Source organism: Talpa europaea (genome assembly GCF_964194135.1).
Source record: "Talpa europaea genome assembly, chromosome: 2".
In the NCBI taxonomy this organism is placed as follows: Eukaryota; Metazoa; Chordata; class Mammalia; order Eulipotyphla; family Talpidae; genus Talpa; species Talpa europaea.
In genome coordinates this window covers 91,047,563-91,191,741 of record NC_140068.1, presented here as the reverse complement: position 1 = coordinate 91,191,741, position 144,179 = coordinate 91,047,563, and the positions used below count along the sequence as shown (strand labels likewise).

The 144,179-nt window shown below is 45.8% G+C and overlaps 2 protein-coding genes across 7 annotated transcripts; one reads left to right on the top strand and one right to left on the bottom strand.

Annotated features, from left to right (window-relative positions):
- Window positions 1-35,734: 35,734 nt before the first annotated feature.
- Window positions 35,735-76,789, top strand: DAAM2 (dishevelled associated activator of morphogenesis 2; the record flags this gene model as incomplete). 5 transcript variants are annotated; one of them, XM_084228949.1, is made up of 25 exons in its annotated part: window positions 35,735-35,952; window positions 41,437-41,526; window positions 42,539-42,613; window positions 43,029-43,123; window positions 45,787-46,120; window positions 47,569-47,679; window positions 48,058-48,161; window positions 49,206-49,272; window positions 50,397-50,514; window positions 52,858-52,996; window positions 56,116-56,174; window positions 56,309-56,493; window positions 57,061-57,360; window positions 61,713-61,820; window positions 63,913-63,939; window positions 64,916-65,022; window positions 66,149-66,233; window positions 68,404-68,510; window positions 68,592-68,680; window positions 72,136-72,304; window positions 72,491-72,598; window positions 73,469-73,529; window positions 74,984-75,115; window positions 76,070-76,240; window positions 76,568-76,789. In XM_084228949.1, 25 exons carry the CDS (start codon window positions 35,785-35,787, stop codon window positions 76,787-76,789), a joined length of 3,231 nt encoding a protein of 1,076 aa, XP_084085075.1. The 5 variants fall into 5 exon arrangements, with proteins under 5 accessions (XP_084085075.1, XP_084085071.1, XP_084085074.1 ...); XM_084228945.1 differs by having other exon boundaries at window positions 35,785-35,952; window positions 63,913-63,943; window positions 64,836-65,022; XM_084228948.1 differs by lacking the exon at window positions 63,913-63,939 and having other exon boundaries at window positions 35,785-35,952; window positions 73,469-73,526.
- Window positions 76,790-80,706: 3,917 nt separating this feature from the next.
- MOCS1 (molybdenum cofactor synthesis 1) lies at window positions 80,707-113,126 on the bottom strand (the record flags this gene model as incomplete). Of its 2 annotated transcripts, XM_084228622.1 has the most annotated exons (11): window positions 80,707-81,467; window positions 82,868-82,915; window positions 83,442-83,562; window positions 85,816-85,926; window positions 86,406-86,518; window positions 86,897-87,008; window positions 87,348-87,409; window positions 89,441-89,605; window positions 104,781-104,948; window positions 106,317-106,443; window positions 113,004-113,126. In XM_084228622.1, 11 exons carry the CDS (start codon window positions 113,124-113,126, stop codon window positions 80,707-80,709), a joined length of 1,911 nt encoding a protein of 636 aa, XP_084084748.1. The 2 variants fall into 2 exon arrangements, with proteins under 2 accessions (XP_084084748.1, XP_084084749.1); XM_084228623.1 differs by lacking the exon at window positions 82,868-82,915.
- Between the last annotated feature and the right edge of the window lie 31,053 nt (window positions 113,127-144,179).

The following is a 144,179-nucleotide window of genomic DNA, read 5'->3' as shown; positions in this document are numbered from 1 at the left end:
AGCAAAATCAACATCAAGATAAAAGCTGCCATTGTCACCTCCCCATGGGTCTCACCCACATCTGTGTCAACCAGTCCACAACCAAAAGACAAGCGCAGTTTCTTCACATGTCTCTAGGCTCCATGCGCCTCCTCCAGGTCTCCTGGCTCCATCCTGCTTCTTCCTCAGTCTCTTCTGCTGCTTCTCTTCCTCCTGCTCAGCTCCACCCTCCCTTGGGTGGGGCAAGGAACCTCCCACTTTCCTGGGGACCACCCTGTTACAAAGGCTCTAGCCAGTTAGGCCCATGGGCAGTGCCCAGGTGGCTCCCTTGACCCTACTGACCTGCCCCTGGCAGAGCCTATTGTCCTGGGTCTGACTGAAGGCAGAGCTCTCTGAGGCAGAACACTTCCCAGGTGTGTGTTCCTATTCCTGGACTCTCCAAGTCACCAGGTTGTTTCTAAGGATGTCTGTCCCTGCTGCCCTTTCTCACCAGGTGGGGAGGGCAGTGAAATCCTTACCACTTCTTTATTTCCCTTCATAGTGCTCTTCCTATCCTCTTCCTGCTGGAGAAAATGGCATTACTTTTTTTTTTTAAGATTTATTTATTTATGTACACAAGAACTGGGGTACATGGCAGAGGTGTGGAGGTGAGAGGATTCACCAGAGACAGAGTGGGGAACAGAACAGGCAGATCAACTGAAATACACTGCTGAGGGGAGCAGCAGGCAAGTCAGGAGAGGTCTGCTGCACCATGTGGGTAGCTCCCTGGCCAGCCTGAGATCAAACTCGGTGCTGCAGAGGCTGCAGATAGCTTCACAGTGTTATGCTTAACCCCTTGTACCACCAGGGAGGCCCCGGAATTACTTCTTATACCAACCCATGCCCATTCTATGGACTTGCTGTTCCTGGGGTTATTCACCATTTGCCCAGGTCATGACTTAACTCTGATATTAGAAGGGCACAAGCAAAAGGTGAGGAAAGGAAAGGGAAAGAAAAGGGGAAAAATTTAAACAGCTAGATTTCCCAGAAGCAAAATACATTGGGAACTGTTTTAAATTGTTAACTGTTTTAGTTGTTTCTTTTTTTTTTTAAGATTTATTTATTTATTTATACAAGCACTGGGTACAGTCAGAAGCATGGGAGGGTGAGAGAATTCACCAGAGCCAGAGTGGGGAACAAAAAAGGCGGACTGATGAAATACCCTGCTGAGGGGGAGCAGCAGGCACGGCAGGAGAGGTCTGCGCGCCATGTGGGACCCTTGCCGGTGGCCGGTGATCAAACAGGCACTGCAGAGGCTATGGGCAGCTTCTCAGCCCAGCGCTCAACCACTGTGCCACCAGGGAGGCCCTGTTTTAGTTGTTTCTTGTAGAATACTCTGTGTTGGACATGCAGAATTATTCCTGAATTGTCTCTCCTTGCAACTACATTCTGAGTTATGCCATGTCAAATTCTCTGGTTACAGACAAGGAAGATAAGTCTTAACAGAGGTTAAGTAATTTCCCCAAGGCCTTACAGCTAGTTAGTGGCAGTGCCAAGTTTAGAAGTTAAATGCTCTAGATACTCAACTCCGTCCTGTACCTAAGGCTTTTGATGCCCTTGCAGAAAGGGCATCAGAAATCTTGCAGAAATCTTGCCCTTGCAGAAATCTTGGGGGTCAAGATTCTTTAGCTAGCACTCTGACATCAAATGTAGCCCCTTGAATAATGCATCAAATTCCCAGATAAGGGGGAATTGGCTCAATCGGGGCTAAATATTGGCACAAACATATCCTGGTGACTGTGTTTGATAAAAGTCTGGTTTGGGACCTCCCTGGTAGTGCAAGGGGTTAAGCATTACACTGTGAAGCAATCTGTAGCCTCTGCAGCACAGCACAAGTTCAATTCCACATGGTGAGTCAGAAACCCACATGGCAAGGAGAAACCCACATGGCCAGGCAGACCTCTCCTGTCTCTCGCCCACTGCTCCCCTCAGCAGTGTGTTTCAGTCAGTCTGTCTGTTCTGTTCCCCACCCTGTCTCTGGTGGATCCTCTCACTCCCTGCATCTCTGGTCTGTACCCCAGCTCTTGTATGCATAAATAAATCTTTAGGGGAAAAAAAAGTGTGGTGTGACCTCCCCGACTCGATCCTTTTTTGCTCCCCTAGTTAAAGAGGCCTTTGACTTGCAGCTGTAGCTTTTTTTTTTTTTTGCAGAGCCTGGTACAGCCCTGACTCTCAGCCCTCAAGCAGCTGAAACCCAGCCCTTTTTTTTGTCTGCCAGTAGCTGTTTCCAGCTGGTAAGGCCCATGACCCAACATTGAAAGCTCAGGCCTTCATCTGCTCTGGAGTTGAAGGGCCAATGCAGTTACATGGGTACTACCTAAAACTGGCTGGGGAAATAATCTCTTGCCTTATATATTTAGCATGTATTCCGTAATCAGCAATCATCTATTGGTGCTGATTATGTTAATTCTCAATAAAAGTAGGGAAGGTCCACCAACATTCACACCATATTTTCCTGCCCAGATTTGTTTTTCCCAAAGCCCCAATTCCCTGGCAAATCAGAGGTGGATGGGCAGAGAAAGGGAGGGAGAAAAGTCAATGAGAAGTGATTAAGGCAATGCACAGGCACAATTTCAGATGTACTGATTCTCCCCTATTGCCTCCTCTAGGAAGCCTCCTCTGCTGTCCCCTTGCCAGTAACTGGGCTGTATTAGATGCCTCCTCTATTCAAATCACAATTTTTAAAAATTGTTATTAAATTTATTTATTTATTTTCTTACATTGTCATTAATTTTTGTACAGTAATTGGTTTCTCCCCTCAGGTATGGCCCCTGTAGTTCTCCCGCCACCACAGCACCTGTGACCCATCACCACAGTCCCTTGTGCTCTACCCTCCCCCATTTTAACCCCTCTCCCTCCCCCTCCCTGCTGTGTGCCTCAGATCTATGGTCAGCTTGCAAGTTTTGTCTTTTACCTGACACTTTGTTCAGTTTCTCTGTATTCTACATGTAAGTGAAATTATCTGATATTTATCTTTCTCCTTCTGACTAATTTCACTGAGCATAATCCCTTCCGGCTCCATCCATATAGCAGCAAATGGCATAGGTTTATCTTTTTGATTGCTGAATAGAATTCCATTGTGTATATATACACAACTGCTTGATCCATTCTTGTGTTTTGGGGTAGTTGGATTGCTGCCATGTCTTGGCTACTGTAAATAGTGCTGCAATAAACATAGGTGTACAGGTTTCCTTTTGAATTAGTGTTTTTGTGGCCTTTGTCTAGATTCCTAGGAGTGGGATCTACTGGGTCATATGGTAAATCCAGTTTTAGTGATCTAAGGAATCTCCATGCAGCTTTCCATAGTGGCATTCCCACCAGCAGTGTAAGAGAGTTCCTTTTTTCCCACATCCTCGGCCACTCTTGTTTCCAGTTTTGTTTTGTTTTTTTTTTTTAAATAGAGGCATGTTTTTATTTATTTGTTTGTTTGTTTGTTTGGTTTATACATGCACTGGCTACAGTCAGAAGTGCGGGAGGGTGAGAGAATTCACCAGAGCCAGAGCGGGGAGCAGAGCAGGCAGAAGGACCGAAGTACACTGCTGAGGGGAGCAGCGGGCGGCAGGGGAGGTCTGCACGCCATGTGGGACCCTCCTCCGAAGGCCGGGGAGCAGCCAGGGATCGAACCGGCGCTGCAGAGGCTGCGGTCAGCTTCGCAACCCAGCGCTCAACCACTGTGCCACCAGGGAGGCCCTGTTTCCAGTTTTTAAAATAACTCTTATTTAGATATAGGATTGAACTACAGATTTTCTTTTTTTTTTTAAAGATTTATTTATTCATGCATACAAGAACCAGGGGACAGGCCAGATGTGTGGGAGGGTGAGAGGATACACCAGAGACAGAGTAGGGAGCAGAACAGGCAGACTGACAAAATACACTGCTGAGGGGAGCAGCGGGCGAAACAGGAAAGGTCTGCCGCTCCATGTGGGTATCTCCCCAGCTGGCCAGGATCGTACCCGCACTGCAGAGGCTGCGGACAGCTTCATAGTGCTGTGCTCAATCGCCTGCACTGCCAGGGAGGCCCTGTTTGTTTTTAATATAGGCCATGCTCACAGTTGTGAGTTGGTATCTCATTGTGGTTTTGATGAGTCACAGTTTCTTACCTGTGTGCTTCTCATCTTGCATTATGACTCTCTCTTCATGTGTGTGATTCTCCCACTAAACTGCATTCTGTAGGTTAACAGGTATATACCTTATTCATCTCTTGGTCCCCAGAGTCTGGGGCACTCAAGTGAGTCAATAAATGTTGGCTGAGATGGTCATTAAACTAACATGTCAGACATAAGGATCAGATCAAGGCAGTTTTACTGAAGAGGGCATGCTCTGAGCTCAAATTCCCCAAGTCTGCAGGATGGAAAGTAATGCAGAGACATGAAGTATGTTCTCCCATGTCTAATGTGAGTGTATTATGTGTTGATGTGTTTTGTGTGTGCAAAAGTGAGAGGAGAAGAAATATTTGTTAGTATCTCACCAGTGGCTGAGAGATCTTTTCTCATATTCGAGAAAAGGACTGAAAATCAAAGCATGAACTTGAAGAGCATGAGAAGGTAGGGGAAGTGGGGGAGATATGTTCTCCTTGTGACTTTTTGAGCCCTAAATCTAGTGTTGTTTTCTTTAGCTTTTAAGAGGGTAGATACCATGTCTTTCTCGGAGCAGAACCCCTGCTGCCTGGCACAGTGCCAGGGCACAGAGTAGATGCTCAATTAACATTCAAATGGATGAATGAACATAAGGCAGAAGGAGCTTGCAGTCAAGTGAAGTTCATCAGGGAAAACTTCAGGGAGATAAGCACTGAATCTAATTATGAAAGAGGGAAAAGAGGGGAGTCAGGCCCTCTTGGTTTGGATTCTCCCAACCAGATGCTGATCCAGAATGACCATGTCACGAGGGAGAGGAAGACTAAAAGGTTGGGGAGTCACACAAAGACAGGCCTGGAGAGAGAGGTTCCTTCCTTTTATTTTGCTTCTTTTCTTCCAGCACTGAGAATTGGACACATTGCTAAGATTCCTTGAGTCCCTAGGGCAGGGGTGTGTGTGGGGGGGCAGTTCTAACAAATGAGTTTGCATAGAGGCATGTGGAGTGTGGCCCAGAGAAGAAGGGAGGAGGGGAGAAGAAAATTGCAGACTTGGAGAGAGGGAAGTTCTATTTTGGGTGACTTTGAATCCTGGTCCCTCTCCCCGCCAGAACTGCAGCAGACCCCCACCCTCCACACATGACCCTCTGTCCCCACTTCTGTGCATTGGCTTCTGCTCCATTTTTGGCTCTCATTCTGCATCCTTTAAGACTTGGCTTATTCTCTCGTTGGTGTTCTACTCTTGGTTTACTAGGAGGAAAACTTCCTCCCCAGCTTTTCAAAGAGGTTCTCCCTAAATAACAACAACATCTACAAATAATAATAAACATCTACAATTTGTCTCTATCCTGATTAGGGGCCATGCACTATACCAGGTGGTTCATGTGTCATTCAATAGCAAGAAACAGTGTGGTAACTCTTCTGTGATGTCTACTCGACAGATAAAGAAACTGAGCCCCAGAGAGATGGAGTAAGCCAGGGAGGGTCATCCTGCCAGGTGGTAGCAAAGCTGTGGCTTGACCCCAGATCTACTTAACACAAAAGTCTATGCTCTTCCCATAGCTACACAGCCCTGTCTCTGAATAAGTCCTGGAATGGGGCCCAGTGAGCTACTTTATAACAAGATGTCCAGGAGATTCTTGAATCTGGTTTAGCTGATCTGGCTCCAACCTGGCTACAAACCCCTAAGCTTTCCTGGAGAAAGTTTATTTATCCACTGCTGTTACTCATTCTTATAATTCCATTCACCAGGCTGGCATAGGGCAAAATGCTAAGGTCCCTGAGCAGTCTTTGGCTTGGTTGTGAAATAGGAGACATCTCAAACCTGAGAGGGAACCTCTCCAGCTTCTTATTTGCAGAAGAGGATCTCCCAAGTGTGGTTACTCAATGATGATGGCATCTAGGAACATCTAGTTCACGTAGGAACTTTTAGGAAATATCCATGCCTGGCTCCCTCCCCAGGCCAGGTCAGCATCTCTGGAGGTGGGGCCAGGGCAGTGGGGTGGCTATCCTGTGCATTAGGTGATTCACAGGCTCTGCTTCCCATCACTTTCATGGGAAGAGGCCAGGCATCTCCAACAGATGACTCTGGGATAAGTCAGGAGCTTGGCCTATGACCCCCACCTGTGCTGATCACTAGACATGTGAGCTGGTATTACTTTCCGTGTAATATCAAGAAACCCATCTGGATGGAGATATAAAATCACTCCCAACAGTTTTATCAGGAACACGGCTGACATTGTGAACTCCCTCTGCTGCTTCATGTATCTATTTCTCAGCTGGGCTTGAACTTGAGTGAGACAGGGAAGTTCTCTGGATGACCCCACAGAAACCCAACAGTAAATGCCTGACCGAGTCAGTGTTGAATTTAATATGATCGCACAAGCAAGTCAGCCAGCTGGTGGTCATGACGTTCACTGCATCTAAATCAAAGTCCCCTCTGATGGCAGTGCACCTCCCTGGGGACTGACCTCCAGGTTTACACCACTTCCACACCAAGCTCATGCTAACGGTGAACTTGTCAGTCACCACCAACCACTCAGGGAACTGTCATGGCTCTTGGTAGAGATTCCCAAAGAAGCTTTCTATATCTGGGAGAAGCCCAATTAGTTGTGTGTGTGTGTGTGTGTGTGTGTGTGTGTGTTTTAACAAGTTCCCTGGTGATACTGATGTGGCTGAGTTGGGGACACATTTTGAGGTCACCTGTGCTAAATGAAAACAAAGGCAGGTGAGTACTGGCTTTAGGAACCCCCGGGGGACATGACTGATTGGAAGAAGCATTGCTTGACTGGATATAGTCCAGTGTTCCCCACCATTGACAGCAGATCAGAATCACCCGGAGAGATTTACAAAGGGCAGAGTCTGGTGGGGTGACCATGTGCTCTAGCTTGTCTGGGGCTGAGAGGTTTCCTGGGCTGTGGGACTTTCAGTGCACTCCCAGGGATGACCCCTGTGAGCCAGGATGCACTTTCCCTCCTGGCTCCCCATGCCCACACAGAGAGTCCATTATAATTGTTTTTGGGTGGAGTCCAAACATTGATATTTTGATATCAAAATTGATATCAAGAGGGGCGGAGCAACATGGCGGCGAGGAGACGCTGCGAGTAAGATCTCCCATTAAAAAAAAGTTAATAGGGAGGAAAAGCGGCAGGTCCCAGTGAGAACTGGGACACGGAAGATAAACGGACGACTCCAGCAAACTGCCCGAAGAAGAAAGTTGCCATAAAAGAGGACGAGAAGGGAGGGAAGCGCAGAACCCTGCTCCCCTCCCCCGCCCACAAAGTCGGCACTCTCCGACCGGCAGAAAGGAGGGAAACAACAAACCAAAACGGCCAACAAGAAAAACGGACGCAGCAAGTGGGACTGTGAGTGGAAAGGAACTATTGCAGCCACCACACCCCGTGAACGGGAGAGGCGAACCCTGCAGGATCCGCCGCGGAGGTGAGCTCCAGGCGCCATTAAAGAGAGCCACGCCCCCCAGGAGGAGACCAGCACCAGCACACAGCCCCGGCCGCCCGGTAAGGTTGCGTGCGGAAAGCGGCGCGGATCCTGACCGGATCGCAGCTGCCCAGGTCCCCGCGCCTGCGACCTAGGCTTGCAGGGAGACGGCGGAGGCCCTCCCTGAGTGAGCAGGAACAAGGCGCCCAGGCAGGGGAGCGGGATTCAAAAGGCGCCATTCCCGCGCCACTGATCTGGGCTACAGCCTGCGTCCTGGAACTGAGGGCTTTGGAACTGAGACCCGGGGCACGAAATTAGGGGGAGACTGCGGAGGCCCTCCCTGAGTGAGCAGGAACAAGGCGCCCAGGCAGGGGAGCGGGATTCAAAAGGCGCCATTCCCGCGCCACTGATCTGGGCTACAGCCCGCGTCCTGGAACTGAGGGCTTTGGAACTGAGACCCGGGGCACGAAATTAGGGGGAGACTGCGGAGGCCCTCCCTGAGTGAGCAGGAACAAGGCGCCCAGGCAAGGGAGCTGGACTCAAAAGGCGCCATTCCCGCGCCACTGATCTGGGCTACAGCCCGCATCCTGGAACTGAGGGCTTTGGAACTGAGACCCGGGCACGAAATTAGGGGGAGACGGCGGAGGCCCATCCTGAGTGAGCAGGAACAAGGCGCCCAGGCAGGGGAGCAGGATTCAAAAGGCGCCATTCCCGCCCCACTGATCTGGGCTACAGCCCGCGTCCTGGAACTGAGGGCTTTGGAACAGAGACCCGGGGCACGAAATTAGGGGCGTGGGTTCCCCACGACGGTGGGGCACAAGGCAGACACAGCACCCCAAAGCCGTTGAGGTGTACCCTACCATCCCCGCTCTGCTCCCTGTCCCACGGGGTGGAAAATCAGCTCCCCAAGGGCTCTAGGAGAGATCTCTGGCACCACCTAGCGACTTGAAGCCAGCAGAGGCTCCTGAAGGAGCTAGTGGCCAGCTGGGGAGTTTGCCCACACCGGGCCCCCTCCGAACAAGTAGTCTGAGCCCACAGGGAGAGCGAGCACCCACAGCCGGGGCAGACCAGGTGCGCAGAAGAGTGTGCCTGAGACCAGACACGCAGGGAGTGTGTCCCACATCACCATTTTAGAACAGGGACATTTCTTCAGTAAAGACTACCTGCAGAAGGCTTCCTCAGGAGCCAGAGGTGAGCGGGGGAAGTTCGCCCACGCCAGACCCCCTCTGGCCTGCAGTCCAAGCCCAGAGGGGAGCAGGAACCCACCGCCGGGGCAGACCAGGCGCACAGGGGAGTGTGTCCCTACATCGGCATTTTAGAACAGGGACCTTTCTCCAGTAAAGACTGCTTGAAACTGACAGATGACTCCTGGAAGAACCAGAGGGGAACAGAGAAGCCCACCCAAGATGCCGGCCAGTCCCAACTACACAGTGTCCCAACGCATACGGCAAATTAGAAAACAGACAGTAGGGAAGAGAAGAACCACACGCAACCTAGCAACTCTCCAGAGAAAAAGCACACCACAAAAAGAAAGCCAGCCCCCAGATTGCAAAGACAATAACTTGGAAGAATTTCTGAGCCTTCCAGAAAGAGAATTTAAAATTGCCGTGATTAAAAAACTAACAGAAGTCATAAAGGAAAACAATGATAAGGGAAAAATAATCAACGATCAGAAGAATGCAATTGAGTCCCTAGAGAGGGAAAACAATGGTCAGAAGAAAGAAATTGAGTCCCTAAAGAGGGAAGTAAAAGAAATGCAGGAGATCAAAGAATTAATGGAAGAACTAAAGAATTCTGGGAAAAGCAATGAAAGCAGAATAGATGAAATGGAAGAACGAATAAGTAATCTTGAAGACATAGAAATAAAAAGAACCAAAACAGAAAAGGAAAGAGAAGTACGAAGGAAAAAGAACGAAGAAAGACTTCGGGAACTATCTGACTCCATGAGGAAAGGAAATATAAGAGTTATAGGAATACCAGAAGGAGAGGAGAGAGATGTAGGAACAGAGAAAATATTCAAAGAGATAATTGAAGAGAACTTCCCAAATGTGAAGAAGGAGCTAAAAATTGATATACAAGAAGCAAGAAGAACACCAAACTTCCACGACGAAAGGAAAAATACAGCAAGACACATAATAGTAAAGCTCCCAAGAATCCAGGACAAGGAAAAAATAATGAAGCTGGCAAGAGGGAAGAAACAGATAACATTCAAAGGAAAACCAATCAGGCTGACATCAGACTTCTCCGAAGAAACACTACGGGCAAGGAGAGAGTGGAGGGACATAGTCAACAGACTCCAAGAAAACAGATGCCAACCAAGAATACTCTATCCCGCAAAGCTCTCCTTCCTCTTTGAAGAAAGAATATGGACCTTCCCAGACAAACAGAAACTCCGGAATTTCATTGCAACTAAACCCCCACTCCAAAAAATACTACAAGGAGTCCTAAAGCCAGAACCTCAGAGGGACGAATAACAATGAAAGAAGGCCAAAAAAAAAAGTTATTAAAAGAATAAATAAATAAAATCAAAGGAAAGACAAACACAATGGCAAATACAGATGTTAACATATCAATAATAACTCTGAATGTAAATGGACTAAACTCTTCAATAAAAAGACACAGAGTTGCAGCCTGGATTAAGAAACAAAACCCAACCTTTTGCTGTCTCCAGGAAACACATTTAGCTACAAAAGATAAAAATAGGCTCAAAGTTAAAGGATGGAAAACAATCCTACAAGCAAATGGACCAAAAAAGAAAGCAGGAACAGCTATACTTATATCAGATAAAACAGATTTCAAACTCAAAAAGATAAAAAGAGACCCCAAGGGCCACTACATTATGATCAAGGGGACAATACTTCAAGAAGAAATAACACTCATTAACATATACTCACCAAACGAAGGAGCACCAAAATATATCAGACAACTGTTGTCCTCTCTGAAAACAGACATCAGAGAAAACACATACGTAGTGGGAGACTTCAACACACCACTATCAACAATGGATAGATCAACAAGACAAAAAATAAGTAAAGAAACTAAAGCTCTAAATAAGGACCTAGAGCAATTGGGCTTAACAGACATCTATAGAACACTAAACCCCAAAAAAACGGAGTACACATTTTTCTCAAGCGCACACGGATCATTCTCCAGGATCGATCACATACTGGGGCACAAGACAAACATCAACAGATACACCAAGATTGAAATCATATCAACCATCTTTTCTGACCATGAAGGCATCAAACTAGAAATAAACCATAAAAAGAAGGCAAGGAACTTTCCTACCTCATGGAGATTAAAAAACACACTACTGGAAGACCATTGGACTAATGAGGAGATCAAAGAAGAAATTAAAAAATTTTTTGAATTGAACGACAAGGAGGACACCAATATCCTAAATGTATGGGATGCAGCAAAAGCAGTAATAAGAGGAAAATATATAGCAATAGAAGCTCACATCAAGAAACAAGAAAGAACGCAAAGAAACAACCTAATCTCGAAGCTCAAAGATCTAGAAAAAGAACAACAAAAAAACCCCAAAACCAGTAGAAGAAAAGAAATAATAAAAACCAAAGCAGAAATAAATGAAATTGAAACTAAAAAAACAATCCAAAAGATCAATGAAACCAAGAGCTGGTTCTTTGAAAAAATCAATAAAATAGACAAACCCCTAGCCAGGCTCACAAAGGAAAAAAGGGAGAAAGCACAAATAAACAGGATCATCAATGAAAGAGGAGAAATCACAACGGACACAGCAGAAATCAAAAGAATAATCAGTAACTACTATGAACAGTTATATGGAAACAAGTTCAACAATCTAGAGGAGATGGACAAATTCCTACAACTCTACAATCACCCAAAGCTAGATAAAGAAGAAATAGAACACCTAAACAGACCAATTACAAGCAGCGAAATTGAAATGGTAATCAAAAACCTCCCCAAAAACAAAAGCCCAGGACCTGATGGATTTACAAATGATTTCTACCAAACATTCAGAGACGAATTAGTGCCTATCCTTCACAAACTCTTCCAAAAAATTGAGAAGGAAGGGACAATACCAAACACGTTTTATGAAGCCAACATTACACTAATACCAAAACCGAACAAGGACAACACAAAAAAGGAAAACTACAGGCCAATCTCCCTAATGAACACTGATGCAAAAATCCTCAATAAAATTTTAGCTATCAGAATCCAACAATGTATCCATAAGATAATTCACCACGACCAAGTTGGATTCATTCCAGGGGCACAAGGATGGTTTAACATCCGAAAATCAATCAACGTTATCCAACACATCAACAAAAAGAAATATAAAAACCATATGATAATATCAATAGATGCTGAGAAAGCTTTCGACAAAGTGCAACACCCATTCATGATAAAAGCCCTTGAAATTCTTGGGATACAAGGAACATACCTCAACATCATAAAGGCCATCTATGACAAGCCAACAGCCAGTATCATTCTCAATGGTGAAAAGCTGAAAGCAATTCCATTAAGATCTGGAACAAGACAAGGATGTCCACTCTCACCATTGCTTTTCAATATAATACTGGAAGTCCTAGCCAGGGCAATAAGACAAGAGAAAGACATCCAAGGAATCCAAATAGGAAAAGAAGAAGTCAAACTATCACTATTTGCAGACGATATGATATTATATATAGAGAACCCCAAAAACTCCACAGAAAAGCTAATTCAACTCATCAATCAGTTCAGTAAAGTGGCAGGATACAAAATCAACACGCAAAAGTCAGTAGCCTTCCTATACACAAACAATAAATCTGAAGAAGAAGAAATCAAAAAGACCATCCCTTTTGTTATTGAAACAAAAAAAATCAAATATTTGGGAATAAATCTAACAAAAGAGGTAAAGGACCTATACAAAGAAAACTATAAAACACTGTTAAAAGAAATAGAAGAAGACACAAAGAAATGGAGAGACATCCCCTGCTCATGGATTGGAAGAATAAACATTATTAAAATGGCCATCCTTCCAAAAGCAATATACAGATTCAATGCTATTCCAATCAAAATTTCAATGTCATTCTTCAAAGAAATAGAACAATTATTGATGAAATTCATATGGAATCACAAAAAACCCCGAATAGCCAAAGCTCTCCTGAAAAAAAAAGAAGGGAATGGAGGCATCAGACTCCCAGACTTCAAACTATACTACAAAGCCATAATCATCAAAACTGCATGGTATTGGAACAAGAACAGACATACAGACCAATGGAATCGAATAGAAAATCCAGAAATAAACCCACAGATTTATGGTCAACTAATCTTTGACAAAGGAGCAAAGACTATGCATTGGAGCAAAGAAAGTTTGTTCAATAAATGGTGCTGGGAAAACTGGGTCGCTACATGCAAAAGAATGAAGCTTGACCACCACCTCACACCATACACAAAAATCAACTCAAAATGGATTAAAGAACTAGACATAAGACCTGAAACCATAAAATATATAGAAGGAAATATAGGCGAAACACTACGTGATTTGCACATCAAAGACATCTTTACAGATACATCACCCAAAGCAGTGATAGTGAAGGCAAAGATAAACAGCTGGGACTACATCAAATTAAAGAGCTTTTGCACAGCAAAAGAGACAATAACAAAAACAAAGAGAAACCCCACCAACTGGGAGAACATTTTTGCACCCAACACTAATGATAAAGGACTGATCACAAAAATCTGCAAAGAGCTGATGAGACTCAACAACAACAAAGAAAATAATCCAGTCAAAAAATGGGCAGAAGAGCTTAAAAGAAACTTCTCTGAAGAGGAAATGCAAATGGCCAACAGGCATATGAAAAAATGTTCAACATCACTTGTCATCAGGGAAATGCAAATCAAAACTACCATGAGATACCATCTTACACCAGTGAGAATGGCACATATTAAAAAAACTAGCAACAACAAATGTTGGCGAGGGTGTGGAGAAAAAGGAACTCTTCTGCACTGTTGGTGGGAGTGCAAACTGGTCCAACCACTGTGGAAAGCTGTGTGGAGATTTCTGGACCTACTAAACATAGAGCTTCCATATGATCCAGCAATTCCACTCCTAGGTATTTACCCAAAGGACACAGAAACATCAATTCCAAAGAACACCTGCACCCCTATGTTTATAGCAGCACTGTTTACAATAGCTAAGCTTTGGAAACAACCCAAATGCCCAAAAATAGATGACTGGATCAAGAAGATGTGGTACATATATACCATGGAATATTACTCAGCATTCAAAAAAGATAAACACATGCAATTTGCAGCAACATGGATGGCGCTGGAAGGGATCATGCTCAGCGAAATAAGCCAAAAAGAAAAAGAAAAATACCGGATGGTCTCACTCATAGCAGGAATCTAGAAAACTTAAATAAGGGACCAGGAAAATGAATAACTATAAGATAGTGAAAATCAAAATCAACAAAAAACTATGAACCAGAGACACTTTTAGGGGGGCGGGAGGGGAGGGATTAAAAAAAAAAAAAAAAAAAAAAAAAGATTTGCTTTCTATCCAAACAAATGGTCTATGCTAAAGATATCATATGTACATTTGAAAATAACCTATATTCTACTATCTTTGGATGAAGGATTCTTTATGTCTATTACAAAAAAAAAAAAAAAAAAAAAAAATTGATATCAAAATGCCCTATTGGGCCTCCTTGGTGGGGCAGGGGTTAGACAGTGCTATCAAGCTATAGGCAGCCACTGCCGCACGAGTTTGATCCCCGGCCAGGGAGTTACCCACCTAGCGCAGCAGACCTCTCCTGACTCACCCACTGCTCCCCTCAGCAGTGTATTTCAGTAGATCCGCCTGTTCTGCTCCCAACTCTGTCTCTGGTGAGTCCTCTCAACCCCCACACCTATGGCCTGCATCCCAGTTTTTATATCCATAAATAAATAAATATTTTTAAAAATGTCCTATGATTCTACTTTGTAGTTAGGTGTGAGAACTTGTAGGATTTGATCATAACTCTAGAAAGAAGGTGTAGATTAGGGAAAAAAGTTTGTAAAGATGCTGGTGTGTAAAGGCAGGAACGACCACAGTACAGGTTTTCTGATCCCATGCAGATCGGGTAAAGGAGGAGTCAGAGTCCTCAGTGGTTTTTTTGCAGGTCTTTTATTGGGGTTCACCAGACATACAGCAGGCAGGGGTGTTGGCTGGGGGGGCTGGGAGGCCTGGCAGCCTCCCAGCCCCCAGCAAGTCCTCACTCTATCTGAGCTCTCTGGAGTTTGTTCTGCTGCTTCTCGGCTTCTCTTTCGGCTTCGGCTTTGGCTTCTACTGCTGCTGCTGGCGTCCCCGTGACGCCGCCCTTAAAAGCCCAGTCTTAGCTCAGCTGAATCCCACCTACCTATGCCCACACCCTACTCCAGGTGCCCGCCATCAGGCATGCATTCAGGACAAGGATCCATCATCTATCCTGATGGCGGAAGGGCAGAAAAGCCTGATATTTTCTTTACCCTACACTGGTGAAAGAGGAGGGAAGAGAACAGAGAGTGAATTAAACTAGTTGCATCCTAATTGCTTGGGTGAACTTGTTAAAATTGTAAATCGTTGGGTCCTCCTTACCCCAGATCTGCTGACTTGAAAACTCTGAGAGCAGGCCCTGGAATCCGCATTTCTGGTGAGTCGATTAGGTGCCTCAGGACGCGCTGTAGCTGGAGATGGTGCTGAGAGTGGGAAAATCAAGAGCAAAAGTGAAAGCAGAGAGCAGAAGCCCAGGCTATGCTCCAAGCAGGTACTTGTGCAGGAACTTGGAACAGAGGTGTGAGTGAGAGGGTAGAGATGGGGTACAAAAGTAAGGGTCAGCTCCAGCCTAGGCTGGGCTGATAGTAAGAAAGGAAAGCGCCTTGAAGAAACAGCTCCAAGCTACAGTGGCTGCCTGCTCAGACTGAACACTCAGCAAGGTGAATGCTGCCAGTCAATCAGGATGCTCACTCAGCCCCTGGCTCTGAGACCACATGGCCTTGCCTGTGTCTGAGTGAGGCCTGAGCATCCCAACAGGAGAGCAAAGGACTCAGGTGGGAAGCATTTCTGCATAGACCAGGGGTGGAGACTGATTGGATAATTTATGAAATAAAGGAGAGTAAATAGAACTTTGGACTGCGATGAAAGCCTGCCTCTAAGCAAGGCTCAGTGGGTTGTGTGCTGTGCGGCCTTCTCTGAGCCTGAGTTTCGGGTCTGTAAAATCGGAATGCTAATGCCCACCTCTCAGTGTTTGTGTGAGAATGAAATGAGGTAATAGATACGAAACACCTGCTAGCAGCTCTCAACAGAGGAGTTGATCATTCTGTAGATTTGAGCCTCAGGACTATGGTGCCTTTCACAGAAAGGAGCAGGGGCAGTTGAGAAGGGCAGGAGATGAAGTCAGCTTGAGAGGAAGTGGGGGGAGTTGTGTGGGCACACTGGAACGGGAATGTGGAGCTGGAGCCGGAGCCTGGGAAAAGAAGGGCTGTGGCGTGACTGTTGCTGAATGAATTGAAATAAGGTAATGGAAGGCTGTGTGGAGGGAGAGAAGATAAGGGAGAACAGAAATCTGAGAGGTGCGAACCTTGGCAAAGCCCTGCACACCTCTAGTGTACCAGCTCTGTGCTAGTAGAGTGGCAAGCCTGCAGGCTAGCTGGGGCTGGGAGGCAGGCAGGCAGGCAACCGAGCCTCCCAGGCCCCCATCAAACTTCACTTTCTCTGGGCTCTCTTTGGTGTTCTCTTGTGGTCTTGCCTCTTGTAGGGTAAGGAAAAAAAAATCAGGCTTTTCTGCCCTCCCGCCATCAGGATAGATGAGGGAACCCTGTGATCCTGAATGCATGCCTGATGGCGGGCACCTGAAGTGGGTACACCTGCGCTAAGACTGTGCTTTTAAGGGTGGTGTCACAGGGATGCCAGTAGAAGCCGAAAGAGAAGAAGCCCGAAGCAGAAGCAGAGAAGGCCAGAGAGCCCAGACAGAGTGAAGATTTGCTGGGGGCTGGGGGGCTGGGAGGCTGGCAGTCCTCCCAGCCCCCCAGCACCCCTGCCGGCCACGTACCCACTGAACCCCAATAAAGACCTGCAAGACCACTGAGGACTCTGACTCCTCCTTTACCCAGTCTGCATGAGATCAGAAAACCTGCACTGTGTCCATTCCTGCCCTTACACCTCTTCTGTAGTTGTCTTCTCGCAGCCATCCTCCCGCAGCCATCCTTCTGTCCCTGATGCCTCTCTTATATCCCTGGCCTCTAGGCTCAGGTGATCATTACACATGCACGCACACCCATCCTCCAGGTGACACTATCAGGCACGCATGCCCCATGTCCACATTCCCAAGCGCCTTCTGCATCAACAAGATCAAGGCTGCAGGTGACAGTCACAGAGGCTATTGGCATAAAAAGCCTAGTTAGATCACTTGCCCTACAGCTGGGCACTGGGGTTTCTGATTGTAGTGGCAAGATGGGCACAGGGCAGGATCTTTATGACCTGAGCAGACGGGGAAAAGGAGGACAGAATTGGAGCCCTTGGCGGCTTTTTGCAGGCTTTTATTGGGGTTTACTAGGTACACGGCAGGCAGGGGTGCCAGGAGGCTGGCAGGCCCCCCAACCCCCAGAAAGTCTTCACTCTTCCAGTACTCCCCAGCATTCTCTCGCCATCTCTGCCTCTCTGCTGGTGCTGCTTTCTTTCGCTCTGCTGGCGTCCCTGTGACACCGCCCTTCTAAGCCCAGCCTCAGCCCAGGTGAATCCCATCTACATATGCCCACACCCTACTCCAGGTACCCGCCATCAGGCATGCATTCAGGACCGCAGATCCATCATCAATCCTAAGGGTGGGAGGGCAGAAAAGCCTGATACTTTACTTACCCTACACTGATGGCTGACACTGTGACAACCTCAAGAAGGTCTCCACCCACTGGTAGTGACTGTCGTTCAGGGGCAGTAGCAGCTGACTGATGTTTCATGATGGGAGAAAGTCAGAATGCTAATGAGGGAAAGGAAGAAAGTCTCAGGGGCAAGACTGGACAGGTGACTGGGGAACAAAGGCAGAGGGAACCAGCTGGTGCAAATCAGAGGCAAGAGAGAGTGGAGCAGGGTGAGGAGGGTCTTGGGCCTCCATCACTGAGCACTGAGGAGACAGATAGGGAGAAAATGAAGTGCCCTGGGGAAGAAATCTTTTCATTGGAGAGATGGGGCAGAACTTGCAGGAGTGTCAGGGTCAAAGGCGATTTAGAAATGGGGAAGTCCACGAGAGGATTCATGCAACTATTGGGAGGAGGGCCAGGGTTCTGAGAGCCCAGCTTCTTCAGCATGCACCCTGGACCCAGGGTCACCTTTCCCTGAAGCACAGAGCAGAATCTCCCTTACACCCTTTACATGCAAAGATGCCTTTTGTTTGCAGGGATGAGGGGCAAAGCATATACACAGAGAAATGAAAATACCCTATGTATTATCTGGGAATTCCAAGATCTGATTTAAGCATGCGACTTTATAGAGGAGCATGCCTTTGCCTCTTGCTGAGAGTCACTTGAGACACCTCTTGAGGGTACCTGGCCAAGGCTTGCATATCTTGACCTCCCATGGCCTCTGAAGAGGAGAAAAGGTTGACGGGCCTGACTTCATTGGGTTTGCCATGGAGGTTTATTTCTGGGGAGTTAACAGCTGTCTCTTGGCCCCTCCCACCACCACCCCAAAGCCATTAGATTTCACTCATTCAGGAAGGGGATCTGCTGCTTACTTGGCATGTGTTTGAAATTATTCTCATGGAGCTCAACTGAGTCCAGATGGGGCCATGTTCACTGGCATAAGAAATACAGTTTAATATAAGAAATTAAGTAACACCTAGTACCACGAAGCAGTACAGAATGGACTGTTCAGTCAAAAACTGCTCTGCGTTTATTTGGGAGCATTCAGGTAGATTATGGTCAGGAAGGCTACTTGGAGAAAGCATGTTTATCCAACTGCTGAAAGGCCTACTGTCACTGTATAGGGTCAATGTGATTTGGTCACACTGATGAAATACTGACAAGGTCAAGAATCCAGGATGTACTGCATTTATTTAATTCATCCCCTCACTACTTCCTGCTGTGTGAGAGAAAGGAGCCCTGGGGCTTGGAAATAAAAGAGGAAGCTTCTGTGCCCTCCAGGAATTTAGGGCCCTTGGACAAGGGTGCATTTAGGGAGGAGTTAGCAGTACAGTGTGGTGGGAAACTGGGGACAGTGGAACTGAGGGATGAGGTGGGACAAGGAGGAAAGGTGGGGCCAGCAGAAGCCCAGTTGTTACTGAATTGCCCATCAAGGCCATTTGGGCAGGAAGCCACCCCAGATTAAAGTAACTTGTCAATGTTCTGTCCTGACTATTCGAGGACTGTGGGTAACAATTTTGGAAACACAGGGAGGGGCTGCTGGAATGCTCCTCCTGGGAAACTGGTCTGTGCTGGCCACTGGCAAGACGGGCAGGACCAGCTGCAGGATTTGTGGGACCTGGTACAAAATGGAAATGCAGGGCTCTTGGTTCACAAATTATTAAAGATGTCAAGAGCAGGGCAGCAGAGCATTAACTAAGCAGGGGCCCTTCCGAGATCTCAGTTTGCATGCCTGAGTCTGCCTTGAAGATGGGCAGCCTGGGTCCTCTGTGACTCATTGTGTGTGGTAAGATGATGGTGGCTGGGGACAGTGTTTCCCTGGGCTGGTGCTGCCTTCTTCCCTGAGAGCCAGGATGGGATTGTAGAGGAGGGATGGAGCACCACAAGATTCTGCCATGACTGTGGGGAGCCAGCTCTCTCCCCTGCTGCTGCTGTGGACATGCCACACCCTGGTGTGATGGGAAGACTGTGTCTGAGTTTTGGGGTCAGCCAGACTGAGGCTCACATGTTTTATGAACTTCACTCATCTGGCAAGTTGCTTACCTTCTCTCTTCTCTCACTCTTGATTTCCCTCTATGTCAAAATGCAGACCATCACGTCACACCATGGTTGCGGGGGTGGTGTGTGGGGAGTAATGCTGTGGTGTGATGAATGACCGTGAAGGTTTGTGCCCAGCTTAGCTCTTAGTAAATATTAGTATCCTTCTTTCTAAAAATGTAGTGAATATCTATCTTGTAAAGTGTGGAGCATGGGATAGTTTAGCGATATATTACTGTCAGCATCTTATTTTTTGCATTTCAGGTTTGTTGGGAAAGCAGCTGAAATACATCAGAGTTTGACATAACAGAGGGAAATGAGGCTCACACACATACCAGGTTCCTTAGTGCAGGCTAAACAGGAAGGCTCTCCCTCTGCCCAGTGTACCTCCCCTGCTCCTAGAAGAGGGAGGGACCAGACCAGCTGCAGCTTAGGCTTGGAGGGGTAGAAACTTGTTCCCCATCCCCTACCTCTGGGCTATGGGTTTTTTTCTAGAAACTGTAGAGCAACTTAAAATATTGGTAATTGCCTAGAAGGTAGCTGGCTGCAGTGGCCAGAGCCCTTGGCGGTTTGCTATGGTGAGGCTCTGGATAGGCCTGTTCTGTTTGTTTTTAACAGTATTGAGGTATGATGGACATGTGATAAACTTAAGGTAACTAAAGTGCCTAAGTTGATACATTTTAACACATGAACACACACACACACACACACACCCCTATGAAATCACACTATCAAGGTAGTGTACATGTCCAGCACCCCCAAAGTTCCCTTGTGCCCTTTTATAACCTCCTACCTGCACACCTTCCACTTGGTCCATAGGAAACCACCACTCTGATTTTAGTTACTGTTGTTTACTTTTCATTTTATACAATTGCAGATAAATGAAATCATACAGGGTGTACCCATATTTTTCTTTGACTTCTTTTACTTAGCAATTTTATTTTGAGAGCTATGCATGTGTGACAGGTATCCACAGTTCATCCCTTTCCAGTGCTGAGTAGTACATCTCTTCATGGCTACACTACATGATTTATTTATTGATCCACCTGTTGGGAGGCATTTGGGTTGCTTCAGTCTGGAGTAATACAATTAAAGTTGCTGTTAACTTTCATGAGTAGGACTTTGTATTGGTGTACGCTCTCATTTTGGGGGGAATATTTACTTAGGAGTGAAACAACTGGACCGCATGTAGGTGTTCGTTTAACTTTCAAAGAAATGGCCAAACCGTTCCTGTTTCCCATTCCCACCAGCAGGGCAGGCAAATTCCACTTCCTTCATGTCCTCACCAGCACTCGGGAGGTGGATCAGATTTCAAGGCTTGGTTAGTATACAATTTGTGAGCCCCACCACATGGCCAAAACTACTCCCCATCCGGCCAAACCTTGAAGCAGGTGGTTTCCAGTTTGTACCTAGAACTCTGAGGGATGCTGAACAGAAGAATGCAGATTTCACAGGCTCCTACAAACCTTACTCAAAGAGCTGAAGACTGGAAAGGGGAAAATGGAGAGACCAGCCTGGTCCCTGCATGAGGTGAGATGGGACTGGACCAGGTCTGGAGCCTGCTATTTGTAAATAGAACAAATGCATCCAGAAGTTTGGGAGAAAAGGTGGCAAGAATCATTAACAGAATGGTTTAGGGGTGGAAGAAAAAGAGCTGTGGAATGGGACTCTGAACTTGGAAGCTTATAGCTCTGTGAGACAGGAACAGGGACTGTTTGGGTTGCCTTATCTTCCAGCATCAAGAGCAGTGCCAAGATAGCATATGCGTGCAAAACAACAGTGGTTGAATGAAAGAACAAACAAATGAATGGAGGCAGGCCCATGGGAGCTCATGGGACATGAAGAATTAGTCCAGCCAGCATCATCTAGCACCTTATGTATCTTGTGGCTCAAAGTCTAGTGCCAGGGGTGGAGGAGACTAGAGGGCACATGGATCGACTGTTCAAACCCTGACGGGGCTCAAAGAAATGATGCTCTTTGTCCAAGGCCTTTCCTTCTTGTTCTGCTTGGCTGCTAGGGCAGAGCTGGACTCAGCCCTAGGCTTCCTCATTTTTAGTCTAGTTTGAAAATAACATTTTTTTTTCTGATGAGAATAATAAATGCTTATAGTAGGAAATTTGGAAAAGTCCCCAAAATTTTGAGAAAAATAACCCCAAACTCCAGCAGCCCGAAGATAATTACTTCAGGCTGTTGAGAGAGAGAGAGAGAGAGAGAGTCTGCATCTGCCTATCTATTTATCTCATTATTTCTATTACCTATCATGGAACCAATCTCTACTAACCCTTTCTTATGTGCTTATAGTTGAGGTGTTTTTGGCCTTCTATGCCGTTAGCATTATAGTATTAGTAACTTATGGTCCTGAATCTTTGCCAGCGTCTCTGATTGTTCAGTGCTTATTCTGCAGTCTGATGCTTCTCTAAACTGAGAGAACAGAGGGCTCAGGTCACACAGACCCAGCCATTTGTACTTTGCTATCATGATCCCATCCACATGCGATATGGGTATTAGGTTATCTCCCTTTTCCACCAAAGGGAACATTTGTTAGAAGGAATTTGTTTGAGTGAACGATCTGATGAATGGGGAAGAGTCACCCTGTGTCTGCATTTTTGATCACACTTGCCTCTCAGGGGTCAGCTTAGCTCCCCTGCCCACCTTCCTCATTCTGCTCACACTGGTTTATGTCCAGCCAGGCCCTGAGGCAAGTGCAGGGGCTTTTCTGGTGTGAACATGGGAGGCAGAACACTGCTTTTGGTGCTGCAGTCTCTGGGTGTGGAGTGCAGACCTGTCAGGACAGTCAGGAGGATGCTGTGTCTGCAGAAGACTAAGCCAGAACCCAGATGGGATCTGTCTCCAGGACCCCCATAGTTCTGGAACCAGGAGGAGTGGCATGTGATGCTTTCTCCCAGCCTGGGCCCCTCAGTGAATGGTGTGCATTCTCAGTGCACTGGGGGGCTCTGGTGGGAGACCTGGCAGGAAAGCAAAGAGGAACCTGCAGGCTCTTGCTCCTGTGTTCTTTCAGTAAAGGCAGCGTCCTCGGTGTGAACCGGAGGGGGCTTGGCTTCCCAGAGGTCATGGGCATCATGGTACCATGGGGAGGGTGGTTTCCTTTTGGCTCAGGAGCTCTGGATCTCTGCGTCTAATGGGTAGCAGAGACTTGGGTGTTGAAATTCCTTCTCTTTCACTGTGCAGCTGTTGCCCAAAGAGCTCCTCCCACTCCCACACATTCTCTGTCCAAGTCCTTGTTTACTGCGCTCAGTAAATGCCTTGCCAGAGCCCCCTCATCCACTCACATGTGCTGGCATGCGCACCCCTCCATGACATCCCCGGTATCCACCCACTCCTCCCCTTTCTCAGAGTTCAGGGTCTCATTAGCTCTCACTCAGAACGGCCTTCTAACTCCTCCCCTCTTCTGCCTCTCTCACCCATATGCCATATGCCACTCCATGTGGTGCCACCAGGTTTGTCCACCCAAACCCCAGCTCTGACCAGGCCTCACAACCTCTCTCCGTACTCTAAGCCAAACACATAATCAACTGATGAACTGACCACCCACCTCTTAGTGCCTTCCTCCTCCTTAGTCCAGCACTTAGCCTTTTCTTTATCTGACCCTGATCTCGTTTCCCACACTACCTCTCATTCATCTTGGTGCCTCTTTTGATGTCTGGCCCACATTCAGGCCCACCTTGTTGTGAGAGTCTCTTTGAACTGCCCCACTGGCAGGTGCCAACCTTTTTCCTTCCTCAGAGCCCAGCTTCAATGCCTCTTCCCTGGTGAAGTTTCCAGATCTCTCCAGAGGTCACTCTCCCCTCTCTCCAGTCTCTGGGTAGGGAGTGTACCTACTCCCTTCCCTGCATCCTGGTTGCTTAAGCACATGCCTCCTGGCCAGACAGTGACTCTGGTGGATAGGATGGGATAGGATGTTGAGTTCATCTAAAACTCCCAGAAAATTGTTGTTTGAATGGCAGTCACTCAGGGGAGGGTGGAAAGGATGGATGCTGGGCCATGGCCTTGGAACCTGCCATCTGCTTGTTTTCTGCCTTAGTGGGACAAAGAAACCTAAAGTCTCTTTATCATTTCTCTAAATGAGACAACCAAGTGGAAAATCCACAACTTCCAGTCACCACCAAGTCAGAGAACTACCACTTGGGGGGAATGTTTTTAGTTTCACTTTCCCAGCAAGATGCCCCTTTCTCTCCTCCTCACCCCCACCCCCATCTACACAGAGGGGAGACTCAGGGATCATAGAGTTTACTTTTTCTCTCTCTGCCTTTCCCAGCGCAGAGGGGGAAACCATAATTTAGGCAGCTGCTAAAAATAGCTCCCCAGTCCTGGAAGGAGAGCTGGCTTTTTTTTTTTTTTTTTTAAAGTGGCCTCCCCTCCCCAGCCCTGCCTGAGGCTCACACTATAGTCATATTGTCCTGACCAGTGTCCAGAGGCTGATGAGGGAGTCACAGGACGATGGGCAGCCACTAAGTGGCCCCAGCACTGTCTGGGAAGTGGGAGACTGTTACTCTCACCATTTCTTGTCCTTTTCCAAGATGAACCCACCGCGGTGAGCTCTCAGAGAGCACTGTGTGGGGACAACATGGCAGATGTGGGATCTGGACACCTGGTTGGAGTCCTAGGCTTACACTTTTTTGCATCTTTCTGAGACTCACATTCCTCCTCTGCAAAAGGCGTGGTGGAGATATTTACCTTGCTTATGTGTGGTGAACACTCAGATAAACCTCGAACATGGGAGGTGCTCGATAAATAATGATTATAAATCTATTATGATTAGAATCACTGGATTTAGAGCATGAAATGCCTTTTTTTAATGGGTAAGTTGGGACACATGATAAGCCAGCATGATGTACTAAGTTGAACCATATGAAGTTGATGATTTTCATAGATTAAAAATGATTGAATACTGTCACTATGAGCCAACCTAATAACATAGTTACTAGCAAGCTCTCTGTAAAGGGCCAGCAAGTAAATATTTTTGGCTTTGTGGGCCGTGGGGTCTCTGTTGCATGAAAGTAGCTGTAGACTATACTTAAATGAATGGGCATGGCTAGGTTCCAGGAAAACTGTATTTAACCCCTGCAATATTTGCCAACTCTGTAATAATGCGTGAGATTCCTTCCCATTGAAAGACTCTATTCAGATATCTTCATAATTATAATGGTAGCTTACCTATGTAGCACACCTGTATTACCCAGATAACTAGGCGCTCATTTAAGAGCTTTCAAACATTAGCTAATTTAAGCCTCATGGCAAAGCTCTGAAGTTATGCCATTGTTAATAGCTTTTCTTCTTACATATGAGAAACGGAGGCTCAGAGAGGCTAAGGAACTTGTCTGAATCACAGTCAGAATTGACAGCAGTTGAACAGGCCCAACCAAGTTTGTGAGATAGAGTTGGTGTCAGTCCATCAGGCAGCCACAGGGTTGAAGCAGGTGAGGGACCCCTAAGTCTGTTACCCAATAAACATGAAGGCATGGTCTTCAGAGGCTTGAATGGGAACAGTTATGGTATAGGTGGGCGGTGGGCAGAGGGGAGGCCAGTATGTAAAGGGAAGTATATAGCTCGAGATGGAAAAACAACTTCTCCTTTGGGGAGCCAGGCTCTGGGTAAGTCAGGCCTGTGGCCACTGCCTAGGTGACCCTCAGTGACACACGCAGGGTCAGTATATAAGGAGGAATCTCTGGCCTGTGGAGCAGGAAATTGTTTACATTCCTATGTTCCATGCAGCAGCTCCAGGGAACCCTGGGGCCAGTTCCCAGATTCGGGCCCCAGGGATAGTAGGGAGAGGAGAGCAAAGCAGCAAGCTGCCCAGGATGCCTGAGCTCTGCGAGCAAATTGAAGTACTTGCGTGCCCTGTCCATTCCCTCTGCCTGTGAGATTAGCCACAAATTAATAGGCCACTGGTCAGAACTCTGGCCTCATGCATGCCACTGTTTCTCCCTTCTCCCGCTGTGCCTTTGGTTTTTTTTTTTTTTTTAAGATTTATTTATTTATGCATGCAAGAGCTGGGGTACAGGCCAGAGGTGTGGGGGCGGCAGAGGCGGTGAGAGGATTCACCAGAGACAGAGTGGGGAACAGAACAGCAGACTGACTGAAATACACTGCTGAGGGGAGCAGCAGGTGAGTCAGGAGAGGTCTGCTGTGCTATGTGGGTAGCTCCCTGGCTGGGGATCGAACTCATGCTGCAGTGGCTGCAATAGCTTCATAGGCTGTGTCATAACCCCTCGTGCCACCAGGGAGGCCCTGCATTAATTTCTCAATTCTCACAAGAGCTCTGTGAGACTGATTTTTAGTTCCATTTACGGGTGAGAAAAAAGATGCAGAAAGAAGAATAACCTGCTCAAGTTTACCCAGCTAGTAGCTGATAGAACTGGAGGGGAGCAGTGGGTGAGTCAGGAGAGGTCTGCTGTGCCATGTGGGTTGTTCCCTGGCCAGAGGATCGAACTCATGCTGCAGAGGCTGCGGACAGCTTCATAGTTTGCATCTTAACCCCTTGCGCCACCAGGCAGGCCCCCGCTGTGCCTTTGTGCATGCTCTTCCCTTGCCAGGAATGCCTTTCCCATCTCTTGCACTCTTCTGTAACTCTTTCCTATCTTTCAAGATTGACTCAATGTCACCTTGACCTGGAAACCTTCCCCAATTTCTTTTTCTCCCCCGGGCTGGACCAGGTCCCCCTTCTCAGTGCAGCCAAGCACCTACCTCTCTAACCCCTCTGTCTCATCACTGTCTTGACTCCCCTGGCTCTCCCACTTGATGGGGACCTCCTCGAGGCAAGGGACCATGCTTTGTTTACTCCTCTGTCCTCACCACTCAGTTCAGAAGCGAGTTAGAAGCATGTGTGATCTAGTGTAACACCATTGTCCTCAAAACCCAACCCCGTACCCAAAGAACATTGTCACTGGGCAAGTTGCCTGACCTTTGGAAGTCTTAGTGTCGTCACCAGTAAGGGAGAGTGACACTATTGGAAGCCTGGGGGAAATAAGTGGGATGACACTGAAAGTTGCCAGATAAGAGCTTGGGTCTCAGTAAGCACTTTGGAAATGGTCAAGGAGGCACATAGTATCTCCTGTCTATTGCCCCCATGGATGGAGGAGGGGCAAGGGTGCAGCTAAGGCCAGTTTGAATAACCCAGAGACTCAGCATTGGCCCCAAGAGCTAAAAGGAAGGTTTCTGAGTTAGGTAGTGTTGGTTCTGAGACAAGAATCCTGGAACTTGAGTCCGAATATATTGGCATGAGTGCCAGCTCTACTCTTAGCAGCTGGGTGAGATGGACAAGCCATGTGACAGCTACTGAAGCCTCAATATAGTGATCCCCTAGGGGAATAAAAGTAATAATCATCCCACAAGGCTATTGTGACACTGAAATGAGGTTGCAGAACTGTGAAAACACCTGGCTTCTAGGAAATGCTTGGTCATAAATTATTGAGTCTGAATCTATACAGCATTTGCAGAAGCTCTGAATAGGTCTCAGATGAGGGTTCTCCTTGGGCACATGCCGCATGGCTTAGTGGTTTATAGCTTTAGAGTCAGCCAGTGTTTGAATCCTAGCTGTGCCATTACTAGCTGTGTGTCTTCAGGCAAATTACCTAACCTCTCTGAAAGAAACTTTAGTTATTTTTTAATAACTTTTTAAAACTATGTCACTTATCTCATAGAGTTATGGGGGGATGAAATGTAGATGCAGCCTGGTGTCTGGCACATACCAAAGTTCAAGTGTTAATATTCTGCTTTTATTTAAGACTTGGACTAAATACTAATGCTGTGTGGCTTTGGGAGTCCTTATTAATGCAACAACTGTTGTGCTTATGGACTAGGAGCCAGGAATTGGGGTAAGGGTTAGGATTTTCATCTTTACAGACCACATGGGAGAACTGAAATCAAGTAATAGGAAGTACTTCCTGGCTGGGGGTAGTGGAGGCATGTGTGAGGAGAGCCCCTGGGGAAGTCTTTGGGAATGGCATTGAGCCAGTCAGTGTGGAAGGTCAGGGATGATGGGGCCCTTGGAGGTCTTCATTAAACCTTGCTTTTGTAGAAGGAGGATAACACTGTGGGCCCCTGACCCATCACTGGCTAGTGACTGGTCCTCCTCTCCTGAGTTAAGAAGATCTTTTTTCTTTTTTTTTTTTTTTAAGATTTATTTATTTATATATACAAGCACTGGGTACAGTCAGAGCGTGGGAGGGTGAGAGAATTCACCAGAGTGAAAGCAGGGAACAGAACAGGCAGAAGGACCGAAGTACACTGCTGAGGGGAGCAGCGGGCGGCAGGAGAGGCCTGCCGTGCCATATGGGGCCCTCTCTGGTGGCCGGGGATCAAACCAGCACTGCAGAGCTTCTTAGCCCAGCACTCAACAGCTGCGCCACCAGGGGAGGCCCAAGAAGATCTTTTTTCTGCACCATGTGGAAGGATGTGCCAGTAAGGAGGTGAAGTCTGACAGGAGCCAGAGGACTGGAGGAGGCCCCTGTGAGGGTCACAAGAAAGCTAACTGGTAGTGATCTGTCAGTTTGGTGTCTTAGGTCCATCAGCCTGTGCTTAGGGACTAACAGTCCTGGAAAAACCTTTACCCACAGGGAACTGGGTTAGGGAGCAGGATATGGGAGGCTAGAGCTGTTGGCATTGGAGAAGTTTCCTTGGAGAGAAAGGTGGGTGGCAGGAGGAGGTTAAATCCATCTGGCCCATGTCCAATTTCATTGAGTTGTGTTCTGTCCTTGCTTCCCATTTTCTCATACTACTTCTCAATTCTCTCCTGAAGTGGCAGCCTCCACGGCTGCTCTTTCTAAAGGGATTGTACCGAAATGCAGGACATTGGCTGCCTCCACCTTTCCTGCTCCCCACCCACGGTCAGTACAGCTAGAGATAGCTCAGAAGCCAAGAAAGAGCCTGGCTCATTTTGTCCAGTTACGGAAGGGGGATCTGGGTGGCTTTTTTTTCTTTTCTCCCATAGATTCCCACCATCATACCTCCCCAGCCTATTCCACTCTTGCTTATTAGTAGAGATGGTTCCAAGATTGGCTTTGGTAAATATACAATCTGGGTAAGACCAAGTGCTCCAAATAAGTACCTAGAATCTCCCCTTAATGACATGTTGTCTTTTCCATGTGGATGCTCTATTTTTAATTTATTTTTCATTGCCATGCCCATGCCCCATCTGCCTCTGTGACCCATCCCCTCAACCCTTCCCCCTATTCCCTTTGGTAACCATCATCTTTTTTGCCAAGTTCAAATTTTTATGTCTTCCATCATCTGTGTGTAATTGTTTTTTTGGTGTTCATATTCTGCAGATGAGTTAAGCCATCTGATATGTGTCTTTTTACATTTTAGTGGATTTTACTCAATATAGTCACCCCCAAATTCCATCCATTTTGTGCAAAATGTCACCACTTCATCTTTCACAGCTGTGTACTATTCCATTGAATATATGCTGTACAGTTTCTCTGTACATTCATCTGTTGAAGGGCACCTGGTTTGGTTCATGATTTGGCAATTGTAAGCAGCACTGCTATCTACATAGGTATAGACAGATCTTTTGGTGTTAAATTTTTCATGCTATTTGGTGTTACTGGTCAAGTGGGACATCTCCATACGGTTTTCCACAGGGGCTGTATACCAGCTTGCATTCCCACCAATAGTGGATGAGAATTTCTTTTTCACTGCAACCTTGCCAACATTTGCTGTTTTTCATTCTGTTCTTTTTTATATGGGCCATTCTCACAGGAGTGACATGATAGCTCAGTGTGGTTTTAATTTGCATTTTTCTTATAAGTAATGTTGAACATTTTTTTCTTATGTGTGTAGGCCATCTGAATTTCTTCTTTAGAGAAGAGTCTACTCAGCTCTTTTGCCCATTTTATTGGGTCATTTGTTTCTTTGTTGTTGGGTTGTGTAAATACTTCGTAAATTTTGGAGATTAACCCCTTGTCAGATGTATGGTATGCAAATATTTTCCCATTTTGTGGGTTGCCTTTTGTTTCTGTGATGATTTTATTTGAGGTACAAAAGTTTTTAAGTTTAAAGTAGTCCTACTTGTTTATTTTTGCTTTTGTTTTCCTTGCTACTGGGATTATATTCCCAAATACATCTTTGTGGTAGATGTCTTGCAGTGTGTACCCTATATTTTCTTTCAAGTACTTTATTTTTTTGGTTCTTATGTCCAAATCTTTAATCCATTTTGAGTGAATTTTCATGTATGGTGTTAAATATGGGTCTTGCTATATTTTTTTTTGTATGTGGCTATCCATGGTTCCCAGCACTATTTATTGAAAAAGCTATCTTTTCTCTGCTGTGTGGATTTATCTCTGGGCTTTAAATACTGTTCCATTGGTCTGAGTTCTATTTTTGTTCCAGCACCATACTGTTTTGATTACTGTTGTTATGTAATATTGTTTGAAATCAGGAAATGTGATGCCTCCATTTCTCCTCTTTTCTATCAAGATTCTTTCATCTATTTGGGGCCTTTCGAGAGGCCAAATAAATGTGATAATTTTTTCTGACTTTAAAAAAGTCATTGGTATTTTGTTAGGTATTGTGTTAAAAATGTAAATTCCTTTGTATAATATGGCTATTTAATGATGTTAATTCTTCCTGCTTCATGGATGTTAATCCATGAGCACAGGATATTTTTCCATTTCTTTGTATCTTTAATTTCCTTTAATAGAGTTTTATAGTTTTTATTATATAAATCCTTCACCTTCTTCATTAGGTTTGTTCTCAGGTATTTCATTCTTTTTGGCATGATTGTAAACGGAACTGTATTCCTTATTTTCCTTTCTTTTGATACATTGTTCACATATAGAAATGTCATTGATTCTTGTGTATTGATTTTGTATCCTGCTACCTTACTGCATTCATTTATAATTTTTAGAATTTCTTTTGTAGAATCCTTTGGTTTCTCTAAATAAATTAACATATCATCTGTAAATAGTGATAGTTTCACTTCTTTCCAATTTTGATTCCTTTCATGTCTTTTTCTTGCCCGATTGCTTCAGCTGGGAATTCCAGAACTATGTTGAATAACAGTGGTGATAGTGGACATCCCTGCCTTGTTCCTGATCTTGGTGGAAATGATTTCTGCTTCCCTAAGTCTGCCTATGCAGATTCCTGCCTACTAGGCCTTGATGGGCCCACTGTGCTGGAGAAGGGCTTGAGGCCACTGGCTGTGGGCAGGGCAGGTTCACCTTGCTGGTGAGGACAATGAAGGCACAGCAGCTGGGTTGGCCTCCACGAGTGGGCACCCAGCATGTTCGAAGAATTTTCCTGTTGTTACTTCAGTTACTCTTCTCCAAGACCCACTGTGGGAGAGGCTGTTATTTTCTTGATGTCACAGATGAGGGCCCAGGGTTCTCATGAAATGTGCCGAGGGTCATAGCAGGAAAGTCAAAGCAGGGGTCAAATCCAAGTTCATCTGCCTTAGAGGACTCTGCTGGAATGAACGAGGCATTAAGCCAGGACAGGCAAGGAAGTGGGGTGATGTGAGAGAGGGGGTGGTGGAGATGGAAGTGGCTCCTCCTGATGGAGGAGAAGCAGGCAGCTTCAGGATCTTCATAACCCTCTCCCAGGCTAGACCTTTGATATTGCAGTTATTTTTTTTTTATTTGTTTCCCCCCACTCCCTCAGGTGTAGTCCCCATAGAATTTCCTTTCCCAAGGCACCCATGTACCATCACCACAGCCCCCTGTGCTCCTCCCTCGCTCTCTCTGATCCCTCTCCTGCCTCCTCCCCTGCAGTATGTCTCTGATATATAATTGTCTGTTTTTGCTTTGTTGTGTTTTGTACTGTTATTATTTTTTTTACACTGATGTCTTAATTGGTTCCCCTATTTCCTGGTATACGTGAAACCATCCAATATTTTTCTTTTTCCTTCTGGCTTATTTCACTGAGCGTAATTCCTTCTAGCTTCACCCACGTTGCTGCAGAATGGCATGAGTTTCTCTTTTTTGATTGCTGAATAATATTCCATTGTGTATATATACCACATCTTCTTGATCCAGTCATCTATTTTTGGGCATTTGGGTTGTTTCCAGGTTTTACCTATTGTAAATAGTGCGATTGCAGCTATTTTAAACTAAACTGTAAAACTGTTCTTCCCTAGTGGAGGGAGACTATAGTGGGGCAGGGACGAGATTGGAGAAAGCGCTACTGACATGGGAAGACAAGCTCTGGTCATGGTGAGGAGACCACAGCCTGAAACCCAGAGTCATGGGTTTAATCCCTGTTCTGCCTCTGGCTGCAGAGAATACATTTCCTCTGTGGACCTCAATTTTCTGATCTTTAACATGCAGCTACCTGATTGCCAGCTGAGAGCCTGTGGTTTTAGTCTTGGATATTCAGACGGGGCCCTAGGGAGAGGAGGCAGGAACAGATTTAAGAGGGGGGTCATTGGGAGGAGGGTACATAACATAAACATACTGGGGAACTGCCAAGCAGGCCATCCCTTAAAAGGGCAAACATGAAACTGCCCTGCCTTCTGCCCAGGCCCTTCTCTGTGAGGACGGCACTTCCTGTTTGGAGGTTCTGTGTGTCCTTTCCCTCCTGCACATATTCAGAGTCACTAAAGCTGTTTGGTGACAGGCATGGCATGGTGCGAACCAATCAGAGCAGTCATGGCTGTAGACAGCTGGTGTGAGATGAACAGGGTGTGCCAGCTGTGCGCCTGTCTACCCTTTAGTCCTCCTGGTAAAACCTTGCTTAGCAGCCAAGGAAGGACAAGGAGGGAAGCCAGGAAACAAGAAGATGAGGAGATGAAGATGGGAAGAGAGTTCACAGGGCCTCCCAGGCGTCTGCCCATTGTCCTGCCCTAGAACTACATGATACCCTCAGCCCAGCCTCCCGTGGATGAGGACTTCCCTTTCCACACACTGTGCCCTGGGGACAGCAGTCTTGCCTACCAAGTGTGGCTACAGTGCAGATGAAACAAAGGGGATCTGGCCTATATTCTGCAATATCACCCCAACTTGAAACTGGGCTGGGGTATCTCAGGGAAGTTGACCCCTATCTGCCTGAAGAATTGATATTTTACTATACCTGATTGTGGTTCTGAGTGATATATATGGTTTATAGTGACCGTCAGACCAGGACTTTGTCTCACCCACTCTTGACTGTTGACCAATGAGTCCCATAGAAAGCTGAAAACCTCTCTTCCTCTCCCATTTTCCTCAGATACCAGCCTTTTCCAGATCTTCACCATGCCGGGACTGCTGCTTAAGCCCACCGACTGCTTCCACTACCCCCAGCTTTAGGACTATCCCCTTGCTCTTTTCTTCAAAGGTTCCTGATTGCTTTTTAACCACTAGGAATCAAAGATTACAATCAACGTTTCTTAACTGATGGGTAAAGACTTCTCCTTTTTCATGAGCACAGGTTGTTTTGAGCAAGAAATGTTTATTGAGTGCCCACTAAGAACAGGCATTTCAGTAGCTATAGAAATGGTGTGTGGCGGGGAGTGTCAAAGAAGCAGGAGGCAGGCCTCCCTGATGGCACAAGGGGTTAAGATGCAACCTATGAAGTTATTTGCAGCCCCTGTAGTATGAGTTCGATTCCCAGCTGGCCACGAAGCTAACCCACATGGCACAGCAGACCTCTCCTGTCCCGCCCGCTGCTCCCCTCAGCAGTGTATTTCAGTCAGTCTGCCTGTTCTGTTCCCCACTCTGTCTCTGGTGAATCCTCTCACATGGCACCACCCCACACCTCTGGCCTGTGCCCCAGCTCTTGCATGCATAAATAAATAAATCTTAAAAAAAAAAAAAGAAGCAGGAGGCATGGTCCTGTCCTCAAGGAGCTTTCATCATGGCTTTGGAAAGCCCATTTGTAAACACAGAAAAGATAACCCATAATGCAAGGCGACTTTGGATACTGTGTTATTTAAGGCTGGGGGGGGGGGAGGGGATCTATTAAAAAGTCTGTCACAAAGTTTATAAAGAAAGATAGAATAGAGCTGGTAACCCATTCTAGGATGCTAATAGTAATATATTATGACTTATATGAGAGGCCAGATCATATTGGACTAAGTTACTAGCTAGATTTAGGGTTGAGGGTTTAAGAAATAAAGCAGTACAAAGTTATCTTGGGTTTACTAGGAACAAGTTGTGCCACAGTTATCTTTTTTTGATAAGGTTCTAGAACTTAGTTGAAGACAAGGTCTTACATTGAACATTTCTAGAATTCCACAGGACTTTAGGAAAAATCTAAAAGGGGGCTGGATTGAAAAGAAGGCTAGGGCCTCCCTGGTGGTGCAGGGGTTAGAGACACAGTGCTGTATGGCTATCACCAGCCACTGCAACATGAGTTTGATTCCCAGCCAGGGTGCTACCCACATGGCACAGCAGACCTCTCCTGTCTCACCCACTGCTCCCCTCAGCAGTGTGTTTCAGTAGATCTGTCTGTTCTGCTTCCCACTCTGTCTTTAGTGAATCCTCTCCCCCACTACCCCCACTGCCCGGCACCTCTGGCCTACACCGCAGTTCTTGTATGCATAAATACATAAATATTCAAAAAAAAAGAGGGCTAGATAAGAACATGTTTAAGGACAGTCCCCTGAGAGTGCTGATTAGTAGTTCTGGGCATCCCAGGCCAGATGACTCTGTCATCTGGGTCTGTCTTAATCCCTGTTGTGCTCAACAGTTACACAATGGTGTGGATAGAGACTAGGGACACATTCTGATCATTCATTCTGTTAATGCCCAAATCTAGGAGAAACAGCTAATAAGAAAGTTTCAAAATTACCTTTACCCTTTCCAGATGTATAGGACACACTCCAAAGAATTGAAAGCAGGGACATGGATAGATATTTGTGTTCCCATTTTCATGCCAGCATTATTTATAATAGCCAACTCAATTATCTGTCAACATATGTAGTCTATCCATACACTGGGATATTAGTCTTAAAAAGAAGAGAGTTCTGACATATGCTCCCTGTAAGAACCTTAAAGACATTGTGATGAGTGAAATAAGCCAGTCACAAAAGGACATGAACCACATGTTTCTACTCGTTCAGGTACTCAGAGCAGTCAAGTTCATAGGAACAGAAAGTAGAGTGGTGGCCACTGGAGTTGGTGGGATGGATAGTAATGGAAAGTTATTGTTCAATGAGGACAGAGTTTCTGTTTTGCAAGATGATAAAGGATGGTGATGGATGGTGGTAATGGTTATACCACAGTATGAATGTGATGCCTCTGAACTGTACACAGAAATGGTTCCAACGATAATTTTATGTTATATGTATTTTACTACAGTTTAAAAAAATCTTCACCCAAAACCTGTGATGTAATATTCAATAATGATACTGGCCCAATCCTGTTTATGCCCCAAAATTTAAGTTGCCAAATACTATGACATAGCAGCAGTGTGGGTAAGCTATGGTCTCTCTACTCAACTGGCTTAGGTCATATGAGGTCTTGTTTAGAATCTAGGGGTCAAGGGCAACTTGTGTAGAGATGGGCTTCATCTATCTAGTAGTGATATCAAAGACTAGGCCCAGTGTTCCTCCTGAAGTTGGGTGCCCCTGAACTAGGCTGTCCCAGAGGCAAGCCAAAGATCTAACCCTTTCTGTTTCAGTGACTACCAACTGTTGGGTTTCCATCAGCTCTGGTGATCTAGGGCTAGATTGTCACTCTCTGTTCTTGGTTGGTGTAGAAAGCAGATGTGCTGATTAAATACCAATCCAAAACTGGTACCATTTCTTCACCCAGGGTTCACTGTAATCACTTACCCATCCTTCTTGATGGAGCATGAACCCATGTCCTGTTGATGTTTCCTATTTATCTAAACATTCATGGGTGTGCTAGACTGGGAATAAAACTGTGAAAGTAGCTGAAGTCTTCCATCCTCTACTCCCCTGGGGTCCTTGCTGTATCATTAGCTGGGCATCCTCACTGAGCCAACCAGCTTTAATCCTTCCTTTCCATTGTTGAAACCTTTTAGTCAGGCATCCCCCAGAACCTTAGAATGAATCAAATGAATGGAAATAGATTGTCCAGAGGACAGGAAATAGGATTCCCATCTGTACAATCATGGAGATGGTAAGATGAGTGCCAACTCTGATTTCCTGGAGGTCACATTCTGTGACTACACCCCTCCTTCTCTGGCACACAGGGACAATCTGAAAGTGTCTGTGCCAGATAGCCCTTCTGTGGAGGACTTGGTCAGAAGGGCATGTAAATATTTTTTAGGGGGAGAAGCTATAAGAGAAGCTGTGGGAGAAGGGAAAAGGCTTTAGCTATCGAGTTGAGGTCTCTTAACAATTGGGCAAAACTTAGGGTGACAAGTGACTGCTGCCCCCATGTAGCTGATGTGTCTGACCACCCGGTGTGCTCTGCTTTCCTGCCAGATCACGATGAGGACCTAGGGCGTCTGCCTGCTGACTGTCCTCCTGGCCTGCAGTGACCATGGCCCCCCGCAAGAGGAGCCGCCATGGCCTGGGCTTCCTGTGCTGCTTCGGGGGCAGTGACCTCCCTGAGATCAACCTCCGGGACAACCACCCTCTGCAGTACATGGAGTTTTCCAGTCCTATTCCGAACCCAGAGGAGCTTAACGTCCGCTTTGCAGAACTGGTGGTCAGTGAGGGGCAGGGGTGGGTGGTGGACACTGGGGAGGCAGAGTGGATTCTTTAGGTTGACACCAGGTCACTCAGAACATAGCCTGTTGGTAGAAATATGGGGGCAGATGCGTGTATGACACCTGGAAACTAGTTCAAGTCTGGGGTGATGACATCTAGCCTGGGGCAGGTGGAAGCTCTGTGCTCTACCAGTTCTCCCTGACCCTTTGTGATGCTCTAGACCAGCGCTAAGGTATATCTTTGTGAGAACTCCAATTGTATGTAATTTCAAACTCTAACCACAAAGTGACAGAATAGGAAGTGTGATTCCACTCTCTGGAGGTCTGATGGGAGGCAGAGCTTGCCCACCAAGGGAGGTCCCAGATCAGGGCTATAGGGCACAGGCTCTAATCCTGGCATAGAGTGATGAGCACAATTTCTTTTTTTTTTTTTTAAGATTTATTTATTTATTTATGTATTTATACAAGCACTGGGTAAAGTCAGAAGAGCAGGAGGGTAAGAGAATTCACCAGAGCGGGGAACAGAGCAGACAGACTGACGAAATACACTGCTAGGGGAGCAGTGGGCATGACAGGAGAGGTCTGCGTGCCATGTGGGACCCTCACCAGCAGCCAGGTTTGGAACCTGCACTCCAGAGGCTGCGGGCAGCTTCACAGCCCAGTGCTCAACTGCTGCACCACCAGGGGAGGCCCGAGTGATGAGCACAATTTCATCGGACAGTTCACTCTTGGTCACTCATTCTTATGATTGCCTGATAATCCAATCAGAGGAGAAACAGTGTTGTGTGCCTTAGAATGGGGATTCAGACTTGAATTTGATAATGGATGTAACTGACTAACACAATCTAGTCCTTCAAGTAGCAGGAGCACTATAATATGTGACCAGGCAGGTTATATGAAAAAGTAGTCCACCTTTCTCATCACATCAGGTTCAGCAAAACTCATGGATATCCTGATTTATATCTTTTCTCAAGATGGGATTGTGGGTGAAGGGAATAAAGTGTTTTCTGGTGTGGGAACATTTGGAACCTGATTGGTGCTAGTCATTGATCTGTTTTTGGCTAAGAATACTGCTGACACCAGATGTGTGGTTGTCCATCCCAAATAATTCTCCAATTCTGTGCTGACATCAAATGGATATCCTACAATGTCACTCATTGCTGACACTAACCCAGAGTTAGTGCAGATCCCACAAGTTAAAGACTCAGAGACACACGACCCCTCACTTCAGACATCAGTCAAAGTAGTGGGTCCCCAAGTTACTTGTACTTCTGTTTGACTTGGCTTCAAATTGGAGGCCTTTCAATCCCATCCTCAAGTTTGCTGATTTGCAGTAAGGACTCTGGGATATACTTTACTTGCTATTTATTGCTAGTCTATTATAAAAAAAAAATCCTAATGAATACAAATGAATAGCCACATGAGGGGGGGGGTTAGGGTAAGCCCCAGAAGGGTCCTGCGCACAGGAGTTTCTGGCCCATTAGAGTTGTGAATGTATTTGCCAACCTGAAGCTCTCTGAAGCTTATCATTTAGAGACTTTTATGTAGTTTTCATCACATAGGTATGACAGATTTTAACTCAATCTCCAACCTCTCCTCTTCCTGGAATTTAGGGGGTGGGACTGAAAGGTCTAGGTTTCTAATAGAGGCCTGATCTTTCTGGTGACCAACTCCCATATAGAAGCTATGGAGATCCCACCAAAGCAACAAAAGAGGCTCCTATCTCCAGGAAATTCCAGGGGATTTAGGAGCTCTAAGTGAAGAACAAAATGTGCTTCTATCACCCAGGAAATTCCAAGGGATTTAGGCGCTCTATCCTAGGAACTGGGGATAAAGATCAAAGTACATTTCTTAAAATATAGCCAGGGCGTTTTCTGTTTTCATTTCTATTGAGGTAACATTCCTTCTCAAAGTTACAGGGGTCTAGTTTTTTTTGTTTTGTTTTGTTTTGTTTTGTTTTTGTTTGCTTTTTACCTCAGCGACTTTATATTATGCCAACCCCAAATTTGGGAATATTTTCTTAAATAGCATACTGGAATTTTGATAGGTTTCAAGAGGGTTTCCTTTCTTTAGCCCTTATATTCAATAAGTATTTGTTGAGCATCTTCAGTGGGCTGGACGCCTTGCAAGGTACTTTGGCCAAAGCAAGGGTGATTCCGATGAATCTTGTCTGCAAGGAGACTAGTGTCAGGTATTGAGTAAATAAATGATGAATATTTCTTCACATTGCTGTGTGCTGATCCTTTGGAGGGCCTCAGGGATTTAGTTATAAGCCAACAGGCACCGTTTCTGCTTCCAAGAAGGTGAAATCTAATAGGAAAGACTGATTTTATTTTTTCTCATTATTTTATAATGAAAATGTATTATGAATATTCCCAATGTGCCAAGAAGTTGCAAGAACTTTTCATTGAATATCTACATTCCACCATGTAGATTAAACTATTCTTAAGTTTGTTATATGTCTTTTATAAATTAGGTTAAATCAAATCCAGTTGCTATTTTCATGGGCTAAAAAGAATAAAATATTGGCAGATATCATAGGAGAGACTCTGAATAGGAGTGACAAGTGTGGTGTTCAGAAAGGGGACTGTGGAGCATGATCCTAAAGGGAGGTCACCAGCACCTCCCTGAACAGTGACATTTCCACTGAGATCTGGAAACATGGCAGTAGTTAGGGAAATGCATGAGGGTGCAGAACAATAGCAGGGGGACCCTGCACAAGAAGCAGCAAATCAGAAAAGACCTGGGTGCTTTTGTAGGCGACCATGAAGACAAGAATAAGGAGTGATAGATAGTGAGTGAAGGCTCTAAGCAGGGTTTTGAGATGATTCAATATGCTTTTCTGAAATACTATTTAATCTAAGCCATTGAGAATGATAACTTGGACTAAAATGTTAGTGGTGACAGATTCAAGACCTATTTAGGAGAAATGATTATAGGAACTGGAGGGGTTGATGAGTGAGTAGGAATTAAGGAATAACCAGACTTTTTACAGGAAAAACTGGTTGGAGGTAGGGGCCCCCATACATACAGAGAAGATGATTCTTGAGATTAGATGACTGGGATGACGAATTCAATTTGCATATTCTTTCCATTTATCAATTTTTTCATCTGTAAAGTGGGTTGTTGCAAGTTTTAAATAAATGAGTAAATATCAAGCACTTATAATAGTGTCTTGGCACAAAGTAACACCACATAAATATGTCAGATACCCAAGTTGATAGATACAGAAGGGTCCCAGAATCTGGAGCTCAGGAGACTGGTGAACTGGAGGTACAAGTTTGGGAGAATTTAGCATACTAACTGAGTTCTCAGGAATAGCTGACAGGGCTTCACCTAAGGAAGAATAGACAGGAAAAAAGAAGATTGAGGACATCGCCCTGATGGACTTAGCATTTGATGGTAGGAGAGTAGAGAAGTCACCAAGGAAGCCCAAGAGTAGCAGAGGGAAGCAGGAGGGACTGCCTGAGAACACTGTTGTCAAAGAATTCAAGGAAGTAGGATTCAGTCAGCACTGAATGATCAGCAAAGGTGCAGGATCCCTGAACTCAGCATAACTGCCAGAAAGCATCCATTGACTTAGCCACAGAAACTCTGGAAAGAAAGGACTTGCACACGTGACCATAATCCAAGGTTGAATGTAACTGCACTGGAGTTCAGGACAGTGTTCTTACCTGGGAATCTATGGCAGGCTTGCTGATGGAGATCACTTTGACCTTGGGAATTGGACCAGGTCCACTGAGTAGATGGACAAGGAGGGCAGTCCAGGTGGAACTAACTGTGTAAGCAAAGTAGAAGAAATTCAGAGTTTGTGCAGGGTATTATAAAGTGCATATAACCGTACTTCTTTTGCTTCTAATTCTGGCATGGAAAGGATTTACTGCACATACCTGAAGCAGGGCTCTGAGGATTCTGGCCAAGGACCTTCTTGGGATATGTGGAGAGTGGTTCTAGGGTTCTAGTACTCTTTGTTGAGCATTAGATCTGTAGGAGTCTTTAGTTCCAGAGGCAGGTGAACTGGAGGGCACTGTTTCAAATCATTTTTGTCTGTGTTGTCCAAGATGGTGGCCCCTGGTGACCTGGGGCCACCGTATACTTTTTGAAATGTGGCTTGTATGAACTGAGATGAGCTGCAAGGGTGAAATACACAGAAGATTTGGTGATTTAGTTTTGGGGAAGAAAGAATATAAATATTTCCGTCACATTTTTTTATATTGGTTACATGTTGATCATATTTTTGATATTTTGGATTCAATAATATGTATTATTAATATTAACTATGTATATTTTCTTAAATTTTTAATGTGGCTAGAAAACTTTTCTTAAATGTATGTGATTCATGTTATACTTCTGTTGGACCATTCTGTTTTAGGTGAAGGAAGGAGATATTTTCCCTTAATAAAAATATAGGCAAAAGAATGTAGGTAGTAAGATTTAGATCCATATACTCCCCTAGATAGTACTTTCACTCTTTATATAATTTTCAAAAGTATAAAGATTAGTAATGTTATACTTTATTGTCTTATTGTGACTTTTGCTTTTGATTCAAAAACCAAAACAAAACAGGAAAAAGCAACCTCACAGTGAGTTGAAAACCATATTATGTTCCCCAGGGTCTGTTTCTTTGATGAGCCTGCCTTCATTCATCTATCATAGGATTTTAAAGAAAAAAGCTTTTTAGGGGTCATCCGGCGTGGCCAAACCTATAAAGTCACCCAAACTACCTATAGAGTCATCCAAAATTTGATGACCTCAGAAAATTTACTACTCTACTCCTCTGAGAGTTTGGGTTAGACTGGTGATACCCCTTTCTATGTACAGAGTCTAGATTTGGTGGTGGTGGTGTGGGTGGAGGGACCACCACTGCTGACCATGACCATAACACCTGTAGGAAATAGATGAACACTTCCCTTGGGGTGGCGCATCCTTCCTGCCAAGATATTTTCTCATCCCCTTGCCCTCACTAGCACTCTCTAGCCTGTGGTAGGACCCAAGCTGAGGTTGGGGGAACCAGAGAAAATCTGGGGGAGAGGCTCCAAAGGCAGAGAGACTTGAAAGATGGGAATCAGTATTGGATCTGTAAGTTGACTCCTTTCTTTGTCAGACCTTGACTTACGGTGTTGACGAGCTTGAGATGGACAAGGGAAGGCAGACAAGAAATCCTGGGCAAGAGGAGTAAAGGCTAACAAAGCGACACAGGAGATGGGCAGTGGGCACTGGATCTGGAGGAGGAGGGGGGGATGCAGAGACAAAGATGGGGGTCGGCAGGCAGGAGGATAAAAGCAGCACAGAATTGAGCTGAAGTTAGATGCTGGAGGAATGGACTGTATATCTTACAGAAAGAATTATTCTATCATATATTTGCTGCTCTTTGAAAGGAAGATAATAAAGGCTTGAGGGAATTGCAATTTCCTGTAGGACTGGATATTCTAATGTCAACCATCTCTGGGTTTTAGATGTATTATTTCTTGTTGTCTTTGCAGGATGAATTGGATCTCACTGACAAAAATCGGGAGGCTGTGTTTGCACTGCCTCCTGAGAAGAAATGGCAGATCTACTGCAGCAAGAAGAAGGTGCCATCTCCGACCCTTCCCACTGTCGCCTCGGGGTCCCCAGCATGGGGAGCTCTTGTCTCCATGCTCACTCATTCATTGAATAGATATTTATGACACACTGACACTGTCACAGTTTAGGGGAACAGCAGTGGATAAATCTGGAGAGAAAGAAATTCTGTTCTCATGACTTGTGCTCAGGGAAATAAGATTCTGTCTTTCAAAAGCTCTTTAAGAAGGTACCCCTGGGTTCTAGGAGTGCTGCTGATACAAAGATGACAAACCTGAACTCCCTTCTCATGTCCATGTCTGGAGGGCATGCCGGCCTAGGCTGTGCCTGGGGGCAGCTTTGTTGTAAGGACTGAGTACTTCTGTTTTTCGTGGGGGCTTTTTCCTCTGGATCTTTAGTGCCAAACCTGTCCCAGGCTCACAGGGCAGCATATGCCTCAGGGCCACATGTGTTTCCTCCCATGCTCTCTTCCTCTCTTCCTCACAATGTGGGTCTCCTGCCTGTAGTACTCCTCAGAAAGGGGTGAACCACTCCAGTTAGGGCTGAATTGTATTTTAACTCCCCCACCCACTTTCTCTGCTTTCTCCTCTCGCCCTCCCTCTTCCCCTATCACTGTCTCATCTGCTCATCTCTCTCTCTCTCTCTCTCTCTGTCTCATTTGCCACCTGTCTATTCTAGCCTTTCTGTTCTCTTATGGTGCTTTTCATTTTCGTGGCCCACCTCCCTTCTTTCCCCTCCACCCTCTCAATGTTCAGCCCAGAAGCTTGTTCCTTTGACCTCCGATACCTGAGGTCTTGCACCTGAACTCAGACCTGCTCTCAAGTCTGGGTGGGTTCTGAGCTGTTTCTCCTTTGTGTTCCCTGGCGCTACGCATGACACTTTACTTATTTACTCTTCTCACTAAAGATATTTGTCCCATCAAGGATCCATACCAGTCAGAATTACCTTATAAAGTTGGGCCTCAGGATCTCAGGCCATGGGCCTCTCTAACCAATTGGTCTACAACCCTTTTTCTTCTTTCAGGAGCAGGAGGATCCCAACAAGTTGGCAACCAGCTGGCCTGACTATTACATTGACCGCATCAACTCCATGGCAGCGGTGAGTGGCCACTTCACCCCTGGATGGAACCCCACCTTGAAAGGCTATGGGCAAGGGCGATCCTCCCCCAAGTATCTCTGCATCTCACACCCCCCACACTGGGACTCAGCAGCTCTCTGTTATTCTCAAGATTTGACCTTAATCTTTCTTCCCTGTGGTTGTAAAGTCCCACAACCATTTAAACACTTATTAACCATTTGGACATCAAATAAGCTTGGGAAATTGGCTGGGTTAACAATTCTTCCCATTTTACAGATGAGGAAAGTGAAGTCTGAGGCGAGCACCTGGGTCTCCTCAGAATCTGATTCTCTGTGTTTCTGAGGAAAGGGCAGGCCCTGCATCACACCTGAGCTAGGGCTGTGGGAGCTGGGCGGCAGACAGTCCAGAGTGACTTCTGCTCATTCTGCCTACTCAGATGCAGAGTCTGTATGCATTTGATGAGGAGGAGACAGAGATGAGGAACCAAGTCGTGGAAGACCTGAAGACGGCTCTCCGGACGCAGCCCATGAGGTAACTTGTTCTGTGTCCTTCCCCTCACTGGCTTCCACATCTTTTCACTGGATGCCTCCATTCCCAGCTCCCACAACCCCTCTCTCCGAGTAGCTGGGAGGCTGTGAGGGAATAGGTATGTTGGAAAAGAAGGAAGATGAACATAGGAAAATGATATAAACCTCAGATTCCAAAGATCTATCTGGAGAGAAACTGAGGGCCAGTGCTTGTTTTTCTTGAGAAAATAGAACAGAAGGGAGGGTAGCCAAGAGGACCAGATGTATAGGAAAGAATTTTGGGAGAATTAGGCCCTATGAACATGAGCGATAAATACTCGAGCCACTAGGGGGCGATGTGGTGTCTGTGGATGAGATGTCTCTGCCTGGTGTGGGGAGCATGGGCCTGGCAAAAGGGATGGATGCCTCAGGGCCAGAGAAAGACATCTCCTCCTCCCCAGACCACACACCGTGCAAGGGTTCTAAGAGGGGAACATGAGGCACAGATGTGTCTCATGTCTGGAAACTGTGTCCTGCCAGCCTCTCGGATTTGATTGTTAAATTTTCAGCCATTTTGCAAGCTGGTTGTCAAACATAGATATAAATAAAATACAAATTATATTAAAAACAAAGGTAATAAATATTTGAAAATTACCCAATGATCTTTCTACATTTTACTGTGACTATGTCCTTCACTACACCTGCTGTGTATGTAAGAGGGAGGTGTATAAATGGTGCATCTCTTTTCAACTCTACCGTCAGCTATGCCATATTGATAACTTGAGATTGGTTGTGCTGAGAACATTTATTCTATAAAAATTGGCAAATACTACAGTCAAGCCTGTGCATTCTAACTCCAGAGAGCAGTTGTTAAACATCTCAGTCTATGTGTGTGGCAAGGTGGGGAGGTCTGGGGTGGGAAGGGATATAGGAAGTAGAGGGATTGAGGAGAGACTGTTGAGTTTATCTGCCACCTCAATTTATTTTTCTTTGCCTTAGTAAAATTCTAATAAGAAAATATATATTGTCATATATATTGATGAAAAGTTTATGGAATATAGAAAACCATATAACAGTAAAAAGTAAATAAGACCTATTTTTACAGTTTTAGAGTATATTCTATTTTTCTGATCATAGTTCTACAATAATATAGAAGTCCACAAATGCACTTGGAATTAAATGCATTAATTATATGCAGTATTTTCTTCAGCTCCTTTTGTGACATTACCTCAGGTCATCAGTTATTCTATGAAGTCTAGGGTTCGAAGCCTTTTTCTGTATGTGTGTGCATGTGGGATGGGTAATTCTGGAACCGAAATGAATCTTACAGACCACTTACCAGAATGATGCTTTTAAGTAATAACAATTGACCCTTGAACAATATGGGCTTGACCTGTGGGTCCATTTACGTTTGGAATTTTTTCTATCTGAGGGTTCTTCATTCAGGGTTTCAGCCAACCTCAAATATTGGGCAGTTGAATTTGCATATGCTTGTGTATAAGAGGGCCCACTCCAAGATATATTCAGATTTTTGACTGCTTGGGGTTGGTGTTATTCAGGGTCGACTGGAAATAAAAATAGATGGATTAAAAAAACTAATTTAAGTAGTTACCAACTATTAAAGATTGTGAGATAGGAATAAATGTACTTCTTTATGCCTTAAATAGCAAGAACTAGCAACCGCCATGGTTTTGAAGTGCTGATGAGTGTAAATGATATTTTGAGATACCGGTGACAACTGTAATTTGATATGAAAATAGCTGTGATTTCTTTGGGTGACAAAGTCACAGATTATGCTAATAACACTGTCATTTATTGCCTCCATTCATCATCAAGGGAAATGTTAAGTTTCAGTTAGACGTTTTCAAAAATAAAGCTGTAATTTCCCTTTCCCATCCAAGTTCATGGACTCTTGTGTGTCAGATATAGACCCTTTAGGGGAACGTAGACTCCAGGCTAAGAACCCCTAAACTAAATGACATTTAATGGTTTCTGCTAACAGTCAAGATAACTCAGCTGTTTTCGTTTTTTTTTTTTTTTTAATATTTATGTATTTACACATAGAAAAGCTGGGGTGTAGGCCAGAGGTGTGGAAGGGTGAGAGGATTCACTAGGGAGAGTGGGGAGCAGAACAGGCAGATCTACTGAAATACACTGCTGAGGGGAGCAGCGGGGGAGACAGGAGAGGTCTGCTGTGCCATATTGGGTCAGCTCCCTGCCTAGGGATCGAACTGAGGATGTGGTGGTGATAGTGCTGAGACTTAACCCCTGTTGCTACCAGGGAGGCCCCCAGTTGTTTTCTTAAGGACCTTCCCAGCCTTGGTTCCTTAACCAAGTGTCTGTGATTCCCTTCTGTCTGGAAGTCCTCCTTGTCATCTCACTGTCATTTTTTGAATCCCTATCTTTGCTGGAGATGAATCTTCAGGTTTAATAGCCATGATAATTATCATGACCATCCATCCCATACACACCATCAAAGATGAAACTGAGAGTCAATGACATGCAAATGCATGGTACTTAAAATGCAAATAGGATGCCACACTCCTGTGAGAGTGAAAAGATTTTAGTGCTTTAGATGAGCTTTATAAATGGAAATGGGGGCTGCTGTACATGGGGTGTTGAGATAACTATTTGCAAAAATGTGTCCAGAATAACATGGGAGCATGGGATACCTATTTCTAATGGTAGGTTTGTGACCCGCTTCATCGAGCTGGAAGGCTTGACCTGTCTGCTAAATTTCCTCCGGAGCATGGACCACGCCACCTGCGAGAGTCGCATCCACACCTCCCTCATCGGCTGCATCAAGGCTCTGATGAACAATTCCCAGGGGCGGGCACACGTGTTGGCACAGCCTGAGGCCATCAGCACCATCGCACAGAGCCTGCGCACAGAGAACAGCAAGACCAAGGTGGCTGTGCTGGAGATCCTGGGCGCAGTGTGCCTGGTGCCTGGCGGCCACAAGAAAGTGCTGCAGGCCATGCTACACTACCAGGTGTACGCGGCCGAGAGGACACGCTTCCAGGTGAGAGGCCCAGCAGGGGATGGGGCGCCAACCAGGATGGGACAGGAGCTTTGAATACTCAGGGGGAAGGACTAAGTATTCTGTGTAATAGAAACAGAGGAAGGAGAGGTAGTAAGGGTTGCATATCCACTCCTGGAAGGTAATAGACTAAGAGTAATGGGACCCGGAGGGCATATCTAGAATGGCGTGAGTCTTAGGAGGTATGGGTTTGACTGGGAAAGTAAACACATCACTAGACCACAGGTTCCTTGAGGCGGCAATATAGGTCTGCTTCATTTTTGTGACTCTGCATCCCTGAGTCTAGCGCCCAACTCATTTTCAGGCTTAGAGAAGAAAATTGAATTGACAGCAATTGCTCGAGTCAAGGTTTTAGGGCTTATGCCTGGGTCTGGGTCTGCTGTGAGGCTCCTGAGACCAGCCCTGGGAGCTCAGGCCAGGCCTTTCTCTTCCCCTGACCTGCTCCAGGAAAGTAATGAGATAGATAACAAGTATCAGGTGTCTTGACCCAGAATCAGTCTCAACAAATGTGAAATATTGTTACACACACTATGTTTTATCCATCAGTGTGGGCTATTTGTTTATTCTGTCATCATTTTTATTTATTTTTATTTTTTAAATTTATTTATATATATTTTACCTAATTTTTCATTTCTTTTACAGTGTTTGCTTTCTTTCCTCAGGTGTAGTCCCCATAGAATTTCCACCACCAATTTATCTGTGCTCCATCACCATAGTCCCTTGTGCTCTTCCGCCCTCGTTTTGATCCCTCTCCCCGCCCCTCTCCTGCAGGATATCTCTGATTTATAGTTGTCTGTTTATTTTTGTTATGCTTTTTATTGTTATTATTTTTTTTCCTAACGCCTTACCTTATTTGATTCCCCTATATTCCTCCTATAAGTGAAACCATCCGATATTTTTCTTTTTCCTTCTGACTATTTCACTGAGCATAATCCTTTCTAGCTCCATCCCAAAATACATGACCGGATCAAGAAGATGTAGTATTTATACACAATGGAATACTATTCAGCATCAGACATTGTTAAACCATCCACTGTGTGCAGAGAGCAGATCCTGGCCATTTGCAAAAGATAGAAAAGGAATAAAAGGTAGTGCTCGTGCCGTCCAGGAGCTGAGTAGGGAGCACAGACTAGCAGTAAATAGTGGGAGCACAGCTCTCAAGCAGCAGCACAGCCCTGTCCAACATATAAGCCCAGCTCCAAAGACTGAATGGAACAGAAGTAAGGCAGGCCTGGGGCTCAGCTTTAAAGAAGCAAAAATTGTTTCTTGGGAGAAGCCAACTTTAGGGGAAGGCCAAGATGAATTGGATAGTTTGAAAAGATGGAATAGATGGGGCATTCTAGGGATTCTGGTCAGGAACCAAAGCCTCGTGGTCTGGACTTAGTGAATCCTGAGCCCTCCTATCCTTTCTGTCTTGCCTTTTCATCCAGACACTGCTAAATGAGCTAGACCGAAGTTTGGGCCGATACCGGGATGAAGTGAATCTGAAAACAGCCATCATGTCCTTTATCAACGCTGTCCTCAATGCAGGAGCTGGGGAGGTAAGGCCCTTTGGCATTGGCCTTGCTATGCCTGGATGCTCTGGACCCTCGTGCTTGTTGGGGAAAAGATGGCAGGTCATCTGGTTGGTGTGCCAGGGCATCATCTTCAGGTGGTCTTTGCCATGTCACTGCTCTTTGATGCCAAGAGCTAAGAGGAAACTGGAAAGGAACTTACAGGCAGTGAGGCAGTAAGTAATGAGGTAAAAGGATGTCTCTTCCTAACTTTATTGGAGCTCTGAGACTCGAAGCAGCTCCAGATGAGTTTGCTGCAGGTGATGTGGGATGATGTCAGGAATGGTGATGGGGGAAGGACTCCCTAAGGACTCTTCTGGAAATCAAGATCAGCTAATGTGTCTGTCCTCCCTCGGTGACTCCCAGGATAATTTGGAGTTCCGCCTCCATCTACGGTACGAGTTCCTGATGCTGGGGATACAGCCTGTGATTGACAAACTCCGGCAGCATGAGAATGCCATCCTGGACAAGTAAGGCCCAAGCCACCTGTCCCTAGTACAGACTTTTGAGACAGTGTCTCGGTGGGGGATGGTAAGGCCTTCATGGAGTCCACCCTTCCCAACTGCCATACCCACCAGCATCGATGCAGAATCAGCTCTGTGGGGGTGAGGGTGACAACTGTCCTACCCTTGTCCCATCTTACCTGTGCCCCTGCCGGTCCTCCTTGATTACCTGCTGTCTCACCTCTGATAGACAGGTAGACCTAGCAGTATTTAGCCATGGTATTACTGCTCCCTGGGGCTATATGGAAACACATACAGATGCTCTTTGGTTTTTATACTCACTGATGGTTATTGGGGGCCTGGAATGCTAAATATCTTGCTGTGTTCTGTTCAAGAAAAGCCCCACTCCAAGTACAAGTTATAAAGGCTCTTGTTGATCAAAGGGCACAATTAAATTTCCTTGTGTTATCAGAGGGTGCCTCTGGTTCTGTCCCATTAGCACAGACTATTTTATGAACACTGGGTCTTAAGAGGTTGGATCCTTTTGAGGTGAGGTTATGGGATGGCTGGATGAGAGTTGTAAAAGAGGGAAGGATTGACTTCAAAGAGTGATATGGGGACAGTCTGAGGACACTGGAGAAGGTAGATAGAAGCAGTGGTCCATGATGGGGTGCCTTTATCACCTACTTGGCAATGCCTGGAGACATTTTGGTTGTCATAACTCAAGGGGTAGGGTTGCTGCTGGTCTCTGGGTGGTGGGTTAAGGTCAGAGATGCTGCTGAACCCCTACAACTCTTGGACCAACCTCCCCAACCAAGGGTCACCCAGCCCCAAATGTCAATAGGGCCAAAGTTGAGAAAGCTTGATCTAAGGTGATGGACCTTGGGTTGGCCTCTCCAAAGGAGAGATGTAGGTTTCTATAAAAGAGGGGTGCATTGGCATATAGACAGCTGGCTGTGTGCTGTTTTTGCTTTGGTCTCACCTAAATGAAGCTGTCAGATTTAGTTGATGGGGGTGGGGGCTGATGTTCTGTCTATATGCCTCCTCTCTCTGTCCCTCTATCCTATGTAGGCATTTAGACTTCTTCGAGATGGTCCGGAATGAGGATGACCTGGAGCTAGCCAGAAGGTTTGACATGGTGAGGATCTTTCAGGGGTGTGGTGACTGCTGTGGGGTCACAGGTAACCTCAGAGCTCCCTCTTCAGATCCTGTGCTATGGTAGGTTCAGTATTGCTGGCTACGTTCCCTGGTGGTTGCCCCCACGGCCCCATCCTGTGGCTGGAGCCCTGGCAGTCTATTGACTCCAGAGGGCTCCCCTTTTTGGTCTCACGTGGTCTCTCACCTGATGAGACTCACTTTGTGGTTTCACCTGGTGAGCCTCATCAGGTGGGCCTTCCCTGACCAGATAAGTCATCTACCCTCCAGGAGACGGCAACCCCCAAAAGAAAGCAAGCCAGCCCTTCTCTTGAGACTAATGATTAGTCTCAAATGTCTCTCCTGTGCTGCTTTTCCTCTGCCTTCAGCAATTTCTTGAGTTACCTTCCCCATTAGTAGCCAGGTTGTGCTGACCCAACCACGTTATATTTTCACTTTATCCTTAGTAACCATGAAAATATCCAACTGTGCTGCTTAGATATGGTATTATAAAATCCCTGTCCAAAAAGAAGCCTACTTATGGGGGAGTGCTTCGATCACCAAGCATCACCCCTTTGTATTCTTACAAAAGCCTTGGATTTAGATAGACAAGGAAACCGAGGTTTAAGAGGATGAACAGCTATCTTGTCACTCACCTAGAGAGTGGGGTCTGGACCCAGCATTTTGGCCACGCAGTCCTTGAATCATCTATATCTCTGCTTCCTGCCTTTAGTTTAAATCAGTAGTTCTCAACTGGGAGATTTACCCAGCCCCCTCCCAAGGGACATTTGTACTGTCTGGAGACATTTTTAGTCATCACAACTGGGATGAGGAGGATGCCACTGGCATTTGATAGACATAGCCCAATACTGCTAAACATCCTGCAATGAATAGGACAGCTCCCCACACAAAGACTCCTCCAGTTCATATGCCAAGAGTGCTGAGCTTGCGAAACCCTGGTTCATAGAATTAGCACATTTCCCACCTCCTTTTCTAAGCCTGGGCCAGAGGCAGGGGAAGGAACGCTCTCCCAGGAATGGGGCTCGTGAATGGACTCAGGGACTTTTCTTCCTTATTCTCTCCCTCTGATGCATCCCCTTACCCATTCACCGCACCCTCCACCCACAGGTCCATATCGACACCAAGAGTGCATCACAGATGTTTGAGCTGATCCACAAGAAGTTGAAGCACACAGAGGCCTACCCCTGCCTGCTGTCTGTCCTGCATCACTGCCTGCAGATGCCCTGTGAGTAGCCTACATTTGCCACTCCCTCAGCTTGTTAGAGCCCTGGCCCGGGTCAGGTGGAGACAAGGCATCGGGACCTCCCTGGGTTGGTGAGTCTCACCAGGTCTTCCTCTGCACATGCCCCCAGAAGCCAGGCCAGAGGACTCGGGCCGCCGTGGTTCCCTTCCTTCTAGGGGTCAAGACTCCTACTATCACTCCAGGATGAACTGGGGACTTGCACTGAGCAACCCCAACATCTGAGTCCAACAGTGATAGTTTGATCACTAAAAATCAAAGAGCCCTGGCTGCCAGCTCATGCCAAGGGAGTAATCAGTCCTCTCGTTGAGTTCCAAAAATGTTTTGTGTTTGGGGAAGTAGCACAGATGTGGAGCCTTTGGAGAAAGGTTTAACTCCTCCATATAGTCCTTGCTGGTTCCCCCCACCCCAACACCTTTGATTCTGCTTCTTTTTATAAATACCAAATGCCAGCAGCCACAAGAGCAGATACTAAGCTCTGAAGATCCAGGTGTGCATAATGGCTGAGTAAATTACACATCATTACTAATAGCCACACCAGTATGCAATTTGAAAAGAGCTTTCACTGTACATTTTGGCATTTAAGCTCTTCACAGAATAGAATACTTTGAAACCTATCATGGCCCATTGTAATGGTCAACCTGGGCAGATTCTCTTCATACGGTGGCATCAGCAGTCATGGCAATGTGACAACAACTACAAATTATTGTGTGCCAATGGTGGGCAGGGTGAATCACAAGGTTCCTCAGTACAGGGTCTCTAAACTTCAGAGTTGCTTGAGGGGCATACATTATTTCAAGCTGACAGTGAATGAACTTGAGGCTGAGTGAGTCTTTACATAGGAAGGATGCTTATTTCTTTGGGGTTAAGGTTTTAGATGAACCATCTTCCTCCTCTGTGAGACAGTGACCTGGCTTACCTGTTCTCCTGGGTGAAAGGTAATGGAAGACTATGCCTCTGCAGTGTGTGTTGGTGCCATGGTGGAAAGGAAAATGGACACAGTGACCTGGACCAGTTCTTCCACTTTTCTGTCCTCCCATAAAACATAAACAGTGACTTTATGGGAAGTCATTGAGAAACCTCACTTGTTCTACCCCTAAAGCCCCTGGGCACTGTGAATGTTCTACCTCAACATGGTGCTTTACGGTCATGACCTTCTGCCTTGCAGGCACTGTGGTTTGACCTTGAGGTCAGGCTTATGTGGGTGACCTTTCTTGGTGGTCGTGTTCCAGGGTACCCTATGGAAAATGACGTGACCTGGATATGAGTCCTTACCTGCATGCCTAAGAATTCTAGGCAAACCCACAGCAGATGTGTAGAGAAATGATAGGGGAAATAAAAGTTTATTTACAAATGATTTACAGAGGCAGATAAAAGAAAGAGAGACAGATGATGAATTGACTAACATGTGGTCAGATACAACCTGTCCTGTGACTATGCGGCACCAGGATGCCAGTCAAGTCCACAGAAGCAAGAGAAAAGGGCCCCAGGCTCGCATGCATTCAGGTATACACCAAGCACAGCTGCTTGACTCCACCCCTAGTTGCTGTGCTAAGGAAATCTGGTTGAAACATTCTGGTACTTGTGGTTTAAGGGCCTGTAAGTAAGTGGGGTAGGGAGCATGGTACCTCCCCTTTCATTCAGTAGAGACAAAGTGCTTAGTACCAAAAAGCAAGAAAAGTAGCTTAAGGCTGTCTCTTGGAAAGAAAGTTCATGTCCAACAAGACTATGACTGAAGAGAGTGGGGTCTTGTGAGTTCAAGTACCACACTGGTGCCTTTGCCTTCTTAGTTCAAGGTTACCATCATCAAGAAATCTGCCTGGATTCCATTAGATTTCTCCAGCCCCTCCAACTCCCTCTTGTGCATACATGTAATTAGTTTCCATTCATCTTTCTCCGTAGAACAATAACATAGATAATCCTAAACCTTTTTTTAAAATTTCCCTGGAGATTTCATTATTCAGCATGTATTATTTTGGAGCACATTTATTTTCTCAGAGGTGCTTTTTTTTTTTTTTTTAAGATAATGTAGAAAGCAATTTGCATTCCCAAGGCAGAGGATGATCAAGGTATCAACGGGGAAGAAATGTAGCCAGGAAGAATTTCAGGGAGTAGAGAAATATGGTAGGGGGTTGACATTCATAGAATGTCAGTTGTAAATAATCAAGAAATGACTGAATTTGTGAGCAACTGCATTGTCTCCACCAGCTGACTAGGGGCTTGCCAATGGAGGGGAAGGGCATGCCTCACCACCCAGGCAGTAACCCTAGGGTGGGGCCCCCAGGGAATCCAGGGCTCCACAAAGATAAGATGCCTCTTATCCCTTAGACAAGAGGAACGGTGGCTACTTCCAGCAATGGCAGCTCCTGGACCGCATCCTCCAGCAGATTGTCCTGCAGGATGAGAGGGGCGTGGATCCTGACCTGGCTCCCTTGGAGAACTTCAATGTCAAGAACATCGTCAACATGTGAGCAGTGGCTGGTCCTCACCTGTCTTCCTCCTCCTTCCCCATCTCTCTCCTACTTGGGGTTACTCAACTCCTTCTCTCAAGCCAGCCAGATTCCAAGAGGGGCTTGAGCGGCATTGTCCAATAGAGCTCTCTGAGATCATGGCAATGTTCCTCGCCTGCCCTGTCTCATGTGGCATCCGATGTAGCTATTGGGCATTAGACCTTGGCTAGTATGACTGAGGAACCACAATTTTTTAAAGGTTTATTTATTTATGCATACAAGAACTGGGGTATAGGTCAGGGGTGTGGGGGGGGTGAGAGGATTCACCAGAGACAGAGTGGGGTACAGAACAGGCAGACTGACTGAAGCACACTGTTGAGGGGAGCAGCAGGCGAGTCAGGAGAGGTCTACTGTGCATGTGGGTAGCTCCCTGGCTGGCTGATGATCAAACTCATGCTGCAGAAGCTTGTCAGTGCAGTGCTTAACCCCTTGCGCCACCAGGGAGCCCCAGGAACCACATTTTTAATTTTATTGTTCTTTAATTCCAATAGCAATGACATTCAGTCTTGTGACTACAATCTTGGGCAGTGCGGGTTTATGAACAGGGGGAGTAGGGAGAAGGAGAGGTACTCAACCCTCAATGATTCACTGGATGGAGCAGATAGAAGAGTAGTTTAACCAGAAAGAAGAGATCAGCAGACTGTGGCCTGTGGGATAACTCCAACCCCCTAGCTTGTTTTTGTATGGTCTTCCAGCTAAGAACACTTTTTTGTAATTTTGAAAGAATTGTTGAAATCAAACACAAGCATATGGGATAGAGACTGCATGGTATGCAAAACCTAAACTATTCACTCTTGCCTTTTATAGGGAGTATGCCACCCCAATATTGAGATACAGATCATGGCCAATTGACATGGGGATTTTGGGTGCAAGGAGGCAGAGCCTGTGGTCTTTGGGCGGTCATCTTTGACCGGCTAGAGAGAGACACAGAGAAATAAGTTTAAAGTCACACAAATTAATTATCAGATCTTATGTTAGTGCACTGATTTTTTATGTTCAGCTTGTATGGCAGTATGTCTCTGAACCGAATTCCCCAAGGATATAAACTGACTGTTTGTGACTCATTGTGTTGTGCTCCAAAGCCAAGTAGAAAACAGACTTTGAACTTTTCTTGCTACTGTTTTCATCTACACAAGTAGTTGGTTATCAATGGCGTGTTAGACAAGCATAACTAGTAAATTCATCAAAATGCAGCTTTATTTTATTTTCTACTGATTCTCTACACTATTTAGTGGGGAAGCTCTTCCTCTGCCAAAGGATAAATACTCTTCAGGTCCAATGAAATTTGTTCTTCTTCATTGGCAATGGAAGTGCTAAGATCATATTAAACTATCAACAGAGTCTCAAATCTGCAACAAGAAGGACTGGTCTCAGAAATGAATCAACATTCTAGATCTGATGTAGCCTTAAATCTCTTTCTTCCTTGCCTGGGTCCAGAAAGTTGCGGTGGGAAGGGTGTGTGTGTGTGTGTGTGTGTGTGTGTGTGTGTGTGATGGTTGGCTTCTTTTCTCTCTTGTTGCTTTTCTAACCCCTTCTACCCACTTTCCTACTAGCTAACCAGGTCCTGACCCCCACCAGAAGCAGCTTGGGGGCAGGAAGGTGAAAGAGAAAAGGTCTTACTTGACCAGGTAACTTAGTTAACAGCTTCCTGCTCTCTGGGTTTGGCATGTGGGAAAGGTATGAATATATTCCTGAATATATATAATATATAAACACATATATTATATATTCACATATATTTATTTATATATAAATATATATTTATATATTATTTATATTATATAAATATATATTTAATATAGGACATTATAAAATATATATTCTATATAATAGTATATATTCTATATAATAGTATATATAACACATGTATTATATATACATGTATGTGTATGTGTGTGTGTGTATATATATATATATATATATATAAATAAAATGTTGTGTTGCCTCTCATTAAAAAACCCTAGCGACTGCCCTCCTCACCTCCCAGGGCTGGCTGGTACCAACTATCCCTTCCATCAGCCCCTGTTTTACTGGCAATCCAGTCCACGTAGATTTGCACTGTTGAGTGTCTGATTTTCTCCCATGTGGACATCCTGGACAGGATTTAAAATAGTTTCAGCCTAGTTCCTCTACAGCACCTACTTATGACCCATGGAAACACTCATGCAGTTGCTTATGCCAACAAACACAAAGTGCTGGAAGGTCTCACATGGCAGTGTTGTTCTGGTCAATTCTGCCTCACCTCTGGACTTGAATGGTCCCAAGATAGATTGCTGTCCACCATGCCTCCCTCCCAAGTCTAGGGAACATAGGTCAAAACTCTGTCAGTGCGTCCAAAAGGAGACAGCACACCCAACAGATGACAACAAGTCTCACTCTGCAAAGGAATGTCTTCACACATGGTGCCCCTCTCGCTCCCTCTCCTCTTTACAGCCTTGATCTCCTTGAGAGCCCAAGAGTGTTGGATCCAACTGTTCTAAATTTTCAGATTTACAAAAGAAATTATTATTGGGATCTTATCTGGATTTTGCCTCCCTTATACTCTGGTGTCTAGGTAAAGGCTTAGTTTTAAGCCCCTGTTACAAGAGTTTGGCATGAACGAGGACTTAGAAACACTCATCCTGTGTTGTTGGGGTAGGTGGTTTCTCTTGCTCTTACACCTTGGTCTTTGGAAGTCTGGGTCATGGTAAGGTCAATATTTTGCTCTCTTTCAGATGTAAAAATCTATTTTGTTTACAGTTACAAATCATTATACAACTGAAGGGGCCTGAGATTTAGTCCTACCTCACCATTCATGAGCTGTGTCTTCACCTTTGGTCTCAGACCTTCAACTGCATCATATAGGGGTTGGATTCTAATGTATCTGAGTGTCCTTTCAGTTCTCAGTCCACAAAGAGGCACATAATGAGAACTAGGCAGGGATGGGGACCTGGAAAGAACTCTGGAGAGTCAAAGTTTAGCCTCCTTGGTGTCTGGACAGAGTGAATAACAGGTGCCAATGTGGGGAACAGAAAATGGCATGTTTTCTGGGAAGTGAACCAGCTGTCAACAGACGCTGCCCTTGACTTTCCCCCAGGCTCATCAATGAGAATGAAGTGAAGCAGTGGCGAGACCAGGCAGAGAAGTTCCGGAAAGGTGAGGGACTTTACACTCCCACATATCCCCTCTCCACAGACACCCAGCCTAGGATCCATCTCCTCATTTGGAGGGGCACATACCCACTTTCACGTCTGACTTCCCATTTCCTTTCTGTTCCACTGCCACCTTAGATCACATGGAGCTTGTGAGCAGACTAGAGAGGAAAGAGCGAGAATGTGAGACAAAGACATTGGAGAAGGAAGAGATGATGCGGACACTGAACAAGATGAAGGACAAGTTGTCCCGAGAGTCCCAGGAGCTGCGCCAGGCTCGAGGACAAGTGGCAGAGCTGGTAGCCCAACTCAGTGAACTCTCAGTACGTGGTACCCCCCTTTCCTTTACATGGTTGGGTCTAGTCCCTGGATTCAGTATCTGGTGGGAACAACAGGTGTGGGAAGGGACCAAAGACCTCAAGATGAGGGAGAAGGGAATGTAAGGCTTCAGGTCAGAATAGAGGGGACTCCTGAGGAATAAAGGTGGCACCATTTTGTTAATTAGAAAAAATAATGCTCCTTCCTCTGGGTGACACTGTCCTAGGAAGCACACTTTAGAAGCAGACAGAATTTGGGCTCCCCTTCCCTGCTCTACTGGATGCCTTTGTGTAGACAGTTGCCCACACAGCCGCATGTGTCAGTCGTGCAGTTACATTGTGCTGACTATGACTTTGTCCAGTGATGTGTGTGCGACTTCTGTGTGTCAGCCTGTGGCTGTGTCTGCCTGTGGTTGTGTCTGTTTTGGATATTTGGGATACAAAAAAGTATGGAGATGAGACAAGATGTGGGGTCTAGTACAGATAGAAAAAGAGTGAGGAAATGAGTAGTGGCACGGATGTGAAAGATGATCATTGCTAATGGCATTCTCTTTTCAACTTGTCTTCCCACAGACAGGACCTGTATCTTGCCCGCCTCCCCCTGGGGGCCCACTTACCTTGTCTTCCTCCATGACAACCAATGACCTGCCTCCACCCCCACCACCTCTACCATTCGCCTGCTGCCCCCCACCGCCACCACCACCCCTTCCACCTGGTGGGCCTCCCACTCCCCCAGGTGCTCCACCTTGCTTTAGCTTGGGCCTGCCCCTCCCTCCAGACCCCTTCCCCAGCAGTGATGTGCCACTCAGGAAGAAGTGTGTCCCACAGCCTTCCCACCCACTGAAGTCCTTCAACTGGGTCAAGCTGAATGAGGTGAGCAACAAGGAAGAGATCGGAAAGTCTGTTCTCTTGCAGCCGGTGACAGTCAGTTGAGGACAGACTACCCATGGTTTGCATATCTCCACCCTGGGTTATTTCTTTAGTGGGGGATAAAGGTAGACACAGGGATGGAGAATTTGGGGTTGCTGATTCCAGGTAGTTCACTGCCCACTGGGAAAAACATCTACACTGGGAGGAGATGACTTGGCATTTGGTAAAACCAACCACAAATGGAATTTGGGTGTGCTGAGGGTTAATGGAGTAATATATATATATATATATATATATATATATATATATATATATATATATATATATATATATATATATATATATATATCAGAGCATGGGTCACTAAGGCCAGCTAGAATTTTAAGCATAGGATTAATTTGAGAGAAAGCGTAGAAGCTATAGACAGAGATCTTAGAACAAAGACTAGAGATGACAAAGATCAGAACAATGTGTAAAAAGGGCTGAATGATGGTTCCATGATGTGGGTAACAAGGGAGGGTGCTGAGCTACTGTTGTATTGAAGACTTGGATGTCAACATACAGCCCTTCTGGCATCCTTCCAGGGGTCAGGTGCAAACACTGGTTGTTGCTATTCTAGAGTGCTCAGCTCATAAGTGTTCTCCACCAATAATCACCCATTGCAGGCCTGTGTGTGGGAGTTGCTGCCCCTGTTGGGCTGTCATGAGTGTTGCGTTAAGATGCCCTGGGCATGTTAGAGCCATGGTAATTGAAACCAGTTCTAGCCTGGGTCAAGCCCTGCCTCCTGTCTGTGCTATGCCCCATTAAAAGGAATAGTGGCTCTGACTCTGAGTAAACACATACCCTGTCACTGAGTTCAGGTAGCCTGAGCCACACTCATGTTCAGCAACAGCCCTGCACACATCTATGTGGAGCTGGAGCTCATGGATGCCCTTTGACCTTGTATGGACCTGCTGGAGTAACTATTGGGGAATTCATAGCTGTTCTATTCTGTTTACTTTAAATGAGCTCAACTGGTGACTTCAGTGGATAGAGATGTGGGATTACAAAGTAATTAGTAATTCAATTATTTGTTAGGTGCTGTTTCCTAATGGTAGACCAGATAACAAGCCAAATCTAGGTCTCTAGTAAATGGACAATAACAAAAGTTGAGACTTAACACTGTCTTATCACAGTGTAGGACCTGACAAATTAGAAAGAATATTTGTGGAAACACCGAGCGATCCTGGGGATGAACTGAGGGAAAGGGTCTAACCTCTAGCTAATCCAGGATTAGTATAACTGTGTGATCTGTGAAAATCACTCACTTTGCTGTACATCAGTTTGTTTGTCTGTGAGATGATCCCTAAGATTCCTTCTACCTCTGGTTTTGCAATCTAGGTGGAAACATAAAGCATAAATACAGCCCATTCATAGTTGCCTGGGCCTCTGATAACATTTTCCATCTGAGTAATTAAAATGTTAGAGCCACCAATTAGCAGCATTTGGAAGTAACATTGTGGAAGTCTGTGACAACTGCTCAGGAGTTGTGCACTAGCGGATCCTTCTCTAAGATCATGAGAGGAGCCAGAAGGGCCTGCTGCATAGGAGCAGGCCAGCCACCCTGCTGAACCCAAGGCCACTGGCTGCATGGAGACGCCTGTGGCTCCTGGTCAGAAATATTATTTTATTGTGGTTAAAAAAAGGGCTAATTTTGTCACCTGTACTTAAAACATAATTTAGTGTTTTGAAAGTATAATGAAAGGTTGATTAGGAACTTCCACAGTTTAGGAAGACAGACAAGGCCTCTAATATTTTTGCCACCTTTCATCATATAGAACTTTGTGCTTAGTGTTTTAGCTGAGATCCTATAAAGTCTATATATATATAAAATATATATAAAGTGCATATATAATATATTATGTATTGTATTTATTATTGTATATTTATTATTATATCATATATATCATATATTATCACATATATCATACATGTTATATATTATATGATATAATTATATAATATATATTATTGCATATATGATATAAATATAAAAATATTTATATTTTATGTATTTATTATATAAAAATATCTAAAAATTATATATACTATAAATTCCCCAGGGATACAGAAGAGGCCAGAATTTCCTTCTTAGACTGGAAAGTACAGGTTTGCAGGGGCAGATCATAGGGAGATTTGCAGGGGCAGATCATAGGGAGATTTGCAGGAATTAAAGACATTCCTCAGCAGAAATGGGGTGGAGGGACATGAATAATATTTGTGAATCTAGTATCCTATTCTAAACTTTTAATTGTGCAACTGGGACAGGTTATTTGATTATCTGGGTTAGATTCCAAATCTGTGCAAAGGGGGAAATAAGGATATGCATGACAAAGGAGTATTGTGATGACTGACTTAATGTATAGAAGGATTTAGAACAGTGAGTAATCTTTTGGACACATACAACAAATAATATTAGATGAATTCTCATTCATGGAACTACCGTGTGTGCTGCAAGTGCGTCATCTCATTTAATCCTCATTTGAGATTAGAAGGTAAGCATTGCTAAGACTCAGTTTCCCCTTATGTGAAAAGGGAAAAGAACAGCACCCCTGGCTTGGCCTTCTTTCCCACATAGGGTTGAGGTCAAGAGTACAAGGCAGTAGGTCTGTTACCCCATGTACTCTAGGAGGGAAGGTTAATGAAATGCATTTTGGAGAGCAGTTTGCCTGGCATATAAAGGATGTTTACAGAGGAGCAGAAGCCCCGGGATTCCCGACTAGAGGTGGTGAGGTCTTGCCCAGGGTGGTGTAAAAATTCAATCTGAGGCTTATTATACAAGGTACAAACATGGTGAAATTTACGATGTGAGAATGCTAGGAAGAGCTAGTCCTCTTTCTAGCTCTGGACCTCAGCCAAACCTCCACAAACAGCCTCCCAAATGCTTCTAGAGAATATGGGGATGGGACAGTTCTGGGGAAGATGCTCAGTCTGTTGTCTGATAGGAAATTCTGCCCCGTGTTGAAGCCCCAGCTCTCTAACTCCCACCCCTTTCTTCTGGTCCTGGCCACTGCACAAATAAAGAGCAGCGAGAAGCTCTATCTCTAGGGGACTTCCCACTTCCTCACCTCCACCCCAGCCTAGATTTTGATGGAGAGCCAGCTGGCAGTTTCCCTTGCCTCCTTTCTCCCATTCAATTCCCCTTCCCTTCTCATCTTCTGTCCACATCCCATGCCAGCCCCCTCGCCTAACCTACGAGTGCTCCTGTACACACACACACACACACACACACACACAGTGGTTGTTTCTGCCATGAAAAGAATGTGTCTGTGTTGAGCTTGGCCCCTTGCCTGTAGCCCTTGCTTCTGCAAGCTTCCCAGCCCGGCATTCCACAAGAGGGTCCCTGGCCTTAGGAAGGCCACAGGAATGTCCCCACCCCCCTGCTCTGGCCTAGCCTCCCCTTTGCAGAGTTTAAGAAAATAAGAGTGAGTGAAAGGTATGTTTCTCTCTAAGCATTGTTGAGGGGGAGCTGGAGGAAGGAGGAGGCAGCATTTTGAAGGTTCCTCGATTGCCCTCCCAGCAGGGGAAGGAGGGTAGATGCTGTTTTAAAGGACAGCAAAGCTCGGATGGGGTGAGGATTTCTTGGCAGAGAGGGATGGCACCTGGGAGGGGGGCTTTGATCTCTGTCCTCAAAGTCTTTATTGGGGTGTTACGAAACCACTAGGGCGCTCTTGAATGAGCTAAAAACTCCTGCTGAGATCCCTGAGGTTCTGGGTTCAGTGCAAGGGTCCGATGCAGAGATGGGACCACACATCAGTTGAGAGACTCGGGGATATAACCCCCTGGGCCCATCCCAGTCATAAGGAATGGGGTACCTTCCCTGGTCTGGCCAGTGGGAAATCATGGTGGTACTGCTGGCCTGAGCCGGCACAGAGGAATCAGATGGCTGAGTCTTTGGGAATCTGGGAAAGTGGAACAAAGACGTCTGGGAGAGAAAATGACCAGGATATAGGGAATGCAGCCTGTGCCGAGGTTTTGTGTGGACAGCATTGCTTTGCCAACTCCAGCCCACTCCTACCTATAGGGAGAGCGGGTCCCATGCAAAGGTCGCCAGCACCAGCGTAGATTTTCTGGAAGGAGTATAGTGCCCCCCCACTCCAACTTATGAACCCCTTATGCCAACATTCCTGTTGATTTCTGGAACATGCAGACATGCAGCCACACTTGATACCCTGGGCAGAGTATTAAGTGGAGTGAATGGGTGGCCCCTTCTGAAAGCCTGGCTGTTGTATATGCTGTTGGGTGATGTGGGATTAGGGAGGCTCTGCATAATAGGGGAGTCAACCATGAAATCTTCTCCCTGCCCTTGATCTTAGGAGCGTGTCCCTGGCACCGTATGGAATGACATCGATGACATGCAGGTATTTCGGATTCTGGACCTAGAGGACTTTGAAAAAATGTTTTCAGCTTATCAGAGGCACCAGGTAAGAACTTGCCCCCTCCAAGGTTGTGGGTCTTGACTTCTAGTCTGGACTTCCACATATAGCCCTTGAGCCCAACCCTCGGCCCCTCCTTCCTTCCCTCCAACACATGCCAGATATTTTATTCTTGATCAGGTCCCATGTTCTTGCTGGGGTGTAGCTTTGAATTTGAGGTGCAGTGGGCTCTATCCCATTGTATTATAGATTGTATTTACACATTAAATGATGAAATAGTATTTTGTCCATTTCTCTCTCTCTCATCCTGGAGCCCAGATCCCAACAACTGTTGATCACTGCTTTCTTTGGTCCCAGGATTCTCTTCTCCCAACACTGCCATCAGCTGGTTGGACAGAAGGTGTTAGTGTTTCCAGGAAGGTGGAACAGCTGCATGTCACATTAGGGGGTTGAGGCTAGAACAGGCTTAGGCAGGCCAGAAGAGGCTCTGGGCTTTGCCCTATGGACACGACTGGCCAGTGAGCCTGATCTTCCAGCAGCATTGGGGTGTGAGGTTGGGGCTAGAATGCAGGGCCTGCCCAAGGCAATACCAGTAAGGTTGCCAAAAATGATATGCAGACTTCATCCTCAAGTGAATGTGAGTCAGAAGAATGTGTTGAGGCCCAGAAATCTGCACCATAGTCAGCATACCTGGGGCATTACCAGGCAAGAGGCCTTGGGGGGTTTGCTTTCTCCGTGGTCTATCTGCCTCCAGGGAAAGATTTTACTCTGGGTTGTGATGGTCCATGTTTTCTCTTCTGAGACCAGGGGCCTCACTCTGGGAACTTCCCCAGGTGCCAGTGAGAAGGAACTCTGTCCTCGTGGGCCATGTTGTGACTGGCTCCTTGCTGGTTTCTGCCACTTCCAGACCTGTGGCTGGCCCTCCCTGAGGGCACATAGAAGTGAGAACATGTGTGACTGCACCTAGGGGATTAGCCTAAACAGTGGTGGGTGAGCATTGGACTCTGGCCCTGCCTTGAGGTTCTAGATAAAACAGATTCTAGGAAAAGTAATTAAGCCCATGTCCATGTCAACTGTGTGGCCTGACCGGAGCTGAAACTTTGTGTGCTTAGTGCTGCTGAGTAGACACTGAGGATGAAGGGAGTGTGCACAGGGGTGTGTCAGGCGTGGCCAATCACATGGGACTTCTTCTGGGCCAGGGTTCTGGTCAGCCTGCCCAGTCTCCAGAGCCCTGCGGTGGGGCTTGGATGGGGCCCTGTGGGGAAAGTGGGGGTGTGGATTGAGAACAAGCTGGGTCTGAAGCCTCCACATTTAATGAGTGAAGATTTCAGATAAACTGTTCTGCCCTCTTTTGCCTTTCTGACCCCATTCAGTCCAGCCCCTTGTTTTAGGATTGGGCTCACTCAGACACCACTGTCACTCAACAGTTGCCAGCCTCCAGGCGACACCCTAGAGGCGTGTTGTCCTGAACATCTGCCTCCCCATCATGGGGCCCCGGGTACATGGGGCAGGGTTGTCCTCTGCGCTCTGGTCTTCCCCCATTGCCCTCTGCAGGGCTTGAGTGAATAACTTCATCTCCAGAAGGGTCAGGTGTGGGCTCTGTCCCCTCTGCTCCCTTAGAAATCAAAAGAACTACCAGGGTAAAGGGCAGGTAACAAAATTCAGGTACACCTGCTTTCCTCTGCCTCTGTGAATACAACTTGGAAGCACCTCCAGATCAAGTTCATCTGGGTCTCCTCCCCCAGTTAGAAGGATGAACTCATCTAGGGGCAGAAGCACACCCTCTCCCCTCTGGGCAGATTCCGCAAAGGAGAGGGAAGGAGAAGAGCAGGTGAGGCCTGGGGTGGAAGAGCTGGGCCCTGGCTGCCCTGAGGGAGAGGCAAGAGAGGCTCTCCTTGGTGGTGTTCGGCTTCCCTGTGAGTGCACATCTGCGGAAGCAGCTGCTGCTCAGTGCTGCTTGCAACCACGTGCACAGTTGGTCTCTCTCTCCCCCCCGGGGGTTTCATTGGGATGGGGCAGACAGAGTAGATGCTGAGGGATCCTATATCTCCTGTTCTATTCTACTGTTCTGGGTCCCTGAACTCTTGGCTAATATTGTGCATGTTTAATTCTCTGTTGGCTGTGGCTGCTCCCTGCCTAGGAGCTGATAACTAATCCTTCTCAGCAGGTGAGTCACTCTTGGGGCTCTGGACACCCTAACTTTTAATGACTGTCCTGGGCTGCAGCTAGGTACTAGACCTAAAAGAGAGGGATTATTCATTCCACCTTCTACCTGATTACCCATCCAACATGGCATGGGGGAGGATCCCCAAAGAGAAAGCTCACATGTGGGAGAGGGAGATAAGTTAGACCCCCGTCAGCCATGAAGGTGAATGAGGAGAAATCTTCTCTGTCTATTGTCTGACCCACCAGACTCAAGGCAAGCCTGTTGTGTGAGGCTGTGCAGGCTGGGCACTGCACTTGGCATTGCATTAGTAGAATGCAAAAGACGGTAACATTAGTGGTAGCCCCTGGACTGTGCAGCAAGGAGCATATGGTTGGAGAGATTGGTCTCCTGTCTACCTCAATAGGGACCCATGAAAAAAGGAGGATAAATCTGATTTCCTGGGATTCTTCCTGCCCAGAAGAGGAGAAAATACTTTGTGGAGACTGCCTCAGTTTCCCCACTTGTGGATGCCTTCTAGCCTGAACACATTGGCTGTACCAGAAGTGCCCAGGAATCCAGGAACTGTGATATATGGGGAGCCAGGTTCTCCTCATAAGCTTGGGGAGGCGCTCTGAGCAGGGATGCTGGGGCTTGGGCCTTGTAGGCCTTCTGTAGGCCTTGTAGATCATATTGCATTGCCCAAGGCCATGGGGATCAGTCACTCCCCTCCACCATAATAATTTTAGTTTGCTCAGAGAGGGCACTCTCTAAAAAGGGGCTCCTTCATTACCTCCCAACCCTCTCAAGTCCAGATGCCTCCTATTAGAGTAGGTTACTAACCACCCTCCTCTCTCCTCTTTTCCTTTCCTTTCTTTTCTTGCTCATACCAGGACTGTTCCCTGGTTAGTAGGGGGCAGCTCCTGTGGGTAGAGGGGTAGCAAGAAGAAGATTTGGGAACACCCTCCTCCAAACTTTGCACTTGGCTTATTGTTTGCAGAAGGAGTCGGGCTCCACAGAAGATATCTACCTGGCTTCCCGAAAGGTCAAGGAACTGTCAGTCATTGATGGCCGGAGGGCTCAGAACTGCATCATTCTTCTCTCCAAGTACGTGCTGGCCCCGCCTCTTTGGCCTCTGCCCTATAATAGGCTCCTGGTGGGAGGGATTGAGCTGTAGAGGCCTGAGATGGGGCTGAAGCAAAAGATGGTGGAATTGAATGTCTGAGACAGCAGTCTCTTGTCTTGCTCTATTTCTGTTGAGTCCTTGGAATGGGGTGGAACTTTGATCTCGAACCTTCTCCTAGGAGCCCATGTTGAGTAGCAGTGCAGGGCTTGGCAGTCAGAGATTGCCCCAAGCACGCGTCTCCTGACCAGCCTGGTCAGTGGGCACCAGAGTTGCTCTAAGCCCAAGGAGGGCGTCGCTCAGCCCAGGCCACAGAGCAGCATGATCTCAGCGCCCAAGCATTTCCCGCCACTGCTGAACAAATGGGGCAGTCTATGCACTAATAGCATAGCTTCTATGCAGGGCCTCCCGCCCGAGCCGGGGTCAGAGGGCACCACCTCCCATACTATTCTTAGTGCTGCCCCAGCCTCCTTGGGGACCTCTGTGCCCTCTTCCCTTCCTGCAAAGCCTCAGGCCTCAGTTTCTCCCCCTTGATGTGGGGGAGAGTTTTGTCTCCCTAGCATTCCCAATGCGTGTGTATCTGGAAGGGAAGGCCTGTAGGGACGTGGGGGGTGGTTTCTCCTTCTCCCAAACAAGACAGATTAGAACAGCTGTGTGGGAGCGGAACGCTGTCAGAAGAGTGAGAGCTCGTCTGTCTTCTGCAAATGAAAGAGGCAGGAAATTGCCCCTGAGCAGTTTGCCAGCAGTCCCTTCCTCCCAGGGAGATGCTGTAGATATTTTAGGCATGAGGAGAGAAGGATCAGAAAGTTGCTCCTGGCGCTCGGTCTACACTGCAGATGGCCCTGAACTCTGAAATTTCTCTATTGGTTTTGACGGAGACCTGAACAAGAGACCAGAGACTCGAGCCTCTATTTAGAGACTAAAAGAGCTCATTATGGAGTTCATAGACTGGGTCACATTAGTTTACTATGGAGGGCTTTGCAGAGGAGGTGGGGAGGGGTCCAACTGAGGAGAGAAAGCTGGGGCTCTGCCTTCTGGAGAAGGTGGACTGGGGTCTTTGCTAAGCAGAGGGGACAGACCAGGCTGCTCAGGGTCGGGGTTTCGCCTTAGGCTGAAGCTTTCTAACGAGGAGATCCGGCAGGCCATCTTGAAGATGGATGAGCAGGAGGACCTGGCCAAGGACATGCTGGAGCAGGTAAGGCTCCTAGTGGGGAGGGGAGGGGGCTGATCCAAGGGGAGGCAGTATTCTTCCCTATAGCCCCAGAGAGGCTTGGGACTCTTAGGTCAAAGAGATAACAGGCTGTAGGAAAGGGGAAGGAGGCTTATAAAAACTTTCCTGGACTCCCTTTTCTGAGGTCAACAAAGGCTTTTACAGGGGAGTGAGGCCCGGGAAGGAGCTATGAGGTACGACCCTCTGTGCTCTCCAGGCAATGTACAGTGACTGATTGTCACATCTCCCCCAAATCTCTTATACCTCAACTTGTTATATTCTTCAAGGGAAAATTAAAAATACCAAACAAAACCATTGGACTTACTAAATTAAGAAGGCACGTTCCAAGAGTAAAAAGACCAAACTTTAGAAGACTCTTGCCTTATATTTTCCAGCAAAGATCTCATTCAGAAACAGAAGCTCTACAAATCAGTGAGAAAATGATAAACAACTCAAACATGAACAAGAGATTTGAACAAGTACTTCATGAAAGTAAATTTCCAAAAGTCTCCATACCATTAGTCATCAGAGAAACACAGTAAGAGATGCTCAACGCTATTCATCACCATTATTAAGGAAACAACAGCACATCACAGTGAGGTAGTACCACACCCCTTCAGAATAGCTAAAACTTAAAGGGCCAAAAATGCCGAGTGTTGACAAGGATGCAAAACAATTGGTATTCTCCTTTGGTAGAATCATTCTGGAAAACTCTAAGGCTAAGCATACACCTACCCTCTTGCCCAGCAATCCTCTCCCTAGGTATTTACTCAGGACAAATGAGTACAGATACTGACTAAAAAACACATAAAAATAATATTTGTAACAATTTTATTTATGAACCCCCAAATTGAACAGCCCAAATGTCCAATAAGAAATAACCAATAGGAACAAACAATTGTCCAATCAATTGGAAAGGGAACACATAACTGTGCATACTCCTAGACTAGAGTGCTATTCTGCTGTGAATAAAAAAGACTACCAATACTTAAAACAAAGATCCATCTAAAACCTTATAGTTATTGAAAAAAAGTAGCCACAAAGGAGAACACAAATTTATAAGGAGTTCAAGAATAGGCAAATCTAATTTAAGGTGATGCAATTCAATTGAGAGGCTGTGTAGGGGGATGAGAGTGAGTTGGCTCATTGAACTAACACAGAGGAACATTCTGGAAGGATGGAAATCTGCAATTTTTTTTTTAATTTAAAAAAAATAAAAGATTTTATTTTTATTTATACAAGAACCGGGGTACAGGACAGAGGCATGAGAGGGTGAGAGAATTCACCAGAGACAGAGTGGGGAGCAGAACAGGCAGACGACCGAAAACACTGCTGAGGGGAGCAGCGGGTGTGACAGGAGAGGTCTGCCACGCCATATCTGTATCTCCCTGGCCAGCTGGGAATTGAACCTGTGCTGTAGAGGCTGCAGACAGCTTCACAGAGCTGTGCTTAACCAGCTGCACCACAAGGAAGGCCCCTTCTGCATCTTAATCTGGATTGTGGTTCAAAGGGTGGATCATATTGTCAAAAGTCAATGAACTGTACATTTTATTTATTTATTTTTAAAGATTTTTTTTTTTTTAATGCTGGCTGGGGTGTAGGCCAGAGGTCTAGGGGGTGAGAAGATTCACCAGAGACAGAGTAGGGAACAGAATAGGAGGGTCTACTAAAATACACTGCCTAGGGGAGCAGCGGGTGAGACAGGAGAGGTCTGCTGTGCCATGTGGGTAGCTCCCTGGCCGTGGATTGAACTCATGCCGACGTGGCTGTTGATAGCTTGATAGTGCTGAGACAACCTCTGTGCCATCAGGGAGGCCCCTAAACTGCACATTTTAAATGTACTCACTTTTTTAAATGGAAATTATGCCTCAATAAAGTTGGTTTAAAAAGAAAATAATCATTGAGTGTACGTGTAAGAATAGTGTCCTTGACTGTATGTCGATTTCAATTTTTAAAAGTTAAAAAATAAGCATAGAGCCTGTTGCACTATCATCCCTGGGGCAGATGAAAGGTGAATCTGTCCATGTGGGGATGCCTCTCCCTTTGAAGGACCCCTCCCCATCTTGTGCCTGGTCAGTGTAAGGACTTCCATGTGCTGCACCTCAACATCAGCACTTCACCAGTGCCCTGTCTGGCCTTCACCTGCCCTTTGCAGCTCCTCAAGTTCGTCCCGGAGAAGAGTGACATTGACCTCCTGGAGGAGCACAAGCATGAGATTGAGCGGATGGCCCGTGCTGACCGCTTCCTCTATGAAATGAGCAGGTGGGGGCTATAGGTGGAGAAGGAGGGGCTGGAGCTGGGTTGGGGTGGAGGCTGTCTCCTGACTAGCTCCCCCTTCTGCAGGATTGACCACTACCAGCAGCGACTGCAGGCCCTCTTCTTCAAGAAGAAGTTCCAGGAGCGACTGGCTGAGGCCAAGCCCAAGGTGGAAGGTACAGCTGAGGGCGTGGGAGCCTGGAGTGGAGAGGCTTCTGGGGAGGCCGGGGGGAGTCAGTGAACAGGGATAGAGGTAGGCTCCTTATTGTCCATCACCCCGGAAAACCAAAGTCAAGGGGTAAATTTCAAACTACGATTATTTTAGATCTACGCACATTTCATGTCAGCATGCGGGCACATTCCTTGTGCCTCAGTATGCGGATTCTCCCAGCTGGGCCATTTGTGACATCTGCCCCAGCCTGGGGCAGAAAGGCCAGCAAGATGGCAATCACTAGAACAGTGCCCGGCATGAACTGAGCCCACCAGCCTTAACTCTGACCAAGAGGGTCTAGGCGCAAAGAAGACCCCTAGGCATGTTACTGGAAGTGTGAGCTGTTCAGAAAAGTAGGAATTCAGGCACAGTGACCCCTGATTGCACCTGAGTTCGGGAACCCTCCTCCAGAGGCCTTTTCCAGATGAGAACTTTAATTAAATGAGAACCACGTCCCAAACATCGTGTGAAAAACTGCCTGTGGTGGTGTCATTTGGTCCTCACAGCCACTCTATGGGTGCACTCAGTTCTCTCATCCCTAAAATAGGGATATGCTGCCTGAGGCCATGTCACTGCTGGGTGGTGGAGCCAGGACTAGAGTGCCGATGTCCTACTTAAAAGTCCGTCCCTTCACTCTTGTGCTGTAGTCCTTCCCAGAGGACATCTCCCTGCAGCTGTCAGTGGGGAAGGCAGGTGGGCACCCATGCAGACCCAGGACACCCAGGAGAGGAGAGACTGGGAGGCTCATCTGTGGTGAGGACAGGGTCAGCAGAGTGGAATGATTGCCTGTGTCTGGGATGCTTAGGGGGCCAGGCTGGGACCAAAGCAGAGCATGGGCCCCCTCTGCTGGACACCAGGACCACCCCGCACTCCTTGGGATGCCCAGTCTGGAGAATGCCTTTCTGGAGTTAATGAGCTGTGTCCTGGAAGATTCTGTAGGTTGGTTAGAGTGTGACAGAGGAGGCAGAGTTTTCTGTAACGTGGATCCTGACCCTCACGTGCGAGGGAAGTGCTGTGGTCATAGATCATGAGTCTGAGAGGAGAGGCAGGAGTTCTGCGGTGAGTCTGCACTCTGCAGCCTGAAGTCTGGTGGTGCCTCCTGCCCTGGCAATGGATAAATTTTCCCCTATGTTCTCAGTCCTGCTGCAGACTAATTTGGGGGTATGAGAAACAGATAAGGGGTTCAGCCCAAGTGCTGTGTCTTGGTTTGCTGGAGCTATTGCCAGTTGGAACTTGGAACCAGAGTAGCAGAGACACCAGGTAGCTTTGATCTCAGATCATTTCCTGCTCTCAGGATGCTGCTCCTGAACACTCCCCAAGAGTTAGTCACTAGATGCTCAGAGAACAGTGTCCTTTAGTAGCAAGCTAAACAGAGCAAGGTGTATTTGGGTTGGCAAAGCCTGCCAGGAGAAGGCCTCACCCTGCTATTGCAATAGCTGCTGTTCTAGAGAGATCTAGAGTTCTGGGAAGAGGGGGCTGAATCGTTTTCTTATAAAATAAGGTAAGTGGGCTTGACAGGGTAGAGTCAGAAGGCTAATTGGGGATCCATATACCTTTTTTCCATTGCTCCCAGGAAATATTCCTGGAGGAGCTGAGATTTGGCCCTATTCCAGCTGGTTGAGCACTGTGGACACCCCCTACTCCACTCCCCCAACAGGTCCTCTGGGTCAGTTTGCCAATTCATTTATGAATATATTCATGAACATTTTCTTGTTGAATATATTCTTCTTATGAATATGTTCATTGCTGAATATACCAAATTTACTGATTCTCATTATGAATACATTCACTGAATATAGTCAAGATGAATATGGTCTCAAATGTAAACATATTCTTATGAAATATTCATGGATATATTATCCTTATGAATATATCTAAAATGTCTGCAGTGCAGATGGGAGTTTTCCCATTTACACTGATTTCCTTTGAACTCTTGTCATTTTCTGTTTTGCCAACATTTTAGCATTTTTAGGAGGATTCTGCAAATTTTTCAAATAGCATATCCACCTTGGAGAAACTATCCCAACCAATATAAATTACTGAGTAATTTATGAGTAGTTCCTTAAAGTCAACTTTTAATTGAAATCTTTATGGGAAAAGTATACACATGTAAGAGTCCTCCTTGATGAATCATCCTAAAGTGAACTCACTGTGTAATCAACAACCAGGTCAAGAAATGCACAGTGTCCAAAGGTAACAACTATCTTGACCTCCAGGTTAGATTTGTCAGTCTTGAATATACAATGAAGGATTGGTATGAATAATTTTATGCTGGCTTCTTTTGCTCATCATAATAGTTGATAAAAAAGGTGACTTTTTGTTATATATAGCAGTGGGCTGTTCCTTTCCAGTGCTGCACTTTTTCCTGTGGTATGAATATACCATAATTTATTTAACCAAATCTATTTGTAATTTAAGAATAAAAACCAAACAACAAGAAACCTCTCAAATACCCATCAAGACTAAAGCTGCCATGAGGTCATAGAATATGCAGGTGTTCAACTTTAGCAGCCACTGACAAATCTTTCTTATTCCTCTGTTCAGCCCCTTTTTATTACATTTAATCTTCACTGCTTTTAAAGATTTCGGCCAACTTTTAATCAAATGGTTCTCACTTTATCTTCATAGAAATATCTTAAGGAATCTCTGGCATATGATGGTTTGGTTTTCTTATCACCACCCTTAATAATCAAAAAGCATATTCCATGACTAGCAGTCAAAGATAAGACACATACCCCAGGGTTCTGCTCATCACCATGGCCGGGGGAGGACTCTTACTTCATTCACCTACATCTGAATGACGTGCTCAAGTTTTGATTACTGCTCACCTTTGTATTTCTAACAAATACATCATTTAAGGTGTTGGGAAGAAAGAGTTACAATGCCTAGAGGGTGTAAACACATTGTAAGTAATGTTCAGTAGGTTATCACATAATATATTTAATCAAATCTAAGACACCATAACTGTAAAGAATACCATTATCTTATAGTACAGAAATTTGTGAAATTCGGTATCTGAAAAGAGGCAGAAACAGCCCTATTATATGTTGAAACTTAAATTTTTAACTACTAGGTTTGGAAAAGTAAAAGTATACATGTGTCTATACAAAGAAAGGATATATTAATAGTCTTTAAATATATTCAAGAAAAGATATTCTGGAACATATCAAAGGAGGAGTTGGTGTATCCTGGAATGAATTTCTTGGCATATTGGCTTTTGGCAAATTTGTTTCTCCTGGAGGTGGGTGCGTGTGGGTAGGTGGGTCTTCGGAACAGTGGGTATAGTCTCTGGCCCTCTGAGAGCTGCAGAAACTTGACAGCCCCTTTCCTGGACTTTGGATCAGGCAGCTGGTCCCCTTGTACCCCAGAGAGAGGCCACCATCATCTGTTCAGGGCCCTGACCCACCCCTTCTCTCCCAGCCATCCTGCTGGCCTCCCGGGAGCTGGTCCGCAGCAAGCGGTTAATGCAAATGCTGGAGGTTGTCCTGGCCATCGGCAACTTCATGAACAAAGGGCAGCGTGGGGGCGCCTATGGGTTCCGGGTGGCCAGCCTTAACAAGATTGTCGACACCAAGTCCAGCATCGACAGGTGGGACACTGCTGCCGCTTTAGCCTCCTTCTTACCCCAACCCGGCCAAACCCCGTCTCCCTCTAGCCCTCCAATTCCAACCCCAAAATTGTCACCTCTTTGCCCTGACACTTCACTCCAGTTTCTTATTGACCTTCATTCCCAGTTTTCATGGACCCTTACCCCTGAAATGACTTTCATCCACAGAAACATCTCTCTACTCCATTATCTGATCATGATCCTGGAGAAGCATTTTCCTGACATCCTGAACATGCCCTCGGAGCTGCAGCATCTTCCAGAAGCTGCCAAAGTCAAGTGAGGGGCCCCTCCTTAGCTCCCTTCTCCCTGTGATCACAAATATTCTTGATTAAATGTCTTCCTTTGGGGCTACCCTGGGCTGATTAGGAATGGGCTGTGCCTTAGTGTCTGCTTCTGGGAGAATGAAACAAAGACAAACTATTTGCTCTCAAATCCTTATTTCAGACCTGTTCCCAGAAAACAGTGGGGAAGGGAGCCAGGTTTGGGAGCATTATCAAGACAGTTCCCACCACAGAGCTTATTGGCCCCCAGGGAAGCCAGGAGACGGTATAAGACCCTCAGACTACTTGTCCCACCCAAGGAGCGAGGGAGCTGTGACTTCCTACACCATCTCGTGGCTGTCATAGGCTGATGGCTTCTGGGTGGGGCATCGACCTTGACTCCCAGAAAAAGTGCTTACACAGTTGGAAGTTAGGGAGGTGCACAACAATGGGTGCTCCAAGGTGATATGGGGCCCCAGGGGCATCTACTGTAGGGAAGAAGTCAGACCTGAACACAGGCTGATTGAAGCATGTCCAGCGGAGAATGAAGTGCATCCAATGCTACTGCGTGCGTGATACCATGTGAAGAGCTTGTAAGCATCACCTCATGGTAATAAGCAGAGCCAGGCCAGAGATCGTATGTTACAAACCTTCTAATATGTAGTGTAACATGTTATTTAGATCCTTCCAGATCAGAAATAAGTGCACCTGTGTTGTCTTATAGAAGCATACACAGAACATCGAGGGGGGGCTTTGGCAGGGCCACATGTTAGTGGTGAAAGAAGGGCTGGAGCCCAGGACCATGGATTCCCAGGTCCCTGGACTTCAAACAGTTCTCTCCCTGAACTACCTTTAGCTCCCGTTTCTCCCTCTGTGTCCCCCACAGCCTGGCAGAGCTGGAGAAAGAGGTGGGCAACCTCAGGCGGGGCCTCAGAGCGGTCGAGGTGGTGAGTACTTCAGCTCAGCCTGCCTGGCTCAGCGTCGTCTGCCCATGGTGGCTGTGTTTGTGCTGCCTGTCACCAGTCATATGGTGCACCCCAGACAGCACACCCTCTCCAATACGTTTCTGTGACTCAAAGCTCCTGGCCGGGTGACAGAGCAACTGGCTCAGTGGGTACAGCCTCTGGTGCAGAGTCAGCCCTCCAGAAAGGGTGGTTGGATTATCTGGAGTGTAAATTGGGACTCTCAGAGGGGACATCCACCTGATATGGTAGCCATGGCTATTGCCCAGCATGGCCGTTACCCTGCAGGTCTGCCTGGCATTGGTATGGGATGAGCCGTAAATGTGCTGCATGGTTAAGTTTGATTCCAGTGCATGGGGAAAAGGAGCCAATCTGCAAAGGCTGGCTAGGGACAGGTAGCACCTAGTGGGACATTGGTACCCATGTCCCCGGACGTTCCACATGTTTTCTTTGGCTCAGGTCAGTGAGGACCCAGGGGCTGCACCCATGCCTCTGCTCCCCACCATTCCTGCCAATGACCTCTCAGCAGGAGGCTACTCTCAGAGGCTACTCTCTCTGACCCTAGGCTAGGATGGCCCAGTGTGGGGATGTCCCCAGTTCCTTGTGCCCTGCACCTAGGAACTAGAGACCCTTCCCATCTTCACTGCGTGTATGCAGGTGGGGTGGGGAGGAGGCAAGTAAGGAAAGAATGAAGTCAAGAATGAGAAAGAGCATTTTTTGTCACTGTGGAGGAGAGGGAGGGCACTTCCGCTCTCATAGGTCTTGAAAGTGCTACTCAAGAGTCTACAGGGCCTCCTCTGGTGGTGCAGCGGTTGGGCGCTGGGCTGCGAAGCTGCCCCCATCCTCTGCAGCGCCAGTTCGATCCCTGGCCACTGGGCGAGGGTCCCACATGGCACGCAGACCTCTCCTGCCGCACCTGCTGCTCCCCTCAGCAGTGTGTTTCATCTATCTGCCTGTTCTGCTCCCCGCTCTGGCTCTGGTGAATTCTCTCACCCTCCCGCGTTTCTGACTCTACCCAGTGCTTGTATTTAAAAAAAAAAAAAAGTCAACAGACCAGCTGCATCAGCTCAAAGTTCTAGAAATGCCTCTGACACTTTAACCTGCACACAAAACACCTGAAAGTCTTGTTAAAGTGCAGATTGTGATTCTGTGGGTCTAGGGTAGGGCATGAGAGTCTGGATTCCTAAACCCTCCCAGGTGAGTTGAGGCTGCTGCTCCCAGGCCATGCTTTGGGTAGCAAGGATCAAGAAAAAGAAAGGGGGCAGTGCTGGGCCAGGGGTGGGTAGAATTAAAATTTTGAGACTTAGGGTATCCCCACGTCCAGAGGAAGGCTCCCTATCCTGACTGTCAAGCAGAGTGGGTGGGAAATACGGAATGCCCAGCGTTCCTAACTCCTGTCCTGGCACCACTGTAACTAGCACTCGGCTTTCCCTCCTCAGGAGCTGGAATATCAGAAGCGCCAGGTGCGGGAGCCAAATGACAAGTTTGTCCCAGTTATGAGTGACTTCATCACAGTCTCCAGCTTCAGCTTCTCAGAGCTGGAGGACCAGCTCAATGAGGCCAGGGATAAGGTAAGGGTGCCCAACTCAGCAACCCCCCCACCTCCCGCCCTCCAACTCAGTCTCATGAAGCCACATCCCCCCACATTCCTACTACAGATGGTCCAAGAGGAACAACCTAGTCACAGAGCTTGGAGGAAATACTGATTCCTCACTCCTACAAGAAAAGTAACAGCAACTTTGTTTATCAAGTGTCAGGCATCACATTAAGTCTCTTACAGGATTCCTCTTACTACCTGCTTTATAGGTTTGTTGAGAGGTCATTCTCCTATTTGGAAGACATATGCGCTGAGATCCAGAGAGGTTAAGTAACTGGCCCAAGGTTGCCTAGCTGTGGTGAAGAGAGCTGGCTGAGGAGTCCTTTGGCCTCATTTGCTATTCCTCTCCCTGCTTCTCACATGGACCCTATTGGGGGGGGGGTATGAAAATGTGGGTCCTCATTCAGCTCTGGGATGGGGCCCGAGATTCAACTTTCTAGCCAGCCCTAGGAGAGGCCCACGTTGCTGGTGCATGGAGCTCACTGTAAGTGGGGAGGTTTGTCTTGGGGGCTGTTGGGTGGTTTGAATGAGAGGGAAGCTCTCGAATGACACATCTAATTATAGCACTTTACACCTATTCACTCGCTTAACCCCCACCACACGAAGAAGCAAGTTCAATGATTACCTCCATTAGGACACTGAGGCTCAGAGTTAAATCACTAGTTCTGCAGCTCCCGACCCTGTGCCTCCACACAAACATACGTAAAGGTGGCCCTGGGCTGCTGTCAGCCAGCCTCCCCAGGGGTCGCCCCCCCGCCTCTCCTTCAGCCTTTTCCCTAGACTGATGACCATGGGGGTCTCCCCTCTTCAGCCCTGCCCACTTAGCCAAAGGTGTCCAGCCTCGGACTAGGCTCTGCTCTGGCTGGTGCCCAGGAGCTAAGCCCACCGTGCTAAGGGGTGAGCCCAACACCTCTTCTCCCCCTAATAGTTCTCCAAGGCCCTGACACACTTTGGGGAACATGACAGCAAGATGCAGCCAGATGAATTCTTCGGCATCTTTGACACCTTCCTGCAGGCCTTTTCGGAGGCCCGGCAGGACCTGGAGGCCATGAGGAAGAGGAAGGAGGAGGAGGAGCGGCGGGCACGCATGGAGGCCATGGTGAGGAGCTGACCGGGGAATGGCTGGGCTGGTGGGGGCTTCTGAGGGAGAGAATGGATGAGTCTGTGTGAGGGGGGCAGGCACCGAAAAACACTGTAGGGGCTGATGTCAGCTCCCAAGGAGAGAGACGGGTCTTCCTGGGCTGCCGGCAGGCAGGTGCCCAGAAAGGAGGGAAGTGGGCCTAGCTGCGAACACCAGCATCCCTGCACCGGCCCGGGAGGGAGCGCCTGGTGGGCAGGCGTGCTTGGTAAACTGGACTGTGGGTGGCTGCTCTGCCCAGCCCATCTCCGGGTGCTAGCCTCTTGCTCTCCCTCCTCACCCCTCCAGCTGAAGGAGCAGAGGGAACGGGAGAGGTGGCAGCGACAACGGAAGGTCCTGGCCGGCGGCGCGCTGGAGGAGGGAGGCGAGTTTGATGACCTGGTGTCAGCCTTACGCTCCGGGGAAGTGTTCGACAAGGACTTATGCAAGCTCAAGCGCAGCCGCAAGCGGTCAGGGAGCCAGGCCCTGGACGTCACCCGGGAGCGGGCAATAAACAGGCTAAATTACTGACCTGGGGACTGGCCACACAGGAGGCCGGGAGACAGGGACGGACCCACAGGGGCTGAGCAGAGGAGGCTGGGATACTTCATTTGGTGCTGGGTTTGGAGCCCTGGGCTGGGTCCTGGGGTGGGCGCTGTGTGTGGCAGAACCAGGTGTCTCCCCACTTACCTGAAGGGGCTCCTCTCCTCTTCCTCTTTCCATTCTTCTTGCTGACGCCCCAGGGGTCAGTCTCTGAGGCTGACGTGGACATCCCTAGCAGGCCCCAGCTGAACCCTTCTCCCCGGTCCCCTAGAACTGTTCCACATCGACTGTAGGGGTCCATGGACCATGGCCAGATTTCATGTGCAGTGGGGGTAAGGGTGGGTCCCCTGAGAGCCAGGATGCAGGACTCCAGGTTCCCAACCCTGAAGAGGAGACCCTCATGGAACTTTAATCTGAAGGACAGACTCTCCTCTTGGATGGAGAAAGAAGAGAAACCAATAGTACCTGTTTCTTACATCATGAGTCCTTGGGCCCCTCTCGTTGTGTTTGAAGTCTCTCTCCTTCCTGCCCTCCCTCACCTCCATCTCATCTACTAATGCAGAACCCCTGAAACTCATCTTTGGGTTCCCACGACTATGACTCGCTATCAGGTACTTGATGAATCTGCTAAGGGGAGGGCGAGGGTTCAAGAAAGATGGTGCTCATCACTCCTCGAGCCTTGGGCTTCAGGACCCGGGATCTGCACTCGCTCCTGATGGCTAGCTTCCAAGTGGACAATGTCTTGAAGCCACAGTGACTTTGCATCTTGGCTGGGTGTTCCCAGAGCCCCTGCAGGGGGCAGCACTCGAGTGCCTGGCTCCACAAGCAGCTCTCTGCTCTCAGACCCTATCCTCACCCTGCAATACCCGCCTCGGGCTGGAGGCCACAGTGGCCTCCCACTCTGTCCAGCCTGCAGACAACCACTTCAAACCGTGTGAATCTCTGCCTGAGGGTGTCCCTGGGTGTCAGTGCCTGAGAGGATCCCCAGGGCCAGAAATGCTCTCTGCATTTCTGAGCTCTCTCTGTAGGGGGCACCACAAGCAGTGACAAGCATGCAGGGAACTCTGGGGAAAGGGGGATTGGTTGGGTGTGGGGGGGGGAAGGCCAACTTCCTTGGAGTGTGCACTGCCTCAAGGAGCCAAGGGCAGACAGCTGGGGTGGGGGGTCCCACTCCATCTCCTACCTGAATCTGTTCTTCAACCTGATTTCCAGGGGGGCCTAATCTAATCCTCCTGCCCACTTTCACCTTCATTCTGTCCATTTGAGCTACCCTTGCGGAGCAGGACGATGGCTGTCTCTAGACAAATTTTCTCTCTTGTTAAGAGGAAGGAGATGAGGTCCAGTCTATCCAATCTCTTACTGTTTCCTCCCTGCTAGAGTTGGCCTTTCATCCTCTGTGAGACCAGCTCCCCTCCCCTTCACGTACCTCACCTTCCAACCTACTCTCCGGCTCAGGGTTATTGCCAGTGGACAGACTGGTGGGCTGGGCCCACTCTTCAGCCGCCTGTCCTTTCCCTATATGATTCCTGGGGTGGGGCCACAGTACTGCAGGGGAGAAATGGGTGGTGAGCCCAGCATGTGCGTTGGTTCGAGGGGGAGGGAGAGGAGCAAGTGCAAGCCTGGCTGGGACGGTGTGAAGAGGCCGCCCTGGAGTCCCGGTGGGGGCAAGATGAAGGCTCCAGGAAGAACAGCTGTGGAGAGCTCTGTGACACCCACCTATACACCAAGAATTTGGCATTGGGTGATGGGAAGATTGTGGGTGGGATCCCTTAAGGTCCTCTCCCACATGGGCTGGGCTGTGGTCAACCTAACCCACAGAGGAGAGCTCCACTGCTGGCGTGTCCAATCCTGGCATCCCCACCTGCCCCAGAAGACTGGATCCACACCAAGAAGGAATGAACATGGAAGTCGATCAAGCACCTGGGATCCGCAGAAAAGCACAGTTTGGTTTAACTGTTTACAGAGGACACATACATTGTTCTAGGGCTCAGGCGTCTCACCCCAAAAGATTTTTCCTTCTCTATTTATTATTTTCTAGCTCTGGCCAGTGGCTCTGGCACTAGATGCCACTGTAGCTGGATCTCCAATAGTGCCTTGGACCATGGGCCATGACGGCTGACTCAGCAGAAGGGGCTGGTGCCCTGTGGAGGTGGCTGAGTTGGCCCTGGAGATGCGAGATGTTTACGCCTATTATATTTGTTCCTTGGTCTTGCTTTCCCAGAGTCCTCCCCACCTCCCCTGCCATCTCTGGGTAAATTCCTCCAGCTGACTAATTTCATGTCCAATATAAAATTGTTAACCTAATGCAACCTATCCCCTTCTCAGCAGCAGCCTCCACTCCTGCCCTGTGATGGAAGGAAGGTGTGTGCAGGGCAGTGGGAAGGATAAATTCTCCAGGTGGATGGGGAAAAGTCTAGTCCAGGGCCTTCCCCATACCCATCCCATTTCTACCAGCTGGGGAGCCGTGGCCCTCTCCCCCCACCTCTACCAGGGATGCCTTGGTGCCAAGGCTGCTCTCACCAGCTCTCTCAGACAACAAAGGAGGCTAATGTACAAAATCTGCGGAGTCCTGTTTACCTGCACCTTTTTTATAAGAATATATTGTAATACTAAAAAATATTAAATCCATACCATCCCCATCCAACCTGCCTTGAAACTTGTGCCTTCTTGCCATGGGGCGACTTGGGGTGTGCTGGGTGCTGAAGCCAAATCATGCCGGTTCTGAGGGGGGCCGTCGTTACATTTTCAAGGATTTATCTCATGTGAAGCTTGAAATCAGCCATGGATTTCGGCTCTTCCTTTTCCCAAGAGCTGGTTGCTAAATATTTGCCAGCACACCTGCGGACAGGGCTGGCAGGCAGTGGGTGCCAATGAAACTAGAGCCACATTAGAGAACCAGCAACAAGTCCAGCCTCTATGTGTACCTCCGTTCACTGATAACCTGTGATTTGGGCCATGAGCTCAGATACCCCCACCTGACGCCGTCACCAAGAGATGGTGCATTTCCTTCTACAGGGAAGAGGGGCAGACATATGGAGAACATGCCCTCACAACATCTCTTCTGTCTTTTCCAGGGGATGGGCCTTGGGGTGCGGATGAAATGCTGCCGCGGGGTGCCTGCTGCGCAGACACAGCCTCATTATCACATCTCTGAAATTGGCATCAAGAGTTTTGTTCTGTGCTGTGAGGGTGAAGGCAGCCTTCAGCTCTCTTCTTTCCCTGATGTGTTCAAGAATAAAGGGGTGGGGTAGTGGGCAGCAGGGAGGGTGTGAGAGAGGCGTGGCTGGTCACGCCCAAGGAGGAGGCTGAGGGATGGAGCTGGCGGGATGGTGCAAGTGTGAAGGTGACAGCCTGCAAATCAGGCAAAAGGAGGCATCACTGGCTCACATGATGGCAAGGAGGGAAATGCGGGGGGAGGTGGTCGTGACCCCAAATTTAGGAAGGCAAAGCCACTCAAGAGGAGAAATGATACATTCTAAAATGCAAGCTGTGCTTTTCCTCCTCAATGTGGGTTCCTCTGCTTATGAGCCCTTGTTCTCTCCCCAGGGAAGCAGAAGGAGAGAAAACCCTAAGTGAGAAGTGGAAGTGATGGGCTGGACTATCTGAAACTGTGCAAAAATAACACTAAGTGATTTTCCAGTTCTCTAGCATTGCTCCTTGTGACCGCTTCCTATGGCCGTAGTGTCCAGGAAAGCTGAAGGGCCTGCTGGTTTCACTCCAATGAAAGGGAACCTCACAGGTCACTACAGTTCATCTAGCAGTAAAATGGGTTGACCCCAAGCTCCTTTTGGTGAAGGTAAACAGTGAGAGAATTAAAGTAACTTGACATCTATCTTTCCCTTGGCCAATATATTGCACGCCATCACTTGACTTGGCTGGGCTAGAAGTAAGAGGGGGCGGGGGCTTTAAGCCCTATGGAAATCCCCCCGCTGACCCCCTGTCTTGCTAATGAGCTTGATCTCCCCCAACACGATGTCCCTGCTGACAGCCTTGCACATGTCATATAAGGTGAGGGCAGCCACAGCAGCTGAGGTCAGAGCCTCCATCTCCACCCCAGTGGGACCCCGGGCCCGGCACGATGCCCGGATCTCCACAGCATGGCGCGTGCTGTCCAGCTCCAGCCGCACCTGGACGTGGCTCAGGGCCACGTGGTGACAAAGAGGAATCAGTTGACTGGTCATCTTGGCCGCCTGGACTCCTGCCAGCTGGGCCACCACCAGGGCATCTCCCTTCTTTAGCTGGTTCTGTTGGACGAGCTTGAAGGCCACGGGTCCCAGGAGGACGACCGCTGAGGCCACAGCAACTCGCTCTGTGTCTGGCTTCCTGCCCACATCTACCATGGCTGCCCGTCCTTCCGTGTCCACATGGGTCAGTTGGTCCGAGGTCGGCAGGGATCCTGAGGGGGTGGCAGGAGCCCGGGACTCAGGGCTAAGGCACTCTGGGTGAGAATCTGATTCTAGGTGGGAGCTGCAGTGTCTCTGAGGGTACATGGAGCCCAGCTGCCACTGGGCGAGGGGAGTGGTGTGGGGGACCCGGCATCTTTTCCACAAAGTCGCCATCTGGTTGGAGAAACTCACTTTGTGTCTCAGACCCTGAAAACGGACGGGGTCCCAGGAGGAAATGCTCGGAATAGCTGGTGGGGAATCTTGGCACATCAAAAATAACTCTGGAAGCAAGAAGGAGAGAGAAGAAAGACTGTTCAAAAGGGAAGCACTTCCCCCACCTTCTCTCCCAACCTTTCCTTACCCACTTTGCACTCTCTCTTTACACGGGGCAAAGAGAAATGAAGAGCAAAAAGCACAGTGAGACGAGATCAAATGGAAGAGACACAGAAGAGGGGCCCCGGAACACCAGCCTGTAGCCCTTCTCAGCAGCGTGACAGAGGACAACGGCCCCACCCGCTCTGGACTGTCCTGCAGTCAGTGGTGGTGGGTGGGGGGCACTCCCAGCTCCCCATCCCCACACAAAAACGTTCATGTTGCCAAAGTTCTCCTCAACACCTAAGGTCCGAGGACGGAAGCCCAGATCAGATGACCTCTCCACGTCCCTCCCTTCCTTCGTGGAGGGTCCTGCCTGCATCACAGCTACAGTGATTTTCATTTTCACACTCTTGATGAAGAGTCACCATGTAGTGTGCAGACCAGACACGAAGGGGGATATTTCATCTATGTAAATAATGTCAGCTGAGCTCCCTCAAGCACATGGGAAGTGAGTGCCAAATGATCCCCCAGCCCCGGGGAAGCTGCAGGGTTACTCAAGCAGCGGGACCACCTGAGAGTGCTTCAGAACCCCATCTCTGAATGTGAATCTGAACTAACAAGATTCCCAAGTAATCCACATGCCCAGAGAAGTCTGATCCCTATTCTAGAAACCCTATTCTAGAAACCAGACTCATTTACTCTGTCCTTGAGAATAGTACTATCCCTTATGGAGCAAACAGGTCTCCAGATTCCAGCTTTCCATCATGCTCTGGGCTTGTCAGCATCAGAACTACAACCTGCCTCCTAGGGGGTCCATCAAGACACCCTCACCGCTGACAGCAAGGTGTGTCAGTGTGGGCTAAGCCCCAAAGAGCAGTCTATGGTGCTGGAGGTGAGGGCAGAGGGTCAAGTGGTCCCCCTGGTGGGGTGCTCTGGTGAGCTGCCTTTCCCTCTCTGGGTGGTTGCCAGGCAAGGGTGGCCACTGGCCCACTCCAGCCTGCTTTGCTCTGGGCTACTGGGGTCACTCAGCTACCCCTAAGAAAATGTTCTCTGTGTTAACCAGGAGCTGCATTATCAGGGAACAGCTAACTTAGGCAGCATAAATCTGTAGGACACCCTCCCACGATTTCTGGTAAGAAAGGATGATGATTTCTGTGCATGTACAGTGAGAGGAAGTCTTGCACAGGGAAGAACCGAAGCGGTCAAGGCTTGGGGGGGTAAGGAAAGACGAGGAGGAATAAAGACAATTCAGGATGAAGATATCAGGAGGAAATGCAGGATTTGGGGGTACGTTATGGCAGGGGCCCCACCCCACAGGGTCCCAAAATGACAAGGGTGAGTGGTTACGTACTGATGGGTCACCCACCGATGAGGATCATGGGCCGGTTCTTCATCTGGGAAATATTGAACATGCCTGGGGTAAGGGAAAGATGGGGAGGGTGAGAAGAGCAGGGGAGGGGGAGAGAAAGAGGACGGAAAGGAGAATTCACTGAAAGCAGATGGACTTACTGGCCTGACAGCCCCGTGGACATGCACTCCCATGAGTGCCACGACACAAAGCCCCCACTGCACACTGCAGGGGCCCCCTTGACAGAGCCTGGAACAGCTCTTGAGTGCCCAGGGCCCTGCCATCCCCGGGAAGGCAAAGTGTGGGATGACAGAGAGACCAGGACACCCCTCTTCCCCCACCCAGTATGAGAGCCCAGGTGAATCTGAGGTCCTCTCTCCTGTGCAGTCTGTGCTGGGCCAGCTTCCCCAAGGAAGGAGGACCATCACTGCACCCCAAGTTTAGAGGTTCAACAGGATCAACTGGTAGCGAGGACAATACTGAGACCTACTGGTGCCCCTCAAGTTTTTCTTTATCCCATCACCCCTAAACTATGGCCCTCCCTCCTGCTGATAACGGCCTACTCGCCATCCTGCCTGGCACTCCCCCTTACCTGCATGCTGCTGTTTCTTCCTGCCCACGGCAGCCCCGATGATTCTCAGCAGCTCCTCCTCGGGGGCCCCTGCCCGCAGGTGATCCCGTAGAGACACCTCTGAGTTCCCAAAGAGGCAGACCTGCGGGGGTCACCATGGGGGTGAGGACAGCATGCCGCCCCTCCCTCATCCCTGAGCCCAGGCCTCCCTCCCTCTGAGCACCTCAGCTCCATCCCTAGAGACCCCCACGGGCTAAGTGCCAGCACCCAAGCTTCCCACGTCTGGTCACATGCCTGCTCACACTCTGGAAGGTGCTGGGAGGTGTGAGAGAGGCAGGAGGGCAGGAAGCAAAATAAGACATCCCAGCCTCTAATTTATGGTCATGTCTCCTTGAGCTTTTATAACGTATTTGAAAAATTCAACAGGGACAGCACATCAAATTCCAGACCTGTCCCTTCTCCTGAGATACTCCATGGCATGAGCTCTCTGCCACCATGAAAATGGAGCCCCATTCATTGGAGCCCCATTCCTGGCAGTACCCTCTGGACATGGCTTGCCCAACCTGTCTCACCTCAGTCACTGCCTGTCCCTAATTCATGGACATACCTGCTTGCCCCGATGCCCACGCTAGTTTGTGATCCTTGATTGGAGGTAAAACAGCAGAGAATAGTGGGTATGGGTCCTGAGGTCAAATTTGACTCAATGTCCCCCAGCTTTTGGGTGCTCTGGGTGCTGGGGAGCTCAGGGATGGCTGAGGTGATCCCAGAGACCAAGATACCTACCATCTTCTCACAAAACATTATGTAACACCTACTGTGTGCCACCGTTGTACAAGGCACTGTGGACACAGAGATGGGCTATTCGAGAAGCCCCTGAGGGCAGAAAGAGAAGATACAAACAAAATCTGAGCAGAAGGTCTACCTACTTGGCTGTGCAGGTGAGGCCCCCACAGGTTGCTCTCTAGCCTCTGTATCCAGGGGCTCCCCTATAGACTCCACCTTCCTGCCTCCCCTTCAGCTGACTTCCACCTGGGCTTGGCTGATGGCAGATCAGAGTGAGAGAAAGAGAAGCGGGGCATTTCCTCCCTGCTCTGAGCTCTCAGGGGTGGCTGCTTCCCCCCACAACTACAGACCAACCAGGTACCACCCCTTAGGTTCCAACTGGGCCCCAGTGACATGGCTTTCTCCCCTTTCCCTCTTCCCAGGGTGGGGACTGCAGCTGGTTGCTGCCGTCCTAAGAACCTCATAATCCCTTGGAGGTCCCCTGCAGCCTGCTATAAACAGTCTCTTCATAACAGTCTCTTCAGAATCTCACCTTCCAAGTCCATGACCAATAAAGACACCGCCCATAGTCCAGGTCAATTCTCCATCTCCACCCCAGCAATCCCCTCCCCTAATTTTTTTTCTTAACAACCTTCTGGATGGACGTCAAACTGAATGCATGCAAACTCCACTCACCCACACCTCCCCTCCCCCAATCCTAAACAGGTTCCCAAGCCCACCAACCACCTGGATGCCCCTTCTTCTCCCCCTCCATATGTATCACCAACCTCCTCATGCCTCCTCCCATCTTCACATGCTCACATGTTTGGAACATTGCTGAAAGGCCACCTAATAGGTCTTCTTATTTTCAAGTTCAACCTGAGGCTTATTCTTGCTAAAACATGAATGGGGGTTCAGGTCTCCCCCTGTTCAGAAACTTGGCCCAGGGCCCAACTGTCAACAGAACACATTCAGCATCTTTTATCTGGGCATTCAGGCCTCGACAATGTGGTCTCCTCACGTTGCCTTTAATCTGCCCCAGCCAAACTGGAAAGCACCCAGAAAAGCAGCCTCCCTGCCCTTCCTCTATTCAGTCATTCTTCAAGGCTCCACACTGCCCACAGTGTACACCCTCAGGGTCCTCTGGCCCTATGTCTGTCTGGCCAACGTCTGGCAGAGATCCCAGTGGGCTGCCACATGTTCGCTGTGCTTGGTCTCACTAATTAGGGCTTTGCGTCCTTCGAGAGAAAGGGCACGTCATGGCCGTGCCTGCCTGACACCCCCCCACTGGGCTGAATGCGCAGTACTGCTGATAAGATATGAGTAACAGACGCTGGGTTCAAGTGAGTCCCAGGCCTGGAGGAAGGAGCCAACTGGGTGGGGGCAGGCAACAGACCTTTTCCCTCTACCCCTCCCTTCTAGAGGCCCTGAGTCCTGAAAAGTGGCTCCCAATCAACCAGAAGCTACTTCAGAGGCACAAGAAAGGATTCAGGGTGACACTTCAAGGGGGCTGTGAATTCACCCTCACTGCTGCTCCCACGATGACCCAAAGGCAACACTATTTCACCAACTACCCCGTCAGGATACTCAGAACACAGAGGTGGCAAGGGGCCTCGTGAGGGAGGGCACTCACCTTGAGGTTGCCGTCAGCTGTGATGCGCAACCGGTTGCAGGTCCCACAAAAATGCTCAGACATGGACGTGATGAAGCTGACCTGGCCTTGGAAGCCAGGGATTTTAAAGGCCTAGTTGGGACAGGGAAAAGAGGACAATGGAGGGGTGGAGGGATGAGCCCCAGCCCTCACTCCCTGAGCTCAGAGTCCTCTCCTGAGAAGCCCTTCAGAGGGAAGCACTGAGGCCCTCTGACAACAGAAGTCATTGATCTGCTGGGGGCCCGGGAACTCTCCTTTAGGCCTGGCCTGCCTGCCCGTGAGGAAACCTCCTGAGGCTGCGGCCAGTGCGCAGCACGACCAGAGGTCGCCGCATGCAAGAGCAGGATGAGTGACCTCCCACCACTCAGTGGCACATGCCCCACACACAGCATGTTACTTGACTCCACCCATGCTGAGCCTGTTTCTTCATCTGTGAAAGGGAGGCTGTGGAGACGGCACCCAAATGCTTCCTGCTCAAATAGTGTGCCCTGAATCTTGCACGGTGACCTCAAGGGCAGCGCCGACCAGCTCTGCTGTCTTTCCTGCCCAGCCCTGCAATCCTGCACCCCAACCTTGGCTGTGCTGGATTCCTCCTTGGGCAGCTTCTCTAGCTCCGGCCACCGGCGCCGGAGGGTATCCAGCATCTCCTTGTAACTGACCATCTTCTTGAAGTTCCACTTGTTGCCTGTGTTGGGTAGAGTTACTAAGTTGGAGTTGCACTGAGAGTCCAGGTGAATCCACCCACAGCCCAGGAGGCCCTGCCCACAAGGTGGATCATATCATACCCACACTCAACTCTGAGAAGCCTCTGATGCCCCATGGCAGTGCTATGCCTGCCCAAGTCCCTTCCCACAACCCCTGGAGAAAACACACACACACACACACACACACACACTCTCTCTCTCTCTCACTCTCCCCCTTTCACACATAATAACCACACCTGGTCTCCCCCCTCAGTCCTCCCAGAGTCCTCAGCAGCCCCCATGCTCTCAGAGCAGCCCCCATGCTCTCAGAGCAGCCCTGGTAGAGCTCCTTTGCCCTCCCCCTTCCCTGCATCACTGACCATCAAAGGGCATGTACTCTATGAAGCGCACGTCCAGGGGGAGGCCCTCAGTCAAGGCCACAAAGTCCAGGAGCTCATCCTCGTTCAGGCCTCTCATTACCACACAGTTCACCTGGCCAAGGGAAAAAAGACCATGAGGGCCGTCTCTCTATGTTCTTTTACAGATAGAGGGGGTCTGGCATGTGCCTAGGCATTCCACTGGGGGTCCCATTCCTTGTCTCTCCTCTGCCCCCCATTCTCCTTAGGTTGGGAGATCCCATGGGGTCACTGATTAGCTCCCCTCTCTTGTGGGGTTGGCTTGTAGGGCAGGAAACAGCTGACAAGGAAGTGGGGAGGGGTGGACACTGCAGCCGGACTGGCCAGGGCTAGTAGCTGTCCTGGGGCCCAGAAGCTGGTGGTGGAAGATGAGCCGGGGGCGGGGAGGACATTAGCTGCAGCGGCATAGTCTCACCTTCACAGGGCTGTAGCCTAGTTCAATGGCCTTGTGGATGCCCTCCATGACCTTGTGGAAGCCTGCAGAAAGGCAAAGAATAAGGATCTGAATTCCCTCCCTTTCTTCCCAACTCCCACAACCAGAGGAAAGTGCAGAAGCTGTAAGGACCCTTGGAGCCACAGAGGCAGTAAGGGAATCGTTCAGGCCCACCCTCAAAGGTGAGACTACTTTGTAGGTATATGTCATAAAGACTTTTATGAGTAAATTCAGAATATGATAGTAATTGAGTATAATTTTTGTAACACAAATCTACAAATGGAAGGATGGAATTCTTTTTGCAGAGGTAATAGGTTGCTCAGTTGGGGTTTGCAGTGAATATTCCCTATTGCATTGTGTTGTCTGAAAATTCCATTCTTGGCTCTCAGGCTGTTAAAAAAAAATTGGCAATGGCATAGTGTGCTAACCCAGCTCTGGATGAACCCTCTCAGTCTAGAGGGGGAAACTGAGGCCCAGAGAGAGGAAGTGCCCTGCTGGAGGCTGCACACTCCACCTGCCAGAATACAGGTTCCCTGACTTCCATGTCAGGGCTTTCTCCCCAACAGCGCACTTGCTCACTCACTGTGTGTGACCTTGCTGACCACCTATTATGTGCAGGTGCTGTGCTAGCACTGGTGAGTGATTGCTTCTGTGTGGTTCTCACCATCTCTGTTAATACATAGTATGTGGGATCCCTGGTTGGCTTTTCCTCGTCCCCAGCCCGCCCATGCATCCAAATGTGTGAGTGCCCATTGCATGCTGGCCCCTGCCAGCTTGGTCATCACGGGTGAGTCATAGCTGGGACATCACCCTGAGGGTGGGTGACTCAGTTTTCCTGTAGTAAATCTGGATGGCCACTGATGGAGGGCAAAGGGAGAAAAGCACAGTTTACACAGAATGCTATTAGGAGAATCTAGAAGATTTCACCTCTAGAAAGCAATCTCCCTCCAAAAGGAGTAGTGAACACACAAGCATGAATGGAAAGGCAGATCTGATGTTAGAATAGTCTGTCTCTAATCTCATTCCAGGGGACAGAAAGGGGTAGGCGGATGTGGGTATGGGAGGGGTAAAACCCACAAAAACCTCAGAGACTCAGACTTTGCAGGTCTCTCTCCCCACTCCTGTGAGCTCCCTTGTTCCAAATCCATTTCCCACCCAATTCCTCAAGGCCTGACATAAATGCCTCCTTGTCCTCGGAGCCTGATGGGAGCCTCTCCCTCCTACTGCACTTTAATGAACACAAGAGCAACAAATGTGGTCAGTGGCATTGCACCTCTGGCCTTTGCCCTGACTTATGGGCTACTAAGCCCTGTGTTTCTGTCCCCTCAACAGCAGCCGGAGCAGCCTTTACCAGAGGGCACAGACTCCATAAGGTTTCCTCAAGATGTGGGTGGCCACATGCTGGGATGAGAAGCTCCAGACCCACAGTGAGGCTCAAGGTGATCATGAGGTCGGTCTGGGGTGTTCTGCTTCACCCCTACCCGCCCTGATGAGGCCCATGGGAGAGGCTGCGGGAGAGCTTACTGCAGGCTGAAGGAAGAGGCTCATGTCCAGGATGAGAGAAGAAAACACCTCTGCCAATTGCTGCAGCCCCCACCTAGCAGAGCTGGCCTAGACCCCAGCACCTCAGGGTAGATGCTTCCACCCTGTCCAGCCTCACCTTCCCTGCAGCAAAGGGAGGAAAGAGCAGCTTTTATACATAATGCTGTTGGGAAAGTCTAGCAGTTTTTATTCTGTGAGGCTCTCCCTCCGAACTTGTCCCAATTTGCCAGGGAATGTCTTGGTTTGAAAATAGAAAAATTCTGTGTTTTGGAAACCCTCTCAGTCCTGGGCAGGCTGGGGACACAGTAGGGGGAGCTTGGTCACCATGGCTGTTAGTCTGATACCCAGAATCCCTTTAGGGTGAGGCTACAGAGGACAGAGACATTGGTGAGGGTCAGCGGTGGGGACAAAATGCCAAGGCTCAACTGTAGCTCAGACACCAAGAGGAAGAGACTGTGGCCTAGCATCTGCCACAAACACATTCCCCAGCTACGTGGGAGGGACACCCTTCCCTGTGGGACCCATCTGATCACCTTTCCTGCGGACGATGAACTCAAACTTTGCTGGCACCAGCGTGTCCAGGCTGATATTGATGGCAGTGAGACCAGCTTTCTGAAGCTGGGGCAGCAGCCGGGCCAGGTTGATGCCATTGGTGGTGACGCCGATGGTCCTTAACCCTTCCAGTCGGCGGAGCTGGGCTGCAGAGAGAAGAGGAGAGGGCATCAGCCTGCTTATTCTTGGCGACGTGGGAGATGAGCTGAGCCCTAATAAGATGGACAGAAAAGGGGTTCTCTGTGGCTCTCCATTTACCAAGCTTAGCTTTGCAAGAAAGCAAACAATAAAACCAATGATGAAAATAAAAGATAGGGCCTCCCTGGTGGTGCAAGGGGTTAAGCACCGCACTCTGAAACAACCCACAGCCTCTGCAGCTTAAGTTTGATCCCCGGCTGGCCAGCGAGCAACCCACATGGCGCAGCAGACCTCTCCTGAAAGCCCACTGCTCCCCTCAGCAGTGCATTTCAGTCAGTCTGCCTGTTCTGTTCCCCACTCTGTCTCTGGTGAATCCTCTCATTCCCCTGCACCTCTGGTCTATACCCCAGTTCTTGTATGCATAAATAAATAAATCTTTAAAAAAAAAAAAAGAAAGAAAATAAAAGATAAAACACAGAGTGCTTACTCTCCCAGAGGTTTGGTGGAAGATCTTGCATTAGCTCACTGAAGCTTCACCACAATGTTATTCCAATTTAATAGATATCGACAGAAGCAGGGAGTTCAGAGAGGTTAAGAAAAGTGCTTGAGCTCAAGGATAGCACACAGCTAGCAAGAAGAGTAGAGATTCCAATCCACATGCGCATGACCTAGGGCTACGCTTTAATAACCTAGTCATCCATCCTGACTCTCTGTACAATAGAAAAGTATTTGGATTACATGCTAAACAGTCTCCCCCATTCCACCAATATCCTTTAAAACAGAAAGATTAATGAAGAATCTATAATCGCATTGGGAAAGCAAGCAAGAACACCTTCAGTGGACTGGAAAGATGGAAAAGTACCAAAAGAGAAAACAGCTAGGATCAAATGGATAAAGGAGACCGCGGTCCAAATTACATGCAGGGAAGGCTCTGTTCAAAGGGAGGGTGACTAATGTGAAAGAAAATCAACAAGTGTGGGGCAAAGAAAAAGGCCTTGCAGAGACATAAGTCAGTGGATCAAAGATAACAGCTGGATAGGCGACTCGAGCGAGGTCAGCGCCATTCGCTGTCACAGATAACAGAAATCAGAAGTCTGTCTGAAACGGGGCAACTTTCCTCCCATATGACCAACCAAGCATTTCTTTATGATAAAATCTTGTTATCTCCTAAATTCTTGCCTTTTTATAAACAAATTATACCGACCAGAGATAATGAATTTAAGGTATGCGCGCTACCCAGTCTGGAAGTTAGCCTATAACTGCATAAAACCAAACCAAGACCAAAAGTTACCACACACAACAGAAACCCAGATCTTCGTTTCTGTCACATGCTTGTCTGGAATAGAAAGTTCTTCCTTTCTGAGCAAACTCCACCTCTCTCAACATTTTATAAAACCAAACCCTACCTGGGTCAGGTAGAAGCAACAGCTGGCCGGGACCCCGTTCCTACCAATCTCTTCATCTGGATTCAAATCCTTTGATTTCCTAGTACTGTTATGACAATTTCCCAGAGAAATCAGACAGCACTCATAGAGGTGAAGAGAGATTTACTTGTCATACCGGCGGGCTCAGTGGGATCGTTCCCAAAAGGCTGAGCACCCAAGAGTAAAAATGGCAGGGTTTTATACATTTTGTATGAGGAACTTGCTATCCCATTCATCATAGCATAAGTGTTCTTTATTGTTCAGGAAGGGGGTTCAAGGGAGTCATGGCTACCACTGTGAACAAGCAGAACAGCACACCCAGCAACTTGTCTGCTCCAGCAAGCAACAGAATCTAAGGAGCAGACTCCCCCAAGCAGCAGACTTGGGAGATTTCCTGCTTCATTTCCTCTTCGTTTTGTGTATGCTCAAGTTAACTAGAATGAAAGTCTCTGGACAGTCATGCAGGCCAGGAGCAGGAGGGTCCTTAGCTCATCAAGGGGGTCGCCTGACTAGGGAATGGTATTTGGGCCAGTTGGGCCAGTTGGCAAGGCTCCCATCCCCATGAGGGTTGGGGGAAGGCAGCACAGTCTATCCCGAGGATAGAGCACTATGAGCAACACCTAAGCTACCCAAAGGGGCTGGAAGACAAGCCCTGAATGGCTGTCACTCAGGGGACAAAGGAGTCCTGGGACCCGGCAGGACCTCATACCCCTCCTCCACAATGTTGAGGGTAGCAGCATAAACAGGAAAGGTATGATGACCAGGCCACAGCATAAGCTGGGGGCACTGACCTGAGCACACAGCCAAGTATCCTCAACATTTAAGGATAATGCAGCCAGAGAGAGTGGCTTCCCTGAAGAGAAGAATAAAAAAGGAAGATGTGACAGAGATAATAGATGACATTCTTCTTCTTCATTTTTTTTTAAAGATTTATTTATTTATACAAGCACTGGGTACAGTCAGAAGCGTGGGAGTGTGAAAGAATTCACCAGAGCCAGAGCGGGAAACAGAACAGGCAGACTGACGAAATACACTGCTGAGGGGAGCAGCGGGCGCATCAGGAGGTCTGTCGCGCCATGTGGGACCCTCACCAGTGGCCAGGGATCAAGCCGGCACTGCAGAGGCTGCAGGCAGCTTCGCAGCCCAGCGTTCAACCGCTGCGCCACCAGGGGAGGTCCCCTTTTTATTTTTTATTTTTTTGCATAGAAAAACTGGGGTGGAGGCCAGAGTTGAGGGAGGTGAGAGGATTCATCAGAGACCGAGTGGGGAACAGAACAGGCAGATCTACTGAAATACACTGCTGAGGGGAGCAGCGGAGGAGACAGGAGAGGTCTGCTGCGCCATGTGGGTTAACTCCCTGGCCTGGGATAGAACTCAGATCATTGAGGTGATAGTGCTGAGACTTAACCCCTAAGCCACAAGGAAGGACCCAAAAGATGACATTCTTTTAAAAATCAGCAAATATCCTCCAGGAGATGACTACTACACTTTGAAAACAAGAAAAAGAACAAATGAGAACTCTTGTAAAAACAAAACATAGTGATAGAAAAGTAAAAGCTATGACAGAAAACGGCCTCCCCTGGTGGCGCAAGCAGCTGAATGCAGCGCTGTGAAGCTGTCTGCAGCCCCTGCAGCGCTGGTTCGATCCCGGTCGACCCACGAGGGTCCCACACGGTGCAACAGACCTCTCCTGTTGTGCCCACTGCTCCCCTCAGCAGTGTATTTTGTCAGTCTGCCTGTTCTGTTACCCGCTCCATCTCTGGTGAATCCTCTCACCCTCCCGCGCATCTGGCCTGTACCCTGGTTCTTGTATAAATAAATCTTTAAAAGAAAAAATGACAGAAAACCCCAAGGGACATGTGAAGAGCAAACGAGCAAGGTGGACAACTGAGAAGAAGTACTACCCCGAACTGAGCACAAAAGAACAGAAAGAACAAGACTGAAACACGTGCTCACAGTTAAATCTAATAAAAACTAGAGAAAAGAGATGTGTCAAAATGTCCACAGTGGTTATCTTTGATCAGTAGGACTAGAGATGATTTTTATATTTATTTATTTAGAGATAAACTTCATTTCAAACTAATTCATGTATGAATCTCAATGAAGAGTCAGCTCCGCTCTGTATAATGAGGGCAGAACCAGGAATAAAGTGCCCTGGTGAAGCTGAAGTGAGAGAAAAGGCAGCAGAAGGGGACAGGGCAAAGATAGTCAGATGCCCAAGCTTATGATGGGAGACATGACCTTCCTGGAGAGAAGTTCTGCATGAACTTGAAGGCTTCAACCTGAAATTACACTTGTAGGAATTGAACCTAAGGAAATAATCATGGATGTGAACAATGTTTATCGACAAGGATGTTTAGCAGCGAGCAATACATAATAAAGGGAAGCGGGAAATCATCTGGAGCACCAACAAGATAAAACTGGCAAAATTATGCTTTTTTTATGGATGATGAAATACTATGCAACCAAAATTGACTTTAAAATAATATATTAGGGTGTTGGGAAATGCATATACTATATTAAGTCAAGACAGCAGGTTAAAAACAGTAGCTGAAATTAGGTGTGAAGAAACTAGACAGTTCACCCAACCAAACTGTTGATAATGGGGCAGGAGTGATATTCTTTTTGTTTATCTGAATTAGACAGGGATTACCTTTATAATAAGAAAAGTGAAAGCTTAAAAATAAAATCACTGTTTTGAAAAGAATTTTACTCTGGGACTCTAACAATATGGAAAATTAACAGAAGGTGGATCTCCCGAGTGGCACAGCGGGTTGAGCACAGCTCTGTGAAGCTGTCCTTAGCCTCTGCTGCATAGGTTAGATTCCTGGCTGGCCAGAGAGATACCCACATGGCATGGCAGACCTCTCCTGTCTTGCCTGCTGCTCCCCTCAGCAGTGTTTTCAGTCTGTCTGCCTGTTCTGCTCCCCACTCTGTCTCTGGTGAATTCTCTCACCCCCCTGTGCCTCTGGCCTGTACCCCAATTCTTGTACAAATAAATAAATCTTTAAAAAATAATAAGAAAATTAGCAGAAGTTGCTGGCTCCCTCTGTCAAATCAACCCTGAAGAAACCCAGAATCCAAGAACTTGGGAAAAAAAAAAAAAAGGGAGGATCTCCCTGGTGCACAAGAGTTAAGTCTCAGCACTATGAAGCAACCTGCAGCCACTGAAGCACAAGTTTGATCTCCAGACAGGGAGCTACCCACATGGCAAGGCAGACCTCTCACATCTCACCCACTGCTCCCCTCAGCAGTGTATTTCAGTAGATCTACCTGTTCTGCTCCCCATTCTGTCTCTGGTGAATCCTCTCATTCCATGCACCTCTGGCCTATACTCCAGCTCTTGTACACATAAATAAGTATAACAAATCTTTAAATAAAAAGGAAACTGAGAAATTCATAGGAAGACTGATGGTACTTCTGAACTGGTATGGGGAAGGAGGATCATAGCCCGGAGTGAAGGGGACTAGAGAGAATGTAAGCAGTTGAAGGAAAAAAGCATGGCAGTTAGAGTTTAGTCTCATCCTCACCCACTGATGCCTCAGTGCAAACTTTGCTTGTCCTCTGAAGAAATCACAGGCATCTGCCCCAGAGAAATGACTCAGCAATTCACTGGATGTGAACTCAGAGAAGCAGCTACCCCTGTGCAGGAAGAAGGGATGAAGACACTGGTGGAGAATGACTAGCTTCAAGCATTCATTCATTCCTCTCCCTGTCCCCCAAGTTCTGGGGACTGGTGGATTAAGTAAAATCAAGGGTGAGTGCCTCCTTCAAAATATACTTCTTTCTGTGCTGCAGGTTTAAAAGTGAAGACATCTAAGGATTGCCATATTACATAACTTCAGGAGGCTCCAGTATCATCATGATCTAAATGAAGTCTCCTGGAGTTGTACAGTGCACAACCTATGCAATCTCGCAGGGTAAGAGCTGGTCGCTGGGTGGGGAGATTACAACATGAGTGAACATTTGTGATTTCTGGGATCTGGAGACCCCCATACTTACCGATGACTAAGAAATGACCTTAAACAATTTTCTATTAATTAGTGCCACACAGAATAGATAATAACCTCAGAGGAATCAAATAAGGAGATCCTTGAGAAGTCATCAACTGCCCCCCCCAAACAAATACCTATAAAATATATACCAATAGCAGAAAACATACTAAAAGAGGCCAAGAGGGTAAGATTAAGCATGATAAATATAGTAAAGGAAATATAGGAGCATATTTACAACAAGAAAACACATTTCATAATTTCATTGCATAAACAAGGACAAGATGAAATAGTAGCTAAGAACACAATTGTGAAATAAAGAATACAAGAAATTACATAACTAGTAATATGGACGTAAAAGAAAAACTGTTGAATTAAAAGATTAAAGGGCTCTCCCAGGAAAAAGAAGAGACTAAGAAATCAAAATGTAAAAAAATGTAAATTAAGAGCAGTGGAGGCTATAAGTAGAAGGGGTAACAATCAAATAATAGAGGTCTCAGGAGAAAAACTGAAATTAAGAGAAGGAAATAGCTGAAGAAATAATGGAGAAAAATTTCCCCAAATTTAAAACAAATGGTTTAGTATTGAAAAGGACAATTTACCAAATGAGGAAAAAGTCTATTCTAGGTATATTATTGTAAAATTTAAGAAAATCAGTCCCAAAGAAAACATGCTAATAGCTTCCAAGGGCCAGAACCAGACGAACCTCAGACTTTTGCCAGGAGTGGTACTGGTTGTAAGAGGACAATGTAGTGACATTCTTAAAACAATGAAACTTGAACCTAAAATTTTATACACCTTCAAGTAGCATTATAAAATTACTACTCTACTATTTCAAAACATTATGAAAACTATTTGGCATGTCAGCTTTAATTAATTAGATTAGGCCAGCATCCAAAAAATAATGTTTTTTAGAGGAAGCAAATGAGAACAAAAACTTAGGAACTACTGCAAGAATGATGGGAATTGTGAGTGATCAAATAGCCTGGCAAAGTTTGTTGTTATTATAAAGAGAGAGAGTGTGTTTACAAGAGACACAGAGGGGCAGATTATCAGAACAGCTCAGAAGTAAAATCTAGGCAATATCAACAATAAGGGTAGGGGAAGATTGGCAAGATCAAGTTCCTCATAGTGTGGTAAAGTTCTTATGAGGAGGGACCATTTATTTAAAAGTCAAAAAGGAGGAAGACGCAGCATAGAAAAAGTATGATAAATTAAAAGACTGTAGAAACAAGTCCAAATAATTTAATAATTTCAATACAAGTAGCTAGAATAAATTTGCTATTTAAAGGTCAGAAATTACCAAATTTGATAGAAGAAACAAAAGTAACAGCTATGGGCTCTGTAAGAGACCTACCTAAAATAAAGAACACAGAGAAGTTTAAAGTAAAAAAAAAGATGAAAACAATGACAACAATCTTACTAAAGCCAATGCAAGTTGACATAGTTTGGCATGATAATGGACCTTAAGACCAAAAGAGATCCATTACATAGTGATAAAACATCTAATTTATGAGGAAGAAATAACAATTCTAACCCTAATAAAATCATCCCAAGTATACAGAAAATAAAGACCAACAGAATGTCTGAATAAATCAACAAATCCCACGTATGTATTATTGGCAGGCCAAGTGAATGGGAAACTAACAAAGATAGAGATAACCAGAAATCTGAACAATAAAATTAAGCAGGCGAATGCAATGAATAAATACAGACTTCTCCATCTAATAATTAAAGAATAAATATTTTTCCGAAGCACGCATAAAATAATTCTAAAAACTGCCAATATGCTTGGTCATAAAGCCTCAATAAATTTTAAGGAACAAGTATCATACAAATAAAATGCTCTGATTACCATATAAATTATAATTATACAAATATAAATTAAAATTGTCATATATTTGAACATTAAACACTACTTTTAAATATCTCATGAATCAAAAAGCAAATCGAGTAAAAAAAATTACAAATACTTATAACTAAATGTTATTTAAAGCAATAGGCTATACCAAGATAGAAGCAGAAATAATTAAGTGGAATACACACCCGCAATGAGCAATTCAACAACCCAAAGCTTGTTTTGTGATTAGTGCTTTTATATAAAAGGTCCCACTGAGTTCCCTACTCCTCTGCCATGTGAGACTCTTGGAAGAAACAATAGAACAAAACTCCATGACATTGTATTTTGCAATGGTTTTGTGGAAGTGACATCAAAGGCATAGGCAAAAATAAAAATAGACAAGTGGCACTTCATGAAAATAAAAGAATTGTGCATCAAGAGACACTATCCACAAAATCAGAAGCAACGCACAGAACTGGGTAAAATATTTGCAAATTTGATAGGGATTAGATATGCAGAGTATATGGAGAACTTCTAAAACAATGATAACAAAACACAAACAACTAGATTCAAAAATTGTCATATAATGTGAATAGACCAGGCCTCCCTGGTGGCACAAGGGGTTAAGACGCAACCTATAAAGTTGTCTGCAGCCTCTGCAGCATGAGTTTGATCCCCAGCCGGCCAGAGAGCAACCCACACCTTGCAGCAGACCTCCTGACTCGCCCGCTGCTCCCCTCAGCAGTGTACTTCTGTCAATCTGCCTGTTCTGTTCCCCACTCTGTCTCTGGTGAATCCTCTCACCCTGCCCCCAACACCTCTGGCCTGTACCCCAGCTCTTGTATGCATAAATAAATCTTAAAAAAAAAAAGAATGTGAATAGACCTTTTCCCAAAAAGTTAAATAATATATGAATCCATATATGAATGGTCAATATGGATATGAAAGGATGCTTAGTGTCACTAATTATTAGGGAAACACAAATCAAAACTATAATGAGATATCACTTCCCACCTATTAGGATGGCTATTATTAAAAAGCCAGAACACAAGCACTGACAAGAATGTAGAGAATTTGAATCCTTGTGCAATGTTGATGGGAATGTAAAATAATATAGTTGCTGTAGAAAGCAGTATGAAAGGTATTCATAAAATTAAAAATATAATTACCATATGACCCAGCAACTGCACTTCTGGGTATATATCCAAGAGATTTGAAAGCAGGGTTTCTAAAAGATATTTGTACATTCATGTTCATAAAGGCATCACTCACAATAGTTAAAACATGAAAGCAACCCTAGTTGACTGATGAATGGTTTACCAAAACGTGGAATACTCACACAATGGGATATTCAGCCTTGAAAAGAAAGGCAATTCTCCAATATGCTACAATGCAGATGAATGTGCCTGAAGGGCATTCTACTTAGTGATATAACCCAGCCATAAAAACAAATACAGTATGATTCTACTATGAGGTTCTCAGAGTAGCCTAGATCATAAAGTCAGAAAACATACTGGTGGTTGTCAAAGGTTGACAACATCTTGGGGTTGGGGGTGGGGTGAGAATCTTGGGGAATGGAAGGATGGGGATGTTACTGTTTGACAGGGTAGAGTTTCAGATGACAAGATGAAAAGAATTTGGGGAATGAATGGTGGTGATGGCCACAAAACAGTATGCATACATTTTAATACCACTTCAAATACACATAAAACTTATCATTTTAACCATTTTTAATTCAATAAAAAATAAGAAATCCAAACAGAATTTTCCATGAAACCCGGTAAACTTATTCTAAAATTTATAAGGAGAAAGCTTAGTACAGCTAAAGCACTTTTTTTTTTTCTCTTTTTTTTCCATACAAGCACTGGGTATAGTTAGAAGAGCGGGGGAGGGTGAGAGAATTCACCAGAGGCAGAGCTGGGAACAGAACAGACTGATGAAATACACTGTTAAGGGGAGCAGCAAGCAGCAGGAGAGGTCTGTGCACCATGTGGGACCCTCGCTGGTGGCCAGGAACCGAACCAGTGCTGCAGAGGCTGCGGGCAGCTTCTCAGCCCAGGGCTCAACTGCTGCGCCACCAGGGGAGGCCTTAAAGCACTTGTTTCACAAGACAAAAGGACTTGTTTCACAAGACAATGAACTTATTTTAAAGCTTCCATACACAAACTGACCACCAGCATAAACAGGACCCAATACTAACCAGTTGACACATGGAAGACTTATGGAGGAAGGAGCAATTGCGCAATAAAAGGAACTAGAAACAATGAATTTATATGGAAAAAAAATGAAACTGGATTCTCAAAAATCAACTACAGATGAACTAAGGACTTAAATGCAAAGAGCAAACTTCCAGTTTTTTAATGAAAACATAAGGTAGCTGGACTGATATTGGGTGAGGTGTTTTATTAGCAAGGTACAAAAAGCACTAACCATAAAAGATACAACTAATTTAAGATTAAAGAATTATTATGCAAAATGAGGCTTGTTTTTTCAAACTGGCAGAAGACATTTGCAACACATATTAAGAACAATGTGAAGACAAATAACCAACTAGAAAAACCAGGCATGAAAAAAAAATATGCCTAATAAACATGGAAAGAGATGCCTGACCTTATTCTTAAATAGGGAAATACAAATGAAGACTATAAGCAAATTTCATTTTACAACCATTCAAATGGCACAAGTCCAGAATGATCTCACTGAGTTCTGGAGAGGATGTGGTTCAAAAGTTTCTCTTTCTTATGTACTGAAGAGACAGTGTATAAGATAATCACTTTATAAGATAATGCAAAATTATTTTCTAAAGTTGAATATTCACATATACTATAACTCAGCAATTCCACTCCGAAAGAAAATGTACACCAGGATACATGAATGAGAATCAAAATGTTTAAAGACCCAAATGCTCGCTAACAGGAGAATGGTGGTATACTCACAATGGAACAGTAAATTGAAGAGAAAAGGAATAAACTACGTTTCAACCTGATGTACATAAATCTTAGTGATGTCAAAAGAGTAAACCCTGTGTGGAGAAAAAAGAAACCTCATATACTGTTGGTGGGAATAGAGAATGGTCCAGACCTATGGAAAGCAGGAAGGGGATTTCTCAAAATATTAAAGATAGATTTACCATGTGATCTAGCAATTCCATTCCTAGATGCAAAATCACTAATTCAAGGGATATGTTCATTGCAGCCCTATTTACAATAGCTGAGTTATGGATACAACCTAAGTGCCCAAGGAGAGATGAGTAGATAAAGATGATGTGGTTTAGTATACACAAAAAATGGGGTATTATATAGCTATAAAAAATGAAGTCTTGTCATTTGTGACAACATGGATGGAATTGGAGGGGATTTTGTTAAGTGGAGTAAGTCAGAAGGAGAAAGACAAATACTAGATGGTTTCACTAATATGTGGAAATCAGAGAAACAAAACAAAGGGTCAGAACCAAACCAAACCAAACAAATGATAGAAATGTGACTACAACTGAGGCTACCAGAGGGGGAGGGGAGGGGAGGGATCAGAGTGGGCCCAATGAAGTATGGTAGAGGCCTATGGGGTTTCTCAGTGGTGGATGTGGGAGAATAACATACATCTGAAGGGTGTAGTAACATACTTCTGAATCATATACCATGTTGGAAGCCAACATTATCTCAATAAAACAATATAATCAAAAAATATACCTTGAAAGACTACAGACAGCAAGATATTTATAAAGCTTAAAAACACTCTATCTCATTTTTTAAAGGCAATAAAGCGAGGGGGGAGGGGTAGAGTCATGCACTGCTTAACAATATTTTGGAATGACCACATGTACAGCAGTGGTCCCAAGGTAAGTAGTAGGCTATACTAGCTCATTTCACTAATTACATTCTCTGACATTTTCACAATGACAAAATCACCTAACAATACATTTTTCAGAATGAATTCCCATGGTTAAGCTACACATGGTAAGATAGGGAAGCCTACATGGGTGGCTAAAAGTTATTGCAGCTTTTCTTGTTCTTCCAAAAAAAAAAAATTGATGGGATATACTGGGTTTCCTTAGGAATTTATGACATTATAAAACATAACGTGATATAAACTAAAATATTCAGTTGAAACGCATGCAAGGAGTACTGGCAAGACTACCAATTGTCTATGCAATTGAAGTCCATATCAAAAATGAAACAAAAAGCTGGAAGGGATCATGCTCAGCGAAATAAGCCAGAAAGGAAAAGAAAAATACCGGATGGTCTCAAGTCATAGCAGGAATTTAGCAAACCTAAATAAGACACCAGGAAAAAGACTAATTATAATAAAGTAAAAATCAAAATCAACAAAGCAACTTTAAACCAGAGACACACAATGGGGAGGTGGGGGGGTAAAAGGGAGTAGGATCAAAATAAGGAGGGTGGGAATTGTATGGCAACTATAACCAAGATGAAAATGCATACACTGTGCAAACACTGTGCAAAAATGAAAAATGATGTAAAAATACACAAAAAATAAAATGAAACAAAAAATCTTCATTCCTTTTCAAAAAACCTTAAGGGCTCCCCATTGTCTTAGCCTCTCATGGGATCTAATTATGAGATTGAGATGCACATATAGAAAAAAGGAAGGGGCAGTGGAAAGAAGGGAGGAAGGGAGAAATAATAAAGGAAAAGATGTATTGCTAAGGTAAGTTAAGCTCTCCTGAGAGTGACAATCTTCCTTAAATTAAGATCCAAAACAGCCCAAATGCCCAAAAATAGATGACTGGATCAAGAAGATGTGGTACATATACACCATGGAATATTACTCAGCATTCAAAATAGATAAACACATGCAATTTGCAGCAACATGGATGGTGCTGGAAGGGATCATGCTCAGCAAAATAAGCCAGAAAGAAAAAGAAAAATACAGGATGGTCTCACTCATAGCAGGAATCTAGAAAACTTAAATAAGGGACCAGGATAAAGAATAACTATAAGAAAGAAAATATCAAAATCGACAAACTACTATGAACCAGAGACACTCTATGGCGGGTGGGGGGTGGGGAAAGGTGGGCTTGGGGTCAAAATAAGGGGGTTGTAATTGTATGGGGAATATAAAAATAAAATTTAAATTAAAAAAAAAAAGAAAGTCAAAAAAAAAAAAAAAAAGAGATCCAAAACAAGCCTCCTGTAAATTCCTCAAACACTAACATAGTACTTGTACATTAAGTTGTTGTTTTTTTCTTATTTCTTTTGGTAAATTCCAAACCTTCACTATTGAATATGGCAGCCATGCCACATGGGGCTATTAATTAACATGTGATAGAGCCACCAATTCAGTTTCTTGGTCACATGAGCCATATCAAGTGCTCAAGGCTACGTGTGGCTACTGCCTACCAAATCAGACAGCAGACAAAGCCATTTCCATCATCTGTGAAGGCCCTATTGAACAGCAAGGCTTTAAATTCACCTGAAAAAAGGAGCAGAGGAACTTGTTTACACCCAAGCCAGGGTGATGAAGTGACTGAACTGAGAGTCACAACCTGTCCCCTGGGGAGACCTGCTGCACCAAGCCCAAGGTTGACAGCTTAAGGCAGAGACCCAAAGGGAACAGGGCAGCAGGCTCAGCACAGTCTGCCACCCTTTCACACTGCCCTTCTCATGGGGTGGGGGGGTTCTTCTTTTCTCTTCCCACTCCCTAAGCCTCCCAACCCCCTCACCCCAATACCCATCTGCCCTGTCTTCCTGTCTTTCAGGTTTTGTTCTGCTGAAGTACTTTTTGGGAAGATAAGAGGATCTAGCCTGAAAGATAGCAAAACACAACACACAAGAATTCAAGACATCTCAGCTGCCATTTTTTCTGGAACATGGGGGTGGAGCAGGGGTGTATTCTTTTTCCCCTTCAACCCCACTTTAGAAGGCAGGAGAAATTCCTCAGAAGCCGGTACTACAGCAGGGGTCTTGTCCCAAGTAGCCTCTGTCCAGCCCATGTTATCAGCCAGGCCAATAACCTGAGACCATCATAGCAAGAAAGGTCCTTGAGACAGCCAAAGCACAGATGAGGAAACTGAGGTTCAGAGTGGGGAAAAAATCTGTACAAGTTCACACAGCCAGGGAGCAGGAACAGGCCCGCCAACTCCCCTGGCCCCCATTCTGCTCACAAAGCAAGTGGGTTCCTTGGGAAGCGCTGTGTTCTTATGTCTACGCTCAGTGACCCCTATGTCTCCCCAGAACAGTGGGGATCCCCACCTCTCTGCTCTCCCTCAGTCCCTGGCAGAGCATAGGGATTTAAGGTGGAATCTGTGCCAGAGGGCATACCAAGTGACCCGAATGAGGGGGCTGGGCTTGGCAGCCAGCTGGGTTCAGCAGGTCCAGCCCTTTCCTGGAACCCTGCCTGCCTTTCCACTCTAAGGAGCCGCCTAGAACAAGGGTCAGCTCCCCTGGGCCAGCTGGTCCACACTAGGATGATCCCAGGTCAGTGACCAGTGTGGGCTGGAGGAGAAGGTTAGCAAAGAATCCCCCAGCACCTTTGGCTCCCAGGTGGTCCTGAGCAGGGCCTGTGCTCACTCACCTGTGTCACCAGCACAGTACCAGACACAGAAGTATCTCCACAGCATGTTTACTGAACCAGCAAATGAGGCTGAAAGCTGTGGGCTGGGAGATCCCAACCCGAGCTGTGAGGAGAATGGTGGGGCGCTCAGCAATCAAGAACACAGAACCTTATTTTCCTCTGATTTCATCATATATAATTACATGAGCAAAGTTCTGCCTGACTTTGCAGCTTAGAAACAGCAAAGAGTGCTTGCCACGGGCAGGCAGTTCCTTCTCATAGCTCCTCAGGTACAGTCTTCATCCAGGAACTTAGAATGTATTTTAAAAGTTGCCCTAAGTTGTAGTGCTAGTAAGAGGCACAGCTGAGATTCACACAGCTTGAACTTAACAGACAGCACTTCGAACTACACTTCATTCACTCAACAAACATCAGTAACTATATGTCAGGAACGTTCCCAGGTGCTGGGAACATGGTTGTGAACAAAACCTGCCCCAGCTCCCTGACAGTTTTTACGCTAGTTTATGAAAGACAACTCAACAATACCAAAAAATACAACCAAATAACATGATGTGCCCAAGCAGGGGTCACCACAATCTTTCTTAAGAGGCTGGAGAGTAAATATTGACTTTATTGGTCATACAGTCTTTGTTACAATGACTCAACTATGCAAGAGCAGCCATAACAGATATGCAAATGAGTTGGGACAGCTGTGTTCCACTCACACTGATAGACAGTGAACTGAGGATTTTACATGATTTTCATGCATCATTAAATATCAGTTTGGGACCTTTTTCCCAATCCATTACAAATATAAAAACCATTATTAGTTTGCAGGCTGCATTAGCACAGGTGGTGGTCCAGATTAGGTCTCTGGGTGCAGGTGAGGTGGCCTTGCCAACTCCTGGTGACTGGGGTATGCATTTAGATAAAATATAGAATATGGGGTTGCAATAAGAGTGTGCAAGGGGATGACATTTAAACAGAAACCGTAATGAGAGAATCACTGAGCTCTGTGCACCAGCAAAGGGAGCATGTGCAAAGGCCCTGTGGTATGACTGGTGGGGATTGTGAGGCAGAAAGTCAGGCAAGAAACAGAGGTCAGTAGGAGCCAGATCATGTGAGCCTCCAGGCCCTGGTGAGAACTTTTATTTCAATGTAATGGCAAAACTAGGCTCTGGCATTTATTAGTTCTATGTTCTTGGCAAGTTAGTAAACAACTATGTTGTGTCAAAACCACTTCAATTTTGTATTAAAATAGTATTAAAACAGTACCTCACCTGTCTCTAAGGCTGGTAGGACCAAGTGAGCAAAATGCTGTAAATGAATATTAGCTGCTGATATAAATGTTAACAGTAGAGTCTAACTGGAGGAGGCAAGAGCTGGGAAAAGGGGTGACACCTTGAGTCAAACTCACCCACGATGTCCACCACATCTGGCCGGATGAGCGGCTCTCCGCCTGTGAGCCGGATCTTGTCTACACCTTCTTTCACAAAGAGCTGGGCTAGGGTCAGGATCTCCTCTGTGGTCAACAGATCAGCCTTGGGGGTCAATGGAACACCCTCTTCAGGCATGCAGTATTGACCTGAGAGGAAGGGCGAGGACATAGAGGAAGGAAGTGAGGACACAGCAGGCAGGCCCAGATATCCCCAGTCCTTAACTCGCCCATCAGGCCAGAAGTTTCTCCTGAACCCTATCCAGACAATGAGGACAAATCTTGCCAAAGCTGAGGTGCGACAAACTGTAGGCCATTCTCTCTGGGCCTCAACGTTCTCATCTACAAATGTTAGCACTCTCTTCCTCTCTGGCCTTAATAGCCATCAGTGAGTGAGTGTGTGTGTGCGCTTCTGGGAATGGCAATTAAGAGAACGGGTGGATAGCAGAGCCTGCCTGAGGTGGAAGGATGCCAAAATGCTGATTCCTTTTGGAAGGAATGGACCCAGGGCCCTGCCTGGTGCCCCCTGCACTGTCTCATTCACCCTCTTCATTTCACTTAGCAAGGTTATCCTTCTTGGTGAAAGAGGCAGGAAAGTACACTCAGGCCTGGTAAAACTCCTCTCCTCTGTGACTAAATAGCCGGCCTATTTCAGATTTTTACCATCCATAAGATGGGAAACCTGAGGTCCCACTTTTCAGGTCCCGACACTCAGCCCAGGGTGCAGGACCTCCTGGGCAGGCAGAATGTGGCAGAATGTGGTAAATGAGGTGAGCCTGGCAGGGGAGGGGTAACATCATTTAGTGAAATTAATGAAGGGCACAGAACTGATCTTTTTAGAACTGGAAAGGATATCAGAATATCAGTACTGTTCGCAGTGAGTGTTGTTGGGTTAAACATGGACTGAAACGCCCACATATGTATTAATAAGACCATGAAGGAAATGAATTTCTTATTGGGAGCTACAGGGAGGGAGGAGAACAGAAGGGAAGAGCAAACGAAGTGTGAAAGTCCATCTGGGCGTGGCTACACACCAGAGCCCTCAGCATGGATTATGAAATGAGGACTCTGTGTCTGCCTGACCCCACGCCACATCTGTCAGCAGGCAGTATTAACAGGCACTATGTGTACTTCACACACTCACAGTGTCCAGCACCCCCATGCCACCCCCGGCCATGGCCCGAACTTTGGAAACGACAGAGAAACCGAGGGAGAGAGAAATGGGCCCCGAAGAGGGAGGTCAGATTGGATTGAGTCCAATCTTACTGCTAAACCCGATAGCAATTCTGTTCTCAGATCTAATCCCAAGTAAAACCCAGCTCCCAGGATTGTAAAGCTCAACCTTGACCCCTATATCTTGTTCCTGAACCCCACCTGGAAAAAGAGGGAGTAAGGGTGGGTGGAGAAGTTTGAGAAAGGAGCTAGGAGGATTGAGAAGGATTTCTGAGTGTGTAGAGGTTTCTGAGGCCACTCCAGCACAGGGACAGGAGGTCAGAGAGGGCCCAGAAGGTGACTCACATCTGAGGTTGCACTTCTCGGTGAGGGAGATCCGCAGGTAGCTGTGCTGGCGGCCAAAGCTGTCGGTGAGGAAGTCGGAGAAGGGGGCTGCGTGCTGGCGTAGGAACTGCCTCCTCTGGGACAGCTCCTGCAATGATTGGGGCAGGAGAAGGGAGGAAATGTGGCTGGGGAGAGTCCCCCTTCAAGCACCCCTGCCTCATCACTGACACCTGTTTAGCACCTTTAATCTTCCTCTGTAGACACCACTGTCCCTGTTCCGGGAGAGCTGGGATTGAAACAGGCCTGAGGGAAGGACCTGCCCCCAAGGTCCCCGACACTAAGCCCAGCGTGCAGGACCTCCGTGAGCAGGCAGCTGCCAGCTGGTCCTGCAGCCAGGTAGAGGAAAAAGGGAGACTACAGGGGGCCATTAAGAGATTGCTTCAGTCATCTTTCACTCTACCCAAAGCCACAAGGAGGGATCATACGCCCATTGTCTGGGGCCTATGGGTGGGGAAGTCACTGCAAGGCCCAGACTTGTCCTGGGGAGAGAAAGGAGCTGCCAACCTCATTCTTTCCCAAGCTTGATCTAATCTCATCTCTTTCCTCATGGAGGTCCCAAGTCATGACAGATGCTGATGAGATAATTGCCCCATAGAAATCACATTTGAAAAGCATCTTAAAGTTTCCAAAGAATGTTTTCTAACTAAGGCTGGGCTGGGGTCCAAGAACACCTTTGGAAGAACCAGAATTCAAATGCAGGTGCTTCTCATTCCAAGTTCTAAATTCTTTCCTCTAATAGTACAGGGTGAGTCCAGAAGGTACACAGGACTGCACAGAGGGTGGAGAGAAGTTGTTTCTTTAGATCTTTAGAACAAAGAAACCATGGCCACAGTGCATAGTCACACGGTCTAAGGACAGGGATCTGCATTGAAGGTAAGGACTCCTGGTTTCTGGCCCAGGTATGACCTGAAACACCGGGAAAATTTCTTTCACTCATGCAGGCCCTGTTTTTTCCAGTTGCAAATAAGAACAGTTATGGACTAAGGCTGTCTTGCCTTAAGACAATTCGGGTAAGAGGCAGGGGTGGGGGAAGAGTGGTGTGTCTTGGGTCATGAAGCTGTCTGGTAAACACTCCTAGAGTATTCACAGAATAGTGGGTTACTTAGCAGAACACCCTGAGAGCTGATTGCCTCCAACCCTCCTGAGGTCCAGGGTATGTGTTCACCAGGAGGAAGAAACATAATTTCAGTGACCTCCACAGCACTGGCTGAGCATGGGGATCATCTAGGAAGCTCAAGAGAAAACACTCCACTGGAGACCAAGTGAATTTGGATCTTTGGGTGCTTGTGTTTTTAATCTCCCCCAGGTAATTCTAAGGAACAGCCAGTCAAAAGCCACTGCTTGACTCCGTGGATAAAAGGGATCTGAAAGAGAGAGTTGGGTGGTGCTTTCAGGATTTTTCTGGGTTTATACAAAACTGGCTTCACACTGCCCATACCACGACTAGTTTCACATGTCCACAGAGAAGCCCTGCTTGCTGTCTTATGGCCATAAACAGCAGTCACCACTCAGGACTGCAGAATGCTATAATCATAACAGTTTCACCCCCCACACACACCCTTTTCTCCTCCCCACCCAGCCCCTGGTGTCTTTCCTCCAGTAGCCTTGGGAGGCCCATAGGTCAACAGAGTCCAGAAAACAGGGAATATGGATTTGTGACAGTTGCACCCTCTTCTTCAACAATAGTAATTTGCAATTCAGCAGTTTGTTACTCACGCCAGGCCCCTCCCCCTTACCAAGATATCCCCCTCACTCTAACCCTAACATATTGGGAAGGTGGCTGGGTGACAAAGGAGCCAAAACAAATCCAAGGAGTATGACTCAGCAGAAATCAGAGCTCAAGCAGTGTAATGGGGCAATCTGGAATGGAATTAGGTGCTCAGTTCAGGCTCTGGGAGGGGCAGGTCAGATTTCACTTTTGAGATCTGGAGAGACCTTATCTCAATTCATTCAGCCTCTGTTTTTTCTCTCTCTCTCTCTCTCTCTCTCTCTCTCTCTCTCTCTCTCTCTCACACACACACACACACACACACACACACGCGCGCGCGCGCACACACACACACACACACATCACTCTGCCAGGCATGCAAATATATCACTGGGATGTTAACAAGCCTCATCTCTCCTCCAATACTGCATGCCCCACTTTTCAATCCTAGATATTTTTTTCTTTCCTTTAAACCTCCTGGAGGAAAACATATCACATTGTCACCAGTCAAAGGAACCTGGGATCCAGAAGGAATTACCAAGCAGAGCAGAGCCCCTCTCACCGGGGAAGGGCTAGGACATTTCAGAAGTGGAAAACCCTCAACCATTCATATGCCCTGGGTGGCTCAGGCTGTTTCCTGGAATGGAAAGCCCTCCTGCCTCACTCGCTACAGACACACTATGTAGACTCTGGGATACCAACTGTCAACCCACTGTATCAATGAACAAATAAATAGGCCTGTCTCTGATCCAAAGAGAAGGCGTATGAAAACCTAGTTACTCTAGGGTAATCATTCATTCCTGGCCTGGTCTTGATTGTCAACATGGCTTAGCTTAGAAGAGTGGTTCTTAACTCTGCATCAGTATTCTTCGACATTCTTCTGGTAATGTAGACGGATGTGCTACCAGAATCCCAGCCCAGAGATTCTGACTCCACTGCTCTGGGGTGAAGCCCCAGATTATTTCTCTACAGCCCCAGCTGAGAAGCACTGCCCCAGTGACACCAGCATCATAGGTAGCTTATGGGCTTCTGGGCACACACTTTAGGAGTAGGTCAACCTGAATAACCTGGCTCTGTTACAAATCAGCTGTTGAGCAAGGGACCTAAGTTCTTTAAGCCTTAATTTCCTTGTCTGTAGTCAAGTGTGGATAATACCGCTACCTAACTCAACTGGAAGAGCTTCTGGAAAGTAGGTTTTCAGTAAATCCATTGCTATTCACCTAACATAACTCCTAGTTACATATCTATTCATTCACCAAACAAACATTCATCGGGAGCACTAGCTGTGTGTGCTGTGACTTTTCCCACTCTTGTCAGCTTCCCCTGTCCTGGCCTTGTCCCAAGGCAAGACCCTGGCCTTCCAACTCTGTTTCATGGCAGATGGCTCCTAGCTGGAGTTTTAGACCTGCTGTCACAGCACCCAAAGCAGGACCTGGGGAGCAAAAGCTCCCCAGGACCACGGACACTAGTAACTAGGCACTAGGCAGCCTACCATATGCTGCTGGTTATCTCTTGGCTGCCTACCCTGTGCAGACGGGGGCGGAGCTGGGTGGAGAAGGGTGGCACAAAGGAGTTAGTTACTACTAGGGAAGGCTGGGGTCCTCCCTTAACTAACCATGGGTGTTTGATTTGAATGATACCTACAAATAGTTCTGGAGTAGTCACAGAGTAGCGGGGTTATTCGGCAGAAAAAGAGCACATGCCAAACTCAAATGTCAGTGGCCCCAATCTATTTGCTATTTGGGATGTGTACTAGAGCACCTCAAAATTAATCTACATTAAGTGAGGGTTTAGCAAAGGACCTAGGCCTAGTTCTCTCTTTTCCATATGTGCTCACCAGAAGTATGGAGTTCTTATACCTATGGCTCCAGGCAAGGATATACTTCACTGGAAGATTTTTGAGGCACTGGACATGCTGGAAGTCAAGAAAACCCCTGAAAGGTCAACTTTCCCTCCAGGGGTCACCGCCCCACACCAGGCCCTGCAGTCCTCCTCATTCACTGGCTCCTTTCTGTACAACTTCCCATTTCCAACATTTATTCTTTCAGGCCCACTAACAGCTGGTTGTCTTTGTCTTGCAGTTACCCTGGCCCCTGCCCCTGCCTTTGCCCCAAGGTTGTAGCCCAGGACCCCAGACCAGTCCCTTGTTGCCCCAGCAAAACATATTTGGAACCCAAGAGGGAGAAAGAGGGGTGCGTTGCTTTTGACTAGAATACACTAGAATTGACTAGAGATAATATTGTCCTGGCTGCCCCAATCGGGTAGGCAGGTAGCTATGGTGCCCCACCCACCTCCCCACTTAACCACACATACCTCCCTCCCCTTTCCACCTGTAGAAGCTGCTCAATCTGTTCTTGGATGAAGCCCAAGTCTCCTTTTCTATCCCCTTTCCTCATAGCCATCTCCCATTCCACACCCCCCATCTCCTTCCAACCCACACCTTGATATCAGACAACACCCAGGCCTCTCTGCCTTCTCTCTCACCCACCATCTCCTTCCAGCCCAAATGAGACCACCACCAAGGTGCATAGCACTTGTAGGGAGCAGTATCCTGGAGGGGCTGAGCATATATAGCTCCAGACCTTTCACCTCTGAGATTCTCTTGCACATTCTGTGCTCTCCCCTGTAGGGTAAAGAAAATGTCAGGCTTTTCTGCCCTCCCACCATCAGGATAGATGATAGATCCTTGCAGTCCTGAATGCATGCCTGATGGCGGGCACCTGGAGTAGGGTGTGAGCATAGGTAGATGGGATTCACCTGGGCTAAGAATGGACTTTTAAGGGTGGTGTCACAGGGACTCCAGTAGAAGCCGAGAACGAACTAAACTGAGAGAGAAGCAGAGAACGCCAGAGAGCCCAGATAGAGTGAAGACTTGCTGGGGGCTGGGAGGACTGCCAGCCTCCCGGCCCCCCAGCACCCTTGCCTGCCATGTACCTGGTAATCCCAATAAAACACCTGCAAAAACCACTGAGGACTCTGACTCCTCCTTTACCCGGTCTGTTGGATCATAGAAAACCTGCACTGTGTCCATTCCTGCCCTTTACATCCCCTAATGTATAAAGATGGGTTGGTCCAATCCTCTTGGTCTTAAAGACCAAGGGGAAGAGGGGGAAGTGACTGCCCCAGGAGATATTAGAGGTAGTGAGGGTGAAAACCTGGGGCCCCTTGTCCAGTGCTCAGCTATTCCATAGGCCCCCTCGCTAATTGGGTTTCAGTCATAAGTATCTGCTGACTGCACCACTGCAGAGCACAGTGTTAAGTACTTGGGGGAAATATCCTCAAAACTGGGGGAGAGTCCTGTCTGCTAAGGATAACCCTAAAGGGGAATGTCCAAGATGAGTGGGTGGGTCTGTGATCAAATAGTGGGCAGATCTGAGTGTAGGCGTGGAGGGACTAATGGAAACAGAATGTGCCAACAGTGGCCAGGATAATAATTACAATAGAATTATACATGACACAGCACTCACCTATGCCAGGCTTTGCTCTAAGTTTACATATTAACTTATTTAAACCCTATTATCACCCTGTGAATTAGATACTATTATTCCCACTTTATAGATGAGAAGATTGAGGTTCTGAGGTGCCTAGGCCTTGCTGAAGTTCACTTAGTAAGCAGCAGGGTTGGGATTCAAATCCAGGCATTTGTTCCAGCATTTACATTCTTAGCTGCTGATTATCCCTCCTCTCATAGTGGAAAGGAAAGGTGAGAAGCAGCCTCTCCCCCATTCTCTCCACAGGGAAAAAGCTGTGGCACAGGTGCTAGAGTTTGAATTCCTGCTTACCTACTTAACAACTCTATGACTGAGGAAAATACTTACCTCCCATGGTTTACTGTGAGGACATATGAAGTCACTTAACACAGGTCCTCTCAAGAAAGATACAACATAAATTGGGTTGGGGCAGGAGAGGAGAGAAGAAACTTCCCTTTTTCTGAATTTTTTTAATGATCTCTCAACAATCTTTCAACTTCATGGAGGGGAAAATGAGAAAGCAGAGTTCAAGGATACTGAAAAACTTCTCTACTTTCCAGCAATGAGGCCTGCTTATTTGAGGAATCCAGAGGGGAATGAGATTTGAAGAAAGCAGGTTAGATTAACACCTGCCATTGAGCAACAGTGACGAGGATGAGAGGAGGAAGTGATGTGAAGACTCCTGTGACATGCAGGCCTGCCCTACAGATGTGAAAAGAATCACCAGATTGGTCTAAAAAAGAGATTTCACAAACTAAAAAGACTCGTTTCTCCCAAAAGTATTCCCTGACTTTAAGGGCAAACGAAAACAAACTAAAATCGCATTATGACATGAATCACACTAAGGGGTGCGATCAAAGACTGAGGGAGTCGCCCCCAACCCTGAAGAGACACAGGAATCCCTAACCTGCTTTAGAAAGAGGCTGAACCATCCTCCTAGAGGAAAGTGAAGATGAAAAAGAGTCAGCGAAGGACAGGTCACACAGCCCTGTGACCACAGAAGTCACACCTGACTACTGGTGGCAACAAGGTGACATTTTTAGTCAGTGTCACACTATGAAGCACATTGTCACAGAAACACCTGGTCACACACAGATAACCCCATTGTGGGAGACTAGGTTTAGGAAGAGGCAGGATATGAGGTGCAGCTGAGGAGGGGCACTAACAAAACACCTCACATACCCAAAGTCCTATCCCACCGCAGCCGCCCCATCTCTGCAGGTCACCCAGCACAAGGAAGGGGTCGCATGGCTGCGGGACCCCAGGGAGCCCCTTCCATCGGGTAACTGGGTGATACCGGGTAGTCTATCTGAGGAACACCATTCCACCACTCCTCTCCGACCCCCAATTAAGTGCCGAGGGGCCCCTCCCAGCAGCAGCCTCAGTGCACGGGCCGGGATGCTTCTAGCGGAAGGGACAGCTTGTCCGGCTGCCTCCTCTCCACGGGGATGTGGATGCAGGCGGGCTCACCTCTGTGACAGGTTGGGAGGACTCCCCGGGGCGGGGCTGCGTCACCGGAGCCCCCGAGCTGCAGCTTCTGGCGCTGCTCCTCAGAACTCCCCGCAGCATCCGGGACACCGGACATGCCGCCATGAAGCCTGTTCGCAGGGTCGAGAGTCCGCTGGGTAGCCGGTTTCGGGAGCGCACTAGCCCGGGACTCAGTGCCCGGGGTCATCGCGGCAGGGGCGGGGCGGGGAGAGGGCGGGGCCCACGCAGCCAATCGGCGAGGGCGCCGCGCCGTGCAGCCTTCTGGGAGTTGTAGTCCTCGTCCTCTGTGCCTTTCCTGCTTTGGGTAAGCATTCTGAGGCTTGGAAAAGTGCAAGTTTAAACACAGCGGGAGAGCTGATCTTTTATTCCACCTTTGCTGGCTTCTCTGGTCCCAGATGTAGGCCGTGGTGTGACTGGCATAAAATGCATTTGACAAGGCAAAACTGGGGCCAGATAATGAAGCATTCATTGCCTTTGGTGCAACATTTAAGGGTGCACCAAAATATTCAGTTATCAAGATAATATTTTAAAAAGCCAGAATCAAGGCCAAAAAAAAAAAATAGATGATGAACAAAATATCAACATTTTATATAGAAACAATCTCTGGCCCTGAAGGTTTACAAGTCATCCTACTCTTGGCCTCACCGTTTTAAAAAGGGAATATATGGGAAGAAGTCATGGAGAAGTGTGTAGGAAGCATTCCAGAAATGATACCCACTCTTGTAATACTCAAAATCATCAGTAATTATTGCCAACCCTTGTAGATAATGTCATCTGGGTCACTGTGCCATTTTTATTATTTTTTAAAGAAGTGGGGCACAGGCCAGAGTCCTGGTGGGTCAGAAGATCCACCAGAGAGAGGTCGGAGCAGAACAAGCACATGTACCGAAACATACTGCTGAGGGGAGCAGCGGGAGAGACAGGAGAGGTCTGATACACCAATTGGGTTGCTCCTGGCAGGCTGGGGATGGAACCGGCACCACAACGGCCTCGGACAGCTTCACAGTGCTGCACTCAACTCTCTGCGCCACCAGGGAGGCCCAGTCACTGTGCCATTTTCACCCATCTGCCAAAATACACTTTGGTTCCTCTAGGTCCTCTCTGCAAATGCGGGCATTTAATTAAGGAACAAAATAAAGTCTTACAAAACACTGTTTCAATGATTACTATATTTTTCCCTTTTGGGGGCCCTTATTCAGAATACTCTCCATTTTCCTTCCCAGTTCCACTCTCCACTCCTCCCCACCCTGTTTTGAGGACCAGGAAGTTGATGTTTAACAACTGTATTGATGGTGTCACCCAGGCACATTTGTCTGATTTCTCTCTTCTTCTGTGCCTTGATTTGACCAGTGAGATGCATGCACAGGACATCAGAGCTATTATTCTTTTGTTCCCCTTTGTACAATTAGAGCTGCTGCTCTGGACCCTCAGCCATGAGTCCAGCTCTTATTAGGTCCAGCGCCATCATTTCCAATTCTTGTTGCTTCAGACAGGGTTGAGGTTTGTTTCCATTTTGTCTGATGAAGGGAAATATCCCTGATGGTCTTTCAACACTGCTCTCACTTTAATAATGATCCCTTTCAAAATCCCAATTCAGTGTGCTATTTCTCAGTGGTTCCATGACTGACACAGGTTTCAAGGGCTTCTCCCTCCCATTGTACCATAGACTTACATTTGTTAATGGTAGCAATTATAATACAGTGACAAAATTTATGTGTTTATGACTTCTGCATGATTAACCCTTTGAGGACTGGTAACATAGCTAAGTCATCTGTCATCCTAGCACCTAATGTGGAGTCTAATGCACAGTAAACTCCCAATAAAAGTACATTAAATGATAGATTTCATGTCTTTGATTTGTATTTCCAGTGAGTGGACAGAATGGTCTAGATTGAGATATAGGAGTTGTTGGTTATAAAGCACAATGACTGAAAACCACACATGTTTACTTCTCACCAAATGCCCAGCAAGGATTAGCTGGAGTTTGTTTCCAATCAATGTTGTCCTCACTAGGGTCTCCAGACTTATGGGACTGCTGATATCTATCAATATATAAGACTTTAGTGATCACCAAGTGGGAAAGAGTGTGGAAAAGAACAAAGTGGCTCTTAAATATGGTCAAGTGATTTGCTTGGAGTGATGTGTTACATAGCTCTTCCAGGGACAAGCTCTAATTTCAAAAAGAAGAGAAGATTAGCCTTCAACAGAGGGAAAGCAGACACTAGTGAATAGTAATCTTACCACAGGAACACACCTCCCCTTGTGCTCTAATGTATAATGTTGGCATTTTCTCTGCCCTGGACAACTCTACCATTTGTTTACTCCTGTCATTCCCTTTGCACATAGAGTCCAGCCATGGCAGCTTTTGCATTTTGCACTATACTGCAGAGCCACAAAGAGCTGATTCTAGTACTTCCTGTTTTAGAGTGTGACATCAGGAAGATTAAGAGGAAGATAGTTTATAGTATCTCTTTAATTCAGTACTTCTCAAAGTTTGGATTTCTCAGGTCAACACTGTTTTCATAATACTGACATATTACTTGCTTTTTCCACTCTTAGGCGCCTATGAGTGTACGGAGGAATTTTCCATGGGCTACACATGAGTGATTTCACAACAGACTGAATGTATCAGCAGAAACGTGAATCTAGCTCTCTTATACTAAGCCTAACATTAAAGAGATTTATAAAAATGCAACCACAATGCCATCCCTTCCCCTCTGTTTTTGCTTTGAAAAGTAGTTATTTTAATAAGTGTTATGTTAGCATGTAATGGATATGGACAACTTCCTTTCAAATGAGTTAATTTTTTAAATCTCTCAGTTTTAATTTTTCTAATGTGGTAAATATGACCTAAATGGACACAGCAGATATTATTGATACATGTTTATATAAGCCTACACAAGCAAAAAATCATCAGGGTCTTTATGATTTTTAAGATTATAAAAGATTCCTAAAAGAAAGCTTGAGAGTGACTGCCTTAATATACACTGCATGTCATCTGGAGGCCCAGAGTCATCTTTCTCAAGCTTTATAACTGCTCTGATAGCACATCATCCTCCCCAAACTATTGAGAATAAAGTAAAATAAACTCATGACAATTCCCTTATTTCCCTATCTTCCTGGACTGGACCACCACTAAGGGGACAGTGATGGGATGGTGGCTTCAGGGGTCTTCCTAGCACATCAAGCTCAATTGAGGGGTCCAACACTGAGAATCAACCACAACTTTCACTTGTAATCTCTGCCAGTCATCATTTTCTCTCTACTAATTTAGTTCCATAAACTGGCCTTCATTTTACAGGGCAACCCTGGTGGAGGTGGGGGTGACCCAATTTGCAAGTCATCACCAGCACACTGAAAAGGACAGGAGGAAACACTCAGAAATGCAGAGAATTTTTTTTTTTTTCCACAAAGGGAGAGGGAAGATGGGGGTGGGGGCAGGGAGAGAGACAGAGAGAGGGATTAAATGGCTGACATGTGGTCAGACACATGTTGTCCTACCAACAATGCTCTCTGAAGCGGCGTTGTGAGTGGAAGCTAGAAAAATGAGAGAGGGAAAGAGAGAGCGAATGCACATGTGCAGTATTTTAAGCCCAACATGGCCACTTAACTCAACCTCTAGTTCCCAGCAACCCCTGTTCAGGAAGTCAGGTTCCTGGCAAGCTAGGAGTTATAAATTTTGGTGTGGAGATGGGGCTAGAATCTAGAAAGACATCAGAGAGTAGAGTTCAAGTTGTCATTCACTGGCTCAGAATTTATTCCTTACTCATTTTGTAGGGATAATTAAATCATAAAGCAAAAGCAAGTGTTCTGTTGTTTTTAGAATATTGTTTGGGAGTGTCACTGAAATCATTCTTTCCCCACATCAAAGAGATTATGGCAATTAATTCCTTTGGGTCCATTAAGCCTCCATGGGAGCTTTTGTTAGAATTAGCTACCCCCTCCCAAGGTATTTGTGGGTCCATTATCAACCATGAATACCTCAGATCAAATTAGTTTAACTGTTTTCCAAGAATTGGTATCCAAGAACAATAAAGGGAAATAGGGTAGGTATAATAAAGAGTTGGGAAGATTGAGAGACAGAATTGCAAAGAAGGAGGGGCCCTAACAGAGTCCTGACTAACAAGGAGTCCTGAGACCCTTGGTGGGTGGACAATTAGAAGTTCCTTACTAGATTTTTGTATATGGCCTGTTCATCCTTATTATGAAATCACTCTGAACTATTTCTCTTATTAATCTCCTTCTGAGTATATAGTGGTTTTAACCAGATCCATAAATTCTTTAATGCTCCTATTTCCAAAGAAGGAGCCTAATTCTCTTCCCCTTAAATATTGGTTAAATTTCAGATTTCTGGCAAATAGAATGTGGTAAAATTGATGATATTAGGCTTCTGAGGATAGCTAATAAAGGACAACACAGCTTCTTCCCGGGTCCCTTCCCTTGAGTCACTCACTTGAAGAGAAACCAGTTGCATGTTAAGTGCAATTTTTTAGAGGGGCCCACATGATAAGAACTGAGGCCAACAGCCATCTTGGATGCCCATTCTCCAACCCTCTTAGAAGCTCTGAATGACTGCAGCCCTATGGATATCTTGACAGCAATCTCATGAGATACCCAAGGCAGAACTCTCCAGCTGATCATGACCAGGTTCCTGGCCCCAAGAAAATGTGAGAGATAATATCTGTTTGTTTTTAAGCCACTATACTTCCGGAAACTTGTTATGCAGTCATGGGAATTGACACTGTGTGTGTGTGTGTGTTTGTGTGAGTGTGTGTGTGTGTGTGAGTGTGTGTGTGTGTGAATTCTTCCTGTGAGTTACTGTTTCTTTAAAGACACTACCTGTCACCATTACAGGAAAAGCATACCCTTTGATATCTGTGTTAGTGCAATTCTGGGTTGTTCGTTTTCTATTTGCCTCATCCTTGTCTGGTATCCATTTTCTGCTCTTCTTTGCCCTGCTCTCTGCACTGAGAAGTTGATTTGTTGGACTCATTCCCCCAAAGTTTGTTTGGTTTCAATCCATAGAAAGTCTGGAAAGCACAGGGAGGGGAGCAAAGGTAGGATGAGAGAGGGGTCTGGACACCAACCCTTCTGACTCTACTTTCCTGCCCACCAGGCCTAGGGAGGCAAGAGATGATATTACACATGACTTCGCTCTTACCTGCAAAGTTGGAATTCACTGTTTTAAGACTCAGGCATTTAGAAGAAAAGCAATTCATTCTTAGTTCTTCCTTTGAACTAGAAAATAGCCTCAAATTCCCCTAAGACAATCAAATCCACTTACTCAGGCCTGATTGCTCTGCAAGCAAAATCAAGGTGCACTGCTTAGATTATGTGATTGCTGTTTGTTAAATTGAGTTGGGGTAATTCTTGGGGTGGAGAATTGAAACAAGGAATATGAAAGGCTGACATTTCTGGAAATATCTCAGCAGCTCCTTCTACTTGTTCAGACTGAGAACACCATGTGTTGCGTTACCCTCCTGAAGCAGCCAGGGAGGGATGAGTCTCTCAGGCAGGTGATGAATTAAAAAGAGCCCTGGTGTGGCAGCAGGCAGATCTGATTGCCCAAGGTCAGGCAGTGAACTTGCAGCAAGTGAGGACTGGCAAATGACTCAACTTCTCTGATTTCCTCATATGTCAGAGGGAAACATGCCAGTATTATTTATTTCACTGGGTGTTATTTGTAAAAAGTCATTTAAATGGGATTTTACTGTATTAAAACATAAGGTGAGGCACAAAGAAGTTAAGTAACTAGCCCAAGGGCAGATGACTAGTTCATGTTGAAGCTGGGATTTGGGACCAGGAAATCTGGCTCTAAAACCCATGCTCAAAAGTACTACCTCCTTTTGCTGTCCTTGACACTGATCACGTTCCTTAAATAGCCCCTTCAGTAATTTCTGAGTATCTATTATTCCTGAGAGTCCATTGTCTCTCATCAGCTTACCAAATACTCCAAAGGAGCAGAGAGAATTTTTTACGATTTTTTTAATGGAAGCTTGGAAAAGATATAGGTGAAGTGAGTTAGAAACATTTCCACTATTTCTGATCTGAAGGCCTAAAAACCAGGTCGATTTTGAATTTTAGAAATGTTTTGGAGTTTTGAGAAATCATGTACTGTATATGTTAAGAGTGAATGAATACGCTACATAACACAGGGTCTGGAACCAAGTCTTAAGTAATCTGACACTTTTTTCTGTAAGAAAATATATTCATATTCACACTAAATGTAATAGATAATGGTTATAAAATGTTCATGTCAGTACATGTTTTGCTGACAAATGAAATATGGGAAAACAGTTTTCAGAAGTAGTTTCAATTTTAGAAGTATAGATAAAGAATTGTGAACTTGAGGTAATACAGCCCGGGAGTATTTAAGTAATTAAGAGTAATTAAGAGTAATTAAGATAAACTTTGTTTCTTCAGAGAAGAGCGAACCCACTTCCCCTTTCTTCTTCCTGTAACCTCTTCAGAAGGTCAGAGATCTACAGTTCTGTTCCCTCCCCAGGCCAGGATCAAAGAGCTCACTTTCCCTTGAAGTTTGGTAGACCTGCAGGGCTGGTGCTCAGAAGCACTTTGACCCTAAGAAAGTGGAGCTGTCTTCCCTTTGTACCTGCAGGCCGCCTGTCCTTCCTGGCCTTGCTTTGGGCCTCAGAAGGCTGACCTGAAGGGAGGACCCTCACTCTCTGACTTCCACCAAGCTTGTCTGGGGGAGTCATGGCAGGCCCTCAGAGTCATAGGGAGTTGTGGCTGGCCCTCAGAGGAAAGGGGTTGCTGTCAGGGTGCTAGTGCCTTCCCTGAGTGGCTGTCTTCTCCATTCCAGCTACAGCTCTGGCAAGGCAGTCCCTCTCTTTCTGGGGTCTGCTGTCTGTCCCCTTGTCCTTGCTCCTAAATACCTGGGACAGCCTGCACCCCTAACACAAAATACACACACTCATGTGTGCTGTAGATACCACTCTTTCCCTTGGGGCTTTGCCACACCCAGCCTGTACCTTTATAAATATCACTTTACTAACCTCTCCCAGTTTGAAATCCTCTGCGTCTAGACAGACATGGATTGGTTGAATTTTTTTAATTGAACTTGGCTTTTGTACCAGTCAATGTCATAAGAGTTAAATTTATTTAAACATTGTTTTCAAGTGGTAATTTGATTGTTATATGAAACTCCACCATCTTAAAAACTATTTACTAAGCCTTGTTTTATAGAGAACTCATGATAACCTCAGCTATCTCAGTAAGAAAAAATGAATTCCAGTCATGGTCTGTTTTAAATCTCTTCTAGCACAGGGGAGGCAGCAGTTGTGTTGCTCACCAGCCTCACTGAGGTCTAAGACTTGTGGTAAGTCATCTGAGGCTCTGGGACACTGTCGTGGTTACTCTTGGACACTCTGGGTACAGGGAAGCAGAGCCTGGGGCAGCGCCCGGGGCAGGCTGTGAGATCCCAGATCCTGAGGGTGGCACTGCTCTGCACAGTGTCCCCAACAATCACACGTGCAGGTCACTCACATGGAAGGCAAGGGCCCACCCCACCTGGGGCATGTGAGGCTGGGCCTTGGAGGGGGACCATGAATTCTTCCTGCCAACCCAAGAGGCCCCTCACTCTTGGTGAGGCTCTGCCAGCAGGGTACCCACGACCCTCCCCAGGTGGAAAGGCTACTTCACACAGTGGCCGTGAGGTGGGCTCTGGAGCCAAGATGTCTGGGCCAGATCCTGTGCCCGTGACTTACTAGCTGTGTGACTGAGCAGTGAGTCATCTCTCTGGGCCTCTGCTCCTTCATAAGTAGAAGGGGGCAGTAGTATTGACTCTGTGGAGTGTGGTAAGGTCAGAGCTGTGCCTGGCCCTGTGTCTGCTGTGTGGGGCCCTCAGGAGTGTCACCTCCTTTACTGGAGGTGGCTGCTGACATCTCTGTGGGGCATCTGGTCTCTGACTTCTAGCTATATATTCTAATTCATGGCATCTGGGTGTGGCATTTCCTCTAACATGTCCTGTGTGTGTGCTGCCTATCTTTTGGGGCCTGATCACATCCTGTCAGGCTCCCCCAGACGGCTTGTGACACCCGTGCAACCTGCCTCTGGCATCAAAGCAGGGCTTGTGGACCTGGAGAAGAACTGCAAGTCACCCCTGTGGCTACAAAGTTGGCCTTCACCACATGGGATGCACAAACCAGGGAGAGTATAACAAATCACACAGAGACCTCGAGTGAACTCATGGAAAAGGGAAAAACTGCTCCTTGGTTCTGAGGGTCAAAGAGCAGAAATGAGAACACATTAGCTCTCTTCTACATGAACACTGTCCTCATGCCTGTCTTGTTTCGATGGTTAATCTAGGACACTTTCCTCAGGAGTTGAGGTTGAATTTCTTCACAAAGGCAGGCAGAGACCTGGAGAGGTAGAAGCGGTGTGGCCAGCATCCTCGTTCCCTGCTGGTTCGCCTTGCATCCTTGCTGGAAGGTGACTGCAGCCCCACAGCCAGCCATTTCTTAACTGAGTCCCCGATTCTTTGTCCACTTTGGGTCAACATTTTCCCCTGTCTCTCAAGCCGGGTGCTCGGTCAGTAAGGGTTGAACAATGATGGCATGGGTACATAGAAGACATAAAGATCACATCATCGGGTCTCTGTTTTCCTATAGACTATGTAGAGCTCAGTTATAGACAGCAAAAAATGTAGTAAGAGAACCCAACGGTGGCTGGCCATGCCCTCCCACACTACTGAAGCAAGGGGTCAAAGGTTGGCGCGTTGTGATGCTACACAATGAGTTTCTAATCTACTTTAAGTGTAGCTCAAGGTAGATATGAGCTAGACATTAGCACACTAGTGACTCAGGAAAGGAGTGAGGGGGTCGGAGGTGGGCTTGGCAGTGTGGCAGACTCTGAGCAGACTCTGAGCACCCATCCTGCACTCCTTGGACCCACCAGCAGCTCTTGGACCCATTCCTGGCAGCTCTGGTTGATGGCTCCAGCACAGCATATTTTTCCCACCTGAATGAAGATTCATTCAGATGCCATGGGAACTGCATGGCAAGTGTTAAGGGGCAAGTGTGGTGAGGAGGACGCCTGCGGTGATCTTCAATCAACAAGCCGAGGGAGCCATTGGGTGGGTGCCAGGGCATTCATTCTAAGTCTCACCACTCTTTGGGTCCCCAGAAGGACTGCTCCACAGTGGTGCACGGCACGCTTGCCCCTTAGAGCCCCCTTCACTGCCCTTCTCCCTCCCCTGTCTGCCGCGCCCTACTGCATTTTTGGTTCTGGGGAAAACCTCCCAAACTGAATATCTAATCAAGCAGGGACTGTTTTTGGAGAAATCTAAACCAAGGCAGTCAGAAAGGAAAAGGAACTGTCGGTAGTTGCTGTCTCCTCCTCTTAACCCTCACTTACTCTCCTAGTCCACCGACAGCTGGCTTCTGGCCCTGCCACTCAGAAACTTCAGACACTGCCAGACCTCGCTCTTCTGTCCTATTGCACTTGACCTCTCAGTAGCAACTTGCTGACCATTTCCTCCTTGGAACATGTTCTCTTGGCTTCTAGGACAACCTTCTCTATTTTCCTCTTACCACTGAGCTTTCGTTATGGTCTCATTGAAAATGCCCCTTTTTCCTTACTCTCCCCTTAAGCATACATGTTCCCCCCAACTCCACCTCATCTCTTCTATTCTCACTCCTCAAAGTTGCTGGGGTGCCACCAACTTCAGTGGTATCTGTCACACGAAAGACCAGATTGATACCCCCTCAATCCAAGTCTCCTCCCAGATCTCTGTGCTGAGCACCCCCTCCTCTGCAAACCTCCCTGATGGGTGGAAATCCTTGAATGGTCCATGAATCATCTCTCAAGCATGCTCTCAATTGAAGTCTTTGGGGCAGGACATTTGTTCCCCAAGAAATTTGGCAGGAGGGTGATGTAGAAAGGTGGGAAGGTGGGGTTGAAAAGGGCTAGGGTTGTTTTTATTTTTTGAAAGAGCTCGAACTGGAATGAAAATTGCATGGAAAAAACAAATGGAGGGAAAGAAAACAGAGCCAGCAAAGAACCTGGGTTTCTGAGAAGGTAGAGGGGAAAGGCTAGAAGGAAGGAGGAAGACAGGCCCCGATTCAGAAAGACTTGCCAGTGCCAGGGAAATAAGCTGACTGACTCCCTGCTTACCGGCCTGTGTTTCCTCTTTGAACCAGGAAGCAAGGGCACTTACTGGGGGTACAGGGAAGTGGGAAATTTGAAGTAAATTTGGAATAAAATTGTGGAATGGAGAATGAGTCAGGATGCAAGCCATGGAAAGCTCAACACAAACGGGCTTTAGAAAAAACAAGATTTATTGCTCGCATCACTTGGCAGTCTAAGCAGACCTGGATGCGGCTGTCGTTTGAGACAGAGGTCTAGGCTTCCATCTGGCTCCTGCAGTTCTCTAGTCTGTGTCCTGTCCCTCATGTTTCAGCAGTTACGGACCCCACACCCCAAGCAAGACGGTGTCCTCTGGGGCTCTTGCAGAAAAGAGAGGAAACCTCCGTCCCCCAAAGCCCTGTATCCTTGAGTCTCATTGGCCCAATTTGGGTGATGCAGCCACAGAAACTGGGGAGCTGATTAGCTTGAGCCTATCAGGCCCCACCACTGGGAGAGGGAAATAGGCCAAACCCATCCAAACAGCATCACTGAACAAGGGGAAGAAATGCTTTCTCAAAGGAAAATCTGGGTGATTTTTGGAGGAAAATTGGAAATGGATGCTTGGAAATCAACTAACAAAGGCCATCAGAGGTTGTTAAGGTATTTGAGAGCTGTGGTGGGGCTCTTATGAGTGTGGAGCAGCGAAATGTAGAGAGCCTCATGCCTCCTGCTTTGATGATTGCGTCAATCTCATTCCTTATCCTCTTCCCCTCCTACCACCTGTTTACTCTGGGCTGCTGTGGACAAAGCTGGAGGTTAGCCGGGTCAGTTTAAAGACAAGTGGGCAAGATTCGAGTGGAGGGTAATAGAGTGCTTGGAGTGATGGATTGGGGGGGAAGGGAATTTGGAAGGGAGCTGATAGATTAGGATAAAATGGAGAGGTCCAGGGACTGAATGTTCAGATGAAATCAGAGAAGTATAGGCTGGACGGGGAGAGGGAGAGTGTGAGCTCACGCACAGGAGACAGCAAGCAAAGTACAGTGAGCTAGAGAGGGAAAGCTAAGGGGAAAGGATGAGGGCAAGATATTGGCACCCAAAATTCAGAGAGAAGCAAAGAAGGCAAGGGGTTTTCTATTTTCTAAATTAAGATTTCATGACATGTGTGACAAAATATTGTGGACTTGATAACAAAATAACCACCTAAAATCCGACACTGGGGCCTCCCCTGGTGGCACAGCAGTTGAGCACTGGGTTGCGAAGCTGCCCGCAGCCTCTGCAGTGCCAGTTCAATCCCCAGCCACTGGGCGAGGGTCCCGCATGGCGCGCAGACCTCTCCTGCCGTGCCCGCTGCTCCCCTCAGCAGTGTATTCCGTCGGTCTGCCTGTTCAGTTCTCCGCTCTGGCTCTGGTGAATTCCCTCACCCTCCAGCATTTCTGACTGTACCCAGTGCTTATATAAATAAAAATAAATAAATCTTTAAAAAAATAAATAAATAAAATCTGACACTGGTCTCAGAAAAATGAGACATGTCTGCCTACTTGGGCATCATGACCCCTAAATGTCAATCCTGCTGGGTTCTTTAGGGGCTCTTGGGCTTCTTCACTGCCTTTTAAATAAGTTGAGTTCATCTAACTTGAAATCATCTCACAACTTTCCCTAAGCCAGGAACAATGAGAAAGGGTTGGTTTTGGTCTTTGCCTTTTTCTTCCATGGATGTGTCTGGTTACTGTAGTTCTTGGAGCAAAAGAAAATGATAAGGGAGGATGCTAAGAATAGGAGACATGATGTATCCTAAACTAATTTGAAGAAAAAAAAATCAGACTCTTACTCTGGGCTAAGGAGATATGCACAGTACAATTTCTGTAGAATGAATAGGCAGAAGACTTGGTGATTCTACGAGGGCATTAGATTTCATCTGATTACCACTGACATGCTCTGTGAATTAAATCCAATTATTTACATAAACAGACCCTCAGTTTCTACATTAAAGTCATTGCTACAATTATAGGCTTTAGACTGGAGATCAGCAATTTTTTTCTGTAAAGAGCTAGGGAGTAAATATTTCAGAATTGGTGGGTCATATAGTCTCTGTTGCAAATAATAACTCTGGCTGCTTTCTTGCTACAGCAATACTGCTGTCTATGATTGTGTGTGTGACCATGATTCAATACAACTATTTCACAAAAGCAGATGATGACAGACCTAAGTGTAAAATGCAAAACTGGGGGTCTTGCCTTCCTGGTGGTGGAAGGGGTTAAGTCTCAGCACTATGAACCTATTAGCAGCCACTGCAGCACAAGTCCGATCCCTGGCCAGGGAGCTGACCCACATGGCACAGCAGACCTCTCCACTGTTCCCCTCAGCAGTGTATTTCAGTCAAACCACCTCTTCTGCTCCCCACTCTGTCTCTGGTGAATCCTCTTACCTCCTCCCCTGACACCTCTGGCCTACACCCCAGCTCTTGTACGCATAAATAAATAAATCTTTAAAAAATGCAAAGCTGTAAGACTCTAGAAGATAACATAGGGAGAAAACCTAGATGACCTTGGGAATGGCAATGGCAGTTAAGATACAATACCAAAGGCATGATCTTTGAAAGGTATAATGGATAAGCTAGACCACATTAAAATTAAAAACTTCTCTGTGGAACTGTTAGGGGGAAAGGATGTCCTGAGATAATCTCATACAGGCTTTGTGGACTCCACCCCCACTCCAGACTAAAGCCATCAAGACATCGGGAAAGACAAATCCCATCACCACCAAGGGAGGGTGGCTGGGACCTGAGGGTGGAGTTGGGCAGCCAGGTTGGATATAAAAAAACCAAACACGTGGGCCTTGGTCTCTCTGGCTCACGATCGCTCGCCTCCTGGCTTCACCGCTCCTGGCTGGCGGCCAGCTCTCAGAGCGCCATTTTGGGATTCCTAATCGGCGGATCGGGTAGGACTCATTTAAAACTTTGTCTCCCACTTTTCTCCCAGAGCTGTACATTTCCTCATTTCCCCTTCCCTTTGTAAATAAACCTTTTATTAACCTTTCACGTGTGCCTGCAGTAGAGCATTGATAAGTCCTTTTAAGCGCGCAGGTGAGGACCCATAGTCAGGCACCCAGTTTTGTATCGGGGTTGCTCTACAACAGAACAACTGTCAAGAAAATTATACAATTCACAGAGTGGAAGGAAACATGGAGTCTCTTCATAGATATCCTACAAACATCCTTGGCAGCTAAACAAATGTCTTCCTCCAGAGCTGTCCACAGTGTCCACTGTGCAGGATAACAAAGATAATATCTCCTTCTGGGACAAATGTTAGTTTGCTTGCAACTACATTAAAGCTTTAGCTCTAGATTTAATAAGTATTTAGATTTAATATGTGATATTTCTTGGATGTGATACCAATCTTTTCTGAGCTCAAGATCTACCTGGCCCAGCCCTGCATTGCCCTGTGGCAGTTAGTGGGCCAGGAGAACCAAACAAACATGCAGATCATACTGCCTGCTGTGCTGTGAGTAATAAAGTCCCTTCTATCTACCCAGGTAGTCTGTGTTTTCTAGAAGGATCCAACAAACGGTGCCAGGCTAACTTGTTAGCACGCAAGTATGGTAAAATGTAAAATCTTAAGATACAGCTCAGTTTTTGAGAGTTAACTGATCAAATGCATCATGGTCAATGTCTAGTAGATTCCTTTAGATCATCAGCATTCTCACCTTATGGGATGCCAAGTATAGACCTGACTCAGGCTTAAGTTGAAACATCAGTGTTTTAATTAAATGAAAATGAGATTAAAGGTTGCATGTGCCTAGGGGGTTGATAGTTCATTCTGAGCCTCTGCACTGTGTAATCCTACTACTTACATCATAGTCTATGAGTGTGCAATGTGGGAGCTCTAAGTTCTACAAAATTTTATTTTATTTCATACAATAGATGGTAAACCATACCATTATTTTATGTGCCACTGTAAAAGAAGAAAAATACCTGCCAATTAAATTGACAAAATGGGGCCTCCCTGGTGGTGCAAGAGTTAAGACACAACCTATGAAGCTCTCCGCAGCCACTGCTGCACCGAGTTCGATTCCCAGCCAGCCAGGGAGCAACCCACATGGCGCAGCAGACCTCTCCTGACTCGCCCACTGCTCCCCTCAGCAGCGTACTTTGGTCAGTCTGCCTGTTCTGTTCCCCACTCTGTCTCTGGTGAATCCTCTCACCCCCCCCAACATCTCTGGCCTGTATCTCAGCTCTTGTATGCATAGATAAATAAATCTTTTAAAAAAAATAAATGGACAAAATGCTCACTTGTTACTTTCTACTGTATATTGTTTAAAGAGTTCTTTAACATTTTATTTATTTATTTTAAAGATTTTATTTATTTATTTTGCATAGAAGAACTGGGGTATAGGCGGTGTGTATGTGAGAGAGAGAGAGAGAGGATTCACTAGAAACAGGGGGCAGAACTCAGGTTATGGCAGTGATCGTGCTGACACTTAACCCCGTACGCCACCAGGGAGACCCAGCTCTTTAATATTTTAGGCAGACTTATCATGTATCAATCTTGTGCATATATAAGGAAGAAAATAACAATTCAACATTATATTGGAAGTTACAGCCAGTGTAATAAAGCAAGAAAAGAAATAAAAGTTACACAAAAGGGAAGAAATAAAACTGTTTCTATTTGCAGGCATGATTTTCTACAAATCAGAATAAGTGAGTTTATCCAAACTGGGACCCCCGAATGACATAAGCACAGGTCTATGAATCAGTTCCCTTTTAAGACAAATGAGTCTTGGGCCTCTTTGGTGGCACAGCGGTTGAGCGCTGGGTTGCAAAGCTGCCCCCAGCCTCTGCAGCACCAGTTAGATCCCTGGCCGCCAGCGAGGGTCCCACATGGTGCGCAGACTTCTCCTGCCGCCCGCTGCTCCCCTCAGCAGTGTACGTCGTCAGTCTGCCTGTTCTGCTCTCTGCTCTGGCTCTGGTGAATTCTCTCACCCTCCTGCGCTTCTGACTCTACCCAGTGCTTGAATAAATAAATATTTAAATCTTAAAAAAAAAAAAAACCAAATGAGTCTTTGAGCAAATTAGACTGCTTCCAAGTCCATAAAGGGGTATGTGGTGGCCATAAACTTGTACTTGGCAGACTGGCTAATCCAGGGAGCATAACTGGCAGACGCTCCCAACTTTTGCACTTTGGACTCTATTATGATGTTAGCAGAGAGAAGCCTAGGAGAGCTGTAGCCTGGTCATGAATGAATATGGCAGGATTACTAAGGTAGTCCCATGTCTGGGAGATACAGAGCTCCTCTGTCACCCCACAAATCTCTTTTCTTCCTCACCCAGGTTTAGGTTTGGGTTATGGTCTAATGACTCTCCCTAGCCTTTACCAGTTTCCTTCTTATTTCCTTTTTTTTTTTTGAGAGGCATTTCTCTTATTTATTAAAATCCTTGTATATTTTGGCATATGCTTCTCAGAGGACCTGGACAGTGGGTATAATAACAGTAGCTACCTTCCAGAATTATTGAGAAGATAAATGTGTTAAGTAGAAATAACTCAAGTCATTTCAGTTATTTTATTAAGACATTTCGCCTTATATTTCTAAAATCATGATAGATAATTAAAAAACTGTCATTATAAAATGCCATACCATAAAATACAGAATAGTTTTCTAAACACATAACTGAGTTTATAAGAAAACATAAATCTGAGTGGCAAAAATGGAGAGGAAACAAAACCACCGTAGTTGAGTTCACATGACAACTGTCCTCAAGGATTGGAAGGATTTCAGTCCTTAGGTTGAAGCCTTTGTATATAAACTGAGAACTGCCAAGAGCTACTATGCTTTCAGGGAAGGGGTGGGAACCAAAACTATAATCAAGCCATCAGCAAAGAGGGATATTTAGGAGGCTTGTCTGTCTCTATTACTCTGGACAGAAGGGAAAGGTCCCTGAAGGCAGGGTTTGATATTCACACTACCTTTGTGCCTGAGAACTCTCAAGCTGATCATATCTGTGACAACATGAATACAAGTCTTTTCTGGCGGGGGGAAAAACTCAGTTAAGAATTCTTAGAGCTCCCTTCAATATAGCCCAGCTGAAGATGAATTCATAATCCAAAACTGTAGAACAAACAAGAAAATAATCCACCATGAGTGAGGATTAGCAATATGAACAACAGGATTGGGTTCCTAATAATTTTAATAATTATTTTAAACATTTTAAAGTCTGGCTGGTGAGATACATCAATTAAAAAAAAGTTTTTGAAATATGAGGAAAGATAAAGGCTCTCTTAGCTGAGGTCCTCTAGAAAGCAGAGCCTGAGGCAAGGATTAATGTACTGATCACAGCTTAACTATGTGTCAGTGAATCATATATATGATAGAGATCCCAACGGATATATGATAGAGAACCCATACAGCAATGGTGTGTACTAGGTTATTCCATCTTAGTTTGTGTAATTATACTCCATCACATTAACTTACTGATGTGTTCCTGCAGGTCAGATATACATGACTAAATTCTGAAGTTGCATGTTTAACTGAATGAAAGCAAGGAAGAAAAAGGGAAGTGAGACAAGGAAAAATGTGAAGCAATGTGATGTGAGGTAATTCTGCACAGGTCAGTATTTTTTGAGAAGCTTTGAAGTGATAACTGATCGCTTAACATGGATTTTGCTGGCACACAAGGAATTTTCTGGAAATTTTTCAAAAAGAAAACTTCAGACTGGAAGAGAGAAAGGAAAGGCAATTTATTTGTTGTTTCCCAATTCACTGGGGTCAAATTCCACTCCACGGAGAGCTAACCCAAGTGGTGTGGCGTTATTCATCCTTGGATACAACTTAGGAAGCCAGATCCTGTGTTCAGAAGTAGAGGGGCAACTTAGTGCAGTCAGCTGTGGTATGTGGACATGGAATTACACAATCAAACACTTTCAGGCAGCCCAGGGGTTCAGCAAAGTCAGCAGAGGGCCTGTGTACCTCAGTGAGTTACTGGGAGTCAGGAACTCTGGGAACAAGGGAGGCAGTTTGACTCTGAGGTGGTGAACAAGGTTTGTGACTAATGTAAAATGAGAAATAATGTCAATGAAGTTAAGAAACACTTCCCAGTAGCTAGATCTAGATGAAGACAAAACAGTAAATTAGAAGTGTTAATTTAAGAAGTTATAACTCCTGTCATATTCTGTGCAAATAGTAAAAAATGAGAGCCATGAAAGACAGAGGAAAAAGCCCAATTTACACTCAATAGGTATTTCAGAAGGTGAGATTAGAGAGAATGAGCAGGGTGCTACTTTATAAAGGACTGAAATCCTTAGATTCAGTTTCTATGTGAGAATTTTGACGTCCAAGGGCAGCTTTGATACAGAGGTTATTTTAATTTATTTTTAAGTTTTAAGTAATGGAAATTACGAATTTAAAAGTCCAATTTGCCTTAAATTTTAAATTCATTTTATAAATTATTATTGAATATATTATTTTAAATTCAATAAGTTTTCTATAAAATAAGAATAATTTTCAGGGACACTAATATAAATTGGATTGATTACTTAAGGGAATTTGATTTTGATTAATGTTAAGTAAACTTGAATTGAACAAATTACCCTTAAATACTTTAAATATTTATAAATTTAATATATTCAATTTTATTTAAGAACTTAGAATGTCTAAATTCAAACTTATGACCCAATAAGCTAATCTTTCCCACAATATTAATCAACTCTTTAATATAATTTTTTTAATCAGTCTAATTCTGTTTATAAACTAAGTCACTTCCTCTTATACCTTTCAACTTCTAATCAAGCATTTAATTTAGAATTACAGGCCAATTTGTCATATACTTTAAAGTGCCAAATTCAATTATATTTTACATACTAAACCAAATAGATTACCTTGAATGTAACAAAAACTGATTCATGACATGAACTGGATATACTTCATAATTTATTTCTGGGGTTGAGAAACAAACTGCTAAGCTTTACTCAGACTTTAGATTACTAAACCAATAATTGGCAAGTTGTGGTTGCTTATTGAACAGAGATATTTGGCAGACCTGAAATTTCCTATGTTCATTGTGATTCCTCCTGCTTCAACGATTGATACCCTGAGTCCAATTTTAGTAATCCTCAGGATAAAATAGACTCCAACTCTACTTTGGGTGGGGATGATACCTTCTGTCTCAATTACACAGTCACAGAACACTTTTTCTAACCCCTCTTAGTTTTGATTGATTTGATAATTTAAAATTTCCTACCACCAACCAGATTGCAGTTGATTTTATTCACAAATCTCAGCACTGCCTGGCTGAACTTTATTTTTCCTCTTTCCTCTGTCTTTGGGCTACACAGATTTGGCAGAATCCAGGAAGACTGCCTATTTTCTTTGATTGGCTCTATGAGCACAATAATCCTGAATTGTATAAATAAAGATAAACACATTAAAATGCTGAACAACTACAAAGACAAAGAAAACATCTGAAAACAATCAGTTTTCCGTGCCAGTTGTACCCCAGCAAACATGGTATATGTTTCTAAAACTTGCCAGCTTTTATAATAAGTATGGCAAGCATCAACTCCACAAAGTGACGGTATAAGAAGGGCAAGAATTCTCTGTATTCCTATGGAAAGTGACTTGACGACAGGAAGAGAGTGGCTGGCATGTGCATGTGTTGAGCCCAATTGCAGATTTAAGAGAAATTCTGATGGTTAAGAGACAAAAACATTTTCAGGTGGGAGAATTTAAAATGAAAGGGGTCAAGAGATTTGTTTCTAAGCTTCATTTTTTTTGTTTAATTATGAAGATTAAGAAAAAAATAATAAAATGACCTATTACCAAAATAGAATGACAGACAGCAGACTTCAATATCTTTGAGGAACTGAGAGAAAGTAATAATGAACCTCCAATTTTATACTCACGATCATTTGGGGATAGTGAAAACAAAAGTCATTTCTAGAAAGAAAAAGACCAAATTCACTAACAGAAGTGAGACTCAAGAATGAATAATGAAGAAGGAAATTGATAAACATGTGAAAATCTAAGTGACAGTTGCTTGTTTAAGTGATATGTTTTAGATATACACTTCCAGAGAGAACTTTCGACCAATGGGGGAGTGGATGGATAAAAAGGTTTAACCTTCTTATATCCTCTTGGGCAATTCTGAGACATGTTCCAATTGGTTGTTCAGAGGCCTTGAGCCACTGTTATCCACAATAACAACCTCATGGGTATTCACCACATTGCTTTCTTTTTCCTGTCTCACATCTGTATTCTTTTGTCTGTACTTACTGATGTGACTTCCCAAATGTTCGACCCAAGTTCTGGTCTGAAGGGCAACTTTTGGAAGAAACCAATCTAAGACACTGATTAGTTTTAGAATTTAATTCATATATGTTTGTTACAATTTTAAAACTTACCACTAAGTTAATACAGATATTGATAGAATATATAATTTCTAAATAACTATTAATGGAATAGGCCTGGGTTCTGCTGCCTGTCACTACCAAAAGCCAATAAGCAGAGACAGGAAGTGAATCTATAAGCACTTTTATTTTCAGATCACTGGCCATTGATCTGAGAGAATGGTGGGCATAGCACCCTGAAGAGATCATTCTGCCATCTCATCTTGAGCCGGACTTTTAATGAGTTAAACAAAGACAGTCATGGGCAAACAGCTCATCAGAACAGCCTGTTACAGTTGGATCATAACAGCCTGTCATAGCTGATGTTCCTGGTTTTTCATCACATTCAGCCCGAGTTTATCAGCTTCCAATTATCTTGACCTTGGTATGTCCTGGCCTCTTTGGTTAATTTCTGATAGTGTCAATGTCCAGCACTCATTCAGGCATCATCAAAGCAGGAATTTCTGTTCATAGCAAGGATTTATTTAAAGAAAACAGGTCATTAGCCATACAGTGTGTACATACAGCCTATGCTAGGTGTGTATGCACCAATTCCTGTACTAGGTATGGTGCACTTTCCTTCCTTCCTAGCCCCCACCATGACTATAGGTGAAAAGAGATTAGAGCAACACCTTAATCAAAACTTTAAAGAGTAAATATCATATTTCATGAAATCTAAGATGACTTTGTAAGATTATTTGTAAAATAAAGCTAAATTTTACATGTCGCTAAGAGAGAAAAATGTTGCTAATTACATCAATTATAAGAAGTATTCTAAGTTCAAAGATGTTAAAAGGTGGGGGAAAAGTGTGTCTTAAATTGATGAAACTTGGTAGTTCAAAATAAGAAATAGAAATAAATAACATTTATATTAGTTAATCTAAGGGGGCTAAAATCCATATTAAAGATCATTGTTTAATTAGATTATATTTTTAAACATCATCTGTAGGCTGTTTATAAGAAATATACTTCAAACATAAAAAAAAGGTCACCCATAAAAGAACTGAAAAAAATAACACCAGGCAAAACAAATCAAAACAAAGCTGGTATAGTCATCAAGATGAGGTAAATACTTTTTTTTTCTAGAAATGCTTTTTTGCTTTAAGGTGAATTGAGCCCTATGCTCCAAAAGAAACACCATTTTACTCAAACATTTATGAAAATTAGTTACTAGGCTACAAAGCAAATCTCTATAAATATTTAAAGAATCAATATCATACAGATTAAATTATCAGACTCCAGTACAATTAAGTTAGAAAGCAATAACCAAAAGAAAATAAATAAATGTATATATGTAGAAACTTATAAAATCACACTGTTAAATAGTTTTTGTGTCAAAGACAATATTGGAAGAGACATTAGGAAATATTTCAACTGAACAATAAAAAACACATCAAAACTCATGGGTCGCAGCTAAAGTAGTACTTTTAGAGAAATTTACAGCCTCATATGTTCAAAGAAGTCTGAAAAAATTGTGAGTTAATCATTCAAATCAAGCAATTAGAAAGCAGAGTTCAAAGCAATGAAATAGAGAATAATAAAGATAAGATCAGCAATTAATTGTGGTAGATTGGATTATTGGTTCTGGTTTCTCATTCTTCTGAAATAGGAGTATACGTCTACTCTCTTTACACGCAAAGGAAGGATACTGTAAAGTCATGAGGCAGAATATACTTCCTTATACATTGAAAAGGGGCTTCAGTGTTCAAATAGTTTTAGCCAATGGAATCTTAGTAATTTAATACTAGCAGGGGATTTAATTATATTTGCATAATTTAATTTGTTCTCTTACATGCTTGCCATTCACCATGAGAAGAACATAGCTTAGGCAGGTGCTGGTTCAAAAAGAAAAAAGCCTGAAGACACTGGAATAGAGACCCTGGATTTTAGGATTACTCTGCTGAGTGCAGCTGACACACGTCTTACTAAGACATAAGTGCTTGTTTAAATGCCGAGTTCTGGTTTACTATACAGTATTAATGTAGTAATAACTAATTCACCCATGAAGCAGAAAAGCTGTAGTAGAGCATCACCAGACCTAAAATCCAATCCTCTGCATAAAACAACTATGCATAAGCCTTTGCCAAGTATCATGGGAGAGGGAGAGGGAGAGGGAGGAAGGGGAGGAGGAGCAGGGAAGAGAGAAAGAGGAACAAAGGACCAAAATGCTGGATGGGAAAGGAGGCATAACTACCAATGAGTCAGAACTTTGAAGTGAAAGAATACTATAATTTTTGTCAATAAATTTGAAAACTTAGGCAATGTCACAGGAAAAATACTTATTGAAGTCAATAGAAAGATAAAATCTGAATAGACATAACTATTTAAAAAAAAAAAATCAATAGGGGCCTCCCTGGTGGCGCAGTGGTTGAGCGCTGGGTTGCGAAGCTGCTCGTGGCCTCTGCGGCGCCGGTTTGATCCCCGGCTGCTCCCCGGCCACGGGAGGAGGGTCCCACATGGCATGCAGACCTCTCCTGCCGCCCGCTGCTCCCCTCAGCAGTGTTCTTTGGTCTTTCTGCCTGCTCTGCTCCCCGCTCTGGCTCTGGTGAATTCGCTCACTCTCCTGCGCTTCTAACTTCACCCAGTGCATGTATAAATAAACAAACAAACAAACAAATAAATAATACATGCCTCTTTAAAAAAAAAATCAATAGGGGCATCCCCGGTGGCACAAGGGTTAAAGACAGCGCTATCAAGCTATCGCCAGTCACTGCAGCATGAGTTCGATCCCCAGCCAGGGAGCTACCCACATGGCGCTGCAGACCTCTCCTGCCTTGACCGCTGCTCCCCTAAACATGTATTTCAGTCAATCTGCCTGTTCTGCTCCCCACTCTGTCTCTGGTGAATCCTCTCACCTCCCCCACACATCTGGTCTATACCTCAGTTTTTGTATGTATAAATAAATAAATCCTTAAAAAATGAATAAATAATTTAGAGTGCTGATGGTATAGGTGGAACAGATGGAGTAAATGGCCTTTTCCTTATCCAAATTACAACTAAAAACTCTGTTAAATATAAAACAAACCTAAGAAAACTCTGAAAGGTGGAAAGAAGGCAGAGGCCAGCTAGGATTTCAGGACCCAAGGAATGACAAGATAATGAGTTTTGGGGGTTTCTTTTTGCTTTATGTATTCCAGATTTGAAGATTTTTGCAGAAGCCAAAAAAGCTGATGGCAAAAAAACAAGCAAACAATCAAGCAAACAAACAAAACCAATCTCCTCTAATACCTTGTCTTCTCTAGCCATAGGATGAGGAAAGGGGTAGCCTAACAGGAAGGTGACCTTTTAGACAAAAGCTACTCTATTCTAACAAAACAACACAGGAAAACCTGTGGCCCATCCCACTCATGTCCATAGAGGCCAAGTGGGAAGCCTTAGTCCACCCGTCCCCCACATTGATATCAGCGGAGACACATTAGAAAGTTATGGTTGTCATCATTGCCCAAATTAATGAGGCCACCTCTACCCTGAAGGTAACAGTGGAGGCTACCTGCGGAGCACTCGTGAGACACTCCTACCCCTTCCAATCAGGGAGGCTAAGTGGGGAGCCAGAACTCTTCTCCCTCCCCTACCCAAGAGTGACAAGGAGACTTCCCACTCAAGTGTTCGTGCACCTGGCAGTAACAAGTAGCACTGTCAGAGGAGACAGGTAGAATGAAATGAAAGGTTTCACCGAAAACCAGGATCTCCTAACAATGTCCAAGTTTCAATCAAAAATTACTCATCATACCAAAAACTAAGACCTCCGACTGACTGAAAAAAAGATACCAATACCAATATGGTAGAGATGCAAGAATTCTCTGACAACATATGTGAAGTAGTCATTATCAAAATGAAGTAATGACCCGGTTACAAGATGGGCAAAGGAGTTGAATAGGCATTTTCCAATGAAGACATATGAATGGCCAATAAGCATGTGAAAAGATGCTCAACATCATTAATCATTAGGGAAATGGAAATCAAACTATATGAGATACCACTTCACACCATTGGAATGGCTATTAATAAACAAAAAGAAAAGACACAGAAAATAAATGTTGGTGAGGGGGTCGAGAAATTATAATCTTCATGCACTGTTGATGAGATTTTGAAATGGTACAACCACCGTGAAAAATATGTTTCTTCAAAAAGTTAAAAATAGTATTACCCACTTTCCAGCAATTGCACTTCTGGCCATCTACACAGAAGAATTGAAAGCAGAGTCTAAAAGAGATATTTGTGCACACATGTTCATAGCAACAATAGTCACAGTAGCAGAGGTGGAGGCAACATAAGAGTCCAACAATCAATGAATGGATAGGTAAAATGTGTTTTAGGCATACAATGAGATATTGTTCCGTCTCAAAAGGAAATTCTTGGGCCTCCCCGGTGGCGCAGCGGTTGAGCGCTGGGTTGCGAAGCTGCCCGCAGCCTCAGCGGCACCGGTTCAATCCCCGGCTGCTCCCCGGCCACCGGAGGAGGGTCCCACATGGTGCGCAGACCTCTCCTGCCACCCGCTGCTCCCCTCAGCAGTGTACTTCGGTCCTTCTGCCTGCTCTGCTCCCTGCTCTGTCTCTGGTGAATTCTCTCACCCTCCCGTGCTTCTGACTGTACCCAGTGCATGTATAAACAAAAAACAAACAAACAAATAAATAAATAAATAAACATGCCTCTATAAAAAAAAAAAAAAAGGAAATTCTGACACATGTTAAAACATGGATGGACCTTAAAGACATTATGTCATGTAAAATGACAGTCACACACACATACTGCATGATTCCATTTATACGACATAGCTAGTGTAGTTAAAAACCAGAAACAGAAAGTGAGAGTTGCCAAGGGGCAGGGGAGGGTGGAATGAGAAGTCATTGTTTAATGGGTATAGAGTTTCAGTTTTGCAAGATGGAGAGTTATGGAGAAGCATGGCAGGGTTGCTTGCACAACTGTGTGGATTGCTTAATACCACTTAACTCTACACTTCAAAAACATTAAGATGGTGAATTTTATATCACGTGTTTTACCATCATAAAGAAATTGAAAAAAAAAACAAAATATGACTAATTAAGAACATATTTGAAACACATGAAAAAAATAATCTCAAAAGAAAATATAAAGAGAAATCAAATGGAAATTTTTGAACTAAAAAATACAGTAAGTTAAAAGCTCAAGGAGTGGGTTCATAGCCAAATGTAGAGGACAGAGAAAAATGCGAACTTTGTTGTTTAGACTGCATATTTTCTATCATTCTACCTCAGACAGAAATAGATGGAGTATAATTAAAAGATTTGTTTTCATCATCTATAAGTCCCTGAGGCTCTAACATTTATATCATTAGTGTCTCAAAGGGAGAGGAAAAAAGAGGGTGAGGCTGAAAACATACTTGAAGAAATAATGCCTTTAAACTCCCCAAATTTGGCAAAGGCAAAACTACAGATTCAAGAAAAGGAAAACTCCAGGGATAAACCCAAAAAAGTCCATACCAAGACATTCAGTTAATCTCCTGACAAGTAAAGGTAAATACAGAGTTGAGTCATGGTCTTCTCCCCAGTTAATCAAAATATTGATTAACTTTCTCTTTTAATTTGGTTTTGGTAATAACATTGGATTTGGGGCCTCCATCTGGGGGTAGACTTTGCATCGGCCAGTGATTGCTTTGAGAATTTACTACCAGCTTAAGATAAACTCATACCTCTGATTTTTGATGCTTATTTCTGTGTGCACATTCCAAGAATTACCTCCAGCAAATCAGAAATAAACAAAAAATCCAGAGGGAGATAGATTCATCCATGTGTATTTAAGTTGCAGTAAAGACCTTGGATGGCTAAAGTTAAAAAAAAATTAGTAGGTTTAATTTAATTTTTACTTTTTTACATTGTTCATTTTTGTATGTTTGATTTCTCCCCTCAGGTAAAATTCCCATAAAATTTCCACCACCTGAGAACCATCACCATGGTCTCTTATGCTCTTCCCTCCCCTTTTTTGACCCCTCCCCCTCCCGAGGTATATCTCAGTTCTATTGTTTGCCTACTACTTTTGTCTTTTTTATTTTCTGACCCCTTGTTCAGTTTCCCAATATTCCTCTTATAAGTGAAACAATCCAATATTTTTCTTTAACCCTTCTGACTTATTTCATTGAGCATAATCCCTTCCAGCTGCATCCTTGTTGCTACAAATGGCATGAGTTCATCTTTTTTGATTGCTGAGTAATATTCCAGTGTAATATATATATATATGTGTGTGTGTGTGTGTGTGTGTGTGTGTGTGTGTGTACACACCACATCTTCTTGATCCAGTCATCTGTTTTTGGGCAGTTAGGTTGTTTCCATATCTTAGCTATTGTAAATAGTGCTGCAATAAGCATAGAGTATACCCACTTACATTCCTAAAGACCACATACCTTCCATTTGCCTTAAATATCTGTGCTTAAATATCTGTGCTTAAATATCTGTGCTTAAATATCGGTGCTTAAACTATAAGACTTATTTATTTATTTATTTGTTGTTTGTTTGTTTATTTATTTATTTATTATGGGGCCCTCGCTGGTGGCCAGGGATCAAACTGGTGCTGCAGAGGCTGCGGGCAGCCTCGCAACCCAGCACTCAACCACTGCACCACCAGGGGAGGCCCAAGACTTTATTTTTTAATTTTTAAAAAGATTTATTTATATATGCATACAAGACCTGGGGTACAGGCCATAGATGAGGGGGGTTAGAGGATCCACCAGCGATAGAGTGGGGAACAGAACAGGCAGACTGACCGAAATACACTGCTGAGGGGAGCAGCAGGCAAGACAGGAGAGGTCTGCCTTGCCGCATGGGTTTCTCCCTGGCTGGCCGGAGATAGAACTCATGCTGCAGAGGCTGTGGATTGTTTCATAGTGCAGTGCTTAACCCCTTGCGCCACCAGGGAGGCCCTAAGACTTTAATTTTTTTTTTTAGAAGAATAATAGATGGGTTCCTGTTTCATGTTTGAGCAACTAAAGGTACTATTCTTACAGTTTTTCTAAAACAAAAAAAAAAATCAAATTTCTAGAGGGTCTTTTAAATATTTGCCATCTTACAATGATTGAAAGTCATCCATGTACATAGCTGGGGTAATGGAGAGTGATATAAAACAAATTAAAATCTCCCTTCCCCAGCCTATTTCCCAAGAAGAGCCTCTTCAACTTCGGACTTGACATCTGGTAATTATGTATATGTCATCTTAAGTAGTAAAATATTTGTGATGGCTCACATTTCAACACACCTAAGATTACGATTATTTAGCTTTTATTTGTATCGCAGGCGGTTTGATTGAACCCTAGTGGAAGGAAGCATAACTCCTCGGCATCTAGCCCAGCCAAGTGGGGCCAGATGATCAATTCACATGGGAGATCTTTCCAGTTATTTATCATCTTTTGTTGGTTCTGGGTGAACTTGGCTCCTAACCATTTCTGCCATTTCACTTCCTCTTGTTTTTTGGACTCTGCTTTCCATAGTACATGCTTCGTTTTGAATTCACAGGGTTAGTGGGTGGCAAACTTTCAGAATCCCTGTACATTAAGACAGATCTGTGGCTGCCCTGAGTGTGCACCCCTCAACCCTCTGCTGCAGAGTATAATGGAGCCCCTGTCCCTGCTGCTGCTTTTCAGAGCCATCAGCTAGTAACTCTGAAGCTTTCTCCTGCCAATGAAGAGCAGGAAGACCCAGACACTGCCTGGACTTGAGGACTTTCTGAAAGCCTCAGGGAACTCTCCTAAAATTGCACTGCATTCTGAGTCACTCCCGCCACCCTTCCTTTCTGCTCTCTCTCTTTTACCTGGAGTCAGATAAGCATCTGAGTTAAAGCTTGCCCCACCTCTTTGTCTCTTTCTGGTGTTTTCCCTAATGAATTTCTTGCATATGAAATACCACCTTGATATGGGACTTGAATTTACACAACATCTTATTTCTCTTCACTTTTAATTCTGTATTTTGTACCTAGAAATCCATATCCAGCCCAGTTTCTCTCTGATTTTGAGCATACGGCTCAATTATCCTTTAGCATCCAGAACTGCTGATAAAGTTTTGTATTTTTCACTCTTGTTTCTTTTTAAAAATTATATATATGGATATACAAATGTATATATGTATTATTAAAAATATGTCCAGAATACAGATACTTTTTTCTTCATGACTGAAAACTCTTTTTTAAAAAAAGGTTTATTTTATTTATTTATGCATACAAGAGCTGGGGTGTAGGCCAGAGGTGGGGGGGATTGGGGGGCTGTGAGAGGATTCACCAGAAATGGTGTGGAGCAGAAAAGGCAGATCTACTGAAACACACTGCTGAGGGGAGCAGTGGGAGAGACAGGAAAGGTCTGCTGTGCCACGTGGGTGAGCAGGGAATTGAACTCTTGCTGCACTTGCTGGCAATAGCTTCATAGTGCTGAGACTTATACAGAAATGCCATGCTAGATTACACCTAAGTACATATATTTAAACTTTAAACTAAGAGTTCATAAAGTATTAAACAAGACAATAAAGACATATTAGCTATTATTTTCTTTCTTGTCTACCTCGCCCCCATCTTAGAAGAACAAAATGAAGAAATATTTATTAAAACTTCTATCTCAGTTTTTAATTCTTGAGAATTATATGTTTTGGGGAGAGAGCTGGGTTGGCTTGTTTCTGTGTTAGCTGGTTGTGGTAATATGAGTAACCCAGGGCAGGTTGTAGAACCAGAACAGGGATGGCCTGAGGGAGCAGCTCAGGAAAGCAGATACCTGGCCAGGTGTGCATGGTTTTGGATTCTCTCCAAGTAAGTCTGCCAGCTTAGAAACATGCTAAAGCTCTTTGTGGTTACCAGTAAAAATTGTCTTTATTTTCTGGATTTCCCAGTTTGAGAATATACAATTGTGGAATGGGGAAAATTCACTGTATTTGAAAACCATCATGCCTGCCCCTTCTCAGAACCTGGGGTGTTTGAGATTTGGGGGAGATGTTTAGAAAATATCAAAAGTGATGTTTGGGTTTTATCAGCCTTCAAGATGCCAGCTCAGACATAGGGATTAACTTTGGTTGATAGGATTTTTATATATGTATCTCCTAGTGTGGGTTTTTTTTTGGGGGGGGGAGTGTTGAGTCATATTCCCCTTATATAATGGGGCACTTGTACATAGCAGGAGATAAAACTGGAAGAGGAACTGGCGAGTCAGACTGCAGCAGGATCTTACTTGAATGTCCTGTACTGAATGTGGACTTTTTTCTGAAGGAGTCTCTGAAGGACTTTGAACAGGAGAACGTGATGCCAACCTGATCAGGGTTTTAGAAGGGTGCAGCTGGAAGGAGATAAATTTTGCAAGGAGACAGAAGGCTGTCTCCATTAGGGATATATCAGATTTATTTTTCAGGCTGGGACTGGGCAGTTGGTTGAGTGCAAGGTACACTGTTGGTGATTTGCCCAGACTTTTGGTGATTGGGATTCTAGGATACTGGGGTATTGAAAGTCAAGGTGGCAGATGTAGGAAGGCCCAGTGAGGATCCTAGGAGAGCAGCATTTGGCTCCTCTGACAGGAAGTGGCTGCCTTCCACTTTTCTAATGAAGGAAGAGGCCATTGTTGGGATGGGAAGGGGTGGAGCACAGGAAAGGTGGAAGAAATGCTGTGGGCCTTGCTCAAGAAAACTCCCCAGTGAAGACTAAGGGAGAACCCAGGGTCTCAGGCTCATGTGGGGCTGTATGACATGAGCTGGAGGCAGCAGCAGGTGCCCTGTGTGTGGTTGGCATATGGTCTCAGTGGCCACAGTGGGGTGTGGAGCAAAGTCAAAGGCTCCTCTTTGACATACTTTCCTTTGTTTCCCAGCCACCGTGTTCATCTGGTCTTCCTTCTACTCCTCTGTCTACCTTGCCTTAGTCTCCTCAGTTGTTTCTTGTACCTCCCTCTCTGGAACACCAAATGTCAGGGTGTCTATGGGGCTTAGGCCTTGGACCCATTGTCTTCTCTCTTTACTCCTGCACCTTAAAGGAATCTCACCCAGCATCATGGCCTCACAAACATTGGGCCTCTGCTGACCTCAGATTTATAGTGTCTATCAAACTGCCTACTTTTAATGTCTCAACTTGAATACTTAACCCTTTGCACTCCGCTGTCCCCTCTCAGGGGACATTGGTAGCCAATGTCCAGAATGGTTCGGAGTGCAAAGGGTTAATTATTGTCTCAAACATGAGAAACACCTGTGATTCCATCTTCAGTCTCTGCCAACATCTTCATCTCATAAAATGACAACTCTCCTCACTTAGGAGTCATGTCTGATTTTGTCTGGCCCACAGTCCTTATGAGTCATATCCAGTCCATCAATGAATCTTGTCAGCCCTACATCTTAATCTATGTCCTGTACCTAAGTGCTTGTCACTCCTTGGGACACTGTCCTCCAGGGTAAGCCCCAGTGCTCCCACCAGGAGCCCCACAGTAGCACCTGACTAGCCCTCTACTCTTCTCCAGTGATGATATCACACCACCAGTCAAATATTCCCAGTGAAATCAAGCATGGTCCTCAGGACCCTACCTCAGCTGGCCAATGGCTTCCATGACCCACAAACCCTCCTCTCAATCATCTTGCCCAGGCACACCAGTCTACTACTCCTCAAATGTGATATCAACCCTATTTCCCACATTAAGACATTTTTCCTGGAATACCCCTAACCAGAAAAATCTCTTGCTTCACCCTTGTACTTCATTCAGCTCTAAGAGCATTTTGCTGATCTATGTCCAAAGTCTGGGTAAACTGGGAGAAGGTTGGTGGGTATGACCAGGGGATCAGTGGGTGGGCACAGCAGGAGTGAAAGGAAGGAGTTCTGTTTATAAAAAGAAAACTGGAATCAGATATTCTAGAGAAAATGAACTATGAGTACATTGAGTAATTATGAATTTTCTTAGAACAGCAGTTACAATTGATTCATCTTTTTTATCATCTGTGCTCAATATAGAATTTAGCTCATACCAGACACTTAACCATTAATGAAGGAGTATACCCAACTTTCAGACTTTTATTCTAGTTCCTTGCATTTTCCAAATGCTACAATGAAAGTCATATGCTAATGATGTATTTGTGTTTTACAATTAACAATTTCTTCCATTCCTTGTCACACGGGAACTTCCCTTTTTATGGGAACTTGGGGAAAGGCAAATAAGGTCACCTCAGTTGAAGGTAGAAAAACTTGTCTGATGTTGCCCAGAAACTGGTGAAAAAGTCAAGACTCAGCCAGTCCCATGGCCGAGTAGTTTCCACTAGATTCTCTTCAATTTCTGATACTAAGATTTCAGGCTCATACTATTGTAGTTTTAAATGCTTCAGCAGGACCCTCTCTGCCTTCAGCTACTAAATAGTTCTCCCTTCATTGATCTTATGGTCTTGCATATTGTGTTCACATTAATCTTTAGTTATTTCCCCATAGCCATGACACTCTGCTAAGTTGTGGGCTACTTGCCCCGAGGACAGGCCCTGGCACACAGAAAGCATGCAGTGAGAGTTCACTGAATAAAACTGAACAGTGCTGAACATGGGACGGTGATGCAAGGAGAGTGAGAAGCCAGGCTTTCTGCTCTGAGAACCTGGATCATGTGTCTCCACCAACTTGCTTTGATGGAACTGTGCCCAGGATTACTAATAGAGAGGTGTTGCTATTCTGGCCCTAGGGCTGGAAAGAGATGAGTGGAAGTTGGGATAGAGAAATAAACAAATAGAATTGGAAGTAGGGGTAAAAT